The 144179-nt window shown below is 45.9% G+C and overlaps 1 protein-coding gene across 1 annotated transcript; it reads left to right on the top strand.

Annotated features, from left to right (window-relative positions):
* Positions 1-26103: 26103 nt before the first annotated feature.
* Positions 26104-140884, top strand: IGFBP2 (insulin like growth factor binding protein 2). The gene is made up of 4 exons (XM_065413286.1): positions 26104-26485; positions 124925-125148; positions 131969-132109; positions 140717-140884. The coding sequence occupies exons 1-4, from the start codon at positions 26104-26106 to the stop codon at positions 140882-140884; spliced, it is 915 nt and encodes a 304-aa protein (XP_065269358.1).
* The last annotated feature ends 3295 nt before the right edge of the window (positions 140885-144179 follow it).

Raw genomic sequence — 144179 nt, 5'->3', positions numbered from 1 at the left:
CATATGATAATTATTTGTGTAAGGGGGAAACAATCCATGAGAAGTGACACATTGACGTTCTTTTTTGTAACCCTCTGATATCATTTTACGTACGGGTAAAGGCTTTTTCATTCAAACACACATGTACATACCACAGATGGGTAAATTTTCCACATTTCATCCGCACCCTTCATCTAATTTTCTTTTTGTAATCCCCCCGCTCCCCAGTTATTAGTGCAAGCAGCTATAAGCCAAAGAGCACTACCCTTTAAATGAGCACGTTGAAAGCAAGGCCCTCCGAAAGTTACCTTGAAATATTGCTGTGCTTTTGCCATCCAGCAGAGGGCAAACAAGTTAGCTGACGAATCCTCTCTCTGCTATCCAATTCCACACTATTAATGAAATGTACATAATATAGATTCACAGTTAGGCCATAAAAGATCCCTTGAGAAACACAGTCTGAGCCACTCCATTTTACTGGACATCATCCTTTATCATGCCCATTATCGGCTTCTCAAACCTGTTCTTGAATCTGTGCTGTACTGGTGCCCTGACTGGTATCCAACTGATCTTACTCAAAAAGCTTTTAGCTTCTAGCTAGTCTAAAGTTCTCCTTCCTTAGCTTGAAATCTACCCTGGGTGGATACAAAAACTTTATTCTGTTGGAATGAGCTGGGTTTTTTTAAGGGACACAGCTCTTTTTTCTAGCCCTGATGGGTCATAAGATATTGGATCTTAGACCTAGTCCCCTGGCAAAGATACTACTCCCAAGGACATCTGCTACTGTTTACATGACATACACTGGTAGCAAATATGGTAGTGTTGAATTCAGCCCAAGGTATGCAAATAAACTTCAAAAATTGTAATTGCTGGTATTCAAAGCTACAGTGCATGTACACAGCCACATTATCTTTCATCCACTGAGGTTACTGATGACTGACAGAAACTCCAGCAGTGCTGTAGGATATAACATTTTTCTCATTGCAAACTCTCTCTCTTCTCCTGGCTTCACCAGTTTCAATAATGTACATTACACATCTGCATTTGACACCAGGAAATGAATCCCATCACAGGTGATATATTGTCTTATAGGCAGCACTTACACAAAACAGCTATTTTCATAACCAGGCTGCGTGAATTCATTGGATTTAAGCTGTGAATAAAGAAAAGGGGACTTTAACTAAAGCGAGCGCACTTGTCTCATTTATGGTGCAACGTCTTTATTCTCTGAATAAAATACTCGGGGTGTGTTATTAGCATTATGTGGTTCTACTCTCAGAAGTCACTCTGCAAAAAATAACAGCTCCTTATTAGCCATTCTGCTCCCAGTGGGTGTTCAGAATCAGATCTTGCTCACTGTGAACTAGGATTTTCATAGCAGCCTAAGGAAATTAGGTGCCCAATTTCCACCAAATTTCAATAGGATTCAGTACCCTACATTCTTTAGACTCCTAAAAACCCAAGCCTTAGTGGCCAAGCTAAGTTTATACAGCTTTTTACTCCTGTTAGTCCTGCAGCCCCAAAACAGTTAGGGGAGAAGCAGCTTGATTTCATTCTCCCTTGGACCTCAAAAGAATTGTTTGCTAAGTTCTGCTCATTTATGCCTGTGCAAACATATAGAAAGCAATGGGTTTGCACAGGTGTCACTGAAGCTTGTAGAACTTTTCTTTGTGGTAGTGGAGGGTGAGAAAGAAAGAGACCAGATTGATTCAAAGTTTGCATGATGGGCTGTTAGAAAAAGCATTTCTTTAAGTCAGCACATTTGATCTGGAATCACTGAGAGATCATAGGTTTCAGAGTGGTAGCCGTGTTAGTCTGTATCAGCAAAAACAACGAGGAGTCCTTGTGGCACGTTAGAGACTAACACATTCGGGCATAAGCTTTCGTGGGCTAGAACCCACTTCATCAGATGCACGGAGTGCAAAATACAGTAAGCAGTATAAAGATTACAGCACATGAAAAGATGGGAGCTGCCTTTCCAAGTGGGGGGTCAGTGCTAATGAGGCCAATTCAATTAAGATGGAAGTGGCCTATTCTCAACAGTTGACAAGAAAGTGTGAGTATCAGCAGAGGGAGAATTACTTTTTGTGGTGACCCATCCACTCCCAGTCTTTATTCAGGCCTAATTTGATGGTGTCCAGTTTGCAAATTAATTCCAGTTCTGCAGTTTTTCATTGGAGTTGTTTTTGAAGATTTTTTGTTGACTTTTAGGTCTGTAATTGAGTGACCAGGGAGGTTGACGTGTTCTCTGACTGGTTTTTGAATGTTATTATTCTTGACGTCTGATTTGTGTCCATTTATACTTTTGCGTAGAGATTGTCTGGTTTGGCCAATGTACATGGCAGAGGGGCAATGCTGGCACATGATGGCATATCACATTGGTAGATGTGCAAGAACAAGCCCCTGATGGTATGGCTGATGTGGTTAGGTCCTATGATGGTGTCCCTTGAATAGATATGTGGATAGAGTTGGCACCGGAGTTTGTTGCAGGGATAGGTTCCTGGGTTAGTGTTTTTGTTGTGTGGCGTGTAGTTGCTGGTGAGTATTTGCTTCAGGTTTGGGGGCTGTCTGTAAGCGAGGACTGGCCTGTCTCCCAAGGTCTGTGAGAGTGAGGGATTGTCCTTCAGGATAGGTTGTAGATCCGTGATGATGTGCTGGAGAGGTTTTAGTTGGGGGCTGTAGGTGACGGCTAGTGGCAGAATCATAGAACTGGAAGGGACCTCGAGAGGTCATCTAGTCCAGTCCCCTGCACTCAAGGCAGGACTAAGTATTATCTAGACCATCCCTGACAGGTATTTGTCTAACCTGCTCTTAAAAATCCCCAATGATGGAGATTCCACAACCTCCCCAGGCAATTTATTCCAGTGCTTAACCACCCTGACAGTGAGGAAGTTTTTCCTAATGTCCAACCTAAACCTCCCTTGCTGCAATTTAAGCCCATTGCTTCTTGTCGTATCCTCAGAGAGATGATAAACAGGGAAACAACCCCACAATTACAGTTTTACAGTCACTTTTCAGGGTGGCACTGCACTGCAAATCCAAATGTAGTTTATTTTGCTGCTTGCTGCTGGATTTCTAAGGTTTATGTTTGTCCTCAGAGTAACATGAAATAATTTGGTCTACTATATACGTGGCCCAAAAGTCCTGGCCAAATTTCATTTGGGGTAATTCCATTTTACCGAACTACATTCCCACCGCTGTTTCAACTGGATACATTGTTTTTCTTCACTTTGTATCCTCAGCTATGATGTAGCATTTCTGTGCACTGTTAACCAGCTAGCCAGGTTCCAAAGCAAAAGTGGCTGCATTTTAGTACTGAAGTGATTTCTGCGTATAGCCTGTAAAGTCTCTAAAAATGTGAAATTACATTATCATTCCCAGTAGGACACTAGAACCTTAAGTAAAATAGCAAAAGAGTTGCTAGACACTCTATGTCCCATGGTACTTTGCTTGTGAAATATTTCATGCTCTGTTTATTACTTGTGTTATAGGGGTTATAGCCTCCATTGTATATTAACTTTGGGTTATTTTATATAGATATATATTGTTGTGACAGGAGTCCCTAGATATCCCTAGCTGTTGCGTGTGGTTATGCAGGTTCTTTTTCTTGGTGTGCAAACTGCACTCTTAGTTTTCTGATGCATTTGGGGGGGCAGGTGGGGGAACTGTTGCCAACAGCAGCAGAGTTTGATCTCTGCCTTATTCTCTCTAACTAGAATCAGCTCTTGGTGCAGAATTGCTCTCTGGAAAATGGGCATTGGTGTTTGTACTGAGACTTCTGAAAGAGGGGTTTGCCTGCATGCTGTTTCTGACCACCTCTGTTCAAGGACTGGGGCATAAAATGTAAATATACAGGTTACGCCAAGAAAACACTCAAATTTCACATATCTGATCTCTCCTCCAATTGGACGCAACCTTGTCACGCCCCCAAATTGGCTCAGCATTGGGGTGACAATATATAATAGTGAATGAGATCATATGTATCATCTCCAGCCATGACAGGTAGTGTACTTTAAAGCATATGATTAAATATCCTGTGCTGAGACCTTGTGGCTGTCTGGATAGTCCTTAGCTAACGCACTGTTATAAGTACAATGATTATAATACTCAGAAGAGAGAATTCAACTAGTGCAAGTAACAGAAATAGAAAAATAAAAGGAGAATTTTCAGCATTCACATTTGCATCTAAATATTTTTCTTATCAATACTGCTGATGGACAGAGGGGATTGTGCCTGGGTAGACAAAACCTTGTGCAGTGTGACACTCTCTGATCGCTCAATATGAGAACTCCATCAAGAATCTGCACTGATTCCCATGAGCTCACCCATTGGGGCAGGATTGGGGAGGAGTGTGACTGGTGCTCATCTGAGTCCATAAAGGAGAGAAAACCAAGGGCCTGACTCTGGAGGGCACCTATGACCTGTGAAGAGGCAGGAGCAGAAGGTGCTGGGGCTGTGGGGAAGTGGCCCAGGGGATTGAGACAGACTCGTGGAGAAAGAAAGGTGGGGTAGCGGGAAGCTGTTGTTTACAGGGTTCCCGGGCTGGGACCTAGAGTAGTGGGTGGGCCTGGATCCCCCCATCCCACCACCACTCACTGCTGAACAAGTGGCCAGGCTAGGGACTGCTAAACCACTGTGAGGAACGGCTAGACAGTTGCAGAAGGAGTCCCCTGGATGGGGGGGAACCTGGATTGTGACATGGCTGGAGGGCTGTGCCACGAAGCAGAGGCAGTGAGACTGGAACTGCAGGGGGTCTGCAGGCGGAGACAAGGACAGGAGAGCCACACCCACCGGAGGGCACACCTGCTGACCAGCGCTAATTCTCAAAACGGCCAGCAGGAGGTGGCAGTATGGTGAGGGACCCCGTGACAGCACCTTCATCTCTCAGTGAGGGTAGCAGGACATGAGGGCTCTCAGCAACCCATGGAAAGTACTCTGCATCTCACACACTCATGGAATCAGGCCCTCCCAGAGTTACAGTCACTCTGGGATCAGGCGAAGAGAGGATTTGTGAAATTCCACTTTGGTTATGGGGGGCTGGGGAAGGGACAGAATTGTTCTACAAGTTTCCTGTTTATGGACTATTTCCTACAGTTACCTAACAGCTGGGAGAGCCAAGGAGGCATGAGTTTTCTTTCTTGGGGATTTATTTGTGTTATAGTTGCACTACCTGAAGTAGTAACGACAATCTAAAAATCGATGCTAGCTTTTTAAGAATTTGTACCCTGAGTTATCGGTTAAATAATTAAAGAATCCAGGGGGTCAAGTTGTCCATTCCTTCTTCCCCTACCCTTCCCAGTGCAAGACTGATCCCTACATTTTTTTCTAGTGCTTTGTCCAGTCTTGTTTTACTCGTTCCAAGAGATGAGGCTTCTACCCCTGCCCCAGGGCGATTATTCCACAACTTCCTAGATCCCACCAGTTGGAAGCTTTTCTTGATATATATTCATCCTGTAGTTTCCTTTTCTAAACTTCATCCCATTCCATTGAATCACACTCTGCTGGATCGCACAAGCAATTCCATTCCCTACTGTGACTTTCTGCTCCTTTCAGACATACAGTGACTTTTTAAACTTTTTAGGTGTTGCATTGTTACTCAAGGCAGTATCATAGCTTGAATTTCTATTGCCTAGGAAAGAGGGCAATGCTTATGCTTTCAACTATCTGAAGGAGGGTTCCAAACAGGATGGATCTAGGCTGTTCTCAGTGGTACCAGATGACAGAACAAGGAGTAATGGTCTCATGTTGCAGTGGGGGAGGTTTAGGTTGGATATTAGGAAAAACTTTTTCACTAGGAGGGTGGTGAAGCACTGGAATGGGTTACCTAGGGAGGTGGTGGAATCTCTTTCCTTAGAGGTTTTTAAGGTCAGGTTTGACAAAGACCTGGCTGGGATGATTTAGTTGGGAATTGGTCCTGCTTTGAGCAGGGGGCTGGACTAGATGACCTCCTGAGGTCCCTTACAACCCTGATATTCTATGATTCTGTTACCAAATTTGTATGGCTCTGCTTGTGTTTTGAAATGCATTCATCCTGCTGACCTGATCCAGGACTCCCAGACACCAATGGAAAGCTAATGAGCACAAAAGTGAAGAGTGGCTTTAGTTTCCCAAATTTGTCAGATGGTGACCAAGTGATCTTGCCAAGTTCTTACTCTTACTGCACGGGGGAATTTGGGAGACTGCCTTACATGGAGCCAATCACTGTAGTATCTAGACACCAAAACCTGTGAGTTTGTGAAGTCATGCACTTCCTCTCATGATAAAAGATAAACACCTAATCCACGGTCAATGTTTTTTAGCAGTTTTTCCACATTAAAAAAATCCTCTAACCTTGTTGAAAGATGCTGGATTGACTGGCCTGGAGATTGAAGGCTTCTATGTAGTGGCAGCCTGGGCAATGGCAATGAAAACTCAGAGCGACCAGTCTCAAGGTGAGAGGATACTATTGTTCAGTCCTCATAGCCCATTTAGTCTTTTCAGTCTTTGACCTTTCTGCTTAGACTGTCAACAAAGGTCTAGCACAGGTTTTGTGATGTGTTCAGCTGTTCACTAGGCACTGGACTAAGAACCCACCAACTCATTTCACGTAGGCTATTTATTTGACAACCAGCGGATGATTTTGGTCTCTGCTGATACACTGTGGATTGGAATCAGCAACCGAGATGGAAAAAGGTCTGCATCTCATTACCAGTCCCTTTCGCCATCCAGTCCTTCAGCTGTCAGCACACATATTTCAATTCAAGAATCACTTCAAGTAGAGATTTTTTAAAGCAAGAATATCCTTGTTAAGACACTCTGGGACCTCGGACCAGAGCCAAGAGTTTTCTTTCCACTCCCTTGTTCAGCTCCTCTCAGTGCCCTCCTATTCCCTCCTTCAATAGAAAGAAATCCAGGAGTCTCTGGAAGTCGTTTATGCTCGCTTTGAGAAGGCTCCCTGGGTAACGTATGCCACATGTTTATTACCCTTATAAGCAATGTCACTCTACCTGAGTATTTAGAACCCTGCTTGCTTGACCTCCTGCTCCCAATGCACTGTTTTGTGGCGACGTGTTCTTTACATTTCTGGCACCAATTAAAATATTTTTGAAAAGTTTTTAGAAATAGATGCTAGACTTTTGCTACTAATAGGAGTTCAAATTCGCAACCATTGCGATTTACTGCACAACCCCCTGATTGAAAGCTACCTCCAACTAGGCTGACCAGATGTCCCGATTTTATAGGGACAGTCCTGATTTTTGGGTCTTTTTCTTATATAGGATCCTGTTACCCCCACCCCTGTCCTGATTTTTCACACTTGCTGTCTGGTCACCCTACCTCCAACCTTCCCTGGAGAGGCTCCATTGCTAAATAAGTGGAGGCTGGAGGCATCCAACATCGAGGCCTGATTCTCCACTGCCTGGCACCCTGTGTAGCTATTTACACCTGTGCAAAGTGGCTGCAAATTGCTGACATTCAGGTTTGACACCAACTTGGCCACACAAGGTAGTTGGGAAATCAGGCCTCTTGTGTTCACTCATCCCAAGTGATACTCTTTCTTTTTACCCTGATTATATCTAATTGATGCTAAAGAAATCTAAATACTGATCTATCCTGGACAACTCTATTTGTTTTTTTTAACTACTGTATGAGTCACCTAGAGTAGACTACATGTTTATGGGTGCCCTAAAAATACCAAAGATAGACAGTGTAAAAACAAGCAAATGCCCTACACAAGAAACCAGCCTAGAATGGATCCCTCTTCCCCCTCAGGAATAAACTTTAGGTAGACTATGAACAGAAACATTTCTGCTGGGAAAAAAATTTAATGAAAAGTGACTCCGTGGATCTTAGTGAAGAGAGATCTAGCTATGAAATATTAGATGGGAGACAATCGTGTATTTGTACACGAGTCACACAAAACTATCCAGCAGTGTTAAGGATTTCACTTTTATATAAAAGTGCACAGAAATCTTTATGCAGAGAGTGAACCAAAACCCAAAGAGGAAAGGAAGGTTCTTTGAGAGAATTTAAACAAATGAAATGGCGAAGGGGAAAGAAAGTGGCATAGACAGATAAGCAGGGTAAGTGAAAAAGTGACCGTTAAGCATTAAGAGTCAAGGACAGGGAATATAGAGAAGGCCAAGACTGAAAAAGCATATGACATTATTCTCCCAGACTAGATTATAAAAACTCATAACATTTCTGTTTGTAAGTGTAACCTGCGTTCGTATCAATGTAGATCTTTGTCCCTCTCTACAGGCTGGACCATGTAATGTAGTTTATGAGTCTGCTATTGCTGGTGCTTTTAAACTGAGGCCTTTAGTTCACATTGTAAGTGCTTGTGCTTTTAGCTCAAGAGGTCTCAGGTTCAGTCCCTGCCAATGACCAATAAAAGGATGCTTGGACAAGCAGTAGTACTTGAGCAGTAGTTTCTTTGGATCTATTTAAATCTTTTTGGGTCTCCCACTTACGTTGATTGCTGGGGCATTTTCTTATTCCTAGCCAATGTTACAAGTGTATATCAGTGGTATCAGACCTCAGTTGTCCCTCAGTGGAAGCTGTCCTAAGTTTAAAAAAAGCTGGATGGGGTGCGCCTTGCTGAACACCCCAGTTATCCCTGAGCTCCTTATTCTTCTTACTCACAAGTAACAGATTTTGTGGGTTAGGATGATGAATTGCAATTTGTCCTGTTTCTGCAGCCCTTCAAGAGAACCCTGCTATAGGTACTGCTATTGGTGGCCCTGGCTGTCTGGGTTTATTCTCTGTTGTTGAGGAAGTAGGTGGATCTGAATACAAAGAGGCAGGATGGACTAGTCCCTAATGAGATTTTAGCAGCAGGAGAGCAATTTCCAATTGGATTCCAAGAGGACTAGGAGACTGAAGTTTCAGGTGGTTTGATTTTGGTTCCTGGAGCTGATCATTATACACCAATTGCAGCCTAACGAGACACTTGATAATGAGTTCGTCTCTCACTTTGGGCCAATTACCAAAAGCTGCTGCAATTTCTGAATCACTGTGCCTAGGACTGCAGCATCCCAAAAGTCTGGCACAGAGCAAAGCTGTTTCCAAACCAGGGAAACCACTGACAGACTGTAGCGATGCGGGACTCACCCTGCAGCGCCTCCTGCTGGTCGTCCAGGGAATTAGCTTGTCCAGCCTTTGGAGCGCCCTCTGCAGGCCGATGTCCCGCTTGTTGCTGGCCCCCGTGTCCCTCCCGGACCCTGGTGCCCCCTTAGCTCGGGTGCTGCCTCCTGGCAGTACCCCCACTCTCTGGGCTCCCCCACCCACTATCCCCATCTTGCCTCAGTGTTCACTGCCAGTTCTCATCTAGCCCCCGCACACTGGGGCAGACTGCAGTCCGTATCACATATCATCGGCAAGGGGGTTTGAACCTGCTGCCTCCGCCTACCCCTAGGCTGCACCCCTGCAACCCCAGTACCTATTTGGCCTTAGACAAGGCCTGCAGCCTGGGAGTTTTCCGGGCGGGAGCTCCCTGGCTCCCTTGCCCTATTCCCCAGCACTGCTGTACTCCGGTACCTTTCAGTTCCCACGCAGCCAGGTCCTCCCCTCTCTACCGCTAGAGAGGGACTGCCTGAGCTCCTGGCTTGCAATCCTTTTATAGGGCCAGTTGCGGCCTGATTGGGGCGTGGCCCCAGCTATGGCTGAAGCTTGCTGCTTTGCCCCGCCACAGCCCTCTCCCAGGGCTGTTTTAAGCCCTTCAGGGCAGGAGGGGTGACCACCCCGCTACACAGACCCAAAGAGCTACTGTGACAGATTTCCCTGCTCTGTGTTACCTACAAGCTGATGGAGAGACTAATCCTGATGCAGACTAATGAGGTAGTCAATCCTCTGCTGCCTCCGACTGATGATGATGCACCCAAGATCAGGTACTTTGTCTCATTGCCGACATAGAAAATGCATCGGAGTCAGGAAAGAAAGTGGGTGAAGTCCTTATTGGTTTGACAGCAGCATACGACATTGTGGGGCACGTCAGGCTGATTGCCAAACTGCTGCAAGTCATTCCTTCTAGGCCAACGGTGCAGCTCATCCGAGAAATTATTAGTAACTGAAGCTTCATCTTGCAAGTTGGGGAGAAAATCAGTCACCTCAAACATCTCTGTAATAGCCTTCCTCAAGGGTCTGTTTTGGCTCCGCTTCTTGTTCATTAGATACACATACACAGCATCCACATACTTCCTGAAACGGAGGCTGAGAAGAAGGTGTATGCTGATGACATCTATATTACTGACACTGGAAATCATAGACTCATAGACTATCAGGGCTGGAAGGGACGTCAGGAGGTCATCTAGTCCAACCCCCTGCTCAAAGCAGGACCAATCCCCAACTAAATCATCCCAGCCAGGGCTTTGTCAAGCCTGACCTTAAAAACCTGAAGGGAATCTCAGTCAAAGTATGGACATTTTGACCATTTTCTTCCAGAAATGCAGACTAATTCTTTGTGAAACCAAGACAGTGGCAACTCTTTTCCATCTAAACAATTGTCTTTCCAATTGACCCAGGGCGATCCATGTACAAGGATTGTTACTGCCATTGGACAACCAGTGATCATGTATTTGGGAGTAAAACTTGGACTGTAGCCTGACATACTGGTCTCACATGGAACACCGGAAAATGAAGATCTCTTCTTGCACCACCAGGATATGAAAACTATCGGGAACCTCTTAGGGAACAGAGCGTCGGTCCTTCAGAAATCTGTATTGTCCCTGGTGTTTGCTCTAGCGAAATACTGCTTTGTGGACTGAGGGCGCAATTGCCACACTCAGCTTGTTAACAAAGAGCTAAATTTGGCCACTTGTATTATTAGTGGCTGCTTGAATTATACACCAACCCCCAGTCTGTATGTGCTAGTGGGCACAGCTTCACCAGACCTTCGATGAGATGCCATTCTGTGTTGTCTGCCTCGAGAGCTGTGACAGATGAAACCAATGTATTACATCTCTGATTGACTGATGCCCTACTTTCAGACAGGAAACAATACATAGTGCCAACTCGAAGGTCTACTTCTATTCAGGGGAGGAATCCCACTTCTGCAGACTACGGTCTGATACTAAGGCTGACCTCTCGATATGCCTTTGCTACAGCAGCTCACACACTCCTGGACAAGAGCATTACTGGCCCTTTACTATGCACAGATGATCAGCGCCACCAGAGAGCTGAAAACTACGTTCTTAAAGAGTGCAAGTATCGGTGGGAAACAGTCTAACACGCTAAGTAAATTCAGAAGTCTTTCGCTGCACCTGCCTCCTTGTCCACTTGATTGCAGATCCTGGACCAGGCTCAACCGAGTACTTGGTAGTTAGTCCAGAGGTGCCGCAACTATGCATCGTCTTGGCCTGGTTCCTCTCCACAGTGACCACGGAGCAGCATTGCAGACAATAACTCATGTGCAGGGCCGGATTTCCAATTAGCACGTGCCTATGGGCGCCGGCATTCCAGGGGAGCCTAAAAAGTGAAAAGTGGATTAAAAGTTAAAAAGTTAATACATACACCTCCTCTGCGGGTGGGCAGGCTCCTGGCATGGGTTGGTGGCCGGCCAGCATGTGGGGCTGGAGTAGGGTGATCGAGTCAGCGCACCTGGGGGCGCTGTGAGCCACAGCCGGGCGGGGCAGCAGCTGAAGGTACTGGGAGCGTCCCATTCTTGGCCATGCCTCTGCCCCATGCCGGGCAGGGAGAGGGAGGGTTGTGGCCGACACCCCATTCACTTGCACCTGCTTGGGTAGAGCCGGAGCGCGGCTGCCGCGTGCCGGGCTGCGGGAGGGACGGAAGACACCTGGGGACTGCTCACGCTGGGGAGAGGTACAGTCCCCTCCTTGCGTCTCGCCTGGGGTGGGTGGGCTGCGCCCCGCCTTGGGCTGGGAGCGCCATACGTGGCGGAGGGTCTTGTGCCTTCCCGGGGAGGCTGTGTTTATATTTCTTTTTGTTTCATTTTTTACGGAAAACACGAAGGTCAGCTGTAGGCAGAGGGGAGGCGCTGAAGATGCTGGGCCTCGAGACGCGTAAGGTGTAAATCCGGCCCTGCTCATGTGGCAGGGGAGTGCCCAACTCAACCTCTGGAGGGCAGTTAACAACGCCTTGATTTCCATCATACAGAAACTATGCTCTGGTTATAGAACCTGGATATGGAGCTCAGCAGGGAGTAGCCAGGTCCCAGCGCTCTGTTGGTATTTGATTTCAAAATGTTATGGAAAGGAAAGGTGTATTTTCACTCAAGGAAATAAACGTGTCCCTTTCCTCAAATTCATAGCAAGTGGCTTCTCTCTCCTACCCCCCCCCCCCCGCCACCGTGTGAGGCAATGCACTTATCATGAATGTTCAATTGCAGCTTTATTTGAACCAGCCCCTTTGTGTCTTCGTGGGGGGGGGGGGGGGGCTCTGTAATTGGATTTCAAGCCCATTTCTTTCCTTTTGTGAGAAAGCCTGGTCTAGTCAACTGAGCACGGAACTGGGAGCCTCCAATCATCTAATCCCAGCTCTGGCACTGATACACTTTGTGACCTTGGGCAAGTCACTTCCAAGTAAGTCCGGAGGCAGAGAGGAGGGCAGGGGTAGAAAGCTTCCCAAAAGCAATGCGGTGCACGGATCCAAAAGAACATTAGTACTTCTTTCAGTGTCTCCAGGAATTCATATTTGAGAAGCTTTCCTTTGGTTTCTACACATCACCGTGTCCTGTGGAAGTGCCTGTCCCTCTTGATGTCATTTGAGTGCAGCATTAGTTATAAACCCATTTTCTCTCATGATTATAGCTTTCTTTCTTTCTTTCTTTCTTTCTTTCTTTCTTTCTTTCTTTCTTTCTTTCTTTCTTTCTTTCTTTCTTTCTTTCGACAGCCTTGGGGTTAGGAGGTACTGAGCATTGTGTAGGATTGGGCCCCAAGTATATCCCACAACCTTTTTTCTTGTCACCTTTGTCCTTCCCATCCCTGTTACCCTTTGCATGTCATCCTTGATGTGCTTGTAAGCTCCACGTTGTCTGCAACATATCTTGTGCGCCTAGAATATGGATGTATAGAAATAACCCATAATAAGAATTCCTCAAGTTCAGGAAAGATAAGAGGAATAAATACATTTCCTTTCCCGCAGCTGTGCAGAGTCCTTCTTATTCATTTCGACCAGGAGAACCTCGGTGCTTGGCCTCCACTTTTTGTCTGCTAGTTCATTTTTCTTAATTCATCATTGACAAACCACAGAGCCATAAAAGAATCAACTGACAACGTCTGTGGGAAAAAACGGCCTTGAAAAGGGTCCTAGAAATACTGTAGCATTCGCAAACAATTCCAGTGGCTAATGCCTCAGTGAGACGCAGTCTCAGTTATAAGTTTTCTTTCTAGGAACAAGCCTGCATCTGTTTGGCAATGCCATATTTTGTAGCGTAAAATAAACCCTTGAGAACAAACAGCCCAGCTTATATGGAGGGTAAACGCCTGGGAACAGAGCTCACTTGTTAATCCTAAAACTGTCAGCAAAGGCCCACTGGAGAAATTATAGCCAGCCACTGGCACTAATTCTGTCCCTCCCCGCTTCCTCTACCAAATCCGAACAGCTGTAAAATCTTCATTGTTCTTCTAGAGCCCAAGAGATTTAAAAAGAGGTCTCCTATTTTAACTTTGCCTGCCTGGATCAATGAACAGCAACATCAGCAGTACAAGAAACATCAGAATCTATTGTATTTGCACCATTATTCTTTGGCTGGAGCCAACGAAAACAACATAAATAAAAGAAGGACAGTGGCCCAAGCACCTACTAAAAGAGGCATATGAACAGGAAATTCTGGTTCATTCCCACATCTGATCTGTATACTGTTTTTTTTCCCTTTGGTATCATTATGTTTAATATCATCCTGCAACACAAGCAGCTGTACCTACACTTTAGTTCCCCCCGCTCCTCCCAACAGATTTAAGAAGCACTCTGTGGAAAAATGATTTGTGCACTCTCTACCTAAACAATCGCTCTCCACAGGAATTTGTCACTGCCAGGGGTTATTAATGGCTTGCTCGTAAATACCCACGGCAAAATGAACTGTTGCAAAAATTAAGCGTGCGTTGAAAAATTGGTTTTAAATTGTCCCCTGGGTAATGACCTTTTGCCCACCAAAAAATGCAGGATTTGTTCGCTGTATAATTAAGTTCAGGCCATCTCTCTTACAGACACACAGAGACAGATGCTATCTAGTTACAAGTTAAAGGGCCATGCTGCCTCTAAAATACCTACCATATATCATAGCAGCATAACATTTGTAACTAAAGGGATACCATCTTTGAAAACTTTGAAGCCTCAAAATACGGCTTCATTAGACAAGTGAAAATATTTCATTTGACCCAAATGTCACTAATTAGAGAAACCAACTGTAGTTCATAAAAAATATACAAAAAGACTCTTCCACCATTCCTGGGGAATTGTGTGTGTGCAGTTACATTGATTTGCTACATTTTCTATTGAACATCTGCTTAAATATGGACTTTAAATGGGGATTTTGAGTGGGTTGCAGCTGAGTTTTCACCCCCCTCTATGATTTATGAGAGTCACAAAGCAAAATCTGTGATTTTTTTGTTTGTTTATTTTTGTTTTTTCTTCTTTTAATTCTTAAGTATCTTAGGCCCAGAATTTAGGTTTTGTAATTAAAAAGGGTTTCTGTAAAATGAAACTTAATAGAAATAATTTCATTATTTGTTTTTAATATCAGTGAAAACTTTTTGGTTGTTATTGTTGGCTTGGATTTTAGGAGAACCCCCAGCACTTTCTGCAAACCAGATGTTGCAATGCAGTGAACTAGAAAATGAAATTGACTCTCCAAGGTGAAACTGAAAAGTCTGGATGAATTATCCGTGTTGAGTGAAGTGGAAAAAGTAAATGAACTGCATAAATTTGGAAAAGCAAATTAGACCTTGAAAATTCTTTAATTTTTAATTATCCAAGGTGTTATTAGCAGGGCCGTAGCAACAAAGAACGTGGCCCCCTCTGAACATATGTCCGGGCGGGGCCCCTTACAATGCAGAAACTGGAATGCGGTATTTATTTTGCCACTTTTAGGGGCCCCCTTCCTTGCGGGGCCCCCTCCGGTCGGAGGGTATGGAGGGCGCTCGCTACGCCTCTGGTTATTAGTAACAAGGGAATTTGATTTATAGCACTATATACAATGCAACAAACACAGTTAAAATCACAGGAAGAATCATGAAAAACAAAAGTTAAGGTTCCAACAGGAATGCTCTCTTCATCGCTCTGCACACTGCATGTGTTTTATGGAATATGTCTAATGTCACAGGCCCAGATCTTGCAAACTTTGCCCATGAGTAGTCCCATGTTTAATGTTGTGCAGGTGGGTAAGCATTTGGAGGACCAGACTCATGAATAATAGAACACTGTATTAAGCTACCTATTTAATTTGAAAAAATAACAAATATTACATAAGTGCAACACAGCTCCTTAATGTTGCTGTTGGAACTAAAAATTCATTTCCTGACTTTAATTTTAACTGCATAACCTTAATATGAATGGGGGTAGGGGTTGGGGGGTATTTGTTTACATTTAATTTCTTAGTGTTTTGTTAAGTGGAAAAAGTAAATTGCCTTTGCTTAATAATGTTGCTATTTAAAAGGTCCCATGTAAACTATGATGTTTATACATCACTGAGTGAGCGTAATGGGGATTTTTCTGCTGTTTTACATTTTTATGGCAGTATCTTCAAAATGGAAAAATTGTCCCAGCGGAAGCCCTGGTCCCTGCTTAAAGTCTTTCTGCCTGAGCCTGTTCCAACCTGTCATGTGAATATTTGTGACTCATGAGTAACACATGGCCAAACTGAAGAGCCATTTGTAATTCACACAAATGTTCATGAACACTGTTTTTTCAGCATCAAATCAGTTTTTATGACTAAAGTCCTGGACAAAATGTCTATGTTTGTCCTTCATATTTTAAACCAAGATGTACTGCTTTCTCTCTGTAAGGCCTGGAAAGCACGGCCTGCTTTGTTTGTTTGATTTGGGTTTTCAGACACTAGTGGAGACCGGCTGGATATGGAAAGGCCTTAGAGCAGGACAAGGAATTAACACCATGGGCTCCTTCATGGGCACACTATACACCTCTACCCCAATATAACGTGACCCAATATAACACGAATTCGGATAGAACGCGGTAAAGCAGCGCTCCGGAGGGCGGGGCTGCGCACTCCAGCGGATCAAAGCAAGTTCGATATAACGCGGTTTCACCTATAACGCGGTAAGATATTTTTGGCTCCCGAGGACAGCGTTCTATCGGGGTAGAGGTGTACTTCATTTCTGACAGTTGGAGCACTGAGATCTCATTGACAGGAGCTTTGTTTTGTTTGTCCATGGGGAGCATGAGCTAATTAAAGATCTTGATTTAAACCCACTGGGGAAGCACCAGGGTCCTTAACTCAAAGGGGACAATGACACAGATGTCATCTTTGTCTTTGTCTTTTCCTCTGTTGTCAGAGAGACTCGAAAACACAAGACTCACTACGCTTTCATGCACCTGTGACAGTACCATACATGAAGAAAAGCAGCAGCAGTGTCTGAATTTGCTAGAGCCGACTGAATTCTGTAGGAAGTAGGGTGACCAGATGTCCTGATTTTATGGGGACAGTCCCAATATTTGGGGCTTTTTCTTATATAAACTTCTATTACCTGCCACCCCCGTCCCGATTTTTCACACTTGCTGTCTGGTCACCCTAGTAGGAAGGGATCAGAGGTACAAGTGAAACTGTAACTCATTGGTCAGTGTAGGTTGTGTGTCCTTCTCTGTGCCTGGGCCACAGAAGACGTGAGTCTATTACAGCATTTAGCTTAAGACAAGGCTCTTTAGCTCAGGCTGCTGTGATTTATGCTTTCAGCTCCGGAGGTCCCTGATTTAGGTCTGGTCTACACGACAAAGTTAGGTCGACGTAAGCCACCTTGCACCGACCTACTTGTGCATGTATCTACACTTAGATTTGTCTCCCACTGATGTAAGTACACTGTTACTGTGACACGGTAACACCACCTCCCCAAACGGCATTGAGCCACAGTTGATGTACTGAGGTTGATACAGCATGAGTTAAGATGCTGCGTTACTTACGTTAACCCTAACAGTCCTCCAGCAGCTGTCCCACAATGCCTGACACTGACCACTCGGGTCACATCTGGGAACTCCACTGCCCAGAGGTCACGGAGACTGGAAGGTCCCCTACCCATGTAAAGCCTTGTGAATTTTTGAAATTCACAGCCTTTTTCTGATTGCCCAGTTTGGCTAGCACACCTGGCAGCTCTCCATTGTTGTGTGCAACTGCCCAACTGACGACGCCGACGACACATTTGAGACGTGTACTGGCTTGGAATAGTCAGAAGATAGTGGATCTCCTGGGCCTGTGGGAGAATAGGTTATGGACATAGAAATGTGGACACCTCTGAACATTTTGCACAGGGGATGCAGGAGAAGGTGTATGACAGGGATTAGTAGCAGAGTTGCATGAAAGGGAAGGAACTGTGTCAGGCATATCAAAAGGACAGGGATCTGAACAGTTAATCCGGTGCTGAGCTGAAGACCAGCTGCTTTTACACAGAGCTACATGCCATACTTGGGGGAGACCCCACTACCACCCTATAGACTGCCATGGATACCGCCGAGAAGCCTGAGTCACAGGCCCCTAATGTGAACTGTCAGGAGGAGGACGGGGGACATGCAACGAAGGGGAAGGGGGTCCAGCTATTCTGCAAGCCAGGATCTCATTGAGACTCCGCTGAAGTCCCGTCAGTCCCAGAATTCAAGTATGGAAGAGCCTGATGCAGGGGAAGGAACCTTGGGTAAGTGTGTCGTTGTATTTCCCATTACAATAATGTACTGATGGCACCTCCAACTTAACCAGACCCAGTATTGACTTTTCATGAATTTACTTGTGCTAGAAGAGGTAGCAGCACACCAAACAGAAGTAGCGTTGCTATCTGCTTTTCCTTCCTGTGTAAGTTGGGTGTGGGGGGGTAGGGGGGGAACCATGCAGAGCAGTTTGTTTATGTTCACAGAGATGTTCTTTGAATCCTCCTGAGATCTCAATGAAACTTTCATGGAGATACTCTGCAATCTTCTCCCAAAGGTTTCTAGGGATGGCAGCCTTATTTCTTCCTCTGCGGTAGGCCACTTTCCCATGCCAGTCAGCAATAACTTTGGCAGGCACCATTGCAGTATACAGGCTAGAAGCATACGGGCCTGGGTGGCTTCAGGACATGAGCAGCAATTGTGTTTTCTGGGCCTTTCTTACCCTCAGGAGTAAGATATCAGCTAAAATCGCCACCGCCTATGGAAAATGGTGCCAGTATTCAGTTCCATTGCCCAATAGTCATAGATTCATGCAACCAAGCAATTCTCTCCTCATTTTCCTCACCCCTGGTGGGCAATATTCTCCATGGCTGGGGCTGTAAGTGGTACTGTGCACAAGCTCCCCGAAGCAGAAGTGTCAATAAGCATGTCATGTTTAAAACTTTAGGGGAGCAAGGGAGAGGAGTTCTGAATCTTAACTTTCACTTTCTGTTGTGCCTATACCAACAATGGTACCGCTGTGTGTTTTATCTGCAGCTGCCGCCATTGCAGCCTTGAGGGGTTCCCTGAATCCCTGAGTCAGACAAGGAGGGGAAAGAAGAGAACATGTTCAATGAAATCCTGCATGCCAGTGAGCAGATATTATGCAGGACACACCATAGGGATGTTTCCTTCACAGAGACCAGTCTTGTGGGTAAACAACGTCAGCGTCCCTTCAGTCTACCAAAAGCTCATTCAACTGTAATTCTGCCCCTGCTGAGCCAGTAGTTGAATCATTCCTTAGTGCTGTCAAGCTGGCCAGGGTATGACTTCATGAGCCAAGGGAGCAAGGGGTAGGCTGGGTCCCCAAGGATTGCTATTGGCATTTCAACATTGCCAGTGGTAATCCAGCAGTTGGGAAAGTGTAGCCTTTTATTTTATTTAAAGTGAATTTTGTAATGTGGTATTACACCACTGTGGGTTCGGCTCTGGTGACTACAGTTTCAAGATCAACAGAATGAAAGTCACCTCTGCTACTTACTTCAGGTTGAGAGTCCCTACAAACAAATAAAGACCAAGGATAGTGGCCATACATACATTTCACAAGTACAAGGTCTAGTCTGTTTTACAAGTTTTATTAAAGTTACAGTTAAGTTATGATTACCCAAGCATGTAGAAATTCTATACAGACCTATGCTCAAGTTACAAATATCATTATACTCACACCCTTAATGATATTCTTGAGGTCTGATGACTGCCTTGCCAGTTGATCATCAGTAGAGGGATAGTTCCTGCTGGAGTTTCGCAAAGGGAGCTCACTTTTCCCAATCTGGGCACCCTCTTTTTAAAATGGGATTCTGACTATACCTCATTAGGATATATGCACATAATGCACCCTGTGGTTAGGGTATGTGTTAGAAAAATGTGACTACCACGTATCTTGTAATCAAAAAATTACTCTTACTGTTAATTTTTCGCAATATCACTCGTTGGCACATCTTTGCCCATAATCTTGTGGCATCAGGTCATTCTTTGGTCACTTACTTATGTCAAGCATTTCTTAAGCCTAAGGCCTAGTATGGCTTAGCCTGTAAGCCTTGCGTTTTAGCCCTAGTTCAGGGATTGGCAACCTTTGGCACGTGGCTCGCCAGGGTAAGCACCCTGGCGGGCCGGTCCGGTTTGTTTACCTGCCATGTCCGCAGATTCGGCCAATCGCGGCTCCCAATGGCCGCGGTTCACCTCTCCAGGCCAATGGGGGCTGCAGGAAGTAGTGTAGGCCGAGGGATGTGCTGGCCGCCGCTTCCCGCCGCCCCCATTGGCCTGGAACAGCAAACCGCGGCCAGTGGGAGCTGCGATCAGCCAAACCTGCAGACATGGCAGGTAAACACCCTGGCGGGCCACATGCCAAAGGTTACCGATCCCTGCCCTAGTTACTTAGATACCTAATACATAATTATCCCTACTAACTACTGATCAATCTTATACTTCTATAATCCTACGATTTAACTCTATTTAGCATACAATGATTATATATGACTTAGCATGTTAGTTAATCATAACATCACACAATAAATGAACAATAAACTAAAGTAACTGGCTACAAAAGAAAGTCCCTCTTGTAGCTTTCTGAACAATCCTGTGTTCTTAAAGATGTGAGCATCAGGCACCATATCTGACCAGCCAACAAGAATGAAGTGTCCCCAGTGATCCACCAGCTCTTCCATAGCCACAGAAAAGTAGCCCTTTTTGTTCTCTTTAGCAAGATGGTGTGATGCCAACATAGGGATGTGTGTGCCATCTATTGCTCCACCGCAGTTCGGGAACGCCGCTGCTGCAATCCATCCACTATGTCCTGCACATTGCAGAAAATCACAGTCCTGTGTAGCTGGAGACGATTAATGGCCCTGTACACTTGTATGACAGTGGCCCCCACAGTGGGTTTTCCAGCTCCAAAATGATTTCCCACTGACCAGTAGCAGTCCGGTATTGCAAGTTTCCTCAGTGTGTTGCAAGTTTCCCCAGCCTTCCACATCTGAAAGGTCTGCAGCCACTTCTCTTCATCCTAAACCTGCATTATGATGTAATCCCACCAATCAGTGGCCCAGAAATGGCGCTCACCATCTGCAGATGCTCCATGATTGCCACCAACAACCTTGAATTAGTTCTTGCTATGTCTCACAGCAGTCTGTCCTTTCCCGCTGATTCGGTTCTTCTTATGACTCTGCAAATACGAGAGAATCATGCATCCTGTGCGCGCAATGCTCATGACAATAGCGCAGAGCTATGCAGGCTCCAATCTTCTGTAAGAAATGGCAGACAGCAAGGAGAGTCACGTGGGTTTGTGGGATTTTAAAAAAAGGCGTGAAAATTATGGGATATAGATAACATTATGGGATGGAGACATAGGCGCCAACTTTTCCCGGCACCGGTGGGTGCTCGAGGCCCCCCCCCGGCCCTGGCCTGACTCCACCTCTGCCCTGCCCCCATTCCAACCCCTTCCCCAAAGTCCCCACCCCAACTCCGCCCCTATTGGACTCCTTCCCCAAATCCCCACCCCGGCCCCACCTCTTCCCCGCCTCCTCCCCTGAACGCACCGCGTTCCTGCTCCTCCCCCCTCCCTCCCTCCCAGCGCTGTTTCTCAGCATCAAGCGCTGGGAGCTAGGGGGAGAAGCAGGACGTGGCGCGCTCAGGGGAGGCGGAGGTGAGCTGGGACAGGGAGGGGAGCTGCCGGTGGGTGCAGAGCACCCACCAATTTTTCCCCTTGGGTGCTCCACGGAGTTGGCGCCTATGGATGGAGGCTGTTGCACGCTGGCCAGTTGAACCCTTGCTGCCAGTCAACCCTGCACAACTCATTTCTGCCCTACTATGCGTTGTGAAAACTTCCCAAAAGACAGTGCCCTGGGCAGTGCGGGTTGCACACTGAGATACCTACCCATGGTGCACCGCCCTGTGTATTGACCCAAGTGCTCCTGGTGACTATGTGCAGTGCCGACGCAAGTGTCCACCTGCATACGTGGTCTGCTAACTGCTGTGACTTTACGCCAATGTAACTTGCATCGACCAAAGTTTGGAGTGCAGTCATGGCCTTAGTCCCTGATATAGTGCCAGGATGGCATCCATCACACACCCACTCAGGCTATGTCTACAAGGCAACTAGACACCTGTGGCTGGCCTGTGCCAGCTGGAGTCCCAGGGTCCCAGAGCTCAGGCTCCAGCCCAAGCCTGGAAGTCCACACAGCAATGAAACACCTCCGCAGCCCAAGCCCGAGTCGGCTGGCATGGGCAAGGCATAGGTTTTTCTTTATTGTGTAGACCTTAAGGGTACATCCCTAACGTAAGGTCCTGAGCTGGTGTGGAGCCTCTAGGTACAGTAACGCCTCACTTAAAGTCGTCCCGGTTAACGTCGTTTCGTTGCTGATCAATTTGAGAACATGCTCGTTTAAAGTTGCGCAATGCTCCCTTCTAATGTTGTTTGGCAGCCGCCTGCTTTGTCCACTGCTTGCAGAAAGAGCAGCCCGTTGAAGTGAGCTGGTGGGGGGGTTGGAACCAGGGTGGACTGGCAGCCCCCCATCAGCTCTACTAAGTTCCCTGTGCGACAGCCGCCCAGCAGACTATCAATTGCCTGGTAGTTCAGCTGTCCCTCCCCCCCACTGCCATGTGCTGCTCCTGCTCTCTGCCTTGGAGCTGCTCCCAGGAGCCTCCTGCTTGCTGGGAGGCGGGGAAGAGGGGTGCTAATGTCAGGGTGTCCCCCTCCACACGCTCCTGTCCCCCCGTACCTTATCTCCACAGAGAATGGGGGGGGGCAGGGCTGGCTTTAGGCCGATTCCCCCGATTCCCCAGAATCGGGTCCCACTCCTAAGAGGGCCCCACTCTGGGTCTTCTGCGGCAGGGGGTCCGCTCCGGGTCTTTGGCGGCACTTCGGCGGCGGGGGGGTCCTTCAGTGCCACGGAAGACCCAGAGCCGAGTGAAGGACCCCCCACCGCTGAAGTGCCGCCGAAGACCCGGACCACCATCGGGTATTCGAATCAGGCCCCGCAGTTCCTAAAGCCGGCCCTGGGGTGGGGGACAGGACAGGCTCAGGACCGATGGAGCTTGCTGGCAGCAGCAGCTATCTCAACTTGCTGATCTACTGAAAAAGGCAATGTACTTAGAGTGGGGTCAGAGTACTTAAAGGGGCAATGTGTGTCTCTGTCTCACACACACACGGTGTGTGTGTCTGTCTCTCTCTGCCATGCTGTCTCCCCTCCCTCCATTCCTGCTGCCTTGTAGAGTGTGAGGCTACATTAACAACAATGTGTTAACCCTTGAGGGCTCAGCTGAGTGCTAGTTCATCATTTAGCAATATATATCCCACCCTCTTCCACCCTCTGACTTCACCACCTCAACTAAGCTTCACAATCATAGAATCATAGACTATCAGGGTTGGAAGGGACCTCAGGAGGTCATCTAGTCCAGCCCCTTACTCAAAGCAGGACCAATTCCCAACTAAATCATCCCAGCCAGGTCTTTGTCAAGCTTGACCTTAAAAACCTCTAAGGAAGGAGATTCCACCACCTCCCTAGGTAACCTATTCCAGTGCTTCACCACCCTCCTAGTGAAAAAGTTTTTCCTAATATCCAACCTAAACCTCCCCCACTGCAACTTGAGACCATTACTCCTTGTTCTGTCATCTGGTACCACTGAGAACAGTCTAAATCCATCCTCTTTGGAACCCCCTTTCAGGTAGTTGAAAGCAGCTATCAAATCCCCCCTCATTCTTCTCTTCTGCAGACTAAACAATCCCAGTTCCCTCAGCCTTTCATCATTGCTGTGTACAGTATTAAATTGTTTAAAACTTATACTGTGTATACGTGTGTGTGTGTATGTGTGTGTGTGTATATATATATATATATATATATATATAGCCTTTTGTCTGGCAAAAAAAATTTCCCTGGAACCTAACCCCCCGCCCCCAAGTTACATTAATTCTTATTGGGAAATTGGATTCACTTAATATCGTTTTGCTTAAAGTAGCATTTTTCAGGAACATAACTACAACGTTAAATGAGGAGTTACTGTAGCTACTGCAATAGAAATACACCTCTACCCCGATATAACGCTGTCCTCGGGAGCCAAAAAATCTTACCACGTTATAGGTGAAAGCGCGTTATATCGAACTTGCTTTGATCCGCTGGAGCACGCAGCCTCCCCCCACCCGCCCCGGAGTGCTGCTTTACCGCGTTATATCCGACTTCGTGTTATATCAGGTCGCGTTATATGGGGGTAGAGGTGTAGTAATGAAATAATTGCAGTTCTCAAACCTTCTCTCACTAACTTTTCTTTTATCTGGCTGAACTTACAATTGGCTCCCCTATTGCAGGGCATTGACTTTTCTCGGAGTAGCGAGAAAAGTCTTATTTAAGAACAAATTGCCTAGGGAGGTTGTGGAATCTCCATCTCTGGAGATATTTAAGAGGAGGTTAGATAAATGTCTATCAGGGATGGTCTAGACAGTATTTGGTCCTGCCATGCGGGCGGGGGACTGGACTCGATGACCTCTCGAGGTCCCTTCCAGTCCTAGAATCTATGAATCTATGGTTAGGGCACAAGCCTAGAACTTGGGAGACCAGAATTCTGCTCTGCCACAGATTCCCAATATGAGCTCGGGCAAGTAAATTGGCTTTTGTGTGCTTCAGATCCCTATATGTACAATGGTGATACTAATACTTCCCTATCTCACAGGGGTGTTGTGAGGATAAATCCATCAAAGATTGTGAAGCACTTTGAGATCTACTGATGAAAAGCACTATATAAGAAATAGGTATTATTAGATCTGCTGGGTACTCATCAGGAGTAGTGATTGGGTCAACCTCCAAAGGTTTGGAGGTTTGGTTCCTTAAGCATCAATATCTGGATGCCTCTATGAATCTCTGGAATCTGGGAAATCTCACAAGCAGAGGGGTTTGGTCATGTGGTTTGGCGCTTCCAGTTTCATCTGGATACAACTATGCCTTTCTTGTTGCACCCTCCATCTGAGAATCATTAAGTGCATTACAAACACTTAGGGACCCATGCAAAGTAGGGAGTAGATATACAGAATATACCTCCCTTAATCAAGACTTGCTGAATTGGAACATCTCTCCAGAAACTTATTTAAAACCAGTGATATTTAACAGCAATGAATGCTTCTTATGGACTAGGGAGGAAGCATGGTTTTGTGGTTAAGCCAGAAACCTGGGAAGTAGAAGATCAGGTTTATATTCTTGGCTCTGCAAAAGACTTGGGATGTGCCCTTGAGGAAGTCACTTAACTTCTCTGTGCCTTAGTTTCCACCTCTATACAATTAGGATAGCACTTCCCTACATCTCAGAGGTGTTGTGAGGCGCTTGGATAGAAAGTGCTATTAATAATGGGTGTGGAAATTCACCTTCCAGGGGTTTCTTCGGGAAACAGAGGGGTGCTGAGGTTTCTCATGTGTGTTTCAGCCTCAAACTGATTCTGCCTCCTCCTTTAGTAGCTTCTTTCAGTCCTTCCATAGCTGGGATCTAGACACCAAGTGCCTGGTTTCTTTCAACTCTGCCTGTCCCCGCTGTCAGTTTGCTTCTTCCACACGGAGTACACATGCTGGGCATATCTCAGCGGGCACGCAGACGGGGCAGCCCTTGATCCCAATCATATTCACTCTTCAAAACTCCAGTGGCTTGGCTGACATGGAAGCAAACACCAGCCAGATTCCTTGGCACAGGACTTGAGCAGCCCCCTAACCCGGCACTGGGGGAGGACAGCCCCCTAACCTGGCACCCAGCACTGTGTGTGTGTGTGTGGGGGGGGAGACTCAAGCCCCCTGGGACTGCGGGAGGAGGGGGAATTTAGTCCGCCCCCGCCGGCACTGGGGGAGGGCAGCCCCCGAGCCTGCCCCCTCGCCCGGCACGGAGGGAACAGGAATTTAGACTCCCTCCACACTCCCGACACTGGGTGGGGGGACAGACCCCGATCCCGGCCCCCCCGGCTCTGGGCTGGAGGGGGGCAGTCCCCGATCCCCCCGGCACTGGGCTGGAGGGGGGCAGTCCCCGATCCCCCCCGGCTCTGGGCTGGAGGGGGGCAGTTCCCGCGCCCCCCCCGGCTCTGGGCTGGAGGGGGGCAGTTCCCGCGCCCCCCCCGGCTCTGGGCTGGAGGGGGGCAGTCCCGGAGCCCGCGACCCCCCCGGCACTGGGCTGGAGGGGGGAGGAAGTCCCCGAGCCCGCGCCCCCCCGGCTCTGGACTGGAGGGGGGCAGTCCCCGAGCCCCCTCCCCCGGCACTGGGCTGGAGGGGGGCAGTTCCCGCGGCCCCCCCCCCCGGCTCTGGGCTGGAGGGGGGCAGTCCCGGAGCCCACGACCCCCCCGGCACTGGGCTGTAGGGGGGAGGAAGTCCCCGAGCCCGCGCCCCCCCGGCTCTGGACTGGAGGGGGGCAGTTCCCGCGCCCCCCCCCCCGGCACTGGGCTGGAGGGGGCAGCCCGCTCCCCGCGCTGAGGCGGAGGCGGGGGCCGGCCCCGGCCGGGTGGGCGGAAGGGGCGGCTCTAGGACCCGGCGGCTGCCGGCTCCCCGGGGGGCCGGGAGGAGGCTTCCACCTGCCCGCCCGCTCGCCGCCCCGCACTCCCGCGACGATGCTGCCGCGGGTCGGTCGCTGCCGCCCGGCTCCGGCCGCCTGGCTCCGGCTGCTGCTGCTGGCGGCGGCGCTGGCGCGGCCGGCGCTGCCCGAGGTGCTGTTCCGCTGCCCGCCCTGCACCGCCGAGCGCCTGGCCGCCTGCGCCCCGGCCGCCGCCTGCCCCGAGCTGGTGCGGGAGCCCGGCTGCGGCTGCTGCCCGGTCTGCGCCCGCCTGGAGAACCAGTCGTGCGGGGTGTACACGCCGCGCTGCGCCGCCGGGCTCCGCTGCTACCCGCACCCCGGCGCCGAGCTGCCGCTGCAGGCGCTAGTGCAGGGCCAGGGCACCTGCGCCCGGAGACGGGACGCCGCCGAGTACGGGGCCAGCGCCGAGCCGGGCGCAGGTGAGGGGAGCCGGGGGGGCGGGACAGCGGGGGGGTCCGTAGGTGAGGGGAGCCGGGGGGGGGTCCGCAGGTGAGGGGAGCCCGGGGGGGTCCGCAGGTGAGGGGGAGCGGGATAGCGGGGGGGGGTCCGCAGGTGAGGGGAGCCGGGGGGGGCGGGACAGCGGGGGGGTCCGCAGGTGAGGGGAGCCGGGGGGGGCGGGACAGCGGGGGGGGTCTGCAGGTGAGGGGAGCCCGGGGGGGGGGCGGGACAGCGGGGGGGTCCGCAGGTGAGGGGAGCCCAGGGGGGGGAGCGGGACAGCGGGGGGGTCCGCAGGTGAGGGGAGCCCGGTGGGGGAGCGGGATAGCGGGGGGGGTCCGCAGGTGGGGGGAGCGGGATAGCGGGGGGGGTCCGCAGGTGAGGGGAGCCCGGGGGGGTCCGCAGGTGAGGGGAGCCGGGGGTCCGCAGGTGAGGGGAGCCCGGGGGGGGGCGGGACAGCGGGGGCGTCCGCAGGTGAGGGGAGCCCGGGGGGGGAGCGGGACAGCGGGGGGGTCCGCAGGTGAGGGGAGCCGGGGGGGCGGGACAGCGGGGGGGTCAGCAGGTGAGGGGAGCCCGGGGGGGGGGAGCGGGACAGCGGGGGCGGCCGCAGGTGAGGGGAGCGGGATAGCGGGGGGGTCCGCAGGTGAAGGGAGCCCGGGGGGAGCGGGATAGCGGGGGGGGTCCGCAGGTGAGGGGGAGCCGGATAGCGGGGGGGGTCCGCAGGTGAGGGGAGCCCGGGGGGGCGGGACAGCGGGACGGACCCCAGTGGGTGAGGGGGAGCTGGGGTGAGAGGGATATGGGGAGTTGGGCTGCGGGGGGGTGGGTGTTTGATGGGGACCTGGGTGGGGTGGGATGAGGTGAGGGGGGGGAATGTGAGGGGAGCTGCGGTGAGGGGGAATCTGGAGGGGCAGGTGAGGCGAGTGTTAGGGGGCAGCGGCATCCCAGTGGGGTGAGGAGGACCCCAGTGGGGGAGGGGAGACAGGCTGAGGGGCAACCTGGGGGGTGGGTGAGGAGAGCTGGGGGGAAGGGTGTTGAGGTGGGGGGGTGAGTGAGGGGAGCTGGACTGTGGGAGAGCCAGGGGTGCAAGTGAGAGGGACCCCAGTGGGGAGAAGGGAGCTGAGGCAGGGGGATCCTGGGGAGGGGGCAGGTGAAGGACATCTCAGTGGGGTGAAGGGAGCTGGGCTGATGGGGAGCCGGGGGGTGGCTGAGGGGAGCCAGAGGGAGAGGCAGCTGAGGGGAGCAATGAAACAGCCCCGAGTTGGCTGGCATGGGCTAGCAGCGGGTTTTTCTTTGCTGTGTAGACATACCCTAAGGGTACATCGCTAACATAATGGCTGTGTCTACACTGCCACTTTCAGCGCTAAAACTTTAATTGTTCAGGGGTGTGAAAAAACACTCCCCTGATTAAAAAAGTTTTAGCGCTGAAAAGCACCAGTATAGACAGTGCTTAATCGCCAGGATAAAGCTATCACCCCTTGTTCGGGGTGGTTATTTTTTTATCGCCGGGAGAGCTGTCCCCTGGGGGATAAAGCGTGTCTACACTGCCCACATCACAGTGCTGCCTGATCTTGTTTGGAGCTTCTAGGTAGCATAAAGTATGTAAAGATCTTTAGAAAGCCAAAACTCCTGAGAACAACTTGATGTGAAATTTTGCTCAGCTTACAGAAAACAAATGTCAAGGGTCTGATTTTACACTCTCCAGAAAATCGTGGACATTTAGGTTTGTCATCTCGAGTTGACTTTCCAGTTTTTACTTGTGCTGTTGGGGGGGTGGGGGGTGGAGAGAAGCACAATAACTTCAGTACAAATTTAAGTGTCAGCCTGGATTTCCTTACTGAATGCTGTTTTCTTGCATTTGTGGGTTTATCTCAGAACTTTTGTTACTTCAGTGCGGTTTTTTGTCTGGTTTTAAGTTTCTTGTTTCCTTGCAGTTTGTGTAATTATTTATATATATATATATATATATATATAAACACACACACAACAACAAATTTTAAAACACTTTAGTGCTCTGTATGTGTTACTCTGTAATGCCCATAGGGATGAATAATGAAAATAATGGCAACTCTTTAACCAGAGCAGTATAAAGCATGGTGTTTTAATACTCAGAGCTGAACATGGCTTTGCAAAAGGGGTTGGACATCTTCTCGCACCAAAGAGAGAAGGATTCAGTCATTTCGAGCTATGTAAGTTTTAACAGGTTGTTGCAACCATTGGGGGAAGGGGGAGGAAAGTTCCTAATAGCAGAAAATACTGTCAGCTTCCCCTGATGTTCTTTTGTTGAAATTCATATTGTACCTTCTAGCTGCAGCATGCACCCAAAATAAGGATGGGAGAGGTTTGTTTTTCCATTTCAAACAGGCACGGAGAACCATGAAATTCATTCTGTTCAGCTCTCAAGTTTGAGGAGCAGGGAAGAATCAAATTCACTTTCAGACGCTGATGTCAAATAGTTTGAAACATGCTGTGCTGTAGGAGCAGTTTTCTCTTGCAAAAAGGAAGGTGCTGATCCTTCCTTTTTATGCATTTCAAGGAATTCGCCCAGTTTTCACACTTCCAGTTTGAAAAGTCTCCTTTTGCTGATTGGGGATTGGAATGTGAAACTCATATGTTATTCTTTAAATTAGGGGGTTGGCAAGTTATTTTATCTCTGATGAGAGGCAGGAAGGTTGCCCAAGTGAAACAAGGAATAAGACTCTGAAAATTCTCCTGCTGTGGGCTCCAGCATTGTTTAGTCTTCCACTTAGGTCTGCGATGCCAATCCAGAAACGGTTGTAGGCAGAAAGAAACATAAACCACCACGCAACTAGGAAACATGCAACACTACTCATTGCACAAGGGGTTTGGGGTATTTTGAAGCTGTTGGGAATGTCGGAACAAAATAACAACAGTCTGTGAAAATCTGAGTGAGCATTTATAGATGCACCCTTGGGGCCGGATGCCACAGGGTGCTGAGTGCTCTCAACTCCCACAGAAGTTGGAAGCTGAGATGCTCCGCACCTCTCAGGATCTGGTCCTCAGCAATAGTTTTGATGCCATTGAAATTGTACTCTTTTTTACAGTTTATTTTACATCATTTTATAGTAAATTTTACACTCTGCCCACAGAAACTGTATAAGTGCGGGACCAAATTTGTTGCCATCTATCTAAAGTGATTATATGGCTCCCACCATATCTGAGGACCTCAGAATCTTTAACACATATAGCCTTATAACATCCCTGGGAGGTAGGAAAAATGCTGTTATCCCCATTTTACAGATGGGGAACCAAGGTACAGAGAGACGGAGTTGCCCAAAGTCACGCAGGAAGCCTGTAGCAGAGCAGGAGTTTGAACCTGGGTCTCCCAAAGGCCTATATAGCTGGACCATTCTTATTCTCTGATTGCTGTTCTAAAGACTATATGAAATGATTTTGTGTGTTGTTTTTATTGAAATGTCTTTAGCCTTCCAGATCTTTCAGAGATTTCCACAGGCTGTAGCAGCTAGTCTGATTCTTCTTATCATCTTCACAATTCTCATTCTTCAGTACTAGTCCTCCAAGGTACACCATTTTTTCCATTTGTTCTAGTTCTTTGTCTCCAAGTTTGACCTTTATCTCTTTCTTTTATCTTCCAATTGTCATAAGTTTTGTCATCTCTGTGCTGATCTTCAAACCAGATTTTCTGATTCCCAGTCTACCTGGTCAGTTATTATCTGTAAATCTTCCTCGGTCAAAGCTGTGAGGTCAGTATCATTTGTATAGGAGACAACTGTCATGCTGATACTGCTGCATGGGTTGGAATGTTGGAGTATGAGGAAAGCCGATGAACGAAAGATTTTTGACTGCAGAAATAAGCTGACTTAGGGGCACACTGAGAGTTTCAAGACTGCAGGAAATAAAAATGAAGAGATAAGAAAACAGAGCAAGAAATAACACTGTTCCAGGCGATTCAAGAAAGACGACTGCAGTGGTTTGGACACGTGTCAAGAATGGACCCAGAAAGGATACCATACATGGTGATACGTTCCAGAGTGCAAAGAACTAGGAATAGAGGAAGACTGAGAAATAAAGGAAGCCGTGAAGCTGGTACAAGATAGAAAATGGTGGAAAGACTTAATTTGGCCCCATTGTCACTGTTGAGCTGATGAGTGAGAATCAAAGAGAAAGGAAAGAAGTGTTCAGATTACACACACAACCCCAGTCAAAATCATTGTCTTCCTCTTCTACAGTTTTAGAGAGGCCAAGAACTGGATGGGCTATGGAGACTCTTTTTTTGCCTTTTTGCCGTTAGAGGTGATCACTCCAGGGCAAGGGTGAGGCTCACTGGTAGGAGGCCGTGTAAGAGACAGCTTGCTATAACAATTCAGTGCATAGGAATATGAGAATGAGAAATACTGGTTTTGCCATGTTGAATTTAAATTGTTACTGGGATATCTAGGCCGTGTCTTCACTAGGACAAAAGGTGTGTTCCTAATTTGTGTTAGCTAACTCGAGGCAAAATCTTAGCTAGTTTGTATTTTTCACGTTAGCAGGTTGAAATAAAGACTATAGGGGAGACTAATCTTTAACTTGACCAGCTAACTTGTGTGAAAACTACCAATTGCTTTGTCTTCTTCACAAGGATTTGATCTTGAGTTAGCTGACCCAAATCTTTTTTCCTTATTGCAGATTAGGCCATAGGGTTAAAACATGCTTCTAATTTTGAAAAGTGGCTTTCAAGACGGTACTGTGCATTGTGGGGTTCCTTGTTTGTGTCTCAATTATTCTAGCTCAAATTTAGCAAAAAGACTGTTTTTCTAACTGCCAGAGCAGCACAATCAGCTTGGGATCATGGGATGTAAAAGTCAACCTTTGTTTTTTCTGGCTCATGTATCATCACTAGTAATCAGGGCCTTGTGTACTTTGCAATTCCAAGTCTGTAGAAACTGTCACAGAATTCACCCTTTGCCACTGACTTATGCTCCAGAATATCAGCTTTCATTTAAAAAATAAGTTTCTAGGTCTTATGATTGCAAAGAAAACCTTCCAACATTAACTAAGCAGAGAGCCTAAACAATAGCTGTGAGAGGTGGAAACTGGCCCATTTAGGGTGACCAGATGTCCCGATTTTATAGGGACAGTCCCGATTTTTGGGTCTTTTTCTTATGTAGGGTCCTATTACCCCCCACCCCCATCCTGATTTTTAACATTTGCTGTCTGGTCACCCTAGGCCCATTCACCTCAATAGGGTGTTAACTTTGAAAGCTAATAATACAAACGTCAGCATCAGAATAGTTAACTTTTTCACTGTGGATCATTGTAACATCCAGCTATAGTACTTATTTGACAAGCTCCAAATGCCTCACATCCTTCCTCAAGGGCCAAAGACCAAAAAGTAAAAAAATCTCCATCTTCAACCCAACAACTGCTTGAATACAGTTAAGCATTTTCAATCCAGATTTGTATCTCACGTTGACCATTACAAATATAGAGGCCAACATAAAATAAATTGAATGTGATATCAATTCGAAAAACACTGGGCAATGTAGTGAGGGTGTTCTTCATTTCCATCTTTAATCCAGTGAAGACCTCTGTGTTTTAATTTCTCTCAAGATGCTACAAAATCTCCAGTCTGTTGTGCTGAAGTGCTGCAGATTGCAGGGCTCTTGCCACAAAAGTTAGGTTACACTTTGTGTGGACCACACATGAGTTTCCAGAAATTAAAATAACTTCAAATGGAATGTATTTAACAACTCTGTTGATGATGCATGAGCCAGAATAGAATACAGGTCATTCTCTCATCATTGCTGTGTGGTGCTTGCGGTAGGTTGGTCGTCTTCTTCGTATGGCTGATGTAGAGCAACAACTATAATTTTACACGCCGCTACTCCTGACACAATTATCTGGTTTAACCATCTGACTGTATCACTGTGATACCGCCTTCATATTTGTGAATTGGGCATTGAATAGTTATATGTTCCCTGATCTGTTCAGGGTGACCACAGTTGCACACTGGAGAGTCTTTAATTTTCCATTTGTGCAGCAAGTATGCACATCTGCCATGATTTGTACTGATGCAGTTTAGGGTTGCCCATGAGCTTCGCAGGAGATCAAAGCCAGGGATCTACTGCATCGGGTCTTTCTCAAGGTGTGTATTTGTGACTTCTTGTGAAATCATTTCCACTTCCCAAGCTTCATCAGAGGTGAAGTTGCACTGGCAAAGGTTAAATGCATGGGTCCAAAAAGGCTTACGTGACTTCAGGTGGTGGTGAGGGATGTTGTTAAGGTTCCGTTAGTTTGGGAGATGTTCATGTTCCATGATCCTGAAGGGTTGTGGCATCGCGGCAAATGGATGGGGGAGCAATGTGCGACAGAAGCGGCAGCCAAGGTGTTGGAGTTGACTTGAGGGTTCCAGTGATTCACTGCATTGCAATGTTCAGTTGGACATCAACAAGTCGAGTGTGGCTACTTCTGGTCCATACCAGTGCACAGAACTTGGCTACGGAGTATATAAGGACCATCGCTGATCTCCCTATCACTGGTGTCCCCAGCTTGTGCTTGCCAGTTTCTGGATCAGGTTGGCCCTTGTTTTCATCTTGGCGGCTACCTTCTTCAGATGGTCATGGAGGGTTAGTGTGCGATCCAGCTTCACTCGGAGACCGGAGTGGGTTGGTTAATCTATGTAAGCTCTTTTGGAGCAGGATGTGCCTGTACAGACGTAGCACAATGGGACCCTAAACTGCCTGTGTTATTGTAACAAATAATAAATAATTATGAAGCAGCTCATTGAATATAACATAGCAATTCCTATCTCCACTTTCTCCTTACAGAGGTGACAGTGGTGGTTTGTAGGAAGGGGTGAAGATTTTGAAAACTTCAGGACACTTACTAAAGAAGAAGTGTTTTATTTTTGTCCTGTCCGTTGGCAAATGTTCTGTTTCCTCCTTGTCCCAAGAGGCAATTGTTTCTTTTCCTCTTGGTTCCAGTTTGTTGCTAACTAAAAGCAGTATTTGCTGAGGGAATAGTTAGAAGTTCTGGCTGAGAGAAACTTCATGTAATTTGTTTTATCCACATCCAGGAATTGAGCTCAGATAAACAATGCAGAAAGGAGAACAGTGAAAAATGGAGCATAGGGGGTGTATTTATTTATGAAACTTTGCACTAGAACTTGTCAAATGACTAGCTGGGCCTTATTTATCTGACTAGTTTAGCCATTGCATTTGCTCACAAGTTATTCATGAACATAATGTGATTTTTACAAATTTGTTTTTTTATTCTAATTGTTTACAGACTCCTTTGTACAAACATTTTAGCTGATAGAACTTCTTGTTTATTAATATTCAGAGTATTTGCTATTTGTGTCATATGTTAGCTCCTGTAAATCACATGATATTTTTTCTATTCTTGATTGGCTGATCTTAGCTTTATGAAGCGGAGGAAGGCTAAATAAACCATTGGCACTTTGATTCTTTCAGAGAAATTATGTGAACACTTTAGGTAAAGAGACACACACACACACAGATGGAAATAAAGTTTTAGGACATTGTAAAGCTTTTCTTTCATACTAGAAAGAGCATTGGATCCAGTTGTGTACCTAGATCCCAGATTTAAAAATACCTTGGTTTCTTTCTCTGACTGAGAAAGATATAAGCTATATTTATAGGCTGTTTAGCAGACTTTACATGTGTTTGTTTCTTGTCCTAGTTGCACAAAGTAATTGTGTGTGTGTGTATGTGTGTGGAACTGTTTTCAAAGATGTTTTCACACACATTCACCTGTCTTTCCTTGGCTGCTGTTGTGTTACATGTCCCATGCACAACAGTATTTAATGCATCTGCCAAGAGTATGAATTGAATCGGTTGGTCTCTTTTATTACACTTTATCACCAGCTGTTCACATCTGTTAATAGTTGTATATGTGTACTCAGACTTGCAGTTGCCAGTCAAGGCTTTAAATATATTGCTTTTTCTTGTTGGGTTAGCTGTATTAATGCCAGGTCTCTGGCCCAGGTCGTTTGGGAAAGCGCTCTATAAATTGTCCCACTCCTAAACAATAACATGCTGTTTCATATGTCTGCCAAATGCACTTATTTGCTCTAGGATTCTCGCATTCCTCTCAAAATTCACAACAATCATTTGTGTCAGGAAAACTTAATAGTTATTGTACGTGCATGGTCCAGTGTGAAAAGAGTGAAATCTCTGTCATAACTGGTGTGCAGCGGTTAGGGGGCAAACTCCTCCCCTTGTTGTATTGATAATATTAAGCAGTGTCTCATAGTAATTGCCTGAACTCAATCGCACACATAATGAGTAAACAGGGCAGTTAGAGCAAAACTGGAAGTAAAGTGAGGTCTGTTTGCTTTCAAAGATTAGTCCCTGAAAAGATACAAGGGAACAACCCTAAGGTGGTCAACTCCAGGAAAGCTTCATCCTCGCACACTGTTATTTATGGTAGTGGCAGAGCACAGTGAACTGCTGCCCAGAAATACCAGTCTTATTTGCACAGGTTGATTGTGAAAAGCAGGAAGTCAGAGGCTAGGGGAGCCTTGTTTTGTGTATTTGTATATAGAGGATCTGGCAAATGTTCTTGTCTCAATACAGAAGGAGGCAGCAGAGTGTATCTGCAGCTGAGTCTGGAGGGGGTTAAACTGGTGGGAGAGAAAAAGATAATGTCGTTACTACCACAGTGCCAGCTACTCCTAGCGACATGAGGGTCACCTGTAGAATGGCCCTGGGAATAAAACTTCTGGCACTTGACCTGCTCCCCTTTCCCCATGTGGAGGGTGAGAGCTTTGGGAAGTGGATGACTGCTGCCTCTCCATTGCAACAGGTTATTTTGTTGTATTTATTATTTTATCAAATCCAGAGGCTAGCAAGTCCTTGTGTAGAGACCAGCAGAAAGGAAGGGCCTTCCTTTGTGAGATTGCAATGGAAGTTAGCTATTCTAAAAAGAAGAGTTAGCAATCAAGGTACTTTCTTATGGAAAGAGATGGAATATTGGGCGAAATAACAATGATCCCAAATCACTTTTGCAAATGGTAAAACAATGTTTCAGCATTTCAGCCATTATTCACAGCAAAGCTGAGTTGTGCCTCTTGGCTGGTAAAATTATATATTTGCTGCCTAGTCTCCTGTCTAGTCAAAGATTCATGTGGCATTAATTCTTTTCTGAGGAGCACTTTCTTTGTATTTGATTACAGAACCCATAACTGGAGTCTGGTCAGTAGTGACGCTTTTCGTAGATTGTGCATGTGGGAATTGGGCTATGTTGAAATTAGTACTGTTCAGTCTTGCATTTTCTGTTAATACAAAATCTCGGGAGAGATAACAGAAATATAATGTTTTTCCTAGAAATTAATAATGTGTCCACATCATATTTTTGTTCAAAGACAATTTTTCGAGAATTTTGTGTGAGATTTGTAGCTTATTCAGGTCATCCAGTAGATATGGCACATATAGCCCAGTTACATATTGTTGCAAATCATTGGCCACCAGGTTTGTCAATATGTTGCAGATCTTGGCCACTCAGAAATTTCACAGTGGGATAGAACTCAGATCCTCCTGCTCCAAAGGCCTCTGCCACTTTAAATAAAGGAGAACCATCTTTAGCTACGAGAAGTATTGGATCTATGATGCACAGTTCAGCAGTTCTGGTTCCATCCATTAGAAAACAGTGGTCTCACACAGACAGATTGACCCCTCCACACCCACAGCCCCTCTCCCAGACACACCAGTCCAACGGTATATTTACATATTTCTAAGCTCATCTTTGATTTAGGCAGCTGTAAAAACTGGCCATTATGAGCAGAATCCCTGCAGTATTGGCAATGTTGGATGCAAAGTTTAACTTAATTCGGTTGGTAAGGAGTTAAACCATGGTGAGGTTTGTGGGGAGATTGCATGCTGGACATGTATATTATAGTCCTAGAGCTTAGCAAGAGAGAAATCTGCTAGGTCCTACCTAGTCCATCTCTCTGGGGTCAGTCTAGGATGTCCCCCTACAGTATATTCTCAAGTGTTCTGTCCATTCTAGTTTTAATTGCGCCAGTGACAAAGCACCCCACTGCCCTTTTGCAACCAGTCCATCCTAATAGATTCCTCTCACCTCAGTATTAGAGGAGTTTTCCTGATAACCATCCTACGTTTTCCTTTGCCTTTTAATAGTAAGACAGGATGGGCACTTACCTTCCCAAAGCACAGACAATATGCTTGTCTCAACCTGGCGAGACAGTGCAATATGCAGTAGAGTGAGCTATCAAACTAATTTTTGTTATTTTCTGGGTGTCCTTCAGACCCTTATCAGAACCTAAAAGGTGATGCGCACACCTCGACTCACCCGTTGTCTCTTCATCTTCAATCTAGTGACACTGCATCACAGCCACTCCGTCTGGAGGGGAGTTTCCAGAGCCCGTCAGTGCTGCTCCATGAAGTGTGATTATAACTCAGAATGGGACTCTAAAAATGGCATGGTGTGGCTCCATGTTTACTGGATCGATTTGTCTCAGTTTCTGAGTACAAATATTTCTTTTTTCTAATGGCCAGCCCTGCATCTTCCACCTAGGACATGAGTGTCCAGCTGGGGTTTTGCATGATCACCAGTAATAAAAGATTCAGAAATGGGAACTTGGACATTTCTGATGTGTTATCCAGAGTAGAATCCAGCACCTTCATGCAGAGCTCTGATTACCCTTTAGGGGCAACAGAGTAAAGGTAGTAGAAAATTATTTTTGTCAGTAAAATCAGCAGATTTAACTCAGAATACACATAAGAAGAGTCTTACTGAGTAAGAAGATGCCATTCAGCATACTCACTTACCTGACAAGAACCACAGTTTAATTATCGGAAGGGATCACTGCTGAGTAATGGAAGTTTCATAGATTCATAGATTCTAGGACTGGAAGGGACCTTGAGAAGTCACCGAGTCCAGTCCCCCGCCCGCATGGCAGGACCAAATACTGTCTAAAGCATCCCTGAGAGAAAGGGAGGCACTCCCTTTCTCTCCTTCCTCCTCTGCCCCATTAGTGAAGTTACTATAGATTTATGCCAGTATAACTGAGATCAGGATCTGGTTCACTGGGCCTGATTCTCCTCTCACTGACTGAGTCACTGACTTTAGTGGAGATGCTCCTGATTTGCATTCGTGTCAGTGAGAGGAGAATCAAGCCCACTGTCTCTAAATAGGATTCAGTTCAGTGTACCAGTTCCTTCAGAACACAGATATAGGGCTAGATTCTGATCTGAGTTATACTGTTGAAACTGTAGAAGTCCTTGATTGTACCAGTGTAATAGAAAAACATTTGCTGCACAGTGTGCAGGGAATGCCCTATATATTTTAAGACCTAAATGTAACTCCTGAGGCCAATGGAGCTACTCTGGATTTACACCAGTGTAACAGACCAAAATTTGACCCTGGGCAGAGTTACTTAGGAGTTTTCCTCCATTTGAATTGAAGACGGTGTCTTTTGAGTCGTATAGATACTGAGCTGGGAGGGCACAGAGCTGAATGGTGGTTCTGTGTGAAGTGTGTGAGGCAATGCATGCTAACTTAGGGAAATGGAGATTGACAAATTTATCAGACGAATGTCAATTCTCCCACACATCCACTCCTCCGTGGAAGTGCCCACACCTCAATCCTTTTAGTTAGCTTTCCACTCTTCCTCTCCATCTGGTGCCTTTTACCTTAGACCTGGCACTGGACCATTTGAAAACAAACAAGTGAAAATTAAAAAGTATCTCCTAGTAACAAACAAGAAAAGTATGACAAATATCAACAGCTTATACTGTGGCCTTTCCTTGCAAAATAGGATGAAGCAACAGCAGAGGTCCCTTCTTTTTGTTAGCTGCTCCTATTCCCTGTCGATTCTCCCCCAAATACTCCCTAGTGTATTCTTTCATTCTTTGCTAAATTATCTGTCCAGCTTTTACAGGGGTAGGCAACCTATGGCATGTGTGCCGAAGGCGGCACGCGAGCTGATTTTCAGTGGCACTCACACTGCCCGGGTCCTGGCCACCGGTCCGAGGAGCTCTGCATTTTAATTTAATTTTAAATAAAGCTTCTTAAACATTTTAAAAACCTTTTTACTTTACATACACCAACAGTTTAGTTATATATTATAGACTTCTAGAAAGAGACCTTCTAAAAACGTTAAAATGTATGACTGGCACGCGAAACCTTAAACTAGAGTGAATAAATGAAGACTCGGCCCAGCACTTCTGAAAGGTTGCCGACGCCTGGATTAGAATTTCCTTGGAGAAGGGATAGTATGTTCTTACTTCTCTGTACAGTGCCATGAACTTTCATGGCACACTATCTACATAAAGGAGTTGTTGGTCTCTGTTGAAACTGTTCGACTGCATGACTGGTCCCAGGCTTCCTCCAACCTAAACTTTAGCAGGTTAGGCACGTTCAGCCAAACCAATGTTAGGCTTGTCTGAATATCCCTTTCTGCTTTTAATGAGATGTTCGGTGTCATCTCACTTGTAGGGACTAACCTGTCACCAAACTAGCCATTCATATGCCACTTTAGAGATACTTCGTTTCTTTGGATGTGCAATGAGAGCAGACAGGTGGAAATAAAAACAATACGGATCCTGTACTGAATAGTGTGAATTGATCACCATTGCCTTCTACTGGATGGAAACAGACCTACTTGTTTTTTGTCATTTGCCCTATACTGCTAATGGTGATTCCCCTTTTGCTCAAGTGTTATAGACCTCTTGCTTTGTAGAAGGAGGATCTTACTTCTCTCCCTACTATCACTGTTTTGTTCCAAGGGATGCATAGTGATAACTGCTGTTTCCTAGTTGGCCATGGGTTTGTTTCAATATTCGCCCCTTATATAGCACATTCCATCTTCGAAGGCCTGGTCTACACTAGGAGTTTATGTCGAATTTAGCAGTGTTATATCGAATTAACTCTGCACCCGTCCACACCACAAAGCTATTTAGTTCGACATAGAGGTCTCTTAAATTCGACTTCTGTACTCCTCCCCAACGAGGGGAGTAGCGCTAAATTCGACATGGCCATGTCGAATTAGGCTAGGTGTGGATGGAAATCGACGGTAATAGCTCCGGGAGCTATCCCACAGTGCACCACTCTGTTGACGCTCTGGACAGCAGTCCGAGCTCGGCTGCTCTGACCAGCCACACAGGAAAAGCCCCGGGAAAATTTGAATTCCTTTCCCTGTCTGGGCAGTTTGAATCTCATTTCCTGATTGGACATCGTGGCGAGCTCAGCAGCACTGGCAACGATGCAGAGCTCTCCAGCAGAGATGGCCGTGCAATCTCAGAATAGAAAGAGGGCCCCAGCATGGACTGATCGGGAAGTCTTGGATCTGATTGCTGTGTGGGGCGATGAGTCCGTGCTTTCCGAGCTGCGATCGAAAAGACGGAATGCAAAGATCTATGAGAAGATCTCTAAAGCCATGGCAGAGAGAGGATACAGCCGGGATGCAACGCAGTGCCGCATGAAAATCAAGGAGCTGAGACAAGGCTACCAGAAGACCAAAGAGGCAAACGGACGCTCCGGATCCCAGCCCCAGACATGCCGTTTCTACGAGGCACTGCATTCCATCCTAGGTGCGGCCGCCACCACTACCCCACCACTGACCGTGGACTCTGAGGATGGGATATTGTCGACGGCCGCTTCCTCGGACATGTTAGCGGACGGGGAAGATGAGGAAGGAGATGAGGAGGACGAGGCAGTCGACAGCGCTTACAACGCTGATTTCCCCGACAGCCAGGATCTCTTCATCACCCTTACAGAGATCCACTACCAACCATCCCCAGGCGTTAACCCGGACACAGAATCAGGGGAAGGATCAGTCAGTAAGTGTTTTAAACATGTAAACATTTATTTTTAACAGAACAGGAATATTAACAATATTAACAATGGGTTTTTCATGCTTACTTTGCCCTAGGCGCTTAACGTTTCAGTCCTTGTCAGTGCAACTACTGAAAAAAAATCTAACAATGTCCGGTTTAGCATGATTGTTTTGCCCTAGGTGCTCTACTGTTTAGTCCCTGCCAGTGCAGCTACAGTAAAATCCGGTCTATATGTCCGGGGATAGAGCAGAAATCCTCCTGGGACATCTCCACGAAGCTCTCCTGGAGGTAATTGGAAAGCCTTTGCATCAGGTTCCTGGGGAGAGCGGCCTTATTGGGTCCTCCATGGTAGGAAACGTTTCCGCGCCAGGAGACAAGCAAGTACTCTGGGATCATCGCCTTGCAGAGCATGGCGGCATACGGCCCTGGTCTTTGCAGGCTTTCCCGAAGCATCCTTTCTTTCTCCGTCTCTGAAATCCTCATCAGAGTGATGTCGCTCATGGTGACCTGCTTTGAATTAGGTAGGGGAATGTTAGTATTGGGACTGCTTGCCTGTTCCTTTACAGAACTGTAACCGGCGGTTTAGAGCCACGCGGTGGAGGCGGGAGAGGAGCAGCATACAGGGATCTTTGCCTGGGACAGCCGCGAGGGGGTGGGACAGGGGCAGAGTTCATGCTTGCCGGATTGCTGGCAGCAGGGACTGGCATTGCTTTGAACGTGAAAGGAGGCCAGTGCTACTATTAAAGTTTTAAGCAGCCAGAAGTCTACGGCTTACCATGTCAGCCTGTTACCCAAATTCCGCTGTCCTGTCCCGCTTGTCTGATCTGCACTGCAAGACCCCAGGCACTGAATGCGAAGGCCGAAAATTCGACCTTGTCCTGAGTGCGCATGTGATAGGTGCTGTGCATGGTCTTGTTCACAGAGAAAGACTATGTTCTTTGTTCAACCAAAAATTTATTTTTCTGAGGAATTCACTCCCTTTTTCCCATCCCACAGCTGCGACTGTCTCCCAACCCAGCCTGGCATCACAGTCCCAGAGGCTAGCGCAGATTAGGCATAGGAAGAAGAGGACACGGGAGGACATGTTCTCGGAACTTATGGGCTGCTCCCGAGCCCAGGCAGCCCAGCAGAGGGAGAACTTGTCCCAAATGCACCGATCACACATGGAACGGGAGGAGAGGTGGCGTCAGGAAGACCAGCAGGCGACTCAAACGCTGCTTGGACTAATGAGGGAGCAAACGGACACGCTCCGGCGCCTTGTGGATGTTCTGCAGGACCGGAGGCAGGAGGACAGTGCCCCGCTGCAGTCTATCTGTAACCGCCCTCCCCCGCCACCAAGTCCCATACCCCCCTCACCCAAAGTCCCAAGAAGGAGGGGCGGCAGAGTCCGTGAAAACTCTCACTCCACCCCTGCAGACTGCTCAAGTACCAGAAGGCTCTCATTCCCCAAAATTTGATAAGTCCTTTCCTTCCCGCCTCACCCAAGCCCCCGTCCCAGTTTCATCCCCAGTTTCCTGTGTAGTTGCTAATAAAAAAGACGTTTCTGTTAATTACTGTTTCCATCATGTTCTTTTAGAGGAGAGTCTGTCTGAAGGGGGGGAAGGGGATTGGTAATTGGACAGGACAGTCACCTTTACCAGGGTACAGACGCGGGGGCAGGTTCAGCAGCAGGGCACACACACATTGCATTCACTAGTTACCCTGGTCAGTCTGGGAGGTGGTTTTCATGTTCTGGGTGTTGGGGGGGGGGCTATGTGACTTTGTGGCGGGGGAGGGCGGTTAGAGATCTTATGCAGCGGTCCTTATCCTGGATCACAGAGCCACGCAGCAGGGGATCTGTAACCGTCCTCCCCCTGCCACAAAGTCACATAGCCCCCACACACAGAGTCCCGAACAGGAGGGGTGGCAGGCTCCGTTGAAACAACCAGTCCACCAGTGCGGAGCCTGTCATTCCTGGAGTTTAGAAGCGTCCTTTGCATCACTACACTACACCCGCTCCCCACCACAGTCTGCGTCCCAGGTTCAACACTTTCCCGCGAAAAGAGTAATAAAGAAAACGGTGTTCATTAACAAATTTAAAGTGATTTTATTTTTAAACGTGTGTTGGAAGGGGGGGAATGGGGTGAACAGGGTATGTAACTGGAGAGGATAGTGAACATTTACTGGGTAAAGAAACGGGGGCAGGTTCAGCTTCTCTGTAAACAAACTTAATAGTCACAGGTTACCCTGCTCACTCAGGAACCTAGCTTTCAAAGCCTCCCGGATGCACAGCGCGTCCCGCTGGGCTCTTCTAATCGCCCGGCTGTCTGGCTGGGCGTAATCAGCAGCCAGGCTATTTGCCTCAACCTCCCAACCCGCCATAAAGGTCTCCCCCTTGGTCTCACAGAGATTGTGGAGCACACAGCAAGCTGCAATAACAATGGGGATATTGGTTTCGCTGAGATCAGAGCGAGTCAGTAAGGTTCTACATCTCCCCTTGAGACGTCCAAAAGCACACTCCACCACCATTCTGCACTTGCTCAGCCGGTAGTTGAAGAGTTCTTTTTCAGTGTCCAGGGCGCCTGTATAGGGCTTCATGAGCCAGGGCATTAGCGGGTAGGCTGGGTCCCCGAGGATGACTATAGGCATCTCCACATCCCCAAGAGTTATTTTGTGGTCCGGGAAGTAAATACCTTCCTGCAGCCGTCTAAACAGACCTGAGTTCCTGAAAACACGAGCGTCATGAACCTTGCCCGGCCATCCGACGTTGATGTTTGTAAAACGTCCCCTATGGTCCACCAGTGCTTGCAGCACCATTGAAAAGTAGCCCTTTCGGTTAATGTACTGGCTGGCCTGGTGGTCCGGTCCCAGGATAGGGATGTGAGTTCCATCTATAGCCCCACCGCAGTTTGGTAATCCCATCGCGGCGAAGCCATCTATGATGACCTCCACGTTTCCCAGGGTCACTACCTTTGAGAGCAGTAGCTCAACGATTGCGTTGGCTACTTGCATGACAACAACCCCCACGGTAGATTTGCCCACGCCAAAGTGGTTCGCGACTGACCGGTAGCTGTCCGGCGTTGCAAGCTTCCAGAGGGCTATGGCCACTCGCTTCTGGACAGTCAGGGCTGCTCGCATCCGGGTGTCCTTGCGCTTCAGGGCAGGGGACAGCAACTCACAAAGTTCAAGGAAAGTCCCCTTCTGCATGCGAAAGTTTCGCAGCCACTGTGATTCATCCCAGACCTGCAGCACTATGCGGTCCCACCAGTCCGTGCTTGTTTCCCGGGCCCCGAATCGCCGTTCCACAACATCAACATGACCCATTGCCACCATGATGTCCTCGGCGCGGGGTCCCGTGCTTTGTGACAGGTCTGTGCCACTCTCAGACTTCAGGTCCTCACCGCGCTGCCGTAGCCTCCTCGCCCGATTTCTCAGCATCTGCCTCTGGGAAAGGTGGATGATAAGGTGCGAGGTGTTGACAACGGCCATAACTGCAGCGATGGTCGCAGCGGGCTCCATGCTCGCAGTGCTGTGGCGTTCGGGCTGTCACTGACCAGAAAAGTGCGCGGACTGATTTCCCGCCGGCGCTTTCAGGGAGGGAGGGCGGTGGTGACGGTTGGATGAGGACAGTTACCCAAAAGCACCCTCGACACATTTTTTTCCCCAGAAGGCATTGGGGGCTCGACCCAGAATTCCAATGGGCAGCGGGGACTGTGGGAACTGTGGGATAGCTGCCCACAGTGCACCGCTTCCAATGTCGATGCTTGCCCCGTTAGTGTGGACTCACAAAGTCGAATTACTGTCCTTAGTGTGGATACACACGTTCGACTTTGTAATATTGATTCCACATATTCGATTTAAGTAAAATCGAACTACTCTCATAGTGTAGACATACCCTAAGTGTCATATAAATGTTACAGAATTAACTAAATAGGGAGATCACTTCTCCCCACCTTGCTTTCAGGGATGGCATTAGTCCACCTTGTTGTCATAATGCTTTCATTGCAGTTTTAATTGGGTAGTTATTAATCCACCATCCTCTGAGATCACACATGCTGTGGGGCAAGGAGGGAGTAGCAAACGATGCTTAAAACAATTGACTAGCATTGTAGTTAAACACTTTTATTGACCTGAATGAACAATGTCTGCGTGGCTTGCACTGAGGTGTGTGGGTTTTTTTTTTTTTTTTAGGAATTTAGGATAATACCTTTAATTCATTATACAGGGGCCTTCTCTGCAGTCTGTTGTCCTTAGAAAACCTACCTAGATTCCTTTTGCAGCTGGTTGTGTTAAGAAATACAATTGTTTTCTTTGCGTTTATTTTTAGACTTCAAAATTGCAAGGGAAAGGAGGGTTACTTTGTTCTGTAGTCACTGTTACAGGTGTCCATGTGGCTTTGTTGGTAGTACTCGCCTCTTTTGGGTCAAAAGGTCTTGGCTTCTAGTCCATACCAGGACAGGGTCATACCAGTGCTCGCAGAGAAGGATGGAGGTAGGTGCTTTAATGTTGGATCTTTAGGCTAACCCATTAAACTAACACTGTCCAAGTGGAAGTTAAAGTGCTGTTCATCTCAGAAAAGTGACAGTGTAAAATATTAGCGAGACAAGGTAGGTGAGGCAATATCTTTTTATTGGACCAACTTCTGTTGGGGTGTGTGTGAGACAGAGAGAGAGAGACAAGATTTTGAGCTTACACAGCGCTCTTCTTCGAGTCCAATAAAATATATTACCTCACCCGCCTTGTCTCTCTAATATCCTGGGACCAACATGCTTACAAATACCCTGCATAGATCACGGGTAAAACATGACTTTCTTACTTAACAGACCTGCTCCCTGTGTGTGTTCAGAGCCATTTTTGCTGATTTTAGTAACTAAAATAAAGTGTTTACAGCATTTTACTCCTGTTAGCTCTGCAGACTCTGCACAGCTAAGAGGGAGTAAGATGGAGTTTATTCCTTCTGGTGCACTATCAAGAGAATATGCCACATTCCAGCTCAAGGGCCAGTCATTTACACATGTTCAAATATATTGGTGGCAAGGAATTGTACAGGTGTCGTCGTCATCATGATGTTCCCGTTACACCTCTGGCGTTTAGGGCAGTGACAAAGCTCCTCCACTCCTGTCTGTTTCTAGCCAGTCTTTCAGTGGTTTCCCAGCTGTGCCCCAGGTTTTTCAGCTCATCTTCCACAGCTCTTTGCCATCTTGTTTTCGGGCGGCCTCATTTTCGCTTGCCTTCAGTTGTCCATCTTATTGCTACTCTGGTCATGGAATCAGTTTCCATCTGAAGCACATGGCCAATCCATCTCCCGCGTCTCCTGGCAATGATGGTGTCACTGAGAGGATAAACGGAAGACAATCAGATTGCACAGGCATTAGTGAAGGCACAATTTGGTCTGAAGAACCTTTAATGCCAGTGATGTTTTGTGCGAAAGAAAAAAAAACTCTGCTTGACTCCGGCTTAGTTGGTAGGACTGAGTCAGTGAAAAACATATTTTTTCTTTAAACTGAGCACATTTAATCTGGAATCAATGAGAGAACATGGATTAACATGGCGCTTCATGATGATATTGTCTCAAGAGTCATGATGGTGTCTCAGTGACACATTTGAAAACATGTAAGGCTTTGTTAATTGATGTTGAGCAAGTAATGGCACCTCTGATAGTCTGCACGGTCACTGCACATACAATCTATTTGGAGCCTGTTCTTGCACCACTGAAATCTGTGGGAAACTTGCTATTGACCCAAGCAAGATTAATGGTCAGTACTGGCAGTTTTTCACAGGTGACGAAGCTTTAGCTACTTTGATAATATAGTTCTTATGAGCTGCTTAATTTTTTTATGGTGAACATCCTTTCTGTTGCTCTAGTGTTGCCTGAAACATTGAACAAATTACATAGAAAAATCCAAATGGTGTTAAAAATACTGATTGGTATCTAAATGGTTTGTAAAAGGAAATCCAGGGCGCACAGACACATTAAACCAGAAGCTTTCCCTACTGCTAACCTTGGATGTTAGTCACGTTTTCAAATAAGACCTAAAACAAAAGTCCTGACCAGAAGTTGCTCTTAAAGATTCCATGGCATGTCCCACAGAGGTTTTAGTTCCCAGTGATCTGGCCAAATCCCAGGTCAAGCAATGCTGTCCTGCCTTCCTAAATTCCTCCTGCAGTTTCAGGTTGATATGGCATTCAGTTCCGTAGCTGTTGTGCAGTATTGTTGTGTACTGTTAAAACATCTGCCACTTCCCAACCAGGAGATAGGCAAGGGGTTACAGAAATGCTCCATCTTCCAGGGGTGTCATCAACGTTTGTAAAGTACTTTGAAATCCTCAGAAGAAAGGCTGGTAAGTGCTTAGTATATTAGTCTTAGTAAATGGAATGCAATAAAAACAGGAGCCATGAGACTTTAGCCATTTGAAGTCATAGCGTTAGGCTGAATAGTCATGGGCTACTAAAGCGACAATTTGACTATTATATTACATTGTAAGTCTGTGCACATCTAACCCTGTACACTGTTGCTCAGCATTATGAACAGATGCTCTTTACATATTTAGTTTGATTAGATTTCAATCTCTTTTTAGAAATGGCAAAACTTTCTTTTATGCAGTGGAACTGTAGCCATGTCAGTCTCAGGATATTAGAAAGACAAGGTGGGTGAGGTAATATCCAGTAAAAGATATTATCTCACCTGCCTTGTCTCTCAAACACTTTCTTTTGGAATTTGCATTATATTAAGGAGTATTATGCAAAATGCAGCTTGCTTGGCCCATCTATTTCAGTGTTTGCTATGCTATTATTACTTCAGATACTTGTGTTTGGACAGGAGTTTTCTCCATTTGAGCCCAGCTTCCCCTTCTTCCGAATCCAGCAATGACGTTAAAACCTGTGTTTGTGATATGTCTGTCTGCTCTGGAAGTGAAGGTGATGCACCAAGGTCAGTATTATGGGCCTGAGCCAAGGAGGGGCGGAGCACTTGTAGCTCCTGTTGAGTTTAATGAATGTGGTGTGTTCTCAGCCCCTTTCAAAACTACGCTCCATGACCTCACTGTGAGATCTAGTAGGGAGACCCGCTGAGCTGAGGAAGGGGTGAAATGTAAATCTTCAATCATTAGCAAAATGCACCCAGAAAAATAATGAAAAATGAAAGTGAAATAATGGGTCTGTTCTAAGATGAATCCATTTGTAAATTTCTCCCAGAGTATGAAAGTCTCTTTTAGTCCCAATTAGTTTGATTTCCTTCACCTTCCTCTGTTTTTGTCTGCTCTGTCTCTCTTCAGGATGTTTAGAAGAATATATCACTTGCTCTCAGCTTTATCATTCCAGGGAATCTCCTTGGAAATACTTTACAAGGACTTTAGAACAACAAAAGAGACTGCCTTCCAGAGAATACATCACTTTACATGGAGCTCAGTGCATGCCGAGGCAGGATTTAGGGAATTTAGTCCATGTTGTGTGAATGCCCACACAGTGCAGATATGATCAATAAAAGACATAATTATGTATCTCACTATTGGGTCTCTGGGCTTCAATTCAGGGAGATCCTACTAGCTGGAGACATAACACCAGACAAAAGACTGTTCCTATAAGATTTCCAGTCGAGTTTTCCTGACTGCAGGGTGAGCACCCAAAAAGATTTGTGCGTAACCAAACCTCCTAACGCTTCTGAGGTGGCCCCACAGTAACCTAGCATACTAACTACCTTGACATTGGTCTCCTGGAAAGTCTGACCTGCTGCTTGTGCAGCAGCCTAGCTCTTTGTGTATGAGCCAATCTCTACTCTTTCACCCCCACGACATGTGACTTTGTTCTAAGACTCCCAAACAAAACTGTCTGCACCTGCGGTGCTCTCCTATCTTCCTGTTTGTGCTTTCGGTGCAGTAGGCGTGGCAAGAGAATGAGAAACTGATTAGCTGAGCTGTAACTGGAGGAAAATAGCACCAGTCCAGTCTGTTATTCCCCTGTGTTATCAACTTGGATAGTTTTGAATTCTCAGCTCCAAGGTGTGTTTGTGTTTAACTATGGAATTCTTTCCCGTGAAACTAGTCTGTTCTAGCAGAGCTAAAATGTTCCAGCTGACCTCAAAAACAGCTCAGTGTTAAAATGCGAGGGAGCTCCTATAAATGTTTAACCAAGACTGTATTTTTTTTTACATCTTCACTTCTCTCTCTCTCTCTCTCTCTCTCTCTCTCTCTCTAGAATATCAGCTGTGCGTAACCCTTTTGTATTTTAATTATACACCTTCCTTGCTTCCTCTCAGCAAAATTATCCTTGTGTAGGACTGATACCATGCTAAGTGACCCCATTGTTCTGTGGTAGTGTTTGTGACCTATTGGTCCTTTCACTACTATCTAAATTACACCATAAGAGATGTGCATCACCAAACAGCTGGAATAAGCTATTGTAATGGTCTTGTTGAAATAGGCTCCTATTTTGGATTTAAAAACTCTTTAGATAAAGGATTCAGAAGTTTTGACAGTATCAAATGAGATTCAATTGTGACTGCTCAATGCTGCTGTCTACTGTTTGAGATGCAGAGTTCTGCATTATATTGGTTTTGTTGCACTGAAATAATGATTTTTTGTTATCGATTATACTTTTCAATGTAGGTGCTGTTTTTAGTGCCCTCGCACAAGCCTGAGCCTATAGATCTGGGCTCTGAGACACACTGCTGTGGATTTTAAAATACAGTGTAAAGGTACCCTGTACAGTAGAACCTCAGAGTTATGAACACCAGAGTTACAAACTGACCCATCCACCACACACCTCATTTGGAACCGGAAGTACGCAATCAGGCAGCAGCAGAAACATAAAACGAAACCCCCTTCCCCCAAAACAAACCCCAAAACGGTACAGTACTGTGTTAAATGTAACCTAATTTTAAAAAAAGGGAAAGCAGCATTTTTCTTCTGCATAGTAAAGTTTCAAAGCTGTATTAAGTCAATGTTCAGTTGTAAACTTTTAAAAGACCGACCATAACGTTTTGTTCAGAGTTATGAACAATCTCTATTGCCGAGGTGTTTGTAACTCCGAGGTTCTACTGTATGTCCTGATCTAATACACATTAAACTTATGGTTTTCTTTGCTGCTTTTTATATCTCTTTATCTCTGTCCTTTTCCCCCTTCACTTGCTTTTGTCCATGGTGTTATTTTCTTCTTTACAAGTTGCTATGTTATTTTTACTCTATTGCTCTTTCTTTGTTTCTTTGTTTTTGTTTCTTTCTTTCTTTCCCTGTGTCACATTTTCTGTTCACTTTACCTTTCCTCTCTGACTTTGCATGCAGAATTACTCTATATGTTTTCTGTAAATCTCTGACATGATGATTCAGACCAGCCTCACTCACTGAAGACCTGCTCAAACTTGTTGTTCTGCCTTCTGAGAAAGCAGGACTTCATGGCTATCCTGAGGGGGGAAGGGTCAGGTTCAGTGTGCTCTGTTTGCTTGAGGCGTGACCCCGCACACCAAGAAACTTGCCCTGACTTTAAAAACCAGCAAAAGGATGGAGAGTATGGGTGTGGATAAGAGGAGTGTATAACTCTTGTGTTGAGACCTTGGTTAAATGGCAGGTCTCGGTCTCTATCCATCTAGTAAAACCAGTTCTCACTCCAGCTGCACACAGGTACTCTGAGATTTTCACACAGGGGTGGTTATCCTACAAATGCGCGCTTGTTTCTAAAGACTTGTTCAAAGTGTTTTCACTGTTCACAGCTTTCAGCGCTCACTTGAGAGCATTTGAGGAGAACCACTTTGCCTCACTACAGCTACATGTATCTTTTAGTTACAGCTCCCTTCCTTTATGAATGAGCAATAAAAAGAATTTCAGGTGGCTGCAGAGAGAGCAAAATACTGTTGAGGCAGGACATGCAAACTGTTATAGGCCACATGCTACCCTATGGCACCTTAGAGACTAACAAATTTATTTGAGCATAAGCTTTCGTGGGCTACAACCCACTTCATCGGATGCATGCAGTGGAAAATACAGTAGGAAGATATCTATAGCTATATATACACACACCTCTACCCCGATATAACATGAATTCGGATATAACGTGGTTAAGCAGTGCTCCAAGGGGGCGGGGCTGCGCACTCTGGCGGATCAAAGCAAGTTCGATATAACACAGTTTCACCTATAACGCAGTAAGATTTTTTGGCTCCCGAGGACAGCGTTATATTGGGGTAGAGGGGTGTGTGTGTGTGTGTGTGTGTGTGTGTGTGTGTGTGTATATCTATCTATCTATCTTCCTACTGTATTTTCCACTGCATGCATCCGATGAAGTGGGCTTTAGCCCACGAAAGCTTTAGCTCAAATAAATGTGTTAGTCTCTAAGGTGCCACAAGGACTCCTCATTCTTTTTGCTGATACAGACTAACACGGCTACCACTCTGAAACATGCTGCCCTATGTACATGTTTCCAAACTGTGATGACAAAGTGGGGAGGAAGGGGACAGAACAGGTGTGGACGCGTGTGTGACGGGTTGGATCACAGAAACCCCCTTGGGAGCTGCCACCCAATGTACCAAGACTACCCCTGTTCCTGTTTTCCCTGCCAGCTCAGAACTCCAGCACCCTGTCTTGCTGAGTCAGACACTCCCGTCTGCTCCAACACAGACCCAGGGTCTGAATCACTTGCCCCAAAGCTGCAGGTTTACCTGAAAACAGCTCACAGAAGTGTGCTTGTCTTTAGCACTCAGATGCCCAACTCCCAATGGGGTCTAAACCCAAATAAATCAGTTTTACCCTGCATAAAGCTTATGCAGGGCAAACTCATAAATTGTTTGCCCTCTATAACACTGATAGAGAGATATGCACAGTTGTTTGCTCCCCCAAGTATTAATACATACTCTGAGTAAATTACTAAATAAAAAGTGATTTTATTAAATACAGAAAATAGGATTTAAGTGGTTCCAAGTAGTAACAGACAGAACAAAGTAAGTCACCAAGCAAAATAAAATAAAATGCGCAAATCTATGTCTAATCAAGCTAAATACAGATAATCTCACCTTCAGAGATTCAGTAAGTTTTTTCTCAGACTGGACACCTTCCAGGCCTGGGCACAATTCTTTCCCCTGGTACAGCTCTTGTTCCAGCTCAGGTGATAGCTAGGGGATTCTTCATGATGGCTCCTCTCCTCCTTTGTTCTCTTCCACACCTTTATATATCTTTTGCATAAGGCGGGAACCCTTTGTCCCTCTGGGTTTCCACCCCCCCTCACTGGAAAAGCACCAGGTTAAAGATGGATTCCAGTTCAGGTGACATGGTCACATGTCACTGCAAGACTTCATTGCCCACTTGCCAGCACACACATATACAGGGAGACTAACAGGTAAACACAACCGTCTGCAGACAATGGTCCTTGTTAATGGGAGTCATCAAGATTCCAAACCATCATTAATGGCCCACACTTTACATAATTACAATAGGGCCTCAGAGTTATGTTTTATATTTCTAGTTTTAGATCCAAGAGTGGTACATTTCTACAAATAGGATGATCATACTCAGTAGATTATGAGCTTTGTAATGATACCTTACAAGAGACCTTTTGCACGAAGCATATCCCAGTTGCATTATATTCACTTATTATCAAATCTTTATAAAACGATCCCAGTTACATTATATTCACTTATTATCATGTTTTTATAAAACCATATAGACTGCACAACGTCACAGCGTGTTTCTCCTAAATCAGCTGATTTCCGGACACTTGCAGGGAGCAGGATTATTTGTGTGGAAGCTCAGTGCCTCTGTGTAGCTCACTGGGGTGCCTGGCCCCCATGGTGGCATGGCTCCCTGCTGTCAAGTACGTGTTTCTAGAACCCCCATTCAGACAGTGAGGGCAGAAGGTTTACAGACGTGGAAGGAAGTTACTGGTGACCTGACCAACAGGAATCAAGCGGAGCGTGCTATCCAGAGCAGCTGCTCCATAGCCTCCAGCCGCACCATAGTAGCCTCTCAGTTCCTCCCACACGGAGAGCCTTGCTGGTGGGCAGAGGGGCTTTCCCCCTCCTGCTGTGGGTTTGTCCAGGCTTGCCACAGTTTGCTCCCCTCCAAATTTGGTGGTAGTACAGGGTAGCCTTTGAGCCCATGTCTTTATTTATGAATCACTGCTCTACAGCCAAAATGCTTCTGAAATAAATGTCGTCAAACTTTACTAATTCTGGGTCACTGAGAACGAAAATGATGCTTAAAATTGTTGATTGGCTCTAGTTTTCAAGATATGCTACTGGGTCAGTATATACGACCCTTGACTTGGGAATGGCGGAGGATAAGTGAGTTATAAAGGGAAGGGATCTCAATAAACCAGAAATGACTAAAATACATCTTTGACTGGATCTATGAATAAATCTATGACTGGGTTTGGACAGTACTTGCTTTTTAGGCAAAACAATGAATGATGCAATCTGAAGCTGGTATTGCGTCATACATGATATGAATTGCATCATGTTATTCCTAGAAGTCACGGATGATGCAATCATAACGAAGCTTACATCACTCTGCTGAACAAATTGCCCTATATCAGCTCTAGAAATCCTACAGTGTCGTGCTCTCTTATTTGTCAGTGTTTGATTTTGCAAAGGGACACATTTCTGTTTAGCCAAAGTGAGCAGAGATGCCTCGTACTTGTGTGAACAGTGCAGATAACTTCTGCTATGTTTGTGGTGAAGTGACTTTTGCATCACAAAAGCGCAGTATAACCACTATGGTTAAGAAAGCCTATCACCTTTATTTTGGCTGCAAAATTGGAGATCAGGACAAGAGGTGGGCCCCACACATATGCTGCAAGACTTGTGCAACAAATCTTCGCCAGTGGTTGAACAGGAAAAGGAAATCTAGGCCTTTTGCAGTGCCAATGATTTGGAGAGAGCCAACAGATCAAACCAGCAATTGTTACTTCTGCATGGTGCCTCCAGTTGGGAAAGGTGTGTCAAAGAAGAAAAAGTGGACTGTGCATTATCCAAACATTCCATCAGCTATACGCCCAGTACCCCACGGAGAAGGACTGCCGGTTCCTGATGCACCAGAATCATTCTCACTTGAGTCAGACGAGGAAGAGGAAGAGGATGAAACTTCTGGTCCTGAACCATCAATGTCACAGGACCCACATTTTCTCCCATCCTCCTCCTCTGAACCACACCTCATAACACAAGGTGAACTGAATGACTTTGTCAGGGATTTGGAACTTCCCAAGAGTAAGGCAGAGCTGTTGGGCTCCAGACTACAGCAGTGGAATCTCCTGGCAGGTGATGTTAGGGTTTCCATGTTCCGTGACCGTCAAAAGGATCTTGTCCCATTCTTCTTCATGGAAGGTGATCTTGTAGCCTGCAACAACATCGACGGTGTGATGGCAGCCCTCAACATCGTTCACGATCCAGATGAGTGGAGACTGTTCATTGATTCATCGAAGACGAGTCTTAAAGCTGTTTTACTGCATAATGTCAATGTTTTGCCATCAATTCCAGTTGGTCATGCAGTCCATATGAAGGAAACCTATGACAACATGAAACAACTTTTGAGGTGCATAAACTATGACCAACATCAGTGGCAGCTTTGTGGCGATTTGAAGGTTGTTGCTCTCTTGCTTGGTCTGCAATACACAAAGTACTGCTGTTTTCTCTGCGAATGGGATAGTCGTGCAAGAGATTCCCACTACATCAAGAAAGATTGGCCACTCCGACAGTCATTGGAGCCTGGGAGGAAAAGTGTTCAGCATCCACCACTTGTTGAATCAAGGAAGATTTTGTTACCACCCTTACACATCAAGCTGGGTCTGATGAAGAACTTTGTCAAGGCCATTGACAAAACACAAGCAGCTTTCAAGTACCTCCGTGGAAAATTTCCAAGGTTAAGTGAAGCTAAGATAAAGGAAGGTGTCTTTGTTGGTCCTCAGATTCATGAACTTCTTCGAGATGATGCATTTGACCATGCACTGCGTGGCAAGGAAAAGACGGCCTGGAAAGCCTTCCAGTTAGTGGCAATAAATTTTCTCGGAAACAACAAGGCAGACAACTACAGGTTGTTGGTGGAAAACCTCCTCAAGGCATACAAAAGCCTTGGTTGCAACATGTCACTAAAGATACATTTTTTGCACTCTCATCTAGATTTTTTTCCACCGAACTGCAGAGCAGTGAGCGATGAGCACGACGAGCGATTTCACCAGGACATTGCAACAATGGAGAAACGCTATCAGGGCAAATGGAGCCCATCAATGCTTGCAGACTATTGCTGGACAGTGACAAGAGATGCTCCATTTAATGAATACAAGAGACAAGCCAAGAAGCGCCGAGTAGACACTGAATAGGACTAAACTATGTACATAATAGTTTTTTGCCTTTTGTTTCATAATAAATTTTATTTATATAACCCTTTTGCTGATTTTTAAAGTGTTACATAAACAGGACAGGTGAAATATTATCATGTAAAGCAACCATAAACACATGAAAAGACCTAGGTTTACAATTTATGTTTAAAACTCTACTATCTACACAATATACATAGACATAAAATGTAAAAACTTAAATATCTTAGAAACAGTAGCCAATCAGTTGTTTTAATTGTCATATTTGAATTCAGCACATCAAAATACATAATAAATAGCACATTTTATCTCTGAAGCAGACGACTTCTCAAAAATTGTAGACCAGTGATATCAGAGACTACTAAACAAAGCCCTGCCATATAATTTTGCATGAGTTTGTCTGAACTTTTTCTGTGGTTTAGATATGTAGGAGTTTGCACCCCTCAGAGATTGGGTTCAAACTCCCAAATTAATTCAGCACGTTTAAGTTTCCCCCAGATTTCCATGCAGTCCACACAGAAGCATGAATTTGGTGGATGTGCATCAAAACCACATGGATCAGTTCAAGTTCTGAAATTTCTCCATGAACCGTCTGTTTGTACTGAAACCCAGAAGGCTTGACTGGTAATGGATTTTGAAGGGAAAGTTTCCAGAGCTGGCGAGTCAGCTAATTGCAAATGCACTTTGTATAGAGGGAAGAAGGAGGAGATGCTTTATCTTTAGGTTTGGAAGGATTCGATTTTTATTGGTATATGTCGGTAAACGTCAATTTCAATATGCACATACAAACAGATGAAAAATATTTCCATTAATAATAAACAAAATTTACAGATGGGCCAAGTCAGAAAATGCTGCCCCCCAGTTTCTTACAACTGAAAATTTAAATGGATAAAAATGAAAAAAATGCTTAAAACCCATAATTTCACACAACAGTGAATGTTTAAATCGATAAAAATCAAAACAGTGTTTAAAAATAAACATCAGTATTATCAGTTGAAATGATAAAAATCCTATTCTGCCAAGACTGTTTATCTTACCCCCTCCTGTTCGTGTCTTTTCCTGCTGCATTCTCCCCCCTTTCTATCTCCGCAGCATGTAAATTACACTTGTTTTGCATCTCAAAGAATTCAAGTTGGTGGAAATTAGGCTCCTGCACTGCTCATGCTGGTTTTCTGACTTACCACTTACGCCACCACTGAGTTTGGCTCACGCACTTCCACGGGGCTGGCACCCACTTACACTGGCTCAGAATTTGGCCCTTTGTGTTCAAGCTCTTTGCAGCAGCTTGTGAGTTTTTACTTCCTTGCTGTGAGTCTTTTTTGTTTCACTAATGTGAGCCTTTTTCTGGTGGCGAGAGATTTAGGGTTGAGGGGGAGGTGAGAACACTCCTTGTGCTTAGAGAAAAATGATGAATGACTCTCTTGTGCTCTGAACAAAACCAGGATATAGTTTACTGTTTCTCATTTCCCCCTCCAACCCCCTTTTTTTAAAGAGGCCTCCCCACCTCCACATAAGCACTGGCTCTGCAACATCTGGAGCCCAGTTAAAGGGCTGTTCCCGAGAGAGCCCTCACTTGCCACTTACTCAGATCCTCTTTCTTGAGAGCTATCAGGACTGCAAAGATACCCCACCCCCACCACCCTTAAGTGCTTTTCTGCCTGGGGAAATTGACCCACATAGCTATAGCAGAATAGACTATTCCACTCTATCTGTGGCGGATTAACTTCCTGGTGTGGACTCTCTATTCCAGAATTAAAGCCACCTTTATTCCAGAGTAATTATGCCAGTTTTGAAGTAATTATCCCAGAATAAGATAATAAGAGCATCCACATGAGGAAATACAGTGGGTGCTCCACTTCCAGTGCACCTGTGCCTTTCATCGGGAATTTTTGGAATGTATACCCGACAATTACGCGACCCCCCTCCCCCCCAAAAAAGCTTATGGAACTTTTTCCATAAGTCCGGATTTGCATAAATCGGGTCTGTGTAACCTGAGGAGCGTCTGTAGACTGAAATAGCTCCACAAATGGATGCTCTTATTCTGAAATAATTACTTCAAAAGTAACATAATTACTCTGGATAAAGTTATCTTTAATAAGAACATCCACACAGGGAGCTACTCTGGTGGATTTCCCTGTGTAGACAAGCCCTATCCGCATAGATTCCAAGGCCAGAATGAACCACTGTGATCATGTATCTGATTTCTTGTATAACACAGGCCATAGGACTGCTACAAAATATTTCCTAGAGCATAACTTTTAGAATAACCTCCAGTTGTCAGTGATGGAGAATCCACCACAACCCTTGGTAAATTGTTCGAATGATTAATTACTGTCTGTTAAAAATTTAGTCCTTGTTTCCAGTCTGAATTTGTCTAGCCATTGGATCATGTTATACTTTTCGCTGCTAGATTGAAGAGCCCGTTTTTCTTCGAGTAGTCGCCCTGTGGGCGCTCCACTTCCGGTGCACCTGTGCCTTTCATCGGGAATTTTTGGTAGCAGTGCCCGTTCAGCCTGTGCATGTGACCACACATCCTTGTGCCCAGTGCCGAGACTGCCCTCAGTTTTTTCTCAACCTCCTTGGGCCCAAGATGGAGTCTACTATGTGCCCGTTCTCTACAATTTAGCTTTTTCTCAGATAGCTAACATATAGGTACTTACCTTATAGTGCTATAGTTGTTGGAACAATTATTCCCTTTGTTTTTAATTTGTTTCTTAAAAAAAACCAAAACCTTTTTATTTGTAGAGAGAGTTATATAATTAACCCCTTCTAGGGTTAAAATTTCATTAGTTTTGCTTGGGAATGCCGGGTTCCCTAGGATTCAAAAGGTGCCTCTCCTGTCCTGAGGCTGTTCTCATGTTGAAGACCTCACCTTTGGCGGTCGTAAGCTCTTTGCAGACTCGATGGATACATCTCTCCACACTTTAAAGGACTCAAGAGCCACACTGTGATTCCTAGGATTTATACTTGTATAAATGTGAGGAGATTTAGTAGGTCTCATACTGCACAAAGAGCATGCCCAACCCCATATTTTACATATTGTAGACCCAAAAGACCAAGATACTCAAAAAAAAAACAAACAAACAAAAAAAAAAAACCCCCACCACCTTTAGCTACATTTTCTGAGCCATCCATGTCCTCCAAGTGACAGTTTTGATAGCTTGGTCAAGAGTCTCAACCATCCAACCAGCAAGGTCTTACAGCTGCAACATCTCACCTCTCTCCCTCCTTTCTGGTGCTGCCTCTCCCGTTTTCAGGATGCATGAGAGCATATAACATTGGACAAAAGGGTTTTGGAAGCCATAACATCTGGTTATGCTATTCATTTCAAGTCCAGCCCACCTACCCATTCCCCCTTCCTGTCCCTCCTCAGGAATCCCTCTCACAATTAATTGCTAAAGCAAGACAGTGACCTCTTTTCTACATTTAGCAGCAACAGAACCACTTCCTCTGCAACACAGGAGAAGGGGATTCTATTCAAATTACTTCCTGATTCCCAAAGAGAATGGAGGTGGAGGCCAGTTTTAGACTTCAGATCTCTAAACAAATATGTAAAGCAACAAACGTTCATGATGGTGACCCTGGCAGCAATAATTTCTTCATTAGAAGTAGGAGATTGGCTTGTGACTCTTGACCTACAAGATGCATATTTTTATGTCACTCTTCACTCTTCACACAAGAGGTTTCTTCATTTCCTGATAAACAACGAGCATTACCAATACAAGGTGCTCCCTTTTGGCCTATCTTTAGCACTGAGGGTATTTTCAAATACTCTGGCAGTAGTTTCCTCTCACCTATGTTGTTTGGATATAATTGTTTCCCCATAGCTAGACGATTGGTTGATCGGGGCAGATTGTATCAGGAAGTGCGGACATCAGTAAAGATCACATGTTCCCTGTTTCACAGCCTGGGCCATCAAATCAATCTCAGAAAGTTCATTTTGACTCCACTACAGAGTCTAGATTTCATAGGAATTTTCCTGGATACAGTGACTGACAGAGAATATGCCTTTGATCAGAGATTTTTGGCACCAGGGCCCATTTGTCCCACGCATATGCCCCAGTATCCCTATGCCCTGCACCGAGGCTATATGGGGCTGCGTGGGCAAACCACCCACAGTTCCTTCACCACCACAGAGACCCACAAGGGATATTCTGAAGCAGAGAAGGGCATCAGGCATTGCTCCAGAGGGGTGCTCGATTCCCAATCTATAGGAGTTGCATTCCTCATCTCACGGATGAAAAGACTTCTCTATGTGTAGCCACTGACACCATTACTGTTAAAGGCTCCAAACAAGATATCCAGCCAGAATCATATTGATGGCACCAATGTGGCCCAGACACGTCTAGTGGCTCACTCTTGCCCTTTGTGGAGGTTTCTGATTAGTCCTCGTCTACTGACACAGGATGCTGGTTGAACGTTTCACCCCAACCTGCAAATTCTGAGGCTCCAAGCATGGTTCTTTGATGGTTCTCAAAAGTAGAGAGATCCTGTTCGTCAGAGGTACAATGCGTTTTATTAAATAGTAGAAAAGAATCTATAAGAAATACTTACCTCCAGAAATGGATATGATATCTTTGGTGTAACCGTGGTCCAATTTTGCTGACTCCGTTCCCCAGAGTATTGGATTACCTATCGGAACTAAGAACATTGGGTCTTTCTATGAATCCCATTAGGATTCATTTAGCAGCAATAGCAGCTTTTCACACACACATAGGGTTTTTTTTTCATTCTTTGCTCACTCAAGTACGGCAAGATACTTAGGAGGTTTACAGAATATCTCTCTACAAATCAAAGATCCGCATCGGCGGGTAGCAATCGATTTATCCGGGATCGATATATCGCGTCTCGTTCAGACGCGATATATCGATCCCCGAACACGCTCACCGTCGACTCCGGAACTCCACCAGAGCGAGCGGCGGTAGTGCAGTCGACGGGGGAGCCGCGGCCGTCGATCCCGCGACGTGTGGACCCCAGGTCATTCGATCTAAGATACTTCGACTTCAGCTACGCTATTCGCATAGCTGAAGTTGCGTATCTTAGATGGATCTCCCCCCCCAGTGTAGACCAGCCCCTACTCTGAGCTGGGACTTGAACCTAGTACTTAATTGCCTTATGAAACACCCGTTTAAGCCACTAGCGACATGTTTTTTATTAGATATATCATTGAAGGCAACCTTCCTGGTAGCAATCACTTCTGCCTGAAGGGTGGGAGAATTAGGTGCCTTAATGGCAGACCCCCCCCCCCCCCCCCCCGATTTACAGTATTCACCAGAGGGCAAGTGTCGCTACAGGCATATCCAAGATTTTTACTTAAGGCGTCATCAGAATTTCATATTAAATCATCCATCTCCCAGCTTTTCCCCCAAAACTGCACCGGACTACTCAAGAAGCCCTATTACAAACCCTACATGTCAGGAAAGTATTATCCTTCTAATTAGATAGGACCAAACCGTGGAGGACATCTCCTAGACTATGTGTATCCATTGCAGACACAAACAAGGGTTTGGTAATTTCAAAACAGAGGTTCTCAAAATGGATCTCTGGTTGTGTTAAGATTTGTTCGAGAACTCATGTTCTATCCCTTTCGAGAGCGATAACACATTTCACAAGAGCACTGTCTATGTCTATAGCCTTACTTAAGGATGTACCAATTGCAGACCTCTGCAGATCGGCAACTTGCTCATCCGTTTATACCTTTTCTAAACATCATGCTTCGATACCTACAGCAAGATCAGACGCTGCTGTAGGAAATGCAGCTCAATCTTCTGTATTGGACTCTGCTCCAAACCTTCCACCTCCTTAATGGTGGTACTGCTAAGGTGTCACCTGAAGTAGAGCACCCTCAGGGACACTGCTCAAAGAAGGAGAGGTTACTCACCTTGTTCAGTAACTGGAGTTCTTTAAGTGGGATATCCCTTGTGGGTCTCTGTGGTGGAGAAGGAACTGAGGGTGGTTTGCCCACGCAGTCCCATATAGCCTCGGTGCAGGGCATAGGGACGCTGGGGCATATGCGTGGGACACATGGGCCCTGGTGCCAAAAATCTCTGATCAAAGGCACATGTGCATCTGATGTGGAACACCCACAAGGAGGCACATCTCAGTGAACTCCAGTTACTACACAAGGTGAGTAACCTCTCCCTATTAAATATTTGTTCCCCATGTAGGTACTTACAGACTGTAATCAAGTCACCCTATAACCTTCTCTTTATTAAGCTAAATAGATTGAGCTCCTTGAGTCTATCAGTATAAGGCAGATTTTCTAATCCTTTAATCATTCCCATGGCTCTTCTTTGAACCCTCTCCAATTTTTCAATCTTCTTGTTGAATTGTGGACACCAGAACTGGACATATTATTCCAGCAGCGGTTGCACCAGTGCCAAATGCAGAAGTAAAATAACCTCTCTGCTCCTACTCAAGATTCCTGTTTATGCACTGAAGGAGCGTATTAGCCCTTTTGGCCACAGTGTTGCACTGGGAACTCTCATTCAGCTGATTAGTCACCAGGATCCCCAAATCTGTTTGAGTCACTTTTCCAGAATAGAGTCTCCTATTGTGTAAGTATGGCCTACATTCTTTGTTCCTAGATGTATAACATTGACATTTAGGTTTCAGAGTGGCCTGTTAGTCTGTATCAGCAAAAAGAACAGGGAGTACTTGTGGCACCTTAGGCCTTGTCTACACTACGAGAGTACTTCGATTTTAGTTAATTCGACTATGTGGAATTGATATTACTAAGTCGAACGTGTGTGTCCACACTAAGGACAGTAATTCGACTTTGTGAGACTTTGTGAGTCCACACTAACGGGGCAAGCGTCGACATTGGAAGCGGTGCACTGTGGGCAGCTATCCCACAGTTCCCGCAGTCCCCCCTGCCCATTGGAATTCTGGGTCGAGCCCCAAATGCCTTCTGGGTAAAAAAATGTGTCGAGGGTGCTTTTGGGCGCCTGTCGTCATCCGTCCGTCACTCAAGCCCTCCCTCCCTCCCTCCCTCCCTCCCTCCCTGAAAGCGCCGGCGGGAAATAATTTTGCGCGCTTTTCTGATTACTGACAGCGCGGACGCCACAGCAGTGCGAGCATGGATCCCGCTGCGACCATCGCTGCAGTTGTGGCAGTTCTCAACGCCTCGCAGCTTCTCCTCCACCTGTACCAGAGGCAGCTGCAGATCAATCATGAGAGGAGGCTACGGCACTACCGTGACGGCATGAAGTCGGACACTAGCTCCGACCTCTCTGAGAACATGAGACCCAGCGCCCAGGACATCTCGCTGTCACTGGGTCTTGTTGATACTGTTGAACGGCGATTCTGGGCCCGTGAAACCAGCACGGAATGGTGGGACCGCATAGTGCTGCAGGTCTGGGATGAATCCCAGTGGCTGCGCAACTTTCGCATGCGGAAGGGGACTTTCCTCGAACTGTGTGAGTTGCTGTCCCCTGCCCTGAAGCGAAAGGACACCCGGATGCGGGCAGCCCTGACTGTCCAGAAGCGAGTGGCCATAGCCCTCTGGAAGCTCGCAACGCCAGACAGCTACCGGTCCGTCGCTAACCAGTTTGGCGTGGGCAAGTCTACCGTGGGGGTTGCTGTTATGCAAGTAGCCAGGGCAATCGTCAAGCTACTGCTATCTAAGGTAGTGACCCTGGGAAACGTTGAGCTCATCAGAGATGGCTTTGCCGAGATGGGATTCCCAAACTGCGGTGGGGCTATAGATGGGACTCACATCCCTATCCTGGGACCGGACCACCAGGCCAGCCAGTACATAAACAGAAAGGGATACTTTTCCATGGTGCTGCAAGCACTGGTGGACCATCGGGGACGTTTTACCAATATCTACGTTGGATGGCCTGGCAAGGTTCATGACGCTAGGGTGTTCAGGAACTCTGGTCTGTGTAGACGGCTGCAGGAAGGTATTTACTTCCCGGACCACAAAGTAACTGTTGGGGATGTGGAGATGCCTACAGTCATCCTCGGGGACCCTGCATACCCGCTAATGCCCTGGCTCATGAAGCCCTACACTGGCGCACTGGACTCAGGGAAAGAACTATTCAACTACCGGCTCAGCAAGTGCAGAATGGTGGTGGAGTGTGCTTTTGGCCGTCTCAAGGGCAGATGGAGAAGCCTACTCACTCGCTGTGATCTCAGCGAGACCAATATCCCCATTGTGATAGCTGCTTGCTGTGTGCTCCACAATTTGTGTGAGAGCAAGGGGGAGACCTATATGTCAGGGTGGGAGGTTGAGGCAAATAGCCTGGCTTCTGATTACGTCCAGCCAGACAGCAGGGCGATTAGAAGATCACAGCGGGACGCACTGTGCATCAGGGAGGCTTTGAAAGCCAGGTTCCTGACTGAACAGGGTCTACAGTGACTTTTTACTTTGTGGACACAGATGCTGAACCTGCCCCCGTTTCTTTACCCAGTTACTGTTGACTATCCTTCCAAGTTACATACCCCCTTCCCCACCTTCCCAACAAATAAAATCTGTTCTGTTCTGTTAATGAACAAGGTTCCCTTTTCTACTGTTTTCGCGGGAATGTTTTAAACCGGGGACGCAGACTGTGGCGGGGGGCGGGCTTACTGTTTTGATGCAAATGATGCTTCTAAAGTCCGGGAATGACAGGCTCCGCAGTGCTGCGTTGGTTGTTTCAACGCAGCCTGCCAGCAGTCCTGGGCGGGACTGGATGTATGTGTCGGCCAAGTGACTTTCTGGCAGGGGGTGGAGGGTAACAGATCCCCTGCTGCGTGGCTCTGTGATCCAGGATAAGGACCGCGGCATAGGATCTCTAACTGCCCTCCCCCGACACAAAGTCACAGATCAACCCCCTCGCACCCCAGAACAAGAAAACCGCCTCCCAGACTGACCAGGGTAACTGGTGACTGTGCTGTGTATGTGTCCTGATGCTGGACCTGCCCCCGCCTCTGTAGCCTGCTACAGGTGACTGTCCTGTCCAAGTAACAAACCCCTTCCCCCCCTTCAGACAGAATCCCCTCCAAAAGACACTCTCGGAAACAGTACTTAACAGAAACAGATGTTTTATTACGAACCGCACATGAAAAGGGGGGGGGAAGGAAACTTGGACATGGGCTAGTGTGAGATGGGTAGGAAAGGACTTTTCAAAGTTTGGAACGAGAGCCTTCCATTGCTGCAGCAGTGTGCAGTGGCCGACTGACAGTTTTAACGGCCCTTGCCGCCCCTCCTTCTTTGTACTTTTGGTGAGGGGGGTGTGGGACTTGGTGGCGGGGGAGGGCGGTTAGAGATAGACAGCAGCAGTGCTCTGTCCTCCTGCCTCCGGTCTTGCAGAACATCCACTAGGCGCCGGAGCGTCTCCGTTTGCTCCCTCATTAGTCCAAGCAGGGTTTGAGTAGCCTGCTGGTCCTCCTGGCGCCACCTCTCCTCCCGTTCCATGACTGCTCTGTGCATTTGTGACAAGTTCTCCCTCCACTGTGTCGTCTGGGCTGCCTGCTCTCGTGAGCACTCCATAAGTTCATAAAACATGTCTTCACGAGTTTTTCTCTTCCTTCTTCTAATCTGCGCTAGCCTCTGGGAGTGTGATGCCAGGCTGGGTTGGGAGACAGTCGCAGATGTGTCTGTGGGAATGGGAAAAAGGGAGTAAATTCCTGAGCCAGATAAATGAAGTTGCTAACAAAGAGCATAGTCTTTCTCTGTGAACAACACCATGCACTGCACCTTTCACATGCGCACTCAGGACAAGGTCGAATTTTCGGCCCTCGCCTTATGTGTCTGGGGTCCTGCAGTTGCGATCAGAGAAGCGTTGCAGGACACCTCTACTTCTGCTGCGGGCAAACATGGTAAGCCGTAGACTTGTGGCAGCTTAAACATGTAATAGTAGCACTGGGCTCCTTTCGCACTGAATGCAAGGCCACTCTCTGCTGGCAGCAATCAGGGAAGCATGAGCTCTGCCCCTGTCCCACCACCTCGCGGCTGTCCCCGGGAAAGATCCCTGTATGCTGCCCCTCTGCCGCCTCCACCGCGTGGCTGTAAAGCAGTCCAAATACTAACATTCCCCTCCCTAATTTAAAGCAGGGCGTCATGTGTGACATAACCCTCATGAGGATCTCGGAGACCGAGAGGGGAAGGATGCTGCGTGAATGCATGCAGAGGCCTGGGCCATATGCCGCCATGCTGTGCCGCGCACTGATCCCCGACTACCTCATGGACTCATGGCGTGGGAACGTGTGCTACCACGGGGGACCAAACAAGATTGCCCTGCCGTTGAACCTCGTGCGCATGCTGGAGCGGTACCTCCAGGAGAGCTATGCGGAGCTATCCCAGGAGGACTGTCTGTCCATTCCCGGGCACATTGACCGCCTTTTCCTTTAAGTTGAGCATAACGGACTACAGAGTGGAGGGGCCGTGTTGTGGACTAATCATGAATATCCGGACAGTACTTGATTTTCTATACATAGTTAGTAGTAAAAAGTTTACTAAGCCAAATAAATCATGAACAACAAATTACTGAAATAGTTATTATTCCTGTTTTGTTATAAATAAAAGTTTCTATGTTTAACTGAGTGACTGAAAAGCCCATTCTTAACAATATAAATATTCCACTTATGTTAAAATGAAATGTTTAGATGTTTAAAGCACTCACTGCTTGATCCTTCCCCTGATTCGGTGTCCGGGGTAAGGGCTGTGGACGGTTGGTAGGGGATCTCGGTAAGGGTGATGAAGAGCTCCTGGCTGTCGTTGAAATCAGCGGTGCAAGCGCTGTCGACTGCCTCGTCCTCCTCATCTCCTTCCTCATCTTCCCCGTCACCTAACATTTCCGAGGAGGAACCGGTCGTGGACAATATCCCATCCTCGGAGTCCACGGTCACTGGTGGGGTAGTGGTGGCGGCCGCACCTAGGATGGAATGCAGTGCCTCGTAGAAACGTGATGTGTGGGGCTGGGATCCGGAGCGTCGGTTTGCCTCTTTGGTTTTTTGGTAGCCTTGTCTCAGCTCCTTGATTTTCACGCGGCACTGCGTTGCATCCCGGCTGTATCCTCTCTCTGCCATGGCTTTAGAGATCTTCTCATAGATCTTTGCATTCCTTCTTTTGGAGCGCAGCTCTGAAAGCACGGACTCATCGCCCCAGACAGCGATGAGATCCAACACCTCCCGATCAGTCCATGCTGGGGCCCTCTTTCTATTAGATTGCACGGCCAACTCTGCTGGAGAGCTCTGCATCGTTGCTAGTGCTGCTGAGCTCTCCACGCTGTCCAAACAGAAAATGAGATTCAAACTGGCCAGACAGGAAAAGGAATTCAAATTTTCCCGGGGCTTTTCCTGTGTGGCTGGTCAGAGCATCCGAGCTCGAAGTGCTGTCCAGAGCGTCAACAGAGTGGTGCACTGTGGGATAGCTCCCGGAGCTATTACCGTCGATTTCCATCCACACCTAGCCTAATTCGATATTGCCATTTCGAATTTAGCGCTACTCCTCTCGTTTTCGAGGAGTACAGAAGTCGAATTTAAAAGAGCTCTATTTCGAACTAAGTAGCTTCCTGGTGTGGACGGGTGCAGGGTTAATTCGATGTAACGGCGCTAAATTCGATATAAGCTCCTAGTGTAGACCAGGCCTTAGAGACTAACAAATTTATTTGGGCATAAGGATATGCCACGAAAGCTTATGCCCAAATACATTTGTTAGTCTCTAAGGTGCCACAAGTACTCCTCGTTCTTTTTATTGACATTTAGCTGTATTAAAATGTGTTTTGTTTTCTTGAGCCCAGTTTATTTACCAAGTGATCCAGATTGCTGTATATCAGTGCCCTGTCATTCCCACAAGTTTTGTGTCCTCTGCAAACTTTATCAGTGATGATTTTATGTTTTCTTCCAGGTCATTGATAAAAATGTTAAATAGCGAAGGGCCAACAACAGATCCGTGTAGGACCTCACTAGAAACATGCTCGCTCGATGATGAGATGTATATGTTAGCCAGTTTTTAAACCACGTAATGTGTGCCATGTTAATTTTATGTAGTTCTAGTCTTTTAATTAAAATGTCATGTGGTACCAAGTCAAATGCCTTAAAGAAGTCTGTTATATCAACACTATTACCTTTATCAACCAAACTTGTAAAAAAAAATCTATTTTCCATAAACCCAGCTTGATTGACATTAATTATATTACCCTCCTTTATTTCTTTATTAATCAAGTCCTGTATCAGTTGATCCATTATCTTGCCCAGGGTCCTTGTCAGGCTGACAGGCCTTTAATTACCTGGGTCATAATGTGTACCCTTTTAAAATACTGGCACAACATTAGCTTTCTTTTAGTCTTCTGGAATTTCCTTAGTGTTCCAAGACTTGATGAAAATCAACATTAACAGTCCAGCAAGTTTCTCCACCAGATCTATTAAAACTTTTGGATGCAAGTTAGCTGGACCTGCTTGCTGATTGAAAAGTGTCTAACTTTAGTAGCTGCTGTTTAGCATCCTCCTGAGATACTAATGGAATGGAAAGAGTATTATCAGCATCATATGATGAGACATCTGTTTTTTTCCCCAAATACAAAATAGAAATATTCATTGAACACTTCTGCTTTTTCTGTGTTCTGTGTTTGATAATAATTGTGCACCCTCAAAACATGTACATTAAAGCAACCGCACAATCTTACTGTAACTCTTGTCCTCTCTCTCTCTCCAGTGTTTGTTACCATCTCCCATCAAGTCATGTCTTAATTTAGGTTGTGAACTCTCTGTGGCCAGGATGCTGGCCATATTTTGCTCTGTTATGCAGGTGTATCTCCAGAGTAATTTTATTGGCTTCATTGGATTACTCCGGATTTACACTGGCAACATGGAGAGCAGAGTTTGGCCTTTGGGCTTTTGTCTGTAAAGTGCTATGCCTGTTTATGGCACCGTAGAAAGAATTTCTAATAGTAAAATTTCAGGTTAGACAGGTATGGAGGACACTTCCTGCCTTCCTAATGTTCTTCTGGCCGTTTTAACTGGTTACAATATTCCCCTTCACTTTCTGTCCTGTAATTTTGTGTAGTTTTACTGTATGTTACTTACCAGCTGCCACCTTCCAATCCAGAGGCATGTGAAATGATTCTTACATCTGGGTTGTAAAGCTCGTTGGGATCATTCAGTATGAAAGGCACCATTGAAATGTAAGTTCTTATTATGAGGAATAGTCCAGGCATTGTGTACCCTTTGGGGGAAGGGGTATAATAGGTACCATTTTTATTATGTTCAGGGTTCATGCCTTTCTTCAAGTCATAAAATTCTATTCATAGTCCCTAATGTCCTGCTGGAATCTTGAATTTCCAGGGCTTTTGTTTTAACAAGCCCAGAGGGTTTTGTATGTGTATAAAAATATATTGTCATTCACCTATAAGGAGATGGAGTTGTGAAAAAGGGATACAGTTTACATGGCTAACTCAGTTGTTTGCACTAACTACGCTTCTTAGCACCTTGTGAGGGATTGCTGAGTGAGACCTCATCTAATTTGGTGACTGTTATGTTTTCATCATGTAGCTCTGCTTTCAGTGTTTCCATGCCAACTTTCACTAGAAGGCTTGTCGGGGTGTGTGTATTAATAGGTAGGGGAAGGAGGGCATGTTGAGGGTAGGCAGCGTCTGCCTAATTGCTGAAGTTACACAAACTTTGCTATCTTGGGGAAAGATGGCAAACAGAATTATAGTAGATTGTTCCTTAGCAAAGCAGCATCTTTAGGCTTTTCTAACTGGTTAATGATGGGGTCTTATAAAATTCTAGAAATTCAGACCTCTTGCCTGGTGTGTGTATTACACAAAAGCTTACTGGGTTCAAGGGCAATAGCAGTATTGCCTTTGGGTTTATAACAGTTCCTCGGATTGTGCAGTATTTAGATGAGGACACGATTGCACAATCTCAAGTTATTTTGTCTTTAACTCAGAAGACAATATTTTATTGCTATTTTTCTTGAGCCTGGTCAATATTTATTCAGTCAGCTCTTTGGATTTTTCTCAGAGCTGGCTGTGCACTTGAAAAATATTGTGGGAAGCAAGGAAAATGCACACGGTCACCTCTAATGGATTGTTCTCTGAACGTGGACTAGTGACCTGTTGGGTCAGTTTGGGAGCAATCGGGTCAGTTGGTTTTGGTCAAGTAACAACTTTTGAGCTAATGATAATGCTTCAAACAGTCCAAAGAGTCTGTGGATATGAGAGCAACCCAGCCGCCCTGTCTCTGAGGCCTGAACAGGCTAGACATGTGTTAATTAGTTATAGGGTAATGATTTGCATGTTGAATAACTGGTAACTATTTTTTCTTTTGTTTGTGCAAACTTGGGAAAGAGACATGAATACACAGGAAGGACAAATGACCCCTTCCTGTACCAATGATGCCCACTGCAGTCTGGTGAAGGGTGAGAGGCCTCTTTGGGGGAAGGCAGTGTTGTTTCATACCATATCCTCTCTTGGGTGTTATACTGGGGAAAGTAATTCACTTTCCAAAAGGAAATCTGTAGCTGGCCACTGAGGAGGTGTGCTGAATTAGCAGCCATTGCTGCCCCCAAATCAGACATTAATGGGTGGGTGTGATGTTACAGAATCCCAATACATCTCCCCTAATTGACTTTTCACTGTGGGAGACCTTACACCTTGATTACTGCTGTCAAAAGCTAACATAAACCGGGGTGATTTGAGCCCAATAGGCTTAATTTATAAAGTGGATTTATGTGGCAGTTCCTTAATCAGAAATCCAAGGATCATTGTTTGGTGAATGTTTGTACAGTTGGAGGCGGATTAAGGTCTCCTGGGGCCCTGCGCCAGAGCAAGAGGGGGGGGCATAGCCCCGCCCCCATTCCACCCCTTCTGCCCGTGGGCATGCCCACAACCCCACCCTGTTCCACCCGTTCCCCTGCGGCCCCACTCCCGTTCCCCCTGTGGCCCCATTCTGCCTGCAGCCCCACCCTGTTCCGCCCCTTCCCCCCACAGCCCTGCCCCTCGCTCACTCCTTTCCTCTTCCCCCGCTGCGGCCCCGAGGCTGGAGAAGCTCTGAGTACGTGCCAGCTGCAGTGGGGAGCGAGAGTTCTTCCGGCTCCGTGGCCGTAGCATGAAGCCATGGTGAGGAGAGATTTTTCCGGGGGCCCCAAATTGGCCAGGACCCATGTGGTAATCCACCACTGTGTATAGTGCTATGCAAATGTAAAAGGTGTATTAAGATAGTGATACAGAAATAGAAACATTAGCGCGCACCCTCCCTGGTGATAGTTTCTTACAGGAAATTTTACTAATCCTTTGCCATTTCCGTAGCAACAGATTGTTATGTATCTAAGTATCCTGGAGTTTTATTAACTTGGTGTTGATGACTTTTGTGAGTTAGTTTTGTTAACGGCCAAACTGCATAATGATTAAGGCTATAAGAAAGTTGTGCTTTTTTTTTTTTTGGTTGAAAAGTTGCAGCCATGGTTGGTTAAAATCGCAGCTACAGTTTGTGAAAGTTGAGGTTCAAGGCATGCAGCCTATCTTCCAAAGCAGGGCAGAAGTGATGCCATGTGTCCTTCTTGGCTCCCGAAGGCAAGCATGATGCAGAGGTGGCTGCGCTATATTTGAGTGAGTGGCTTTGTGACTTGGCGCAGGGGTTGCAACGCCACTCAAATTTGTGGCAACTATGAAAGGTTGTGGTGTGTGTTAAAAGTTGTGGGTTTTGAAACAAAATTACAGCCCACAATTTTCTTACAGCCTTAATAACGATTAGGCCCTTTACTTAACTCCCTGAGAAGGGTAAAAGTAGCTGGGTAAGTTGATATGTTGTGAGGGGGCTGGGTGGCTCCAATAATGGAAGACTGAATTTGTCCCAGGTTGGATAGTGATCAGATGTGACTACCTGCCTGGCCGTCTTGGTACTGTGAAATGAGTTGTTTTCTCCATTCCAGTTCCTTGCGGAAATGTGTCTGCATCTCTCACGTAAATCTACCATCACAGTTGCACTCTTTGTAGACAGTCTCAGGAGGGAGGTAAAGGTCTAAATGAGTCATGGAGATAGAATTTCCCTGCCACCCTTAGGTTGATCCCGGTGGATGCAGAGGTGCATTTCAGGGAACACTGTGACACTTCAATAGTTTCATAGAGTTTAAGTCAGAAGGGACCATTAGCTCACCTAGTCGGACCTCCTGTATATCACTGGCCATTAAATTTCACTCAGTTACCCCTCTATTGAGCCTAAGGGAGCCTGAGAGTATGTTAGAACATAAGCAATGCCATACTGAAACAGGCCATGGTCCATTTTGCCTAGTATCTTGTCTCCATGAGTGGCCTGTACCAGAGCTTCACGGGGAGTGTACAGAACAGGGCAATTATGGAGTGATCCACCCCAGTCTTCCACTCCTGGCTTCTGGTAGTCAGAGGTTTAGGGTCACCCCGAGCAGGGAATTACGTCTCTGACTGTCTTGGCTAATAGCTATTGATGGGCCTGTCCTCCATGAACTTATCCAGTTCTTTTTTGAACCCAGTTATACTTTTGGCCATCACAGCATCCCATGGCTATGAGTTCCACAGACTAGTTGTGTGTTGTGTGGAAAAAGTACTTCCTTTTGTTTATATTAAATCTGTTATCTATTGATTTCATAGGATGACCTCTGGTTTTTGTATTGTGTGAAAGGATAAATAACACTTCTGTATTCACTTTCTCCACACCAGTCATGATTTTATAGACCTCTATCGTATCCCCCCTTCATTGTCTCTTTTCTAAGCTGAACAACCCTGAGAACACAAGAATGGCCATACTGGGTCAGACCAAAGGTCCATCCAGTCCAGTATCCTCTCTACCAACAGTGGCCAATGCCAGGTGTCCCAGAGGGAGTGAACCTCACAGGTAATGATCAAGAGATCTCTCTCCTGCCATCCATCTCCACCCTCTGACAAACAGAGGCTAGGGACACCATTCCTTTCACATCCTGGCTAATAGCCATTAATGGACTTAATCTCCATGAATTTATCTAGTTCTCTTTTAAACCCTGTTATAGTCCTAGCCTAATATTTTTAGTGTTCCCTGTATGGAAGCCATTCCATTTGCCTTTCTCCAAACCTTTTCCAGTTCCACGCCATTGAGATGGGGTGACCAGAACTGGACACGGTATTCAAGGTGTGGACGCACTGTGGATTCCATAGTGGCATTATGATATTTTCTGTCTTATTTTCTCTGCTATCCCTACTAGTTCCTAACATACTTCAAGGTTTCACCCCATACTGCATTTGTTGTGTGGATAAATAGAGCACTTTGGTCCTTTAGTTCTCAATCAGGTGCTTTTCACCAGCACACACAATATTTTGCATTTCAGTAGTGCTTTTCACTTGATCTTAGAACTTGTAATTGAGTCTACCCCAGGACATAAGTAGGGGATATAGAAGGATTGGTTTAGCTACATCTGGGATGAAACTCAGCTATTGTTGAACAGCACGCAGCAACAGTTGAGAGCTCATCACTCTGGAGCTCCATGTGTTAATTACAGACCATTGCCAATTTATTTTGTTTAGGGATTGGATCTCCCACAAAAGGTAAATGTTGCTGATCACCTAATTTCCTTTGCTGCAGCTTTAGTTGTTGTTTAGTTTAGTTGTTTAGCAGTTTAGGTACAGTATGTGTGCAACCACCGTCCAGGCTAATTTCAAGAGAAAAGTATCAAACTTCAGTGGCCAAGAAAAAAAATGCTGACCTATTTCAGCCACTTATTTATATTCAAGAAGCCTCTCTCTCTCTCTCTGTGTAAAAAGTTGTTGTTACTCTAATTTTTGATAGTTTGTTCTTCTATAGTTTAAATACTATACAGTACAATAAGTAGAAGGCTTATATATCTATTTTACATTACTCAGAATAAATCTAGGTTATTTTTTAATTTTATTTTTTGGTGAAATAATTTTTCTCAGAAGCTCATTTGCTATTAAAGTTGGCTTCTGGGTTATACTCCGAAATCTCTTTGGATGCACTGTGACAGAATTTTTACATATCCCTCTGTTTGTTTGTTTTTTTAAATGTCATTAGTACATAGTTTAGCTTGATAACCAAAATGCAAAAATGACTAAAAAGTGTCACCACTAACCGTGAGCCCTGTGCATTACAAAAAGGTCTTGCATTGTATTATCACAAAATGTATAAAGGAACTAGAGAGAGAGAGAGGAAAAGTACCGCTCCATGGTGTCATTTATTGACTATTTATCATAGTGCCAAGTACTGTGTGCTCTTGTAATGAAAGACACGATTAATATGGTGCTTTCATCCCATTTTACAACTGCCCATGCAGGCCTTTATATATACAGCCGTATAGATACTATGGTTATTTTATTATTTTTTTATTAAATGGAAACAATTTTGTGTTTAACGTTAAGATTGCACTGTTAAAATCATAAAGCAAGAAAAGCAACGTTAAGGTATCTATGTCCAGTAACATTAACTAGCTACATTCCCCATTCTGTATATTTTATGGCGGAGGTTTTCAAAGTGTGGGGTGTGCCCTTCTGGGAGTGTGTGATGAGGTTAGCAGGGGAGCGTGAGGACCTGATGGGGCCACAGTCAGTAGGGGGGTCTGTCCTGCCGAAGAAACAGACGGGGCTCTGTGTGAGTGGTCTTGTCTGCCGGGACCAGGCTCCCTGCCTGTAATGTTGCCAGGTGTCCAGTTTTCGACCAGAAAGTCTGATTGAAAAGGGGACCTGACAGAGTCCGGTCAGATCTACTGACTGGACACCCAAAGTCTGGTTACTGCAGGCGGGGAGGCACTGGGTCATCACCTGTGCCAGACGTTCCTCAGCCAGGGCCACTTCCTACCTGCATCGGGTGGTTGCAGCTCCGGTTCCGCAGGTGAGTCCCTCCAACCTGGGGAGGGTGCGGGGGAGAGGGGAAAAGCAGTGTGCAACGGGGGAAGACGAGAAAATGGGGGTGGGGCCTTGAGGGGAAGAGGCAGGGCACGGCCTCGGGCATGGGGTCTGGGCGGGCCCTCTGGGGTAGAAGCGGGGCAAGGGTGGGGCCTTTGGAGGAAGGGCTGAGCCAGACCTCTGCAGGAAGGGGCAGGGTCTCTCGAGGAAGAGGAGGGGCAAGGGCGGGGCCTCAGGGGGAAGAGGTGGGGCAGAGAAGGTTCCGGCACTCCTGCTGGAGTGTCCAGGTTTTAAATATTACAAAGTTGGCAACTCTACCTGCCCGTTAGGGCGGTCACTGTCCCATCCCCAGAATACCAGCCATTCTGGTACTTCCGGGAACAGTGTGACCTCCACCCTTGCTGGTGTGACCCCTCACTGACCAGCATGACCTCGCACACGCACTTTGTCCTCACTGGCGTGACTTTACACACACCATGCGTGTGAGGTCATGGGGGCAGGGCTCTCTTCAAAACGGCATCCCCTGTCTGATACTGGACAAGACACATCTGGTTTTGTCTCCATACTGGGCAGGGAAGAAATCTTCCAAAGAGAGGAGTGTCCAGCTTAAAGCCGAACAAATGGCCTGACTACTGCCCATCTTGTTCCCTCACTGCTACTGGACAGAGCCCCCTTTTGACGCTGGTCGTTTAGCATGGCCTCAGGGCACAGAGCCCCATTCGCTTCCCCTGCCGGACAGAGCCTGCGCAGGGGAAGTGGATGGGGCTGTGCTGAAGGGCTGGGTTTAAGAGGGGGCTGTGTCTAGCCGGGTACTCACAAGGTGCAGCCTTCCTCTCACCTCTTCACCCAAGCCCTTCAGTGTGTCCCTGCTTGCTTCCTCTGTGCAGTGGAGGAGCGAGACAGGCAGGGAACTGGGTCCCGGCAGCTGAGACACCCCCACCCCCACTCCTTGCTGCAGTGGAAGACTTCCGCATCTGCCACATGTACTGGGCACCCCTTCCCTCTGCAGCCCCTGTGAGGACAGGGCATATCTGGCCCCCATGAGTGCAGGTCACCCCTTTCCCCATCCCCTGGCTCCCATGAATACAGGCCATCTTTCCCCCATGTTTCTTAGAAAGAGGGGGGGTGGGACATGCATCTTCAAAGAGGGGCTCTGCCAAAAAAAGCCAGTGACGTTCTGATTTAGGGCATGCATTTTACAACATCATAATATCATAAGCTACACATTAAACCACAGAGGCTTGGCAAATATTGCATATGTGCAGGGCATCTGAATTAATCCTGTTATAACATTTAACTTTTGCATTTCCTGATTTTTTTAAATGTTACGTTATTGTAGAGGAGTTTTGTATTTCATTTCTTAGGTTTTTTTTTTTTTCAAAAGAACTAAGAGAGCAATGGAGAAAAAGAGGAAAAAAAGTCAGGAGCTACTTGATTTATGGGAATTACAAGCCCTCTGACCTCCTTAGACATGCTTGCAAGTTCATTGAGCATACCAACATACCACTAACATGCACACACAGTGCATCTATAGTAGGGCCATATCCAACTCCCAGTGAAGTTAATGGGAGTCTTTCCATTGTCTTCAGTAGGAGTTGGATTACACTCAAAGGATTAGGGAAATTTTCTACGTACATATGCTGGTATGCAATTTTCAAATATATCGTCTCTGTATTCTTATATGGCCCCCAATACTGTGGAAACTGAGTGTCTCCTAAAAGTATAAAAAGGTGTCCTTGCAGTCATTCAGGGCTTTGTTTATGTTGTATGGTTTTGATTTTGTTTAGTTGGTTTTAAGTGTGGTGCGATTGTGGTCAGGCTCGGTCAGAGAAGTGGGCTATGTATTTGGCTCTGAAGACTGCTCTGTGCGTGCTTATCCTGTTCTCTTTGGGCAGTCAAGCTCCCTATTGGCAGGCCAGTTTCCAAGACAGCTCAGTCCCCTGCACACTCTTGAGGCTGACAGTTCTGTTGTTCCAATAGAGTGTAGCTGTTCTGGGCGGTTGTATTCAAGGATAAAGAAAGACAGTCTAGTCTCTCTGTTAACTAGGGCCAGTCCCATGAAGGGCCTTGAAGATGAGGACCGAAATCTTGAATTTGACCCCATACTCAATGTGGAGACGGGGGGATGAGGTGCTCTTAGTGACCTGTGTTGCTGAGCAGATGGGGCTGCTGTGTTCTGAGCAATCTATAAGCTTTTTCATAGTTGGTGGTTTTGTACCTTGGTACAGAGAATTGTGACAACGAAGCCTGAAGGTCCTGAAAGCGTGAATTGCCATGGCTGAGTGGTGTGGATCTGACAGGCTTTGGGGTACTCTTGACACCTATGCACAAAAAAGGGCAATTTTCCTGGCTGCAGCTATTTGGGTTCCAGAAGCAGTGAGAAGTCCAGGGGACACTGAGGCTGCAGATTGTCCTAACGATTCGAGAGTAAAAGCTCCTAGGGGAGGGCACTGTTACAGAAGTGGCAAGTTCTTCTCCACACCAGCAACACCTCTGTTCTTCATTCAGCTGCTGATCTCAGCCACGCCATAGGAGAGCTCAGAGATGGTGCTGTTTGTCTGCCGTGAAGGTGATACAGAGCTGCGCATTGTCTGCATATAATATATAAAGCGAGTGGAATTTTTCAAATAGGAACAGTGGGCGAGATCGTTGTTTGGCTGCCCATATAGAGATTCTCGGTACTCTGACACATTGAGGAGTGAGATCAAATCCGACACGGTGCTGCAAAGCCTAGGAAAATGACCTTTCTAGTGACATAGGGCACAAGCTTGAGCTCCTTATATTGTAGATGTTAATTTCCTACCATTCAGATATTCAGAATCTCCAGTTATGAATGTTCATGTGTGTGTGCTGTTTTGTAACCTCCAATAGTGCACTGGTAAATTGCAATTAGTTCTATGCACTCTGAAGTTGTAATTTCCAAACACCAGTGCTTAAATAATGTGACAGACCCAGACCAGTGGGGTACAGGAGTCTGGTAGAGGGCAAATATACTGGTCACTGGATGAGTAGTTTTCTGTTCCCTGAGTGACCAGAGCAGGGGCTGCACTAGAGTAATCAGGCACCTGCTAGAACCAGTTAAGGCAGGCAGGCTAATCAGGGCACCTGGGTTTTAAAAAGGAGCTCACTTCAGTTTGTGGTGGGAGTGTGAGGAGCTGGGCGCAAGGAGCTGAGAGTGAGAGGGTGAGCTGCTGGAGGACTGAGGAGCACAAGTGTTATCAGACACCAGGAGGAAGGTCCTGTGGTGAGAATAAGGAAGGTGTTTGGAGGAGGCCATGGGGAAGTAGCCCAGGGAGTTGTAGCTGTCATGCAGCTGTTACAGGAGGCACTATAGACAGCTGCAGTCCACAGGGCCCTGGGCTGGAACCCGGAGTAGAGGGCGGGCCCGGGTTCCCCCCAAACCTCCCAATTGACCTGGATTGTGGGTTCTTCCAGAGGGGAAGGTCTCTGGGCTGTTCCCCAACCCACATGGTGAATCTCTGAGGCAAGAAAATCCGCCAATAAGCGCAGGACCCACCAAGATAGAGGAGGAACTTTGTCACAGTAAGAACCGGAGTACTTGTGGCACCTTAGAGACTAACAAATTTATTAGAGCATAAGCTTTCGTGGGCTACAGCCCACTTCTTCGGATGCATCTGAAGAAGTGGGCTGTAGCCCACGAAAGCTTATGCTCTAATAAATTTGTTAGTCTCTAAGGTGCCACAAGTACTCCGGTTCTTTTTGCGGATACAGACTAACACAGCTGCTACTCTGAAATTTGTCACACTAAGTTGTCTGATTTTCAAAGATTCATTGACTTAAGTGGGAGTTGTGGGTCCTTTACACCTTTGAAAATTAGGCTCTGTTAGAGAGTGTGTGTGTGTGTGTGTTTAATATGGAGTAGGTACTTAATTTTAGAAAACCACGTTTCAAAATTTTGGGTTAACTTTTTGGTATTCTTGATTATGGGTCTTATTCAAAGGGTGGAGTCTGGAAGTTCAGAATGTGACTTGATGATTAGGGAGGCAGGATATTGGGAGTAGAAGAAACCTTTACTGGATTTGCTTTCTTCTTTGTGTGTATTGGACTTTTCATGACTTTTGGAAGAGGTGAAGTGGTTTCTATTACCTTGTGCCTCTGATCTGCCAGGCATAGGGGCTTCAGGAATCAATGGTGTATGAGTTTCAGTTTCCAGCGGTGGGAGTTGCAGCTTCTGAACGGCCTGATACTGGATTTTGTTCACTGCCGTGTCTGTTCTTTCCCTGTGTCACCACTTTGGTATCAAGGCAGCAGGGTTTTGATTAAATTCCATTGCCACTTGGTTAGTGCCTACATAAAGCAGCTCCATAAGGGTCTATTAGATTCTATTTTTCATATTTCATTTATTATAGAGAGTTGTAATTATTATTTCTTGTAATTACAAGTAAATGACAATGATGTTCAGAGAGATGAAGAAGATGCATCTCTAGCCCCTGGATATCATCCTAAATAAGTACTGTATATACTGCTCAAATTTTCCTCTGAAGGTTGTCTAATTTTCATTATATTTTAATGAATTGGCTAGTATGTATGTGTCACTGCTCTCTATTGGACAGATTCAGAACTGCTTATGTGTTTCATAGACCCTGTATGACTATCAACTGATGGAGACACATGCTATACTGCAAGACAAAACTGCGTTTTATTTCTATGAGGCATTACTATGTTTTAATAAGAGATTTCCATTGTTTAGATGAGGCATTTGATTCCACACATTGCATGCAGGGGTATAAACTGGAAACAAAATGCGAGGGACTAATTGGGAATACAGTTGCCTAGCTGAGAAATGACACGCCATAGATATTTAATATAACATTTCTACATTGAGTTCCAAAGAACAATAAGTCGTGAGCAGACAGGGCACGTTAGAGTAGGTCACAAGGCACATGGCAACTGGTTACTAGGGGAGAGTTTTATTTTAACCAGTGATGAAACATTAATAAGGCTGGGATTTCGGCGAAAGACATGTATGATAATAGTTGTGTTTGCCACCTTGATATTTATCAGTTCAGTCTCCTTGGCCTTTTTCCCTTCCCCTCTCTGTTGGCCTGAGAGGACCCTCAGATGAATGGGTTTGTTTTGATTGCCTGTCTGATAGCTTACGGGTCAGTGCAAGAATTCCAGGAAGAGTGACATGTCTGCTAGGGAGCAGTGTACCAGAGAGTGCAGGGAGGGTGGCCACTTTCATGAGGATTTCTTTTTTTAAAATTAACCTTTGTTTTCTGTCAGGAAAGCTGTCCTGAGGCTTGACTTACTGAGGTAAACATGTCCAGACAATCAGAGTGCTGCTAAGCATGCGAACAGGGCAGATGGTTATACCTCTAATTAGTGTGTGTGTCTGTAATTTCCCCCCCTCTCTGCTGACTGACTGACTGAGTCTTGAAAAGACTTGCAAGATGTGTTGTATGATTCATGGTGGCTGATCAGGTTCTCAGTGAAACCAGAGAGGAGAGGCATTTGGCTTGGGTTTGGAGGCTGATGGTAGGGATTAGTCAGAAATATTTAGGTCCTGATTCAGCAAAGCACTTAAGTCAGTGGGGCTACTCATGTGCTTAACATTAAGCACTTGCTTAAGTTCTTTGCTTAATGGGGCAGGTGGGAGGGTAGAGGGAAGATGAGCAGTGCTTTTGTTACCATTTTACAGGGCCTTCTACAGTAGCAGAAAACTGGTCATGTGCAAGCTGCTGGTTTTTTGGACTTTTCATGAGGAGGCTCCCAGATACCAAAGTGATGGGCAGAATATTGGCTCCTCACTCCTCTTTCCAGGCTCAGACTAGGCCACTAGGGATAGGAGGCTGCTGAAGGGCTGTGGGCTGGTTCTGGGGTCAGCCACCCGTCCCAGCACATGCGCCCCTGAATGTGCTGGCTTGGCTGGGAGCATATGGAGATAGGTTATGTGTAGTGGACTCAGCCTGCACCTAAGCAGAAAATGCACAACAGCACCACCTGGTGTATAGTGCTGCATTGTACAGGCAGGACCCGTAGCCAGCTTCAGCTGCTGCCCATGGGGTTCACTCGGATCCTTCCCAGTGTAGGGGAGATTCCAGTGGCTCCAGAGGAAACAGGAAAAGAGGCCAGTCAGCTAATAGCTTTCTCTTGTCCCTCAACCTAGCAGCCAGGCGTGAGTTGGAGGATGGATGCTGGGCCCTCTCCCAACCCAACTGTAAGCATCCGCCCCAGCTTCCAAACTACCCACGCTACCACCCCACCCTTCCAGCTCTTCGTGACTCCTAGTCCAAGGAAGGGAAACTTTGGGGTGAGCAACCAGAAGTGAAAAGGGTTTGGGGGTTTGCTGAGGGAGAGGGGGCTATATACATTAAATAAATGTGGGGAGTAAGCGATGAAAGAGTGGAGCGGGGCGCAGAGATGAAAATAGCGATCAGGGGGTTGTAGCAGTGGTGGGATTAAATTTTCGGGGTTGTGGCCAGACAGAAGAGAGCAGAGGGACAAGAGAAGGCATTGTCCAGCTGGAATGGGGTCAAGCATTGACTTGGAACGGTTACTATGGCTGGGCATGGAGGTGGTTTGAATGAGGGTGTAAGATGTGAGGCAGAATTTTGGAAGTGCTTAAATGCCTCGTGTGGGGGAAGCGATGGACATTGTGTGCGGGGAGAACCGGGGTCATAAAGATACTTCTGAAGAGAATATTTTTTTCCTTTGGGATGCACTGGATTGGCCCAAAACATTCTTCAGGGAGCGTTACCATGAGGTCTCCTACATGAATGCCCATGCAGTCCTTGTGCCCCCTTCTCCTTATGCTTACACATTATTCAGTGTAGAACCCGTCTGATCAACTGCTGAACACCCTCCGTTTGTTTAAAAAAAAGTGGTGGACATTGACCCTCCGTTGTCATTGATGTCAGTGTTGACTGAAAAAAGAACAGGAGTTCTTGTGGCACCTTAGAGACTAACGAATTTATTTGAGCATAAGCTTTCGTGGGCTACAGCCTACTTCATTGGATGCATAGAATGGAACACACAGAAAGAAGATATTTATACATACAGAGAACATGAAAAGGTGGGAGTAGCCATACAACTGTAAGAGGCCAGTCAATTGAGATGAGCTATCATCAGCAGGAGAGAGAAAAAAACCTTTGAAGTGATAATCGAGATGATCCATAGAAGGTGTGAGGATATTTTAACATATTTTAACATGAGGAAATAGATTCAATTAGTGTAATGACCCAACCATTCCCAGTCTCTGTTCAAACCTAAGTTAATTGTATCTAATTTGCATATTAATTCAAGTTCAGCAGTCACTCTTTGGAGTCTGTTTTTGAAGGTTTTTTGTTGCAAAATTCATTAGTCTCTAAGGTGCCACAAGTACTCCTGTTCTTTTTGCGGATACAGACTAACACGGCTGCTACTCTGAAACCAGTGTTGACTGAGTGAAGGAGGCACTCAGCACCTCATAGGATTAGGTCATATTTAGTAGGCTGGTCAAATGATATTGTCTGGATGAGTTTGACCCGTTAGTCTGCACTGCTGCCACACGACCGTATAAGCAGTGAGTGAGCAAGGCGTGCTGCATTAGCTTGGTGGAGATGGGAGACCCCAGTGCCTGAGTGTCCCGTGTCTTGCTAGGCAGCTAAAGATTTGTAGAAATATCTAGTGACCCACATTTAAACGTACCATCAGCAACTGCCTGGCCCTGTTGAGATACTTAGCACTGGTCTTTCCTCTCACCTTCCCTGTCGCTCCCACTGCTGAGGGTTTCTCCAGGATGCTCTAGCAATTACAGTCAGGATACTACTTGCACCACATACTAGGGGCTGTCCCAGAACCATTCTCACTTCCCTCCCATCTGCTTGGAAACTGCTGCACAACTCTGACTTCTTCCCTTCCCTTCTTCCCCAAGCCGTCTTCTGCAACCCTGCCTCCCTAGGGGCGAGCCTTAGTCAAGTGGGCCAGCAGGAGCCCAGGATGTGCGTGAATTGGCCCTAGCTCCCAATAGAGGTTGTAGTCCTGAAGAGTCTTGGATGTCCTGGCTGGAAGGTGCTATATGAATATCTGGCCATTATTGCCTGGCAGCTCATTCTGTAAATTAAATTATTTTATAAATTAAAATAAATTAAATACATTAAATAAATTGGTAAATGAAATGGTAGTATAGCATCTTCTAAATATGTATTTAATCCAGGTGTACTCCAGGTGTACTCAGCACAATAAGGTTTAGTACAAGGCAGATGAGAGAAAAGGGAATTGGAGAGCCTTCTGGAGATGCAAACAGTCCCCTTTCTGACAAGCACAGGTGCTTCCCCAAGATTTCACGAAAGGATATGAGCAAGCTAACAAATGGTCTCAATGGTCCCGCCAATATAGGCTAAAATTGGAAAGGTTTTACAAATAATCCTCAGAGAATTGTTTCTGGGTATCACTGGTGAGCATAAATATATGCCTGTGAGTTGGGGTCAGCATGCATGGAAAGGTACAAATTGAGATGTTCCTGACCTGTGGTTGTGTTGTTGTTATCCATAGAGTCACAATACGGAAATGACATGTACATCCCACCAAATGCAGAGTTCTTTCCTAGATTTCTAGAGCTTATCATATTTGCTTGTAAATGGCCTGAGAGGGAGAGAGCTTCCACGACTTCCTTCTGGAAACTATTCCACAGCCTGCGTCTTACTGTTGGGACCTTTTTTTTTTTTTTTTTTTTTTGCTATTCAACCTACATTTCTCCATCTGTTTTTCCTATTGTGAGATTATCCCACATTCTTATAAATCTAATTTAACTATTTAAAGAAAATATTTATAATCAGATTTTCTCCCAGTGAATTTCTAATTTGTCTTTTTTTTTCTTTTATTACAAAGATGTAAAATTCACTTAAATAAAAGAAAATAGGCCTCTCAGCCATTTATAACTAATTCTTCCCTCTGCCCTGTTGAAGATATCTTTGTCTCTAGTGCCATTTGGTTGGCAGGGAAGAGCCGTGGGAGGCAAATAATGGAACCTCAGTTGCATCTTGAAGACTGCAACAGGGATAGAAGCAGTTTCTTTAAGAAAAAAATAATCTAGGAGCCCTTTCACTAACTAGCACTGAGGAACTGCAGCAGACCTCGGCTCTTTTGCAGGAATCCCTTTGGTTTGAAAAGAAGTATTCATGCAGTTACGCAATCCATGTTGAATTTTCAATTTGTCACAGGTTCCCCCCCTTTTGTTGACCAGCTCGACTAAGCTTCTATTGAGTCACTTCATTGACTGACATGGTTTAGAAAGAGTAATAATCTTAAGAGCCTGCTCCTGCCACCCTTCCTAAGACTACTCATGTGAGTAATGGCTGCAATGCAGAAGCAGGCCTGAAGTCTTTCAGAAAGTTAATATGAGCCACACTAAGAAAGAAATAATTTTTCATGGTGAATTCTTTCCCTAAAGCAGGCAGTTGCCTGGTGTCTCGGTTTCTCTCTCTGGATCTGTGTGTGGAAGCCACTAGCATTTATAAGTGGGCCTTGCTCCTTTGAGAAGAAATTGCAGAAAATGAGAATCATGCCGTTCTCTAGAACCAAAATCAATCATGTCCCAAGGAAAAAGGACATCAGATAAAGCTTAGGAGTCTTCCCTTCCCTTCAGTAATAATGTTGGCTTTAACTGGCAATGCGTAGGTATTGTATTTTACTTTGCTCCGAGAACTTCATACCAGGTGTGGAGTTGCTCCCTATTTACACCACTCTAAGTGAGGTCAGAATCTGGTCTACTGGTTGGAAGTCCTCTGTCTATCTAGGCAAAGTGTTTACACTAGGAAACTTACCCACTGCTGGCAATGGGCGTTAGCAGTGGGTGCAGCTGAGTCGGTGCAGAAAATGGTTTCATTGCAAGCTTGGGCCAACTGGTTTTGGCATCATTTTAGAAACCCCTGTTGAACCTTAAAGACCATGTCTGTGCAAGGAATCTTTATCAAAAGTTTCCTCGGGTGCTAACATCATTGTTAGGAACCCTAGAGGGTTTCAGCATTGTTACCTAACACTACAGAGTGCTGAAAACCATGCTGGCACCTCAAACCTTGTCTACACTAGGGTTCCTAACACTGTCTGGTGATATCACTAAATTCTCTCCAGTGCTAAGATCCCCTAGTGTAGACAAGGCTAACCTGTTTTCAGCAGTCAGCTGCCCCTTTGCCAGCAACATGTATATTTCCTACTGTAGGGAAGTCTCAGGGCACGCATCTGCCACATTAGATTCCAATATCAAGCCATTGCAGTGAATTTTAATCTGTCTATCTTGTGGCCTCCCTTCTCTGCTGGGCCCACAGAACAGAGGGCTCAGTATTTGGAAATGGAGGGCGTGGTTAGTTGGAGTGCTGATTTTTTTTTTTTTTTTTTTTAATTCCATTCAGCCTGTGTTGATCTGGGTTGGGAGTAGCATTTTCCTTGTCTCCTTTACTTCACTTTCTTTTTGATGTTAGAGGCTACATACTATCCAAAAGCACAGATTCCTACCTAAGCTAAAGGATCTTTATTAGCTGTGATCGACATAAGACCTGTTGAAACACAGTTCATAGAATATCAGGGTTGGAAGGGACCTCAAGAGGTCATCTAGTCCCACCTCCTGCTCAAAGCAGGACCAATCCCCAACTAAATCATCCCAGCCAGGGCTTTGTTAAGCCTGACCTTAAAAACCTCTAAGGAAGGAGATTCCACCACCTCCCTAGGTAACCCATTCCAGTGCTTCACCACACTCCTGGTGAAAAAGTTTTTCCTAATATCCAACCTAGACCTCTCCTACTGCAACTTGAGACCATTACTCCTTGTTCTGTCATCTGGTACCACTGAGAACAGTCTAGATCCATCCTCTTTGGAACCCCCCATCAGGTAGTTGAAAGCAGCTATCAAATCCCCCCTCATTCTTCTCTTCTGCAGACTAAACAATCCCAGTTCCCTCAGCCTCTCCTCATAAGTCAGGTGTTCCAGCCCCCTAATCATTTTTGTTGCCCTCCGCTGGACTCTTTCCAATTTTTCCACATCCTTCTTGTAGTGTGGGGCCCAAAACTGGACACAGTACTCCAGATGAGGCCTCACCAATGTCGAATAGAGGGGAATGATCACGTCCCTCGATCTGCTGGCAATGCCCCTACTTATACAATCAGTTGAGCTGATTCGGCCCCACAGATGGTAATGGTGATACATGCACACGAGCTAATTCATTGCAATATTAGACACACGTGATATGTCAGCTGAAGATTGAACATTCATGAGATAGTGTTTGTGCACATGCTCTTATTCATTATAAACAATACAGTCAGTACATGGTGAAAATCTATGAAAGGCTTTGCAGCAGAAATGTGTTTTAAGGGGAGATTTGAATGCAGAGTCAGAGGTTAAGTTGTTAAAAATATCAGTTGTCGTTTGCTAAAGTGTTAGTTAAAAACACCCCCAAAATGTTCAACAGAAAAAAAATCCACTTGCCCATTGCTGTTTCCATGGTTCTCCTGCTTTGGTGATGCACAGAGGTTTTGTAACTTCAGGGTCTAATAACATGCAAGTGTTCATTCCTCCTATTATATTGCAATCAGGCATTTGCAGCCAGGTGGAAAGAGCTGAATGTGGAATCATCTGGAAGGTGTAAAATCCAGCTCTGGTTTCATGTAATCTTGTGTAGCTTTCTGAATTAAAAAGAAAAATGCAACCTTTGTTGAGATCTCCTGGCATGGGAAGCAGCAGGCCCCAAATCTGACACCCCTCCCTCTACATAATGTTTTCTGTTCATAATTTTTTGGTGCCCCTCTAAAACGAAAGTTGTAATAAGTATTAAAATCCCAGCTGCTAGGCAGCAGGCTTAGGCTGTGTTTCAATCCTGCTCCCCTTCACAGGGGCTGTAGACGTGCCTATGCTTGTGTCTTTTGTGCTTGCCCTCCATCCTGACACAGCTCTTTTTTTTTTTTTTTAAGGGTCAGGCTGGGGGCGTGACAAATTTTAGGCCCGTCAACCTTGACAGTGTCCCTTGGAAATTACCCTAGCACTAGAATGGAAAACTTGTTGGAGCGTTTGAATTGCCAACTGGTTTGATTGCCTCCTGGGTAAATGTGACAATGGCAAATACCGCTCCTTCCAGACAGGGCTTGATTGGAGACAGCAGGTCCTTTCACGTGGAAACTATCCCCAGAATACATGGTTTGCAATGCAGCGAACGAATGTGTCAGTCAGTCTGTGGGATCAGGCTGTATCTCGTTAGTGCTCCACTCACTCTGAATTAGATTTTACTTTTTTGTTTTGTTAATAAAATCACTTAAAGTTTATTCAATCTTATTTCACTTCACATCATCTCCTTCCTTTTCCGCCCGTCTGGGTATGGATGGAGGTCTGGAAATGTGGACACCCCCTTGAGGGGGCAGGGGGTTCTGAGAGCAGTGGTTAGTGGCACATACATTGGAGGATGTGTGGTGGAAGAGGGCTTTGATGGATGGTTCTGGTCTCAAGTGACTCTTTGGAGGAATCTGAGGGTTTTGGAGGCTGAACATCTTTCTTCTGGGGGTGGAAAAGGCAACCCCCTGCCCCCAGGGGAGAATGTAGATCTCAGTGGAATTTCTTACCCCCTTGTGTGGGGTTTTCCCATGCAGCGGATGATCTGGACCAATGCTATTTCCTTTCCCTGACGCAGCTTTAAGGATATATACATGCACAGACAATGACTCCTTGTTTCACAGGCAAAGGCAACAGCTGGGGGCAGGTGGCAGACAGGCCTCTGCTGTCGTTTTTGCACGACCTACCAGTCAGCTTTGATTCTAAACAGGCCTCTTTAGAATGCCCTAAACCTTCAGCTGCATATCTGCCTCTGCCCATTCACATCCTGTGTGAGCTCTCGTGGCATTTATTCCCTTTGCTGCTCGAGGGCTTGACTCAGAGTCACTGTGACGCTCTGGTGAGCACAGGCAAGCGTGTTTGCAGCATGTTTTGGGAGTCCAGCTTCACCAAGCCCATTTCACGCCCCCCCAATCCTCCCCACACTTTTAAAATCACTTAATTTCACATTTAGATCCTTTACTATGTGCCTCTTTCTCCCCCATCCCTCCCCCTCATACGCTTCATTTCTCAAAATGCTCTTGGCAGCGTTGGCATGCAATTGAAGACAGAGTCCTTTACAAAAAGAACATTTTATTTTCCCAGAGGGGCTTGTTCATTCCACTGCCAGCATCTTGGGCACTTGCGCTCTTCAGTGTTTCCTTCTCCTCCAAAACCTCTACAATGGCCGCTAATCTCTGACGAGGCCTAGCGGTGCCATTAAAAAACAAACTTCTACCAAAATATAAGGGGGAAGCAAATGCACACGATAGAGGGGAAACAGAGATGTTATTACGGTGGCAGTCAGTAACGATTTGGATTTCAGGTGAAAAACGGAACGGGTGGTGGTTAAACATTTTTTATTTTTTTTTTAAGATTTAAAGTACATTTCAATATTAGCTGTATATCTGTACAAAACACTCATTAGCTACTTAGGTACTATGCTGAGAAGCACAGTCCGAAACCCTGGACAGAGGGAACCAGACCCAATTATTCACATGTATCGGTGAACTATACCACCTCCAAAGGCTCCACATTCTTCTGTAATTTAAAGGATGATTCTGAGGCTATAAGATTACTCATTTAAGTTACCCATTTTACATGTGGGATGGGAAGCGCTATGCGGCGTTGTTGTTGTTAAAGCAGTAGTAGGTGTGAAGTAATGGCAGGTGTGCATTGCCCCCAAACTTCAGTTAGCATGTTGGGTTTCAGCACGATTTAGGAAGATACAGCAAATACTACTCCTTCAGCTTTCTCTAGCACCTTGTAGCTGAGGACTTTAAAGTGCTACATAAATAGTAATCGTTTCAGTCTCACAGCCCCTCTGTGAGACGTGCTCAGATTCCGTGGTGCGGAGTTCAGTGTAAATTCTTAGAGAGAGGTCTATTGTAGGCACTTATACCCATTACTGTAGTATCTGAGTATTTGCCCTCACAACAACCCTGTGATGGAAGTCAGTGCTATTATCCCCTTTTTGTAGATGGGGAACTGGGGTACAGAGACATTAAGTGACTTGCCCAAGCTCAGGCAGGAAGTCTGTGGCAGAGCAGGGAACTGAACCACGGTCCAGGCTAGTGCCTTAACCACTAGACGATCTTTTCTTTAGGTAGGTAGTATTATCCCCATTTTGCAGATAGAGAAACTGAGGCAGAAAGTGGGGAAATGACTTGCTGAAGGGCACAGAGCAGATCAGTGAAAGAGACTGGAATAAGAACCCGTGTTTCTTGACTTCTGATTGGGTTACTTACCACAAGCCATCCCATGATAAGTTCCTATGGAAAGGATGACAGGCTTTATATCCGAGCAAAGTATTATTAAGATTACCCAGTAAATTGTCCTTCTGCTCAGAGGCCCGATCTTCATTGAAAAACAGTGAGACTCGACCACTCCCTTTTATAAGAACCAGCCGATCAGCTGGATACTGCAGCTCCCTGAGCTGTCCAGCCCCTCTAGCCCACAGTTACATTTCCTGTGGCGTCAGTAGGATGTAAACTGCTCTATTGTCACAGCATAACGGGGGGTATTTTGTTAGTTTGGGGTGGGTGAATTTGGGGGATGGCAAATTGGGATAACTGACATAATAGTGAAAGGTTTCAGAGGAGCAGCCGTGTTAGTCTGTATCCGCAAAAAGAACAGGAGTACTTGTGGCACCTTAGAGACCAACAAATTTATTTGAGCATAATAATGAAAGAAACAGCTGTAAGTGACTATATGGGCTGGTCTACATGGGGGGCGGGGGATCGATCTAAGATACGCAACTTCAGCTACATGAATAGCGTAGCTGAAGTCGAAGTATCTTAGATCGATTTACCTGGGGTCCACACGGTGCGGGATCGATGGCCGCGGCTCCCCCGTCGACTCCGCTACTGCCGCTCGCTCCGGTGGAGTTCCGGAGTCGACGGGGAGCGCGTTCGGGGATCGATATATCGCTTCTTAACGAGACGTGATATATGGATCCCCGATAAATCGGTCGCTACCCGCCGATACGGCAGGTAGTCTGGACGTACCCTATCTCTCAGAAGAACATCAAGGCGAAAGCAGTGGGTTCTGTTCTTAGGGCTGGCAGTGCACATGGAATAGGGTTGCCACCTGCTACCTGTCGTCCTTTTACAGAATAGTCTGTGTTGAGAGGACTTCCCTGTGTCTTATAAATGAGTCTGCAGTTAGTTGGGGGTCAGCATGTCATCCTGTTGCCATGAGCTTGTCCTGCCAAACAGACTGTTGAGAGTAGCCTCCCTAATGTTGGGGCCTCTCTGGCTGGTGACTTGGTGACTTTTCCCCTCTCAAGACCTGGATTCTATTAACTATGAATTTGTTGGTCTCTGCATGGGAGACTCCTGCAATATTACACTGCATCTAGCCAGGATTGTTGGTTCCTCATTCACATGAACAAGAAATTTACAGAAAGCTTTTAATAATAATGTATGGAGATATACCTATCTCATAGAACTGGAAGGGACCTTGAAAGGTCATTGAGTCCAGTCCCCTGCCTTCACGAGCAGGACCAAGTACTGTCCCTGACAGTTTTTTTGCCCCAGATCCCTAAATGGCCCCCTCAAGGATTGAACTCACAACCCTGGGTTTAGCAGGCCAATGCTCAAACCACTGAGTAGCGCACTCATTTTGAAAATAAAATGACTTTATGTAGGGGACAGGAAAGGGGCTTGTCCATCAGTGTCTTTATTGAAGAGTGGAGATGACCTGGTCTGATGTTCCTGCCATAGCCCACTTCCACAGGTGGCAGGATCTCAGACTGGATGGTTTGACTTAGTAGGGCAGCTCCTAGAGTATAAGAACGGCCATACTGGGTCAGACCAAAGGTCCATCTAGCCCAGGATTCTGTCTTCCAACTGTGACCAGTGCCAGGTGCCGCAGAGGGAATGAACAGAACAAGGAATCATCAAGTGATCCATCCCCTGTCACCCATTCCTAGTTTTTGGCAAACAGAGGCTAGGGACACCATCCCTGCCCATCCTGGCTAATAACCATTGATGGACCTATTCTCCATGAATTTATCTAGTTCTTTTTTTAACCCTGTTATACTCCTGGCCTTCACAACATCTTCTGGCAAGGAGTTCCACAGGTTGACTCTGCATTGTTTGAAAAGATACTTCCTTTTGTTTGTTTTAAACCTGCTGCCTATCCTATTCATTTAATTTGGTGACCCCTAGTTCTAATGAGAAGGAGTAAATAACACTTCCTTATTTACTTTCTGCACACCAGTCATGTTTTTATAGACCTCAATCATATCCCTCCTTAGTCATCTCTCTTCCAATCTGAAAAGTCCCAATCTTATTAATCTCTCCTCATATGGAGGCTGTTCCATACCCCTAATCATTTTTGTTGCCTTTACCTTTTCCAATTCCAATATATCTTTTCTGAGATGGGGTGACCACATCTCTACTCAATATTCAAGATGTGGGCATGCCATGGATTTATATAGAGGCAATATGATATTTTCTGTTTTATTGATCCTTTTCCTAATGAGTCCCAACATTCTGTTAGTTTTTTTTGACTGCTGTTACATATTGAGTGGATGTTTTCAGAGAACTATCCACAATGACTCCAAGATCTCTTTCTTGAGTGGTAACAGCTAATTTAGACCCCATCATTTTATATGTATAGTTGGGATTATACATATAACATATAGTATGTTCTAGTCTAACTCCTACAATATACAGTTGTCCCTACTGAAGAATGTTTAAGGCCTGGGACTGGGAGGTCTGGACTCCAGACCTGATTCTTCAACAGATTTCTCATGTAACCTTAGGCAAGTTGCTTCATCTGTGAACCTTAGCTCCGTTTCTGTTAAATGGGGATAATACTTCCCTATACTAGAGGGATGTAGTGAGGTTTGCTTGATTCATTATTAATTTTTCTAGAATGGTCTTGAGAACCTGTGCTGGAAGGTACTATAGAAGAGATAAGTGTTGTTATAGGAATGTGTACATGATTATATTATCTGACTTTTCTTTTACTATATCCAGTGAAGGAGCTACTAATAGTGGCCTCATAAAACTATCTGATGGTATTTGTTTTTAAAAAGGCCTGGTATTGAATCTGTATGTTCCATTCTGCAGTTTCAAACTAGGGCTTTTCATTCCCCTCCCCCACACCTCTCAGGGCCACTTTTCCTCTTTTGATGGCAACTCCTTCTTGGTGTTTCTAGACCTTTATCAGGTGGTCTCCTTTCCATGCTATGCATACTTAAGTCTCCTTCTCTCCTCCTCCATCCAGTCCTCCAGTCCCTTGATTTTTTTGACTACAATACACCCCAAAGCTAGGAGCAGATGACTGATAGGAATAGTGCAGCATCCATGTCATAATCCCTATTTGTTCTTTCAAGTGGAAATCCTTATTAGCAAATGAGTTTGGATTGGAGTTTATCTGGCACTGAAACAAAGGGAGGGTGGGATGACTAGTATAGGTACTGGAGAGGGAAGTGAGAAACTCCCTGAGCAGAAGTTAATTGTTGTCTGAACAAGTTGCTTTGCATCATCTTTGTCTAGTTTCATTTTGTGAGGTGGAACCCTGTTAACAACTACGTCTTTCAGATGTATGGGGATTGTGTTGTCCGCTAGCTCTCACAGGTAGCGATCACCTCTTTGTTCTGTGTTAGTACAGCACCGATCACAAGGGGACCCTGATCGTTGTCGGTAATACAAACAGTAGTAAGTCGGGACTGGGCTCCGGCAGATTAAAGAGGGGCACTAACTGCATCCATAGGGATTCCTGTCTAGCCATTTTTGGCTGGACTCCGTGATGTCACCTTGAGGTTGTGGGGGAAGGTGGGACTAGTAAGAGAAGTGATGAAAAGGGGAGGAGGAGCCTTGTGCCCAAAATGGGGGTTGTGGTTGCTTGTAGCTTGAGGTGACATAACACTAGATTTAACTGGTGGAGAGTGTCTGTCTGCAGTAGACATGCATTGTCCTGGCTGAACCCAATAAGTGCAACTGGACTAGGAGCAACTCACCTAAATTTGAGATGCCCTTGGGCACATCTGATCTTCATGCTCTGAGGAGGAACAGAGCTGCTCTCCACTGTGGCTACTTAGTGAAGGAATGACAAGACCTTGTGAGACTGGTAACAACTGTCTGCTGTCCTTATAGAGGTGGGCTGTATTGCTAATTCTGCTTTGACTTTTATATGTCTTTCAACCCTATTGCAGTCAAGGCCGGTAACACTGGTCTACAATTTTTGAGAAGTCGTCTGCTTCAGAGATAAAATGTGCTATTTATTATGTATTTTGATGTGCTGAATTCAAATAGGACAATTAAAACAACTGATTGGCTACTGTTTCTAAGATATTTAAGTTTTTACATTTTATGTCTATGTATATTGTGTAGATAGTAGAGTTTTAATCATAAATTGTAAACCTAGGTCTTTTCATGTGTTTATGGTTGCTTTACATGATAATATTTCACCTGTCCTGTTTATGTAACACTTTAAAAATCAGCAAAAGGGTTATATAAATAAAATTTATTATGAAACAAAAGGCAAAAAACTATTCTGTACATAGTTTAGTCCCATTCAGTGTCTACTCGGCGCTTCTTGGCTTGTCTCTTGTATTCATTAAATGGAGCATCTCTTGTCACTGTCCAGCAATAGTCTGCAAGCATTGATGGGCTCCATTTGCTCTGATAGCGTTTCTCCATTGTTGCAATGTCCTGGTGAAATCGCTCGCCATGCTCGTCGCTCACTGCTCCGCAGTTCGGTGGAAAAAAATCTAGATGAGAGTGCAAAAAATGTATCTTTAGTGATATGTTGCAACCAAGGCTTTTGTATGCCTTGAGGAGGTTTTCCACCAACAACCTGTAGTTGTCTGCCTTGTTGTTTCCGAGAAAATTTATTGCCACTAACTGGAAGGCTTTCCAGGCCGTCTTTTCCTTGCCACGCAGTGCATGGTCAAATGCATCATCTCGAAGAAGTTCACGAATCTGAGGACCAACAAAGACACCTTCCTTTATCTTAGCTTCACTTAACCTTGGAAATTTTCCACGGAGGTACTTGAAAGCTGCTTGTGTTTTGTCAATGGCCTTGACAAAGTTCTTCATCAGACCCAGCTTGATGTGTAAGGGTGGTAACAAAATCTTCCTTGATTCAACAAGTGGTGGATGCTGAACACTTTTCCTCCCAGGCTCCAATGACTGTCGGAGTGGCCAATCTTTCTTGATGTAGTGGGAATCTCTTGCACGACTATCCCATTCGCAGAGAAAACAGCAGTACTTTGTGTATCCAGTCTGCAGACCAAGCAAGAGAGCAACAACCTTCAAATCGCCACAAAGCTGCCACTGATGTTGGTCATAGTTTATGCACCTCAAAAGTTGTTTCATGTTGTCATAAGTTTCCTTCATATGGACTGCATGACCAACTGGAATAGATGGCAAAACATTGCCATTATGCAGTAAAACAGCTTTAAGTCTCGTCTTCGATGAATCAATGAACAGTCTCCACTCATCTGGATCGTGAACGATGTTGAGGGCTGCCATCACACCATCGATGTTGTTGCAGGCTACAAGATCACCTTCCATGAAGAAGAATGGGACAAGATCCTTTTGACGGTCACGGAACATGGAAACCCTAACATCACCTGCCAGGAGATTCCACTGCTGTAGTCTGGAGCCCAACAGCTCTGCCTTACTCTTGGGTAGTTCCAAATCCCTGACAAGGTCATTCAGTTCACCTTGTGTTATGAGGTGTGGTTCAGAGGAGGAGGAGGGGAGAAAATGTGGGTCCTGTGACATTGATGGTTCAGGACCAGAAGTTTCATCCTCTTCCTCTTCCTCGTCTGACTCAAGTGAGAATGATTCTGGTGCATCAGGAACCGGCAGTCCTTCTCCGTGGGGTACTGGGCGTATAGCTGATGGAATGTTTGGATAATGCACAGTCCACTTTTTCTTCTTTGACACACCTTTCCAACTGGAGGCACCATGCAGAAGTAACAATTGCTGGAATGATCTGTTGGCTCTCTCCAAATCATTGGCACTGCAAAAGGCATAGATTTCCTTTTCCTGTTCAACCACTGGCGAAGATTTGTTGCACAAGTGTTGCAGCATATGTGTGGGGCCCACCTCTTGTCCTGATCTCCAATTTTGCAGCCAAAATAAAGGTGATAGGCTCTCTTAACCATAGTGGTTATACTGCGCTTTTGTGATGCAAAAGTCACTTCACCACAAACATAGCAGAAATTATCTGCACTGTTCACACAAGTACGAGGCATCTCTGCTCACTTTGGCTAAACAGAAATGTGTCCCTTTGCAAAATCAAACACTGACAAATAAGAGAGCACAACACTGTATGATTTCTAGAGCTGATATAGGGCAATTTGTTCAGCAGAGTGATGTAAGCTTCGTTATGATTGCATCATCCATGACTTCTAGGAATAACATGATGCAATTCATATCATGTATGATGCAATACCAGCTTCAGATTGCATCATTCATTGTTTTGCCTAAAAAGCAAGTACTGTCCAAACCCAGTCATAGATTTATTCATAGATCCAGTCAAAGATGTATTTTAGTCATTTCTGGTTTAAATTGAGATCCCTTCCCTTTATAACTCATTTATCCTCCGCCATTCCCAAGTCAAGGGTCGTATATACTGACCCAATAGCATATCTTAAAAACTAGAGCCAATCAACAATTTTAAGCATCATTTTCGTTCTCAGTGACCCAGAATTAGTAAAGTTTGACTACATTTATTTCAGAAGCATTTTGGCTGTAGAGCAGTGTAATCTGGACATAAGGTAAGAAAATTCCAGCTTCATGACATATGGAGTAACACCCCAGATTGAGATCTGAGCTCGCATGAGACAAGTTGCCAAGTCCCAAAATCACACTTTTCATTATGGAAGAACACTCTTGTGGCTAAAGCCTGGGAACAGGAGTAAGGAGCACTGGCTTCTAATCCCAACTCTGACACCAACTCCCTGCATGATGCTGGGCAAGTGAGTTCACCTTAATGAGCTTCAGTGTCTGCCCCATGGAGGCTGTGATATTTCTATGATGACTGCAAAACACTTTGAGAACCTTTGTTGGAAGGTGATATAATAAAAATATTATTAATAATCCATTCTAGGAGTGTGTAGGGCTCTGTCTTTGGTGGTGCTAGAGGGCCACCCTGTGATACCGCCAGTCACTGCAAACGTTTAACGAGACACCGTTAGGGAGGTTCAGAAGGAGGAGTTGAAGTTGTAAGAGCTCAGCACTTTGAAAGTTTTGGCCTTCGGGCCTATACCTGCAAATTGCTATATCGAGTTGGATACCTAAAATTTGATATTTGATATCCATCCAATCTGAAGGCAGCGGGAGTTGGATGTGTTCAACACCTCTGAAAATGAGGCCACTTTTTTTCTTTGATTGTATGCTCTTTGGTGCTGGGATCCTCTTCGAATATGTTTGCATAGCACCTAGTACATCCTGGTTGAGGCTTCTACAGCAAAGCTAAGTCATAATGGTAACACTTTTATATAGCTGCCCAAATATGGATATAGGTACCTGAGTTGAGGCAGCAAAAGTTTAAAAATTAAAATTTTTGTTTCAAGTTCTCAGTTTCCTAAGAGTTATTTTTTCAGGGCCAAACCCTGTTCTTTCTCGAGTCAGTAGCAAAACTCTCACTGACTTAATTGGGACCAAGATTTATCCTTCTATGAATTAGCAACTCAATGCCCTGATCACTTTTTTTTTTTTCTTTTTGGGTATTACAATTAGTGGGATGTTTGGTGACAGGCACCTTGTGTCATATTGATGCCTTTGACATGAAAAACTACAGTGTTAACATGCAGATTGCTTGTGCTGAAATGTAGATTCTTGCCACTTAAAAAAAAAAATGGCCCCCAACATTCTGTTGACTATCCTGAGCCAGGGAGCTTTTGCCCCACTTGTGTTCTGTAATTATGTGCCAGATGCTGAACAAGCTGCAGAGCTTAGCAACACTTAACAAAGTGATTAGGTCTGTGGGATATGTGGCTCAGGTTACTGGCTGTATCTGTTGACTTTGCATTCTTCCAGTTATTGAAGGCTTATTGTCTTGAGTGAGGCAGGTGAGGTAATTACCACAATGCCTTTCCTGTCTAATTTGCTTATCAGCTCCAGTCATGGAAGGACTGAGATAAGAAACCTGCTCTTTTTGTCCATCTGTAGATTTCTTTGTTTTGCTGTCTCGGGGGAATGCTCTGACCAGTTACCCTTTAGGCTTTACTGCAGGGATAGCAGCATGCATCACTGAAGTAAAATGGTATCATCTGTGTGTCACCAAAAGTGTGCTCAGTGCCTTAGGGGCAGATACAAAGACCAAGAGGGCTTGATCCTATCTATCTCTTTATATGGCCTCCATCACCATAGCAACCAACTGCCCTAAGTATTTATGGCTTTATTCTTACAATCACACTGTCAGGTAGGGAAGTATTCTTATCCTTGGTGGATTTACAGATGGGGGACTGAGGCATGGAGAGATTAAATGATTGCCCAAGGACACAAGGGGAGTCTGGGGTAGAACTGGGAATTGAACTATCAACTCTCCTGAAGCCCTGTCCAGTGCCCCAGCTACAAGACTATTGTACTTCACCTTCTGATCTCAGTTATACTACTATAAATCAGGAGTGATGTCCATGAAGTTACACCAGTGTAAACCAGTTTAAGTAAGATCAACATCAGGTCCAGGGTCCCTGCTTCGAAGATCTTACAATCTGAAATAGATATACTACCCAGGAAAAGGGAGTGATAGCGTGGGATGAGGGAAAGGAAGCGACAAGAAGCAAAATATTTGAGCCATGAAGTTTGGCTCATGGTCTTAATAGTTCCTTGGGGTAGGGAGATTGGTACAGGTCATTCTTCAGGATGCAAGGGCACATCTTTCTCCTGGTGTAAATCTTGCCCATAACCAGCTATTCCTCCACATTTTCCCATTTTTGATTATTAGGCTTTAATTTAAACTAAGTACTAAGGCATGTGTCTAACTTTAATTATGGGACTACAGTGAGACTGCTTAGATGTTTAAAGTTAGGCACATCCTTAAGTATCATGCTGAATCCGAGCCTTTTTCCATTACCCTCTTTTTGTCTGCCCCCACAGTTGCTGGGGCTGACGGTCACTGATTCATTTCAGTTGCTTCATTTCTAGACCTTTCCTTTGGGTCAATTCCTTTTTCAGTCTTGCCATTAAAGCTTCCCTTTCCCTTCAGTCTTGGAGTGATTTCACTGTGCTTTATTTTGTGATGCTACTTGTGAAGGGTATGTTTATTTCACAAAACATAATACAATGTTTCTGGAGTACCTTTTGTAGAAGTACATGGTTCTGTCAAGTTACAGAGAGACTCACTGACACCAGAAGATCATTGTTGTTTCATTATTTTTAAAATATCTTGTTGAAAATAGCTTTTTGATATGGTTTTCCGTTAGCATTGTGATTATAGACATCAGCTCTGTACATAGTGCCGGCGAATCAGAAAACGAAATTCAGTAGTCTAGTATCCGTGTCCGGGTGTAATGCTGGAGAGTAATGAACAACACAAATGATATATGGTTCACTCTTTATGCATCCGAAGAAGTGGGTTGTAGCCCACGAAAGCTTATGCTCTAATAAATTTGTTAGTCTCTAAGGTGCCACAAGTACTCCTGTTATATTAACACAAATGATGTTACCCATCAGTTATTAGCCACACAAATAAGGATTTTATAAATACGAAATCTATTTTTTTTTAAATTTGGCTCTGCCTCTTTAAGATGTGTGTCTAACTCATTGGTGAATACATTGTGGGCCCTGTAATTCTTAAATCATCTCGACTTTGCAATAATAAATTTTGGCTCATAAGATTGAAGTTCAGCGATTAATATTTGTCCATTGAATTAAACAAAAGATGTGCTGTCAGTGTTTGGAGACTAGTTCAAAGGGCAGTCTTCACATTTAAGCTGAAGCCATATTTATGTTTTGCAATAGGTTACTGTACTGATTTTTAAAAAGAAAATACAGTTGCAGAAATGTTCAAGTTTGCTGCCGATATTGTTAATCCTTTCTTATAGTTATAGAATCCCACTCAGCAATAGGATACTTCATTCCCCCCATTTCTGATTGTTTAAAAGGCCTTTTTGTTGCAACAAATCAAAGAATATGACATACCTTTTCCTAAATCAATTTAAGATTTATTCTTGAGATTTGAGTACCCAGCTTTCAATGTTACACTGATTGAGCTTTTCAGTGTAATAGAAATGCCCTTCATTTTGTTGTTGGAGCTAGAGTTTGCCCGAAAACAAAACCAAAGGTTTGAACACTCCCATACTTCGGGGACATTTGAATTTTGAAATTTGAACTTTGTAGCCTTGAAGACTCTCTGGTGACAGGAGAACTAGTGAAATGGTGACACCGTAAGAGCCAAGAGAGTGAAAGATGAGCTGTTGAACAAGGAAGTTGTTGTGTTTTTGTTTGTCTGTTTTTTCTCAATCCCTGTGAAATTTCAGTGACTAACAGTTTGGAGAAAGGAAGTAATTGATAGATTCAGCACCCCGTCATTCAACTTAGGTTTGGGAGCTATCCGTATACGTCCTATGTCCTCCCAAGCAAAACCAAGGAAAGATTAGTGTTGACATTCTTGATATTTCTAATCTAATTTAATCTAAAACAAAGCAGAAAAACCCCCACCTTTAACAGAAAAAAAAAATCCTTTTCAGGCCTCCTTCATACATCAAGGTTCACCCCAATTTTTAAAAAATTATTTGCAGGCGACTTTAAAGTGACTTGATTATTATGACTTGGTAAGTCAGTGGCAGAGCTGGGATCAGAACTCCGGCATTGGTGGCTTCCACTCCCAAACTCAGTCTACAAGGGCACGTTGCCTTTGAGTTGAAGGAGTGAGGTGTGCTTCAAGTGGCATGTCTACGCTACAAATTTATGTCGACTTAAGTTAGGTTGCCATACAGCCGCTGCAGTTATTACATTGCTTGTGCGTGTGCATATTTGGCTCCTTGTGTCGGTGGTGCACGTCATCACCAGGAGTGCTTGTATTAATGCAGTGTGCAGTGCACCACAGGTAGGTATCCCACTGTGAAACTCACCACCATCCACCATCCAGTATTTGGGGAAGTTTTCACAATGCCTGATGGGGCTGAAACGAGTCACTCAGGGATGACTGGGAGCATGGAGTCAACTTCCCATAATGCAGCGTTCTCCATCCTATAATTTCATATGCATCCCAGAATTTTCACGCCTTCTTTTCAAAATCCCACAAACCCACGTGTCCCTCCTCGCTGTCCGTCATCTCTGACAGAAGCATGAAGCCTGCACAGCTCTGCACTATTGTCACAAGTGTTGCAAGCCCAGGGCACGTGATCTTGCAGTCTTTGCAGAGCCGCAGGAGGCGCTGTGTCGAACATGACGATTCCGTGGAGGCTAGGTTGCTGTGGGACATAGAAAGAAACAATTCAAGGTTGTTGGTGACATTCGTGGAGCAGCTGGAGATGGTGAAGCACTAGTTCTGGGTCCGAGAAACATGCACTGAGATCGCATTGTTATGCAGGTTTGGGATGATGAGGAGTGGTTGCAGAACTTTCGGATGGACAAGGCCACATTCCTGGGTCTGTGCTGAACTCACCCCAGCCCTCCAGCACCGGGACACCAAAATGAGAACTGCACTGACAGTTGAGAAGCAAGTCGCGATTGCATTGTGGAAACCTGCAAAGCCAGATTGCTATTGGTCAGTGGGGAATCAATTTGGAATCAGGAAATCCACTGTAGGGGCCGTTGTCATACAAGTGTGCAGGGCCACTGCTCGTCAATGTCCACATTTCTCCATCTGGGTCAGAGCTGCACCTGCATAGCCTCTTCTCCCCACAGGCCCAGGAGATCCAATATCTCCTGTCCACTCCAGGCAGGAGCACGTCTGGAGCATGTAGCCGGCACGGTCAGCTGGGCAGTTACACTCCACAATGGAGAGCTGCTAGGTGTGCTCACCAAGCCGGGCAACCAGGAAAAGGAATTAAAAAAATGTACAGGGCTTTAAAGGGGCGGGGAGGTTTCCTGTCTACCTGACCCCTGGGCAGCTGAGTTCAGAACTGTGACCGGAGCGGTCAGTGTGGGGCATTCTGGGACAGCTGCAGGAGGCCAGTAACGGTTGACGTAAATAACGCAGTGTCTGCATTCTCACTGTGTGTACCGAACTGCATCGACTGTGACTCTACACCACTCGGAAAGGTGGTGTTATTGAGCTGGCATAGTGGGGCACTTACATCGGCAGGAGCCAAATTGAAATGAAGGAACATCCACAGCTAGGTTGACATAAGCTGCCTTGCGTTGACCTTACTGTGTAGTGTAGGCCATGCCAGACTGTTTACAGATACAGCACGTGCAAAAATTACACTCTGGAAACATTTTAGGGAGTTGATAGCTATTTTAGTATCATTTTTGGCCAAATATTCAGGAGCCTTCAATCATTTTCCAGCTAATTTGTCTGGGAGAGTTCTCAGATAATATGTTATCAAAATTCCAGCTTATGGAAGATTTAAGAGTTTATTTCACTGCCCTTTTGTTGGGATACTTCATAGTATCAGCATCGTAGGGTCTCTTGGCTCTTCTTTAAGAGTCTATATTGTCACCACGGCTTGAGACACCTAACCAATCAGGCCACATTTTGTATGAAATCAGCATCCTGAGGCTTCTGCCCCAGAGCTCGGAGCTCTGCGCTGGTAGGCCTGATTTGAATCAAACTCTACCTATAATGTAGGTTTACTCAGTTTATAAATCAGTGCATGACATGTCAGCTCCTATCCTTTATGAACCTGCCTCAGACATTTTGAGGTTCATGTCTTTCTATTTATTGACTCATCCAGTAAATCGTTCTCTTATTGAAAACAGTTATGCATTTACAAAGGTCATAAATTCCTTTGTCCACTCTTACCAATTGGGCTATAGGTAAAGGAGAGTTTTTTCCCTTGTTGCTTGTTTCCTTTTTATCGTATGTGACTTGTTTGTTGTAGTGCCTATCATAGTAGCATCTCAGCAATGAATAAGACGCGTGTGGGGAAACATGTCTGCATGCGGTAGGTGCTGCTTTTCATCACTGATCAGCAGCTTACACTCTCCTTCATGTCATAGAATCCTAGACTATCAGGGTTGGAAGGGACCTCAGGAGGTCATGTAGTCCAACCCGCTGCTCAAAGCAGGACCAATCCCCAGACAGATTTTTGCCCCATATCCCTAAATGGGCCCCTCAAAGATTGAACTCAAACCCTGGGTTTAGCAGGCCAATGCTCAAACCACTGAGCCATCCCTCCCCCCTCCTTCTCTTCTGCCCCCTTATTAATAAACATTTATAAAGCACCCCTCACTTTGCATGGTACTTTACGGGTATCCAAAGAGACATCATGCCCCCAAGAATTTACAGTCTACGTTTCCATCCCCCCAGGCCATCATGGTGCCTTGGGAGGGGAGCAGAAATGATAACTCCTTGCATTTCAGCCCAGTCCCATGAGGGGCTTGGCAGCCTTGCCTTCTGTAGACTTCAGTTGGTGTTGAGGGCACTCAGCACCTTGCAAGAGGCCCTCTGGCCAGGGTACAACAGGATCTGTTCCTGTGGCAACAAAGTGTTGACTTGCCAACTGTTGTTCCATACGGAAAGAGTAGAAATATTTTGATGATTCACTTGCTATTTGACATTTCAATAAGAAATGACCCATGCAGTATATTATAATATCTGATTTTGTTTAATGCATGCATGGAAACTGCTAACATTTACATTTAACACCATGCTAAGTTGTTCAATATATTTTATGCCGTTGCGTGCAGAGAGACATCCAGTGAACTTTGTAAGGATAGTGTAGTTCATAATCCCACTGATTCTCTTCAACTGAAGGCAGGGTGGAGGACAGGACCTGTTTAGCATAGGGCATGAGCCCATCAGTTCTGCTCCTTCTCCTTGACCCATAGACTTTAAGGTCAGAAGGGACCATTGTGATCATCTAGTCTGACCTCCTGCAGATTGCAGGCCACAGAACCTCACCCACTCCCGAAATAGACCCCCTCACCTCTGGCTGAGTTACTGAAGTCCTCAAATAATGGTTTAAAGACTTCAAGTTACAGAGAATCCACCATTTACACTAGTTTAAAGGGGGGCATGGATCAGCATTCACATCGCACTCCCTGTCAGTACCTGGCTTGGGCCGGGGAAGCTAATGATCCAACCAGTGGACCACATTCGGTGATGAATCCTGACCACATGCCATCTGAGGCATATTGCGCATACACTAAGAAGAAGACTAGTTTAAACCTGCAAGTGACCCATGCCCCATGCTACAGGGGAAGGCAAAAAACCCCAAGGGTCTCAGCCAATCTGATCTGGGGGAAAATTCCTTCCTGGCTCCAAATATGGAGATCAGTTAGACCCTGAGCATGTGGGCAAGACCCACCAGGCAGATACTTGGGAAAGAATTCTCTATAGTAACTCAGAGTCCTTCCTGTCTAGTGTCCCGTCTCCGGCAGTTGTGGATTTTTGCTAGTGGCAGTTGCCAATCGGCCACATGCCATCGTAGGCAGTCCCCTCATACCATCCCCTCCATAAACGTATCAAGCTCAGTCTTGAAGCCAGATAGGCTATCAAGACAAAAATCCCATCTTTATATTTAAAACTCCCTGCGGCGTTTGCACTACAGCTACTGTAAGGTGCTAAATATCATTAGCAGCCGTACATGTTGTTCACTATCTACAAGTGTGATGAGCCTTCAGTGGCCACCAGTATGTGACTGCTGCAAGCATGTTCCCAGGCAGGAGTACATTTTCAAATTGGCACATGGGAGGGTGTGAGGTTAGCAAAGAGATTCTTGTGTTCCGCTATTGCAGCTGCTGAACTATTTTTGCTGTGGACGTCGTGTTGAATACATCGATGGCTTTAGCTGGTTGCAGACTCTCAGTGAAGTCAATGGGAGTGTTTTCTTATAAAAAAAACACGACAGTATTATACAGCAATTGTTCAAAACACAAGAAAAACTTACAACAATGCATTGTTTGGGGCTAGTCATCTAGAACCTTGTAAATATTGTTTATAAAGGTTCCAACTTGAAACCAATGGATATGGTCACCGTTTATTGGTATAAAGCAGTGGTCACCAACCGGTCACTTGTGATCGACCAGTCGATCCTAGAGGATCTCCCGGTCGATCGTGATCTCTGGCGGTGTAGTGTGGCTGCCGCTAAGGCAGGCTCCCTGCCTACCCCGCCCCACGCTGCGCCTGGAAGCAGCCAGCGCAGCCTCGGGAGGGGGGGGGCAGGGGTCTCCCTTGACGCGCTGCTTCTGCCTGGAAGCACCGCCCCCACTGCTCCCATGGGCTGCGGGGGCGGTGCTTGCAGAGAGGGACAGTGTGCAGAGCCACATTCCCCCTGCCCCTCCCCAGGTGCCGCAGGGGCGCGTTGGCCCCTTCCGGGAGCGGTGTGGGGCTGGGGTAGGCAGGGAGCCTGCCTTAGCCTCAACTTTGCTGCACCTGCCACTGACCGGGAGCCGCCGGAGGTAAGCGCTGCCCAGCGGGAGGCAACACCCAACCCTCATCCCTGAGCCCCCTCCTGGAGCCAGCACCCCTCACCCCCTCCACCCCAACACTCTTCACCAGCCCTGACCCCCCCTCCTAGAGCCAGTACCCTGTATCCCCTCCTACACCCCAACACTCTGCCCCAGCCTGGAGCCCCCTCCTGCACCCTCTTATAGCTTGCACCCCTCACCCCCTCCTGCACCCCAACCCCCTGCCCCAGGCTCAGCCCAGAGCCCCCTCCCACACTGTGAACCCCTCGGCGCCAGCCCAGAGCCCGAACCCCAACACCCTGCCCCAGCCCAGTGAAAGTGAGTGAGGGTGGGGGAGAGTGAGCAACGGATGGAGTGAGTGGGGCAGGGCTTTGGGGAAGGGGCGGAGTAGATCCTGGGTTGCCCTTAGATTCAAAAAAGTTGGAGACCACTGGTATAAAGTATTATCCCAGAAAAGGATATGCTAGGAAAGGGCTTAGGTTGCAGGCAGGAGATGAGAGGTGGCATGGGGGGGAATAATTACAGAAAAGCAATAATTGTGCTGCTGGATTTCAGAGCAGGATTTGCAATGTTAACAGTAATAAATGGCCAATTAATAAATGCCAGATCATCTGTTGGGCGCCCTGTTAATTACTTCAGCCTGTGCCAGACAGTGGTATCATTGAAACCTGAAAAATCCCATTAGAATGGGCTTTCATTGGTGAGCAGCCAACAGGCTCTGTAGGCTTTTTAGAAGGAACAGGCCATTAAAAGAAAGAGCCTGATAGGCTGGAATTTGTAGAGCAATAAAGAGAGTTTTGGTGTCGGGGGAGTCTCAAGTCCCTTGTGGGGCATTTTGCATAGGTTGTTGGGCACTTCCATGGATCCCCTACAATATTTCGGATGGGTTTAAATTCCTAGCTTTTGAATTAGGCGAGTAGTGATAAGGCTACACTTCTGCTGCGGCTGTTCTCCATGTGTTCTGGCATCTTTCCTGTGCCCGCTGATTGTTCCAAGGCCCTACCATGTTTATGAAAGGTCTGGACACAGAAGAATTCCTTGCCTTAAAAGAAAAGGGGTCCTGGCTTAAAGCCCAGAAATAGGTTTGCAGTAATTTTCAGAGGTGTGATGGAGATGTGTGTAAAACTCATTTCACTGTAATCCTGTACTGCAGGTGCATACCACTCTCTAAACATTTGTTTCAGGTAATGCACATACTGATCAAGGGAAAGGCCTTTAAACGTGTTTGAACAGAGTACCAAGATTTCACCTCTGGTATTCAGACCTCTACATGAACTTGTTCCAACCAGCTGCACATCCCAGTACTATGCTTTAGACCTACCTCTCTCTCTCCGGGGGTGGGGGGGAATAAGAACGGCCATACTGGGTCAGACCAATGGTCCATATAGCCCAGTATTCTGTCTTCTGACACTAGCCAGTGCCAGGTGCCCCAGAGGGAATGAACAGAGCAGGTAATCATCAAGTGATCCATCCCCTGTTGCCCATTCCCAGCTTCTGGCAAACAGAGGCTAGGGACATTTCAGAGCATGGTTTTACATCCCTGCTCATCTTGGATAATAGCCATTGATGGACCTGTCCTCCATGTGACACTATTGCACTGGTGATGCCCTTCTTTGCATTGGAACGCCTTCTCTCCAAGTCATTGAAGCACTTTCTTCTCTTTAAACTGTATTTTAAAACCTTGTCTTTCACCTATGTTTGACACTAACATTATTTTCATGAATCAGATGTGTGTATGAGTGTGTGTGTTATCAGTGCTCTCTACCGGGTTGAATCACAACTGTTCAACTGTGTGTCACAGGCCCTATACTGCTCACAGCTAATGGAGATTCCCCATTCAAATATGTAAAAGGTTGTTATAAGGAGGAGGGACAAAAATTGTTCTCCTTAACCTCTGAGGATAGGACAAGAAGCAATGGGCTTAAATTGCAGTAAGGGAGGTTTAGGTTGGACATTAGGAAAAACTTCCTAACTGTCAGGAGGGTTAAGCACTGGAATAAATTGCCTAGGGAGGTTGTGGAATCCTTATCACTGGAGATTTTTAAGAGCAGGTTAGACAAACACCCGTCAGGGATGGTCTAGATAATACTTAGTCCTGCCATGAGTGCAGGGGACTGGATTATGTGACCTCTTGAGTTCCCTTCCAGTCCTATGATAAGTACTTGAGGCAGCAGGGTCTGGGTTCTGTCCCTGTTGCTGCAGTGGCGTTGTTGTGCACAGCCATGAAGTCCAATCTTAGGTGTCTGTGGTTTTGTTACAATCTGATATGGCTCTTTCTCTGCTGATGGCTTTGCACAAACCGAAATATACGGGAACCATGTCACCTACCCCTGAAATCCAGCCAATGTTTAACAGCATACAGCACAGGGCATGACAATTTAGCATAGGAAGGTAATGAGACGCCTGCGTCCAACTGAGACTTCAGGGGGATTTATATTCTAATAACCCTAACTAGAATCTGACCTGTGGATTAACACCCCTCCTCCTGGAAAAAGCCCTATGGGGTGTTATAATGAGTGTATGGTCAGGGCCTCTATTTTATATTTACTCCAAAAGCAGCTTAAACCCTGTTTACTTTTTCCTTGGCCTCTCACCGCTGCTTTTACTATCACAGCCATGGATAAATATCTGTTTGTACCTTTTGTCACTTTGTATTTCACTTCGACATCATCTCTCCCTGCCCCCTCCTCATTTTGCCTTTAGGAGTCACTAGCCTTTTCTATACAGTGACTTTATATCTCTCTCTGAAGCGACACTACAGGTAAATAAACTGAACTGAGTTCCCAGGGGCAGGACACTCCTAGTTTGAGCAAAGGAGAGGAGACTGACTGCGGAGCTGTTGCTTTCACATTCTTGGTTTTGGCCTTTATTCAACAGGGTTTCTGAATTCTACTACGTGCAATGGAGCCCAACAAGACTCTGAAAGATACAGTTGGATTTTACATGGTAAATGTGTCACCGATTAGTGTGAAAAAGCCAAGCTTGAAGGGCCAGGTAGTGAGAAGAGGTTTTGATATTGTTATTGCATGAATAAAACACTTGCATCCAAAAAGAACCCCAAATTGCTTTACACACTGTAGATCTAGGGGTTGCTTATCCACCACTGAAATAAACGCAGCACAGAAACAGAGTGGCAGTTTAGAAGAGGAAGTGAGGGATCTTGAGTCCAGATGAGACCACGTGGAGAATATCAATATGTAGAATGTGATCACAGGAGTTCAAATTTGAAATCCACCCCAGTAAGTTTTTTGTTGTTGAGGATATGAGTTGCTTTGGCTTTCCAGCTTGTGTGTCTGAAAGGGCGCTGCTGTGATGTTAAATGCACATATTTCATCAGCCACCTGCGAGAGGATGCTTGGCAGCAGGTGTAACAGATTGTCAAACCAAGCACCACAGCATGAAATCAAGTTGGAACATGGCACTGATCAAGCTGATGCCTTTTGAACATCTTGGTTTCCTGGCATAGGCTGTGGATGGAGCGATCTGCTTCAGCTTCCTATTGGAAGAGTCAAAAGCCAGCAGCTTACGAGGGAGAACTCTCGCGTATGCCAGACTAGCAGGATTCCCTTGTGTCCAGACAGTGTGCCCTCATGGGGAATGACTTATCGGGCTCAAAAATGCACAGCCCAGAAAACGTCCATGCAGAAGAAGGTGTCTGAGAAGTGCGACACCTTTCCCTGAGTGACTTGGTCCCAAGTGTAGGGAATAGCTCTGTCTGCTGTGTAAGAGAAGGAACTGACCTACAGGTTCCTGGCTGAGCCAGTGTTATAGATAGGGTCTTCATAGGTGCTACTATTACTTGACTACTTGATGGTGAAAGGGGTACGGATGAGCACTGTCATGGGCATAGCACGAGGTTTTCCAGCCTTCTCGGGCAGCAATAGCCCCACAATTGTGAGTGGCCCAGGCTCCATGGCAAGTTAGCACACCTGGAGTTGAACAGGATGGGATGGTGGGCACACACCAAAGCCCAGCAGGCTGTTACTGTAGGGAGGGGGAACCTAGATTGATCGCACTAGTATTCTCCATCCCAATGATGGGAACCCACTGGCATGGCTTGGGAATGGGAAGACAATACAGTTTCCTGCTGTTGGCTCTCTTCTCCACCCCGGGCTCACCCCTTCTTTGCCTGCTTGTGACCTTTAATATGAAGTGCACAAGCAGTTTCAGGTTTAAGGCAGTTGGGAACCTCATGTAAAGGCTTCTTAGGGCTGGAAATTGACAGAGGTTTGCTGTTAACCCTTTCTCCGGCCACTGCATGAAGAACCTTTGCACTTACTGGAAGGGATTTAAAACGCCCCATGCAGCGGATGTAGACTTCCTGGGTTTTTGTTCTGACCACCTGGAAGGATGTGCTAGAGGAGACTCTCAATGTAATTGTTTGTGAGCAGTAGCTGGCATCAGCACAGAACTAAGTGGGCTGATGGCGGGGAGTGTGGGGGCTGTGTTTTGCTTTTGCTTTTCCTGTTTGTTGTAACTTGGCAAACGTGAAGTTTCAGACGCTGCAGGGGCAGCGAGTTTTTATTTTTTGTTTTTTTTTCCTGGCGTTGGCTGAGATGGCTTTAGGCAACAACTGATTTTTTTTCCAGGGGGATGGAGGGAGAGTGGGAGGCGGGGGAGTTAGCGTGTTAATGCTCTGCAGATTCAGAGCACGCACTGCCAGAACACTTAGGATCGGCTTCGGAGACTAGATGGGAGCCTTTCTTCATGGCCTGCTCAGCTCACATGAGTGGGCTGTGGTGGGAGCTTTCATTCCTGGCGGGGGGTGGAGTCCCTGTGGAAAAAGAAAAAAACAAAACAAAACCCCCTGTCCAGGAGACGGAGATAAAGCAGCAGTAAAACCGAGAGTTCAATTGAACCAGACGTATCTGTTTTTAAAACACTAGCAGATGTGGTGGTGGAAGCAGCAGGAGCATTAGTGAAGTAGAGTTTTATTAACTGAGGGTAATGGAGGCATGTGTATGTGCTTTGTAACAGGGGTTGGAGCAAGGATTTCTTTTTAGGAACTATGAAACTTAATATAGCAGGTGCTTGTCGTTCATCTTTTCTTCCATTCTCTGGAACAGTGTTTGCCAAGCTTTTTGGTGGGGGGGGTCACAGTGGAGTTGAAGATGTGCTGTGTTTCAGCCAATGTGTCCATCTGTGGTCATTAAAGAGCTCATGGTGCTGTTCAGAAGAATTAGGGACATTAGTTACAATGCTCTAGTCCAGTTCCAATTTGGCGACTTACAGTCTGACATCCTAAATTCCCCCAGCAGGCTGAGCTGGATTCTTCTTCACTTCCTGTCCCAAACTATCGTATCGTGGTGTCATGTGCAGTTAAATAACTGCCCTGTTTCACCCTAGAAATGGCTGCAGTTCAATGGTAGGTGAAGTGACCTGATGTATATCTGTTGTAAAGCGCTTTGAGATGCTTCAGGCTTGAAGGTACAGTACAAATGTCATGTAAGATCACATGTGCACCTGTTCACATTGCCAATCTGTTTATCTTCAGAATTTATAGACATTTAAGGCTAGCTTTCTTTCCTCTTATCTGTGGCAGCACATCACCATCCAACAATCAGTCTGCCACTGTGGGTGGCTGTTTGCCATGTGCATTTTACCTCATGGCCCTATCTTTCTTTAAATAACACCATAATCCTTCCATCTACAACTCTAGACCAATGGAGAATTGAGGGGACTCCCAGGGTAGGTCTACACTGCAAATGAAGGCGTGATTGTAGCGCAGGTAGCCATACCCCCTGCTTGCTTTAATCTAACAATGTAGACATGGGGGCATGGGCTTTTTCATGGGCTAGCAACCCAAGTACATGCCATCCAGGAGATGCCTATACTGCAAGTAAAGGTATGATTGTAGCATGGGCAGGCATACCCATGTGAGCTTCACTCTAGCTATCATGGGTAACAGTAGCAGTATAGGCTTGGGGGCATGGGCTAGCAACCCGAGCACATGCCCAGGTTTCCTGAAGGGTTTGTACTCTGGTTGCTAGCCTGTGATGCCTCCAAATCTACACTGCAGGTCTTGTTACCCATGCCAGCCAGATGAAAGCTAGAATGGGTATGCCTACCTGTGCTACAATCACACCTTTCACTTGAAGTGTAGATGTACTGGCTGTGTCATAATGCAAAGGAAAAGCTAGTTCTCTGGGTATGTGTGAATACCAGGTATGTAAAGAAAGAGTGTGTCAGCTGGGAAAACTGGATGCCTGTGAAGTAGCTGCTGGTGTAGGATTTGTATATGACAGTGTGTTAGATAGATGTGATAATAGCTGTAATGTGAATGCTGCTCACCTCAGGGGATTAAGTTGGAGCAGAGATCCCCAACTTCTTTCTTCTGGAGCCTTCTCTTATATTGGCAGATGGACCATACACATCATGGCACCATCTTTTTTTCTGTCCATTTTCTCAGTCTCTTTTTCTGCCTCTGTTTTTGCTCTCCCACTTTTCCCCTCATCTTTCCTTTTCCTTTCTGTTTCCCCCTTTCCTCATCTTTCTGGTTTTGTGACTCTCCCTGCCTGCTCCCCACTCAGCAGGAGGATACATGCTACTTAACGTGATGCCATGGGTGACCCAAAAAGCAGGAAAATTAGAAACAGTGTAACAAAGACATAATGAAATCCAGCCTGTTTCTGTACAAATGCAAGAGACAAGTAAAAACATTGTATGAAATTGTAACTGCACGCTGTCCTGAAGTGTGTCTTACATTGCTACCTGTTTGAGAAGAAATTTCCCTCCATGGAGGGTGAATGACGTTGACAATTCCAGGCTGCAGGACAGGTAGGATTTCAGAACTCCAGGACTGCAGCATGAAAGAAGCAACGTGAAAGTTAATGTCTCAGGGAGAAGGCTCTCATGAAGGATATTAGCCACAATGGTCAGGAATGCAATATCATGCTCCAGGTGTCATTACAACCCCAGCTTCTGGCAGTTGGAGGTTGATGACGGGATGGATCACTCAAAATTGCCCTGTTTTGTTCATTCCCTCTGAAGCGTCTGGCACTGGCCGCTGTCAGAGACAGGATGCTGAACTAGATGGACCATTGGTCTGACCCCGTATGGCTGTTCTTAAGGCTTTGAGGTGAATAACTTCTTCTGGCTGGTCAGTCTTTTCTCTCTAGCTGATACTTAGTGAGTGCTTCCTCCTGTTAAATTACTTACACTTTGAACTGCTTGAGTGGGGATAAAATAATCCTCAGATTTTAGCTAGATTGTCTGATAATATCTTCATTTATAGAGCACCTTTCATCTCAAAGGACTCCAAATAATTTTGCAGTCTTAGGCCTTGTCTGTAGGAGAGAGTTGCACTAGCTTAATTTAAATAACTTGAACGGGTTAAAATTAGTGCAAACCGCATGTGGACACACTTATGTCAGTTTGAGTGGTTTATTTTAGTTCATCTTAAACCAATTCCTAACTGACTTAAGATAATTTGAAATAAACCTGGTTGTAACTAAAATAAGAGCCTTCACACAGGGGTTTGCATTGGTTTAATGAAACCAGTTGAAAATCAGTCCTTTAGTTAAACTAGTGAAACTCTGATGTAGAGAAGCCCTTTAACTATGGGATAAATCTGGAAACCCTTTCTCGGGCAAACTTCCTGTTTATTTCAGTGGCAGGTTAGCCTGAGTAAAAGGACCTTGGGCATCAGTCAGAATAGCCACCTCTAGGGTTGAACATGGCCATTGTTTAATAGCACTAGTTGGAGAAGAAGTGAAGAAGAATGTCTATAGCCATTTGAAACTGTCAGAGGGTGTAGGTAGGTGGAATTAAGTTTCCAAAGTGAAATAAAACATTGATTACCTCCTTTCAGTAGTCAGTAGTGCTGATAATGGAGATGTAAGTTAAGTTGTCAATTTGTTTTATTAAAAGAAACTAGTGGCGGGCTGAGGGGGACGTGTGTTTCTGGGGAGAAAGCAGATAAGAGCTTAGTTTGAGGTCTGGTGCTCAGCCAGAAGAAACAAAGGATATTTTAGTTTCCAAGCTAATCCAGCCCTATAAATCACACTAATGGTAATTGAAATTGGGGTCTGGAGTTGTTTCTGAGAAGAAGGTAGAAAGGAATTATAATAATATTGCATTTTTAAAAGGCAGACTTTGAGGAAATGCACAATGAGATTTGGGTGGGGACGGGGGGATAACGCTGGATTAAACCACTGTCTGGAAAATTGACTGTGGAAAAGTGAGATGTTATTTTAAGACTAATAATACCAATGGCTGAAATCCATTCCATTTGCATGCAATAGTCATAACAACAATAGAAGCCAATATCGCTGAAAAGGGAAAATGGAGCAATCTGAAAGATGGATGACTAGACCGCTCTAAAAGGCAGGGTGAGGTGTTGCTCTGACCTTTTTTTTTTTTTAAACTTTACTCATAGTATTTTCCTCCTATATTTCAATCTTTATGCTTCTTTGCAGATCTTTGAGTGGAAGGTCAAACTTTTGGCAGGGCTACACAGTATCCTTTTCCAAATGCATGCAAAAATATTCTGTCATAGATTCTGAGGGTCAAATTCTGTCCTTAGGCACCTGTGTGCTCAGCCCTTGACTTCAGTGGGAGTTTGCTTGTTTGTCTAAGGGCAGAATCTGGCCTCTAGAAGCTAGAGATGGAGAAGACCTATTTGGTCAGCTACCCCATCCCTAATGAATCAGTGCAGGATTGATTAATGGACTCATGGCCTTTAAGGCCAGAAGGGACCATTAGACCTTCTGCATAACACAGGCCAGAGAATTTCACCCAGTTACCCCTGCAGTAAGCCCAATGACTGGGTGTGACTGACTAAAGCATCTCTTCCAGAAGGCATCCAGGCTTGATTTGAAGACATCAAGAGATGGAGAGTCCACCACTTCCCTTTGTAGCTTGTTCCAATGGTTCATCACCCTCACTGTTAAATATTCGTGCCGCCTTGCTCATTTAAATGTGTCTGGCTTTAGCTTCCAGCCATAGGTTCTTGTTTTGACCTTTTCTGCTAGATTAAAAAGCCCTTTAGTACCTGGTATTTTCTCCCCATGAAGGTACACAATCAAGTCACTTCTTAGTCTTTTTGATAAGCGAAACAGATTGAGCTCTTTAAGTCTCTCCCTGCAAGGCATTTTCTCCAGCCCTCAAATAATTTTTGTGCCTCTTCTCTGCACCCTCTTCCGTTTTTCAACATCCTTTTTAAAATGTGGACACCAGAACTGGAGGCAGTATTCCAGTATCAGTCTCACCAATGCCATATACAGAGGTAAAATCACTTCCCTACCTCATGCACAACTCCCCAGTGTATACATCCAAGGATCGCATTGGCCATTTTTGCCACATCATCACATTGGGACTTGCTTGTCCACTATGACTCCTAGATCCTTTTCAGTGTCACTCCTTTCCAGGGTACAGTCCCCCATTCTGTAGGTATGGCTTCCATTTTCTGTTCATTAATGTATGACCTTACCTTCTGTTTGGGCCCAACTTACCAAGTGACTGGTGATGGAGTCTCATCACATTCTCATGGTGAAGCCTGTTAGACTCTGGAGTAGTCTCTCCACAGAAGATTTTTCTAATATACAGCCTACATGGATTGAGGGCTGTTCGACTTTGCAGGGGTTACAATATGGATTTCACATATGAGCCTGCAGATTCCTAGTCTTTGGGTGATACTGGAAAACGGCACAAGTTTAAGAGTCAGCAGAGAAAGTGATTCACCTGTCAAAGCATGAGAAAACATGTAACTCCTGTTTACAGGAATTAGGGGTTAGCTGTATGAGGCTCCGATTCATCAAGGCAGTTCACACGAGTAATCTCATTACCTTCAGTTGGATTACTCATGTGCATAAATATTTTGCTGAATTGGGCCCTTAATCCCTAGCAAGTTCACAAGGGAGAAGGAAAAATCAAGCCCCCTATTATGCAACTCTTCCCTTTGCACATGGTGTGCTACCAAGAAAAGGAAGCCTTCACCGGGGCCTTTCAAATCAGAGCTCTTCCTGTTATTAAGAAATACCTGAATTGTGTCTGAGCTGTCTGCTCTTCATAAAGGTCTGGCTGCAAACAGCTTCAGATGCCACATAGAATTATAGAAATGTAGGGCTGGAAGGGACCTTCAGAGGTCATCAAGTCCATCCCCTGCACTGAGACAGGACCAAGTAAACCTAGACCATCCCTGACAGGTGTGTGTCCAACCTGTTCTTAAAAACCTTCGATGACGGGGATTCCACAACCTCCTTTGTAAGCCTATTCCAGAACTTACTACCCTTATAGTGAGAGAGTTTTTCCTAATATCTAACCTAAATCTACCTTGCCATAGATTAAGCCCATTACTTCTTGTCCTACCTTCAGTGGACACAGGGCCGGCTCTGGCTTTTTTGCCGCTCCAAGCAAAAAAAAAACCAACAACAAAAAAACCCACAACCAGGTTGCAGGGAGGCCGGAGTGGTGAACCAAAAAAACAAAATAGGGCAGCCATGCCACCCTACGATTGGACGGAATGCCGCCCCTTAGAATCTGCCGCCCCAAGCACCAGCTTGCTCGGCTGGTGCCTGGAGCCGGCCCTGAGTGGACATGGAGAACAATTAATCACTGTCGTCTTTATAATAGCCCTTAGCATATTTGAAGACTGTTATGAGATTCCCCCTCAGTCTTCTCTCAAGACTAAACATTCCCAGTTTTTTAACCTTTCCTCACAGCCCAGGTTTTCTAAATCTTCTGTCATTTTTGTTGCTATCTTCTGAACTCTCTCCAATTTATCCACATCTTTCCTAAGTGTGGTGTCCAGTAGAGTGGGACAACTACCTCCCATGTCTTACATACAACACTCCTTGTAATGGGGTCAGCACCCACCTCTCGTGAGTGCCCCCTTTTCTCTGGCCGATAGTGCCTGCAAACACAGTTTTTTCTCGGGGGGCACCCACCTCTCATGGATGGCCCCCTTTCTCTCGGTTAGGTGTGAGCCTGCTTTTCTTTTTTGGTCTTACATCAGGGTGACACCTGCCTCTCACAAGCTCCTTTCCCGGCCGCTGTTTCTCTCCGCTGGTCTTTGGCAGCTCAGCCCGGCAGCTCAGCCCTCCAGCCAAGCCGTGCACACTGTCCCCCATTCCTGGGTATACAGTCCAAGTTCTTTCTCGGCCCTGGTATGGGGCTGTAGCTCTAAGGCTTCTTCCCTGAGGCACTGCCTTCTTCAATCATCCAGCCGGGACCCATCTCGGTACCCTCAGCTGGTCTGGCAAGGTCCTGGGCTCAGTCCCCTGGGCTCAGCCTGCCCGCACTGACCTTTTCATGGTCCTGCTGCTACTCTATCCAGCCAGCCAGCACCTGGTTTTTGGCAGCCTTCCCTGGCATCAGTTCTGCCTGGTGAGCTCTCTTCAGTGAGCTGCCCGTGGCCTGCTGTTTGTCTAGCCAGCCGGCACCTGGTCCTCCCTTGTCAAGCTCCACACAGCAACTGACCTCTCTTCTCTGCTGCTTGTCTTATATAGGGTCCTTCTGGCCAGCCACTCCAGGCTGTCTGGAGGACTTCTCTCTGCGCTCTTCTGGGGCAGGTTGATGCAGGGTCACGAGGCCTACCGCAGGGGCCTCTGGACCTAGTCCACCCTGCCACACTCCTATTAATATATCCAGAATGATATTAGCCTTTTTCGCAACTGCATCATATTATTGGCTCGTATTCCATTTATGATCTACTATGAGGCCCAGCTGCTTTTCAGCAGTACTACCACCTACACAGTCATTCCCCGTTTTGTAGTGGTGCATTTGATTTTTCATTCCTAAGTGTAGTACTCTGCACTTGTCTTTTTTGAATTTCTTCTTGTTGATTTCAGACCAGTTCTCCAATTTTCCAATATCATTTTGAATTCTAATCCTGGCCTCCAAAGTGCCTGCGACCCCTCCCAGCTTCGTGTCATCTACAAATTTTATAAGCATACATTGTCCAAGTTATTAATGAAAATATTGAGTAATACCAGACCCTCCCAGTTGGACTGTGAACCATTGATCACTCTTTGAGTGAGGTCTTTCAACGAGTTGTGTACCCACCTCATAGTAAATAACTAGGGGGGAGGGATAGCTCAGTGGTTTGAGCATTGAGCATTGGCCTGCTAAACCCAGGGTTGCGAGTTCAATCCTTGAGGGGGCCACTTAGGGATCTGGGGCAAAATCAGTACTTGGTCCTGCTAGTGAAGGCAGGGAGCTAGACTCGATGACCTTTCAAGGTCCCTTCCAGTTCTAGGAAATAGATTAATTTATTAAATTTCACCTAGACCACATTTTCCTAGTTTGCTTATGAGCATGTCATGTGGGACTATGTCAACAGACTTATTAACATCAAGATATATCATGTCTACTGCTTCTCCCCATCCACTAGGCCAGTAACCCTGTCACAAAAGGAATTTTGTGTTTTGGCGTGTTACTTTTCCAGCAGTTGTCTGAGTACTTCAGGTCCCCCATTACTACCAGGTCTTGTATGCTTTTCTGCAACCATCCAGCAGTCTTCTTATTACATATAATTTGCTTTAAGATGGGTTTCCCATTGGCAGATTCAGGCAACAGTGTTCCAGCATCGTGGCTTGCAATTCAGGAGATCACTATACCAGAGGGTGCTTAAAGAATATTTTTCAGAACACCATTTAGCTGTACTGAATTGCCCAGAAGATTTTCTCAGTGGAGGGCATTGTTATTCCTTTGAAATAACAGCGTTCCCTTCAAGTACAGGGATATATTGTAGTGGGTATTTCGTGATACATTCTATGTTAGAGATCATCTATGAGGGAAGCATATAGTAGATAAAGGCTGTTCCTGGGTAGCCTCCCTAGATCAGAGGAGGCAAGAGCGCATTTTTATTATTTTGCTCCTTTAGCCATCTGCATTTGGGATTTGTTGGCTTCAAAACTGAGAGTCCCTCTGTTGCACGGCCAGACTTACGGACAATTGGCTCTTGGACTTTTGCAGACACCGGAGGACTCCGCATCTTCCTTGATAAGGAAGGACAGTCATTTGCTGCAGATTTTCTTTGAGACTCTGGCAGTTGTTAACACAGTGGGTTTATACTATCTTCAGGTTCAGAATGACGCATCTCAGAAACTCTAGTTCACACGATTTGGGCAGTTATTTGGTCGCTGGCAAAAAAAAAATGAATGAGTCCAGCGGAATGGCAGGTGGCACTGGGGCCTGTGATACCAGGTTGACCTTTTAGCTTCATGACAAAGAGCCTGGGGTGGGGAAGGTTTGAATGGTTTCAACACACACTAGTGAAACGCCGGGAATTCTAACAAGGCGGTAAAGAGGAAAAGAAATAAGTAAGGTTATTTTGTAGTCTTTGTGAATTGCCCAGTTTGATTTTGGAAACTCTTAGGGACTGAGGAATTAAGAAGAGAATCACCATGGAAATTGTACAGGCCAAAACACCAAGGATCACACATACCTGTGCAAATAATTATATTTATATATAACATTTAATATATAAAATATAATATAGTTATAACAGAGGAAGCAGGGACAGAAGCTTGACCTTGTAAAGTTAACTGCTTGTTTGATTCAGGTGAAGCCTCCCCGTGACTTACAAGTAGCTGCTTTATTGAGGATTTTAAATGTGGGGTCAAGGGTCAAATGGGGAAATTGCAGTCCAATTATTTTAAGCTGGGCTGTGGCAACGGTATTAAAAGTAATGAGTTTCTTTTGGGCTGGGGAGATTGCAGCTTCTTTAAGGCTATTCAGAACAGTGTCAAGAAAGCGCAGGATATGCTTCAACATTGAGGTAGAAATCTTTTATGGCGTCACTGCCAGGGAGCACAGGGGGGGGAGTTAGGCCCAATTCAGCAAAGCATTTAAGCACATGCTTAAAGAGAAGCACATGCTTAAGTGCTTTGCTGAACTGGAGCTTTGAGAGTTCACAGCATCAGGACTTGGCTTTTCGGTCGCCCTTCACATCTTCAGCGCACTCCTCCTCACAGTGTACTGTAAAATAGGGAAGTCGTGAAACTGGAGGAGAGTAGCTTGTCCGCAGCCCCACACAAAGTGGCAGAGCTAGGAATGAAACCTGGGAGTTGCTGCTTCTCAGCTGCGAGCTCAGTGCAGTAGATTGTGCAGCCTTTCCCAGAGATTTAGATTTGCAGAAAATGTTTGGCAAAGGTTCACTTGAGGGTTAAGATCTTAGCTCTGCAGTTACATGCTAGGGTGGAAATTCAGCTGACTGGTTAGAAGAGAAGGGACAATGAAGAAGAAAAAGAGCAACTACAGTGGTAATTTTTTTAAATGAGGGGATGTGAGAATAATTTGCTGGATGCTCCAGGGATTTGAATTGGGTCCTTACTTAGTCATTCTCTGTACAGAGTAAGTGACGTGGGTAATGAGGTACTGCAAGCAGGATTTTCAGGTTTGCAGTTGGATATAAAAGAGTTAGGTCAGAAGTTCCCAAACGGTGGTCTGTGGACCACTTTTGGTCCATGGAGAGCTGGATGGTCACATGATACTGGCTCGTCTTCCATATGTCCATCTGTACATCCCATTAAAAGAAAGCTAACAATACTTAAATCCTTCCCGAATGTTATTTTTCCATGCAAGCAATTGCTGTAGTTGCCATAGGGATGCTACGTGCCCATGAATGGGAGGAGAAGTGTCCACGAGACAAATTCTGAATTACCTTGGGTTAAACAGTTCAAATAGCAATCGAGGCAACACACGCTGAGTTGCCAGTTTTGTTTTCTTTACTTCACTGAAGGTGCATATTGGGCTGATCAAGCAACTGTTCTTTCAGATCCATTTCCTGGCTGGTATGATGTTGCATCTTTCATCCGAGTGATTAATCTAGATCTGGCTCTAGAATATGCGATGTAGTCCATGCACAGAGTTCAGATTCATAAGGTGGCATCAATCATGCATCATCACACATTGGCTCCTTCTTTGATATGGGGAGAGCACATATCTGATCCTGAAAAAGAGATCCAATAACTGGAGAGGGAAGATGAGGGCCTGGGATGACCTCCCCTCTCCATTGCCTTTGCTCCAAAAGCTCATTATTTTACACTGAACTGCTAGTGCCTTTGCTGAACAGCAATTGTCAAGTCCGTGAGCTTTGAAGGATTTTAAACTGTTTCCTGTGGAATGCTACAGCCAAAGGAGAGCACTGGGTACCCTTTGGATCACCCCTGTGCCAGCAGCCCGGGACAAGAAGAGGCACTTGCTAAGCAACGACCTGCCAGAACATACCGTTCTCCTGCTTAATCATTCACTCCCTGCTTGCATAGATAGGCTGTACAGAGCGGACAGTAGAAATAATGGGTTTTTATCTAGTGCCTTTCAACCAGAAGGATCTCAAAGCACTTACAAATTATGGGTTGTTCACCAGTTCTCACACAGGCAGCTTTTAAACACCTTTTGACTTAAATGGGAGTTTGATGGATGCCAAGACTGCAACATCAGGCTGTGTGAGTGAGTGTGCGTGCACGTGTAACGAATGATTGTTTAATGAGTTCCATCAACTAAATCACACAAGGACTGTGCAGTCCTAGAGAACATTATGGAATCTGCCCCAAGGACCTCACAAACTAAACTAGACAAACAGTACAGTTCAGATACATCAATGGTGGATTAAAACCCTTCTCTGAAAGCAGTGCAGGTTCCTTCTGTGGATCATCATGGGACAAGTGCGCTTTTAAGGAGGGATTTGAATGAAGAGAGAGTGGGTGTGTGGGGCACAAGACAGGGGAAGGAGTCCCAGGGAGTGCATGGAAGACTTGAATGGGAGAAGGATACAGGAGGGACATTTTAGAGTCCAGCTTGGGGGAACAGGTGGAAGTGAGAGCTGAGCAGTGGAGGGCACTGCATTTGGGATTTGTTGGAGTGGAGGGCACTGCCCAACCTTGATGGTAAGAATGAGGATCTTGAGTTTGATGGGGAGGACAAGAGGCTTCAAAGAAGGGAGTAACATTGTCTGGGCAGTGGGCAAGGAAGACCGATTTACCAGCTGCATTTTGTATAGGCCACACAGGAGGAGGGCAGTGGTCAAGACCAGAGTTTGTCAAGGTATGGTTCAGGGGGTTTGCAATGGAAACAGGGAGGAGATGTGGATTGCAGAGGAAAATGTGACAGTGTTTGGTAAGAGCCAGAATGTGGAAGCAGAGGAGTAGGGATACTTGAATCTGGAGCCTGCATGATAGGGAAGATAGTGGGAAGGGAGGAAACAGGAAACTAATTTTTTGCCGTATTAAATTTGAGAGTGCAGTAGGACATCCGGGGGAGATGATGGAGACTGGACAGAGTGGGTCCAAGATAGATAACACAATGGGGGGCACTAGATTTGAGTTATTGGCAGGAAAATGGTAACCAAAACCACAGGAGTTTGAGGCCGATCCAAAAGAGACTATAAAGGGAAAAGAGGCTCAGAATGGAGTCCGGAGGTATCTAGTTGGACATTGGTGGTAGGAGCTCAAGGAGACTCTGAGGAAGCAGTCTGACCGGTACATGGAGAATCAAGAGAGGACAGAACTGTCGAAGCCAAGGCAGGAGAGCGAACGGAACCGGAGGTAGTGACTGTGAAAATTAGCACATAGCTGAGGATGAGAGATGAAATTACTGCAGCAGCAGCCTCCGGTGGCACATGGCCCCATCACACAGCAACACTGCACGATACTTTAGAACAGGAGGGGAGGATACCGTATCCAATTAAGGGGAAAGGGGCCTTATCACATTTCCCACAGCAGATGAGAGACCGTGGTCCAGGTGACACAAGCTCTTCCCTGGGAAGGTGTGAACCAGGAATCCGTGATGGGAGCAGAACTCATATTCGTTCTGTGTCGGTTATAAACCCAACGAACTGCTTGAAAATAGAGCATTTCAGATGACTTGTGGGCAAGCGGGTGAATCTGACATTATGGTTATACCGTGCCACTGAGTGAATGTTTGGGCACCAAAAAAGGGTGTGTGTGGGGGGGGGGGGGGGAAGAGATCTGTAAAGGGAGGGTGCTGCCTGCTATGAAGTCTCTGGGCTGCTTTCTGCATGAACAGAACTAAAAAGGCAAAGGCGACACATCCATTGACTTCAGACAGGGCCGGCGCAACCCATTAGGCGACCTAGGCGGTCGCCTAGGGCACTACAATTTGGGGGGCGGTGACCGCGGCGGTATTTCGGCGGCGGGACCTTCCGCCGCCTCTGTGGGGGGCGGCATTTCGGGGCGGGACCTTCCGCTGCCTAGGGCGGCAGAAAAGCTGGCAGCACTCCTGACTTCAGAGGTACCGGAGTTGTAACAATTGTAACCGTCTTCCAGAGAAGACCGGGTGGAATATAAAAGGTGACGCGCATCAAATCAAAGCCCGGTGTTTGTGAGCAATGTCCGTGAGCAAACAAGTGGGGGCTTTTGTGTGGGTGCGTGTGTGCACGTATGATTGCTGCTGCCAACTTCTTTCTCGGCTATCTGAATTCCACATGAGCAAAATCTGTTCTGGAGCCACTGCCAGGAACCTTTCCCCAGGTTGCTCCTGAAAACGCTAAGATGACTTCGGAAGAGTCAAGGGGACAGCTGGACGGGTGGGTGTGATGTTTATGTGCTCCCTCCCCCACCTTTTCCAGGTAATCTTTCTGCAGCCATCCCTATGGCTTTCATTCAAAAACAGTGTCAAAAAGACAGCTTAGCTCTAAATACTGGCGCTTTGGGCATTTTGCTCTGCCTTGATTTCCTATTTATAATGACTCCCTTGTGTCTTTGTGGGTGGGAGTGTGGCTAGTGATTAGAGCAGGGAATGAGGATTCAGGACTCCTGGGTTCTCTTCCTCAGTCACTGATTTGCTGTGTGTCCTGGTGCAATACACTTAACGTCTCTGTGCCTTAGTTTACTGATGTGCAATATGGGGACAATAGCTCTCTCTTGGGGGTGTTGTGAGGCCTAGTTAATTAATTGTAAAATGTTTTGATGTCCTCAGATGACATGTGCTGTAGTAAGCAGAGTGCCGTTATTAAAGAGAGAAAATAATGGATACTTTTTGGCCTCTAAGGCCCTGATCCTCCAGTGAGTTCACCATAAGCAGCTCCCTGTGCAAGTGCAGAACCCCACTGAAGTTAACGCGTCTCTGGGTGAGTGCTGGGGTCCATGTGAGTGGAGTTCATTGCAGGACTGGGGCCTACATCAGCACTTAGGCATTCTGTAAACATGTGAGATAGACAAATTGTTGAATTTGTGTCAGTGCATGTGAGCTCTTGCTAAAGAAAAACAAATAGACACAGAATGGTGCTCCAAGGAAGGACAGTAACAAATTGCACGCTGCCCAGGCAGCTCATGGTTCAGGTTGGAGCTGTTGCCCTGAAGGAATGCTATTGGCACAAGTCCAACCTGCAACTCAGATGTGTTTGGAAATGGATAAAATTCGTAAACGGTGTCATAATAATAATGCTTTTTGTTACAGTGAGACTGATTCTGAGTGCCTCAGTGTTATAGAGGGGTTCTACCTGAGCCCTCTAGAGAGCTGGAATTGGCCTCCCAAAGACTGAAGCAATGGAAATTGGTGCCTGCTTTTGGAAGTTTTGGTCAGACTGTGTAATGCATTACAGACATTAGCTGATGTACATTTTAAATATGCTTTAATTGCAGCCAAATCTTAATCTTATTGAAGCTAATGGGAATTTTCCATAGAGAAAGCTGTAAGAACTCATTTTCTTGGCGCACAGGCAGGTATTCCATGGACTCCACATCAATGCATATTCGGTAGAACTTCTGCTATCTGCTTTGACTTCTGCCACAAGTGACCTCGCCCAGTGTGAAACACTCTACCTTTTGATCCAAAAGAGAACAGGAGATGTTTTCCACACGCCATATGAAAAATGAAGAACTATAAAACATAATTGTTTTGAATGTTAGCACTGCTTTTTTTAGTAGATCTATTTAGTGTAAATTGAAATTGGTTGGCAGAAGGGTGTATGACAAATGGGTTAGAGATGTATCACAAAGGCAAACCAGTGCTTGCCCCACCCAATACTTCAGGGTCAATGGGTGGCAAAATTGGTTCCTGGATAGATGCATAATGGTTTTCAAAATGAATCGCTTCTCTCAGGCAGCATTTAAAAAAATATTTGGCTGTAAAAAGTCACTATTTAGCTCAAAGTCTACTATGTGCTCTTCCAGCCTTGAGCCCTTTTTCTCTCTCAGCTTTTGCTGTTGCATCCTGACTCCTGCACTAGGGATGTTTGCTTTCTCTTTGAAATGGATGCTGTCAAATGTAATCCTAATCCAATCCAATCTGCCCCATGCGCGTGCACACACACATCTTGAACACATTACAAGTATTAAAGGACTCCCGTTGCTTTCCAAACATGGGCCATCTTCTCTGCTTCTTCGTTTAGCTCTTATTTCTTCGGTCATTGTAGAGCGAAAGTCCTTGTCGCTGACTTTTAACGCAGTGCAGCAGCTGGGAACAAGGAAAGCCAGCACCGTATGTCCAGCCAGCTCTTCAGAGGCCACCAGCAAATACTCCATGGACCATTGGGGTCTACCAAATATAGTTTTAGAACCCCGGATCTAGGGAAATGGGAAAAAAACCAGGCTGGTCACTTTGTCGCTTCCTCTATTGAGGAACAACCTATGCAAAGAAGCATGTCCCCCATGATGCTCTGAAAGAATCAAGATCCGAACTTTGATTATGGTGATCCTTCCTCCCGCCCCCATTACCCAGCTGCAGGTCCCCACCTCACAAGAGCTTCACTCTGATGTCCGTCAGCTGCATTGTCAGGCCGCAGCTTTGACAAGAACTGGAACTGAACAGGGACCCAGTACAGAGTCTGCAGCCGTGCCCTAAGAAAAGTTGCAACAGCTTGCACATAGCCCCCGCCATCAGCCCCAGGTAGGGCATGTTCTAGGAGTCCAGTCCAAAGGTGATGAAAGCAAGGATCACCATGGACAGATCTGCGTCGGAGAGGAAGGGATGCAGTCTCTACCAGCTAGAGATTTCTGGCTCCTGCTGCAGTTTAACTCTTATGATCACATTGTTTCCAAAACCATTCTCTCCCATCTCCAGCGTGTGCGCTCACATCCAATGTTTTCTTTGGTTTTATATTTGTTAGCTTTGGGAATAAAAATTGCATGAAAAGATCAGAAGCAGATTTTGTGAATGAACCAGCTGACAAGATGTTTACCATCTGGCCTTGTTTTACTAGAACAATGCTTACTTGGGCAAATTTATATATATTTCAGTGAGAAGCAGGAAGCAACAGGAGTTGATCAGGAAAGGACTGGCTGGCCCTGCTTTAGATTTACTTGCTTTACATTAGCTCGTGCTCATGTTTTTTTCTGAATGAAGCAGTGGAGAAGCTGGAGTGAAATAGCACCATTTCATTTTCTCTCTCTTAAATCCTGACCTTATTGGCAGGCATGCCACTCATTCTCAACTGTAATTTACCAACATCTAGAGTTAATTATGTATAGGAAATGGGTAAAACTTGGTCATGTTTTGAGTTCTGCTTTATAACACGAAAAGGCTAAAATCCTCGAAGGGCTTTCAGAAAGCTGGGGTTTGGCACAATATTTTTCCTTTAATTCTATTCAGTTTAAAGGCAATTTAATTTGTCATTGTCCCCCCACACCATCATATGTTTCTAATTAAATTGGAGACCTTGATGTGTAAACAATTAAGATTATTATTAGAAAGTAATCCTTGGCCAGCTCCTAGGATGGCACGGAGAGCATTAAGTTGTTATTATTTTCTCTCTGTGTCCTGACAGCACACTTGTGTCCTGAGGTAACATCATGTTGTGGAAATATGTAAATGTTTTACAAGCTTAGTCTCCTAGGAAGCAGGACAGAACCGTAAAATTAGGACTGTTATGTGAACTGTTATAGCCCATGCACCTATATTCCATCACACACAGTTCTAACGTTACTTCACTTTGTGTCCATTGCTGACATCCAAAATGCTGGATTGCTTAAAGTGAAATTACATCCAGCTGTAAACACGAATCCCAGATTATTTCAGGCTTTAGTTACTGGTATTTGCTGACATGCTGTAGGTTTTAAAGGCTGGAGTCCTATATTTGGTTCTTTACATGTTGAAAGATACTGTATGCATGTCTTTTTTGAGAGATGAATAAGGCCTGGCTTTTGTCACAGCGGTAACTAATATGTGCTCCAGGCTCTTAAAGAATGGGGGAAAATCTACCAAATATTAGACTGGTTCATGGGTGTGCATTCCACTACTCTCAGATGAACTGCTCCTCTGGGTCCCCACAGCACTGTACTGCCAACAGCTAGTGGAGGTTCTCTTTTAGCAGCGAGACTTGTCAGGGCTTGTGCTTTTGAAGCAAGCTGGAGAACAGGAGTTCTACCCCCACTGCTACGGCATAAGGGTTGTGGTTTGCGGCAGAGTGACAACCATGACCTAGGTAGGAATAGATTGATCACAAAATGTTACACATTCTGTTGTAGGAGAACCAAAAGGTGTGCAGAGTTTTGGAGTAAGCCCAACTGTAACCTTGAGTTTTCTTGCTGCTTGAGTCTGATATTGCTAAATTATATTTTAGGTCTTGAAGCTGAAAACAGTGGCATGTTTAGCCCAAAGCACCTGCACTTGTGTTGGAGTGGAGAGAAGTAGCCAAATGTAGCATATTTGGTTGAAGTTGGACCTGTCAAGAAGTATCATTGAAATGGCAGGTTCTACCAAAAAATTATGGCACTAGTAAAACAGTGGCGGCTATTTCTGAGAACAGTCTTGAACATTTACTTTAACACATATGGAGTAAGTATTCCTGTAGATACACTGGGTGATGATAGATAGACCCAAAGTATCGTTACTAATCACTTCAGTTTTAAGCTTTGAAGCTGAAATATAATTGGCACCGTAAACCCAACTGGACTTCTGATGGGAAAAGTACATGCCTAAGTAAGTAATTTAGAAGGGCAAAATAAAACTAGCAAGAGTATCTCAGAAATGATTTCCCCCTCTGCTCTAAACTATCTTTTAGAGAGGTAATTACACCCTAATGAAAGGAGCAATCCTTACTTTCCAGATTAAAGGGCTAATGTGATTTTAAATTTGGCATTTGTGGCTTGGTAATGTGCCAGCCTTGAAACAATCCAGGAAGGAATTGTGTGAATGATTGGGATTTTTCTTTACCTTCCTTCTGTCTTATGCAGACAATGGTGAGGACGAGCCTGAAGAAGTCTTTACGGGGAATTATGTGGATGGCACACCCGGGGTGGTGAGTGGAGGTGGTGGGAGAAAGCCCATGAAGCCTGGCATGAAGGAGCTTGCGGTCATGCGAGAGAAAGCGAATGAACAGCAGAGACAGATGGGCAAAGCCATCAAGCACCATCACAACCATGAAGAGTTGAAGAAATTACGGCCATCATCCATGAGGGTCAGTTGGCAAAAACAGTGTGTTAATGGGGGTAGGGGGGGGAGGGCTGGGAGAGAATCATCATTAGCCTGGTTCCAGCTGCAGACTCCCAGGGGAAAATGTCAATCATTGCATTTGCAACAAGCATTTTTTAAAAAGGGCAAACAAATGAAGCAAACATTTGTTTTGGCCTGAAACTGGGCTCAAACACACAAATAATGAACTTTGTGTGCTAGTGAGAAGGCCTTGCTTTCCTTAATTCTACAGCGTTATGCAGCAATGCACTAAAAGGGATGCAGAGTATCCCCCTTTGTAGGAACAGGACCTGTTCCTCCTAAACAGCAGTAGGTGACAGTGGTGTGAATTGGCTCCTTGTCCAAGGCTTGGTTTCTCCACACCCTTTTCTCTAGATGACTCCAATGAACATCCCTGTGGGAATCTTTGATTTATCCTTGTACAGTACAGGTTCACTTCAGTTCACTGAAGACCACTGTAGCCCACCACATGGTCATCTGCCCTCACGGCGCCCGATGTAGATACGTTTACTGGGTGAGGGATTTATGGTAAAGGACACGTGGCAAGCTTCATGGTCTGCAGAGAAAGTGACAAATAATGATCTTGTCTCGGACCCCACTTAACGTCAACCCGGATTTGATTGACCACAAAGGCAATGGAGCCTTCTGAACCGGTTTTGTACCGGGCATGGAATTTGTGCTGCAGCAGAATTTCGCTGGTGTTTTAGAGACAGTCCACTATGTCAGTGTGGGCAGCCACAAACCATGACGCATACTGTTGAGGACTGCAAAATGACTCAGTTTCCTGGAGGCCTTCGTGCCTTGAACTTGGTTGATAAAAATGCTGTGGCTTGGCTTTCCCAGATTGCATACGCCAAATAATAAATAAATCCTACAGGCAATGATGGCACTCTATAAATTGGCCAGTGGGCTGTCATCTTCCCTATAGATTCATGCCCCACAGAGACCACAGATCCCAACAGGCCATGGTCCTCCCTTATGTCTGCAGGCTGCAATTTCTGAATTACAGAGGAAGAGCACTGTAACCTGCTACATTTGGTAAAAGTCCTGTCCCCAGTGTTCATGGCCTTAGAAGAGCCAGTACAATGCTTCTGTGCAAGGCATTGCATCTGGGCTCAGGGAAGTCCTGTAGGGAGTGTATACCTGCATGGTATGCGTGGGCCAGGGGAGGGAGGATGAGCCTATGAATCTCCAGCTGTATGGATCCATCAGTCTTCCATCCCATAGTGGGGGCTTGAATGGAGTGTGTAGGGTTGGCTGAAGTAGCCTCTGATGAGCAGCTCTGCCTATATTCTGCAGCCTGGCAGGAGAAGATTCCTCCCTCGTCCCCTTTCCCATGTTGTGAGGATGTGTCTCTAAGGATCTCGATAAGTGGCCACTTCGTCCCTCTAGTGGACAATTTAGGTGTAGCTGTTGTACAGTATTGTCATGTTTCAGAGGAGCAGCCGTGTTAGTCTGTATCCGCAAAAAGAACAGGAGTACTTGTGGCACCTTAGAGACTAACACATTTATTTGAGCATAAGCTTTCGTGGGCTACAGCCCACTTCATCGGATGCATAGAATTGAACATATAGTAAGTAAGTGTGTGTGTGTGTGTGTGTGTGTGTATGTATATGTATGTGTGTGTGTGTGTACACACACACACACACACAACATGAAAAGGTGGAAGTTGCCATACCAACTCTAAGAGGCTGTCATGAAAATCTTTTCTAATCCACCATGCATCTTGTTGGCTGGGTATGTAAATTGTGGGGAGCTTGAGGGAGCATCGGGAAAGCTCACCATTGGGTGAGCTGTCATCTTCTTAAAGGGAAATCAATGCAAAATAGGAGAAGCAGGGGAAAGGGATTGGGTCTGTCACCTGTCAGTCATGGTTTATCAGCCCAACAGGCTTTGTTTCCGGAGACCCTGATTTAAAACCACCAAAACCTTTTGGCGGTGTCTACACCAGCACTTTTGTCTGTAAAACTTATGTCACTTGGGTGTGGGGAAAAAACAGAAGCGCCAGCGTGGACAGTACTATGTCTCTGGGAGATGCTCTCCTGCCGCTCATTGGGGATGATATAATTATGCTAGTGGGAGAGCTGTCTCCTGTCGACATTGAGTGGCTACACGGGACATCTTACAGTGGTGCAGCTGTGTCGCTCTCAGGTCTCTCGTCTAGACATAGGCTTAGACTTGTGTATGGCAAGAAGAGGGGAAAACTTGTCCCTAGGGTGGAGGGCGGGTGGGGGAAGCCTAGAGAAATCCTGCTGCAATGTGCATGGCTTTGTTACTTGCCAGTGGTGCTTAGACACTACAGTGGTGGGTGTAGTATAAACACACACACAGAAGGGGTTTAAAATACACCTCTACCCCGATATAACACGACCCGATATAACACGAATTCAGATAGAACGTGGTAAAGCAGTGCTCCGGGGAGGCGGGGCTGAGCGCTCCAGCGGATCAAAGCAAGTTCGATATAACGCGGTTTCACCTATAACGCGGTGAGATTTTTTGGCTCCCGAGGACAGTGTTATATCGGGGTAGAGGTGTACCTGCCAAGCAGGGGTTTAAACTGCTGATTCCTGCAGAATTGAAGCTTTCATTAAAAACATTGAACTGCCAGGGTAAATCTAACCGCTGCAGTGCTGGGTTTGGGCATCTAACACTACAGGAGAATGTTTGTTTAAATCCAGATCCGGGTGAGGTTGAGGGGGCAGCACAGAATACACAATTCCTGGAGAGGGGCAAAGGTGATTTAATGCTGCCTTTCCATCTCGGTGTCTGGGCAGGTCTGGGAGCCAGCATGACCTAGAGTGTAAACTAGAACAGTTCCAAGGGCAGAGCACCAACCAGTCCCCCCTCACCCAGCCTAGGAGACTCCCTCAGCACACCTCTCTGAAGGGCTCCTTTTTTTTGGACACCCTTTCCCTGGTGCTGGGGATGTTAGCCAGCTGCCAGTTATGCCAGCTTTGTGTCCTATTTATGGTGGCTCAGATGCCACAAAGGGGCTGCAGTGGAGCCTGGAATCGGGCCCTTCGTTTGGGGTGCAGGGGGAAGGATGATGAAAACATGTCCACTCCTAGTAGGGTCCGTGAATGCTCCCTCTCTTGCTAATCAAACCCTAACTTGCAGTGCCTACGCGGTGCGAGTGTCCCTTTAGGGCGACACACGTTCTTTGTGGGGGGTAAATCCTGCTCACCACTGGGGTGTTGGAGAGGCTCTGAGCCTGGTGGAACTGGGGCAGTTTTGCTACATAAACCCCCTGTGCACTGGGAAGCCCAGTCCCCTGGGACTCCTTCCACCGCCCTGTGCAGGGAGCTTGAGGAATAGGTGGGCTTAAGGAGGACTGAAGACAAAGCCAGCAGATCCATTGATATGCAGATCCTCTATTAATCTCCCACCCCCATGGCAGGGGTTTCCGCCATGTGTGTGTGTGCGTGTGTGTGTGTGTGTATGTATGTATGTATGTATGTATGTATGTATGTATGTATGTATGTACCACAGCCCTGAGGCTGGAGAGTGAAGAATCTTTCAACCCCCTGATCCTCAGCAAGTTCCCCTGCCCCAAACTGGGTATGCTGGCTGGACACAGGAAAGAGAATTTGCCCCTAAATGATCCTGGATATCAGTCAATTCACTGGTTTAGTTCACGCAGCAGAAGTGAGAATCCCAGGCAGTCTCTGCTCCCTCCAGCGCTGACTTTTCTAATTCAGTTTTTGATATTCTCCGGTTTGCTGAGTTGAGGTGATACAGGCCACTCCTGTGCTCACATCTTTTGGATCATCCTGGAGCAGCCATGTTACAAGGGGCTTTCCTCCCGCTCTGTATGTTTATAGTTGCTAGAAACACTGATCTAGTTGCCTTCTGCCTGGCCTTGTGCCGAGCAGAGTTTGAGTCCCTGAAAGTTTTTGACACAGACTGGCAAAGTAGAGCATTAAAATTGTTTTAAGACAAACTCCAAAGCGTTTGTGCTCTGGGAGCTTGTGAGGGGCCTGGGGAGCTCGCTCCTCACGGGTGGCCTTGCATTTTCCAAATCGAAGGGGAGGTAGAAAAGGGAAAGGGTGGCAGCAAATTGCAGGCTGTGCCAAGTAATGGAAAAATGTAGCTGATTAGTAGGGGCTGTTGGAAATTGTGCAGTCAGACATTCCTTGTATAATGGGCCTTGGAACTACCCAAAACCCAAAGAGGGAGGCCACAGGGAAGAATCACTGGAGCATCTTAAAAGAAATATAGTCTGATGTGATTCTCCTCCAGTGGCATGTAACCTACATAGAGGGGAGGTAAATGGAGTTACTTACCCTTCTGTGCTACAGAACTCTCCTGGCTGACTTAAGGTGTCTGCACAGATGATGAATTCATATCCTTGTAAGATACAACAGCTGGGCTTTCTATAGGAACACTCTAAATATGAAAAGTGGAAATTATAATAGGATTCACTTTCTTCACTCTTCTTAGGAATCAAGTACTAGTCTTCACCATAAGACAGCTACACACGCAGAATTAGCAATTACAGTTTTCTTTTTACCGAGTAACATTCCATTACAGCAAATTCCCAGGCACCCTAGCTAAACTAACATCACTAATTAGAGATTTATTTTCCTTGAAAATGAACAATATAACACAGGGCCTAAATCCTAAAATATATATATTTAATAGGGCTGTCAAGCAATAAAAAAGATTAATCGCGATTAATTGAGCTGTGAAACAACAATAGAATACCATTTATTTTAAATATTTTTGGATGTTTACTACATTTTCAAATATTTTAATTTCAATTAAAACAGAATACAAAGTGTACAGTGCTCACTATATATTTATTTTTGATTACAAATATTTGCACTGTAAAAAACAAAAAAATTGTATTTTTCAATTCACCTCATACAAGTACTGCAGTGCAATCTCTTTATCATGAAAGTTGAACTTACAAATGTAGAATTATGTACCAAAAAAACTGCATTCAAAAATAAAACTTTAGAGCCTACAAGTCCACTCAGTCCTACTTCTTGGTCAGCCAATCACTCACACAAACAAGGTTGGTTACAATTTGCAGGAGATAATGCTGCCTGCTTCTTGTTTGCAATGTCACCTGAAAGTGAGAACAGGTGTTCGCATGGCACTGTTGTAGCTGGCATTGCAAGATATTTACGTGCCAGATGTGCTAAAGATTCATATGTCCCTTAATGCTTCAACCACCATTCCAGAGGACATGCTGATGATGGATTCTGCTTGATAACGATCCAAGTAGGGCGGACCGACGCATGTTCATTTTCATCATCTGAGTCAGATGCCACCAGCAGAAGGCTGATTTTCTTTTTTGGTGGTTCGGGTTCTGGAGTTTCTGCATCAGTGTGTTGCTCTTTTAAGACTTCTGAAAGCTCCACACCTCGTCCCTCTCAGATTTTGGATGGCACTTCAGATTTTTAAGCCTTGGGTCGAGTGCTGTAGCTATTTTTAGAAATCTCACATCGGTACCTTCTTCACATTTTGTCAAATCTGCTGTGGAAGTGTTCTTAAAACGAACATGTGCTGGGTCATCATCCGAGACTGCTATAACATGAAATATATGCAGAATGTGGGTAAAACAGAGCAGGAGACCTAATTCTCTCCCCAAGGAGTACAGTCGCAAATTTAATTGACACATTATTTTTTTAATGAGTATCATCAGTATGGAAGCATGGCCTCTGGAATGGTGGCCGAAGCATGAAGGGGCATACGAATGTTTAGCATATCTGGGTTTAGCATATTTGGGACTTTTAACTATCAAAAATCTTCTGCTTTCAGATAGGCTCACCTGGATATTATATTAACAACTAGATAAAAAATGTAGTTGTACCATATAGCCAATTGTTTCAGCAGCCGCAATATTGAGTATATACACAACTTCAAAAAAACCCCAGTCAATTTCTGTAGCTGTTAGGTGCACATAGTGTCTTTAGTTCTATGATGTGATGCCACTCTCAGACATTTGGCCTCCAGTCTACGATTTCTCCGTTATGGTGTTTTCCCAGTTTTTATCCCACTGAGTTCTGTAAAATTGCAGGAGACTGCATTGAGATCCAACCCATAGATTCAGCCTGGATTACCTCTGGAAGTTCTGTCTTTTTAATTCTACCTAATAGAGGCCTAAGGCTGGAATCGTTAAAGGTGTCTAAAGAGTGATAGGCCCCTGAATCCTATTGAAATTTAATAGGAGTTGGTCATTTAACTCCCTTAAATTCCACTGAAAATCCCAGCCTGCTGCAGTAATGTTTGTAAAGAGCTGTGACTTTGGTCAATGTGAAGCCCCTGCACCTCCAGTAAACTTGGCTTAAAGACAAAGCTGTTGCTGTGGGTATTTTATTGCTAGTGAATTCAATCCACAGGCAGTTTCTGTTAATCTATCGGGGAAATACAAACAAAGACTAACATTAAGATGATTGTGTATGAAGGCTTGATTGCTGTATGTAAGTACACATGCTAATATAGTGCCAGGGCAACTTGCCAATATGTCACAATGTTTGAGGGAACCTCTTTGAAGGTCGAGTGACCTTGACAGAAGGCCCCGAAACGAAAAATCAGCGGTGCTGGTAAATGCTCCAAGTGCCTCTGAAGGGATTTTTTTTTTCTTTGATTGTTGAGAGCAACCTGAAGGCTGTGTTGAGTGAGAACTGTGAAACAATACCTCTTCCTGCTAGGTGGCTGTCAGGGGCCTTGACCTTACCCTGCATACGTCAGAGAAAGGGGAAAGGATTTGTCCTCTCTTTTGTTTTGGCTGAAACCTGCTGTTTCCCTGATTTTTTTTTTTTTTTTTTTTTTTTTCCGCTTTCTTGGCCTTTTTTCAGACCCCCTGCCAGCAGGAATTGGATCAGGTCTTGGAACGTATCTCAACCATGCGTCTGCCAGATGAGCGTGGCCCGTTGGAGCACCTCTATTCCCTGCACATCCCCAACTGTGACAAGCAAGGCTTTTACAATCTCAAACAGGCAAGTGTGGAGAGCTGCTGGGCTATCCTGAGTGCATGCCGCTGCAAGCGTGCGCCTTCGCTTTGGGTTTGACCGTTCAATGTTGCTTTGAGGTTATTGTTCAGCTATTCCTGCGTTGGAGGACATGGGCGAACATGGGCGAACAAAAGAGCAACTCACACCAGCCCTCAACTTGTGTACGTAGGTGCTGTCCTGGGAGAACATGGGTCCTAGCATGCAATGCTTCATCATAATCCTAGAATCATAGAATATTAGGGTTGGAAGAGACCTCAGGAGGTCATCTAGTCCACCCCCCTGCTCAAAGCAGGACCAATCCCCAACTAAATCATCCCAGCCAGGGCTTTGTCAAGCCGGGCCTTAAATCTCTAAGAATAGAGATTCCACCACCTCCCTAGGGAACCCATTCCAGTGCTTCCCCACCCTCCTAGTGAAATAGTGTTTCCTAATATCCAACCTAGACCTCCCCCATTGCAACTTGAGACCATTGCTCCTTGTTCTGTCATCTGCCACCACTGAGAACAGCCGAACTCCATCCTCTTTGGAACCCCCCTTCAGGTAGTTGAAGGCTGCTATCAAATCCCCCCTCACTCTTCTCTTCTGCAGACTAAATAGCCCCAGTTCCCTCAGCCTCTCCTCGTAAGTCATGTGCTCCGGCCCCTGAATCATTTTCGTTGACCTCCGCTGGACTCTATCCAATTTGTCCACATCCCTTCTGTAGTGGGGGGACCAAAACTGGACCATAGAAGCCAGGCCATATGTCTAGATAGGAGCTAGGGACATTGACTGTCATTTTACTTAGCATTTATATGAGCCAGAAGAGCCCTAGCTGGTCACAGCTAATCTTTCCCCAGGGGCCGGTGCGGGATTATTCCCTAGTGCTGTGTGCAGGCTACTCTTAAAAGTCCAGAGCAATTGGGCTTCCACCCCTTCCTTTAGGAGACTATCCCACAGCCTTCCAGATCTCACTGCCTGAAAGTTTCTCTGGATATTGAGCCTTAACTTCCTCTTTCTTCTCATCCCAGTCCTTTTGGTTTGTAACCTGGGGTGTGCAATCTTTACTTTCTCTGACAAGCCCTTCCCATGCTTGTGTAAAGGTTATCCGACACCACCCATTAACTCCTTTTGCTCTCTCCCATAAACCAATTCCTCCAGCTCCTTAATCCTAGCAGCATTGTTTGATAATTACTTAGACATATGTTTGTGCTGCCCTTTTACTGCAGAGTTCCACACTTACATACTTGTGACTTGGCACAGGAAAGAGGAACGGTTTTAGTCTCCCATTCTCCCCAAAACGGGAGAAAAATTTAATGTTCAGACCTTTGGTCTGATTGGGCCCCACTAAACTGTGGAAAAAAGAGGGCAGTTCTGTGGTGTGTTGTACAACCCTACAGACGCCCTAGCCTGTGGAAACCCTGAAGGGATGACAGTAAGTTTTGGGTATAAGGATTTATGCCAAACATCAATAGTTTTCTACCACAAGAGTGATGCCGATTCCAAGTTACCAGGATTCTGTGAAGGATGTTGAATTGGAGTCCTGGGGTACATCCTACCACAGAAGCTCTGGGCTGAGATCTGTCACCCTTCTGAAGAAATCTACTGGGCCCAGAGTCCACTCAGTCAGTAGATGGGTTTGACCCCTTGGCTAGTGAGTTGTAGTAAGAAAGGTGGTTGGGCCACACAGGAAAAGGATGACTTTGGCCGGCTATGCCCTCTGCTTTTAGCATTTATATTGCACCCTTCATCCCAAAGCCCTTCATAACCTACATACATACAGCACCTTTGTTGGGGGCCCCGGCACCCAGCGTTATCACACCGCTGCACAGGGAAGGAAAACATTGGCCAAGGACACCAGGGAAAACCTCAGCTTTTAGCTCTGGGATCTTTAATGTGCCTGCAGAACAGACAGACACGGCCCGTTCCTGCACCCAGCACCAGACTCGGGGAATAAGCCTCAGAAAGAGGAAGGACTGAGCTGGCCCTTCCATGTCTTGAACCTGTGGCTTTATGGTGTCTGGGTGTTTTAGATACAGTGCTTTAACCACAAACACAGCCTCTTCGGCAATAATAATAGAAGGCTCCTTTACAAGACTTCTAGGCATGAGTAACATTGTGGTGTGCAGCAGTTAGCAAAGGTAGCGGCAGACACCGTGCAGTACTTTTCAACACCTGAAGGGGGAGTAGGACTTTTGACAATTCCCTTTGGCGTTGTGACTGGAGAGCTAGACCAGAGTCCAGCTGTGCCATGTAGCTGGGTTAGGAATCACTCTGCATGCCCTCCCTCCCTAGGGGAACTGGGGCAACTGGGAGGCCCGTTATCTTTTTGCTCCTGGGTGCATGTACTGCATTGTGAATAAACACGCACTGGGGCCCCAGCTGAAGAGGCGGGGCCTAAACATACATTGTAATTCCATCAATGCCAGGACAGTGGGATACACAGAATCATTGTGCGTGTTTTGCAGCACAGTCTGCTTGGTGGTGCTTAAAAACAAACGATTAAGAAATTATTATGCTATCTGAGTTGTGACTATTTCTGAATTGTTTATGAATCTTGACTTCCGCCGTCATTACATGGTTAAAACATAATTAGTATTGCAGGGGATTTTTAAATTCCTGCTAGTACAAAAATGTAAGTGTATACGCTTTAAAAAAACCAAGAATGTGGAATTAAATGTTGATAACTATCAAGACTGATAAAGATGCAAAATTGTCCCTCCCCACCCTGAATCCATAGTCACTTAGGAGTATCATGACTGTTATTGTGCAGTACACCATGGCCATGTGGAGCATCACAGAAGCCGCGGGGGATAGAACTCACATCTACCCTGCTCCAGAAGGACAAGTCCCTAGCATATAAGTTCAAGGAGCCTCTCCATTAGATTTTATCAGTATAGGGCTTCTGACACACAGCTGAGCAGTTCTGAGTCCATTCAATAGAGGGCAATGCAATACGTACACATACTAGCCATCTCATTACAGTTCAGCATATTAGCCTCAGCAATGTTTAGTCTCTGGCTCCACAGAGAGCTGATGGGGGTGGGAATGTGTCATCTTCTGTATTTGGAAAACACGTGCTACCATTTGGGTGCTAATATTTAAAGGAATATTTAAAAAATAATTTTCTAACTGCCTCTTTCCATGCAAACCCGTGCCATGCATACCTGTCAAAGTGAATACAATTGACCATCGATCAGTGCAGTCAGTTAGAAGGTAAATCAATCTGGATATGGGAAACTGTTATAAAGGCCAATTCTCCATTCAGCCAAATTCTTACTACAGGCTTCAAAGAAGCATTTATCAACAGGGATCGAGAACAGGCTCTATCCACCAACATCGGGTGCTCTTGAGAGGAGGGATAGCTCAGTGGTTTGAGCTTTGGCCTGCTAAACCCAGGGTTGTGAGTTCAATCCTTGAGGGGGCCACTTAGGGATCTGGGGCAAAATCAGTACTTGGTCCTGCTAGTGAAGGCAGGGGGCTGGACTCAATGACCTTTCAAGGTCCCTTCCAGTTCTAGGAGACAGGACATCTCCATTAAATAAAAATAAATAAATATTAGGTGCACTGGAGCAATCCATGTTAAATGCCCACATCTCCTCCTTTAATCTAAATTTACCTTGTCTCACTAATAACCTGGGACCATCACAGCTACAACAACACGGCATGCGTGTCTCTCCTTGTCCTTTGTAACAAGAATGGAGTGGCCTGAACCCTCACTGCTACTCCACACCCCCGAGCCCATCAGATCCCCAATGGCTAGCTTTGTTCTGCCCTGTTAGTCACCTGCTAGTGCCCGTTGAAAGCGTTTCAGGGGCGGTCCCCAGGAGGCATGATGTAATAGCACAGCAAGGAATAATGAACAAAGAGGAGATAGATAGTGGGAGGACCAGGGTTAGGACAGGAAGAGATTTAGAGATGTTTTATTACACATGCATTTGATCAGGTGCTTGGATATTGCATTGTATTTATTTTGTGGGGCTGAGCAAGGAGAGCGGAATCTATATATACGCTGATAATTATAATAGGAAGGAAGAATCAGGGAACAGGAGTGCGGACGACGAGTAGTCAAGCAACATCCACTAGACAAAATAGCTGCATCTGTTGTGTGGTGTAACACAAATCGTTTCGTCTGAACGTTGTCCTAGGATAAATGTCTGCTATTTTGAAAATCAGCCTCTTGACTTTGTGCCTGCCATTCATCTGTCAGCCGGAGACCAGTGTGAACGTCGGGCCACCAGCCTGCCCCAGCCCCTCCCCACTAACGGGATTTCTGTGATCTTGTAAGCTAGCCATAAGCTAGCAGGGTCAGGTGAAAGGCCTACACACGAAAGAACAGGTGCTGCGGCCCAGCACAGGGTTAGGGGATTATGTGCTATGGTGATGGGTGGGAGTAGAAAACCCGAAGCTAGGGAAAAGCAGTGTTGGTGACTCAGTCATTGGCACTCTTGCTCTGAATCAGGTTTGAAATTGGGAGTGTCACCAGCATGCAGTCTAGTTTTAAAATTCCCAAAGAGGCTTCCATCACTTTCCTTAGACCTCCGTGATAGGAACCATATCCTGTCATTCAGTTTAATTTTTTCCTTTCATTATTTTGTTCCATTACACATGTGTATCACCCCAAATAATTCCTCCTCCTCAGTGTCTCACCCTTCAAAGATAGCTGGGCAGAGATTCTTTTAATCTCTCTATAATACCTAGCTCTTTTATAACACTTTTTATCAGCAGATCTCAAAGCACTTTACAAACAAGGTCAATCCCCATTTTACAGGCGGGAAAACTGAGGCACAGAGCTGTTAAGTGAGTTGCCAGAGGTCACTCAGCAGGCCAGTGGCATAGCTAGGAATAGAACCCTAGTCTCTTAAATGCCAGTCTACTCTTCTAGCCATTAGGCCACACTGCCACTCATCAATCAATCCCTCCACCTCCTCATCATATCTTTTGTTTTTCTCTCTACTCCCTCCTATCTGTGCAGTATCTTCTTTGTAACTAGAATAACATGACAATCTTCCCTCCAATCCCTGCCAAAAACTGAAGTGAACAAATGAGCTTTACACCCTAGCCTGTAGGGTCAATAAACTGTCAGCACTGTCATACCAACAGGCAAAGCAAATTCCATAGCCAGGCACCCTCTGTAGAGAATGCTTTGTCCCCAAAAGGTCAAATCTAGCCACTGTTTGGGAGAGCATCCAACATGCCAAACCTGCAAAAAACAAACAAACAAAAAAACGCTGAAATTGGGCTTGTTTTTGGCTTAATTGGCTTGTTGGCTTGTAGGTTGTTGCTTGTTTGGCTTGTTGCTTCTCTTTTTTTGATCAGCTCCCAGCAAGCAGGGGCAAGGTGGGGAGAGAGTCAGGGGTGCACAGCAGGCCCACCACAGTCCCAGACTGCACGCCGGGGGGATCTAGTCACATAGAGTGTTGGGGTTCTTAGGGATTGGCTTGTTTTAGCCTTGTTTTGAAATGGGATTAGCTTGATTTATGGCTTATTGTGAAAGTCGGGGGGCTTATTTACCGTGTGAAAGTTGGCACCTGAGAGAGCATCCCATCTAATCTCAACTGCTCTGATGTCGCATTGGGAGAGAGGTGAGTCTCATGCAGCCGGGACCCAGATCATGTAGGACTGATCTGTAGGAGCACTTTGGATTGCACTTGGCCATTCCCTCAGTGGCCTCTGTATTATCAATACCTAGGAGATGCCTTAAGAAGACATGGCCCAGTGCTCCATCATTCACTTTCCCTTAGCCACTCCCTTGCTGAGCTGGGGTCTGGACTGGCCACTGTGGATGTGAGATGACAGAAGGGTGTGGTGGCTCTGAGGTAATCTCAACTCCTTGCCCTTGGGGCTATGAAGCGGCACAAGGCCCAGCTGGATTTCCAGGGCTGTAATTATCTTGGAATGACCACACCCCATCGAGCTGGCTAATTCCCCTGAAAGGGATTATCTGTCTAAAGGAATCTAGGCTGTTGAATAAACCCCATGCAGTCCAGGTTTCACTTGCATTGCGAAGAAAAAGCCACTCTAAGGTGGATTTCTGAGAGGAGACCATGCCCGAGACATGGGTGGGGCTTTGCACTAAAGGACAAATGGCTAGATACTGGAAATAGCAGCGAATCCTTCCCCCGAACGCCCTAGTGAAGAGAGAACTGTGAGACAGGCCAGCTGCTCCATTCTGGCCTCCCCTGTGCTTGGGGAAGGTTTCACTTCTGGTCCAATCTGGGCTGATCCTGCTGTCATTGATTTTAATGGGAGTTGAGAGCACTCAGCCCTTGCAGAAGACTACCCGCTCCTTGCAGGACAGAGCCCTCATTAGGTCTGATCCTGCCTCAGTAAAGTCAATGGGGGCTTTGCTCTTGGTTTCAGTGGGTGCAGGGGCAGCCTGTAGAAAGGTCCTGCAGCTGAGCTGTGGGCCTCCGAGCCTGCTTCTGGAGGCAAAAGGGGATGATACCCCAGACTCATGGCCCCCGGGCCTGCTTGGCATTTTCCCATAACGTGAACAAAATACTGGCCCAAGTAACCTGTTGTTGATATTTCCTGAGTGAGTGCATCTCCCATTGACAGCTGGGTGCCCACACTTGGGGACTGGCTGGAGATGGGGAGGGTGGGGGCAGCGTGAGAGCTGTACCTCCCCAAAAGGGAGGGCAGAATACAGACCTAGCTAGAAGAGCACACGCAGCAGCTTCATTAATTATCCTCATCAGCCCAGTGCTGTCCAGTAACGGGGGCATTTTCACAAGGCCTAAGGGTGCGATTTTTCATCTGCACTCAGCATTGGCCTAACATGGTTCCTAGTGCAGTACCACTGACGTCAATGAAAGCAGAGTTAGGATAACATGGAGTACATTGGAAAATCGCACTCCAGCCAAACACCTACCTGGGCAGCCCTTACTTATCTGAACAGTGCAGCCCTGTGGACCCTAGCGTGAGAGTAAGGGCTGCTGGATTGGACCCTGAGTGCCTGCAGGATGTTCATTGTAAATGCCCACACGCCCTCTTGCTGCTGTGTGGTGAGGAGGGCGTGCTCAATGCCACCCAAAGAGTAGGCACAAAACCACAGCCCATGCCCTTTCAACGGGGAAGGGTTAGTCTTGTAGTTAATGCATAGGCCTGGTCTCAGGTTCTATTCCTGGATCTGCCACAGACAAGCTGTGTGGCCCTGGTAAGTCCCTACCTCTCTGTGGGCCTCAGTTTCCCCATCGGTACAGTAGGCCTAACTCCTGGGGACAGCGAAAAGCTCACTTGTTTAAGTGCTTTGGGATCTTTGGTGGGGAAGGGCAGCATGTTGTTGTTAGCGCTGTTGCAGAGCTTGTCCAGGAGGCTTTAGCTCTCTCTGGGAGCTTTCCATCCCCGAGCCTGGAGCACTGCTCGTGGCTGTTCTTGGGTTCCATCTGGCCCAGCAGTCCAAGGTCACCTTGAAGCCCACTTTCCTTCCATCTGCGTTTCCAGAGCCAAGTGCCCTGAGGTCAGCTCCTTTTCGTTTGCTGCCCCGAGTTTGGAAGCCTAATTGCCAACAAAAGCATTTCCAGTCCCTCCTGTGCCTCGCATGAGGGACTCCCTTTGTTTTCCTGAATGGCCTGTGTTTTGTCCCTCAGTCCCACTGCAGAAAGTGGCTCCGATTCAACTTTAACGCGTACACAAACTCCAAGTCTTTCCGAATGAACCTCTGCCGTATGTATTGACCGCGCCAGTCACCATGGGCACCTGGTGCTGCCACACAGGCAGGGCCTGGGCCTGTGGCACCAGGGCTCTCTCCAGACAGGGGCAGGGAGCCAGAGTGTTGCAGGAGCAGAGAAATATTCCTTCCTCCTCTGCACAAAGACATTGGGGCAGTACGCTCCCCATGAGGCCTAGTGCAGCTGCTAAGGACATCGGGCCCCATAGGGTGCTACTCACTCCTGCCGCAGAATTGGCACTAAGCTGCTGCAGGCAGGAGAGGGAGTATTCCTTTGCAGGGGGTCACCCTACTTCTTGGCCCTCCAGAAGCGGCGCTTCTCAGAAGCCTCAGGGGGATGTGGGTGGCAGTGGCTCACTTTGAGAAAGGATCCAGACAGGGATGTTTTGCCCTGTCTGCTTTGTGTAGACGCTAAAGGTCCCGCGCTCCTTTTTGTAAGAGCAGGGTTTGCTTGGTGCCCTTGGCCAGTGCTTATTCACCAGTGTGCCGGCTGCCATTCTCCACCCCAGAGGTGGCTGCGTTGCAGTATGTGTGTGTGTGTACAGCCCAAAAGCATCTTGGGCTCTCTCAGGAGGAAAAAGATAATCTAGTAAAGCCAGAAGATGTTCATTAGAGATGGGTCTGAACAAAACACTCCCATCTTCAAGCCTCTGCCCCTGGCCCGTAGTAGCTCTGTCATGGGTCAATGTGACAGACTGGTTCCAAGCTTCTCCTCACTGGGAGGAGTCAGGATCCGTCTGTGGGGATGGATCCAGGCTGTAAACGTCAGTGTTAATTATTATTAGTGTAAGAAGCGGAGTCGTCTGTATCTGTTTCTTACCAGGCTTCTGATTTCATTCTTCAGCTGGAAGCCAGTTCTCCGACATGTGGGCTCTGAAGCAATTTGCTGTTCAGTGTCTTTTCCACCCAATAACCATTTCCATCCCGCCCTCTTCCCCCCCCAGTGCAAGATGTCTGTGAATGGTCAGCGAGGAGAGTGCTGGTGTGTGAACCCCATCACAGGGAAAGTGATCCAGGGAGCGCCCACCATCCGCGGAGACCCTGAGTGCCACCTCTTCTACACGGCACATGAACAGGAGGAGCGGGGAGCACACGCCCTGCGCACGCAATAGGTGGACGCGTTCCTGCTCACTGGAGACAGCTCAGCCTGGCCCCGGTGCTGGATTTTACATGGGTTTCAGCATGTCTATTTATATTCTGAAAAAGACTGGCTTTGTGCATTGCCTGTGGCCCTCTTCTCTTGCCTTCAGCCCGCTGGGGAAGGACTGGGGTGCAGGGTGGGTTGTAAGAGGGGAAGGGGCAGAAATTGCTTTTCTTTGGTCTTTCGTGTAAAGTCAATGAGAGACAAAGCTTTGTCTTCTGTCGGCTCTGCCCCCACTGCAGCGTACTAGGTATTCGCGTGCTTCCAGAGTCACCCGCGGCCCGCTAGCCCCACCACCGCAAAGTGATAGCGTAGTGTAAGGGAAACAGGGCATACGCGGGAGGCCCAGGTGAAAGCCAAGCAGCCCTGTTGAATGTAGAGTCCTGAGCTCCCCGGATGTCTCCAAAGAGCCTAGGTGATAATGCTCAAAACAAGATGGATGAAAATCCCCCCCCCCCCCAAGACCAAAGAATGTAAATAATACACATCACCTCCTCCTCGAGTCCGGTCAACCTGTCCCTATTGCCAAGCTGCTGTTTCTGTTTGTCATGAAGTGAGCTGGGGGGGGGGGGTAGGAAAGGAGGGGAATTCCTGAATTTCCCAGATGGATCACGCCAGTACACAGCTCCAATAACCCTCCTCTGGCAAGGCAATGGAGAGAGAAAGGAATTGAGACTGTACAGCCAGCCCCATGCATTGCACCTGGGGCCACAGCCCCGGAGATGCGGAGCACTTTCAGTTCTCATAGACTTCACTGAGAGGGGATAGTTCTCGGGATCTCTCAAGACCAGGCCCTGAATTATAACCCAAATCTTAAAGATCCAGTCCCAGGATCTGCTGGGCAATCTCACTTCTTGTGGATAGGAGCCTTACTGGTAAGGTGGGAATTAAGGGCCTGATCCTGAGAGATGCTGACCGCCTGCAATTTAATTTAATTGCAAGTGCTCCGTATTTCCCAGGATCAGGCCCTACATTTTTTAATTGAAGGAGCAAGAATTAAATTGCAGAGAGAGGAGGGCTCTTGCAGATTTAGGGTAACAATCCAGGGAGAGTCTCTCTCTCTCTCTCTTTTTCTAAATAGCAAAAACCCATCTAAAACCCGCACTTCCAAGCGGCTGCCAATGTCCCTCACATGTTGCAGGGAGCATCAGCCATTCAGCACACACCTTTTGTAAGTAAAGTGCAGTATATATATAGTGCTTTGGAAAGCGCCCCCAGCCCCCCATGTGCGCGCGCGCACACACACACACACACTCTCTCTCTCTCATAGATTTAATAAACACAATTCCAGGAACTGTTGGTGATGTTGCACTGGAAGATCAGTTCCCACACTTTACACATTGATTTGTTTCTGTATGAAACACACACAAGCTGAGAATAAGCCATGAGATTTTCTTTCATACCTATGACATTTGCAGGACAGTTACTAGGTCCTTACACTTAGAATAATCCTTGGAATTTTTAAAAAATGTATTCAACGAGGAAGATAAGGCATCTCCAGCGCTCGCGTGTGGAAGTTGGTTCATTTCTACGGTGGTGATTAGTTGAAAGGAAAGGAATGGGATTTAAAAGACAGGGCAAAGCACGTGGACTGCCCATGGGGAGTTTGACTAGACTGTTGGCGCCAACTATGGCTCTGCCGGACAGGCATGCTGAAGATGGACAAGTGCTTTGGAAGAGCTTTCAGGGGGCAGAATGTCTGCTCATGGGGAAATGTGCGGCAGCTCAGTGACTCACTGGGGAAGCAGCGTAAGCAGTAAAACAGCCACCATCCACTGAAGCATGAGAGTCATTTTGAGGCGCTGCTGTGTTATGTCGTATGCATCATGTGCTGCCCATAGAACTGGGAGAGGGGTTAAAGCTGCACAAAATTGTTACCAGCTGAAATGAAAGGAGGGCGTGTGACCTGAACTTCACTCTGCCTAACAATGTAACACACCTCTGGGCTTAGACTTTCCGTTCACTTCCTTGCTGTATAGTAGTTGAACTGAAACCGTGGTTGGCAAATCCGAGAACACCACTTGGGGTAGGAAGTGAGACCAGGCTTAACAGTTGTTCTTTTGCTCTGTGAATATTTGCTGCCCAATTTAATGTACTTTTTGTGATCTAGTTTGCAGTTAGTTACCAGTGCCTTCAATTGGTAAATATCACCTGCACTTGAACACACACACAAAGATGATCTTAGTTACCAATAACAACTGCAGACTTTTCTTAAATGCAGATGCAGCGCTGTAATGGACAAAAGCATCAAGGGGGGGGAAATCACACCCAGGTTTAGCGTTGTTAATATGAACAGAAAAAAAAATTCTGGAAAGGATCAAAATGTCACATGGAAACCGCAATGTCACAAATGTCACAGAGAACCCCCAGCATGGGAGCTGCTCTCTGAAATTAAACCCCCAACTCATCCATCCGTGAGATGAAATACGAAGGAGATTACAAAGGGAGGGGTGGGAGTCATCTCTTTTGTCTAGCGTGTGTGTGTGTGTGTGTGTGTGTGTGTGTGCACGCGTGCAAAATCTAGTCATTGTAAAAATTGGTGCTACCTGTTTTCTGTTAACATCAAAGGGGCGTGGTTCTGCTTTTCACATAAACCTAGTGAGCATCTGATCTTGGCTGCAGTTTGTACCTTTTGTTTTGTTTAGAAATCATGATGCTTTTTTCTTTCTCTTTTGGAAAAGCTGAACTGCATAAGTTGGAATAAATTAAACGGGATGCCAAAAAAGTGTCATCTTTTTTTCCCCATCCGTTAATAGAACATGTGTTTTTGCCTGGTGCATCACACACAAATACTGGCCCATTCCCTGCTTTGTCCTACGGGTATTGTAAACATGATGCAACAGGCAGCATGGAGACGGTGGCCATTTATTATTATTATGAGTCCCAGTTGTATAGGGCGAGAACAGAGGTAGAAGTTAGCCAGCCTGCCCGATGCATCTATTCAGTGCTCCTGGCTAATACCGTTTTGAATAAAGATACGGTAAGTCTTTGGCCCTCCTAGTTGCAAAGAAGACCTTCCATGTACGAACCAAGTGTAACCCAAGGCAGTGAGCCTGTTGTCGGCCTGAAACAATAGCTCTGAGAAGTGTGAACCTCCCTTCCACCCCGGCTTTCATTGAGAGGTTAACTCCAAAGTGTACGGGTGGAATTTTAAATGGCAGCATTTATTAAGTGATCATTGTGGCAGATGGACTGGGGAAGAAAGGAGGAGTGAAGGCTAGGAGGGATGGTAGTTGGGAGCTGCTGCAGGGAAGGAAATACAGACC

This window comes from Emys orbicularis, chromosome 11, assembly GCF_028017835.1.
Source record: "Emys orbicularis isolate rEmyOrb1 chromosome 11, rEmyOrb1.hap1, whole genome shotgun sequence".
Taxonomy (NCBI): domain Eukaryota; kingdom Metazoa; phylum Chordata; order Testudines; family Emydidae; genus Emys; species Emys orbicularis.
The sequence above is the reverse complement of the archived record's forward strand: the minus strand, read 5'-3'. Positions and strand labels throughout refer to the sequence as shown.

Excerpts from the sequence above, each read along its gene's own strand:
- IGFBP2 (XM_065413286.1), top strand. The coding sequence starts at position 26,104 with ATGCTGCCGCGGGTCGGTCGCTGCCGCCCGGCTCCGGCCGCCTGGCTC. Across the intron at positions 125,149-131,968 it reads TACGGCCATCATCCATGAGG|ACCCCCTGCCAGCAGGAATT; the intron begins GTCAGTTGGCAA and ends GCCTTTTTTCAG. Across the intron at positions 132,110-140,716 it reads GCTTTTACAATCTCAAACAG|TGCAAGATGTCTGTGAATGG; the intron begins GCAAGTGTGGAG and ends TTCCCCCCCCAG.